The sequence below is a fragment of the Tauraco erythrolophus genome, chromosome 16 (genome assembly GCF_009769465.1).
Source record: "Tauraco erythrolophus isolate bTauEry1 chromosome 16, bTauEry1.pri, whole genome shotgun sequence".
Lineage (NCBI taxonomy): Eukaryota > Metazoa > Chordata > Aves > Musophagiformes > Musophagidae > Tauraco > Tauraco erythrolophus.
Genome location: NC_141480.1, coordinates 18,676,769 through 18,798,177, shown reverse-complemented (window position 1 = coordinate 18,798,177; position 121,409 = coordinate 18,676,769). Strand labels below are relative to the sequence as shown.

General features: G+C 44.6%; 1 protein-coding gene across 3 annotated transcripts; it reads left to right on the top strand.

Moving 5' to 3' along the window:
• Nucleotides 1-14,226: 14,226 nt before the first annotated feature.
• On the top strand, nucleotides 14,227-91,051 carry FBXW11 (F-box and WD repeat domain containing 11). 3 transcript variants are annotated; one of them, XM_086621365.1, is made up of 14 exons: nucleotides 14,246-14,284; nucleotides 22,910-22,989; nucleotides 53,362-53,424; nucleotides 54,506-54,731; nucleotides 64,974-65,160; nucleotides 65,961-66,051; nucleotides 78,259-78,396; nucleotides 78,986-79,104; nucleotides 80,137-80,386; nucleotides 81,520-81,638; nucleotides 82,242-82,352; nucleotides 83,254-83,332; nucleotides 84,879-85,067; nucleotides 88,555-91,051. In XM_086621365.1, exons 3-13 carry the CDS (start codon nucleotides 53,374-53,376, stop codon nucleotides 85,038-85,040), a joined length of 1,533 nt encoding a protein of 510 aa, XP_086477491.1. In that variant the 5' UTR covers nucleotides 14,246-14,284; nucleotides 22,910-22,989; nucleotides 53,362-53,373; the 3' UTR covers nucleotides 85,041-85,067; nucleotides 88,555-91,051. The 3 variants fall into 3 exon arrangements, with proteins under 3 accessions (XP_086477490.1, XP_086477491.1, XP_086477488.1); XM_086621364.1 differs by lacking the exon at nucleotides 22,910-22,989 and having other exon boundaries at nucleotides 14,227-14,284; XM_086621362.1 differs by lacking the exons at nucleotides 14,246-14,284; nucleotides 22,910-22,989 and adding an exon at nucleotides 31,319-31,398.
• Nucleotides 91,052-121,409: the final 30,358 nt, after the last annotated feature.

Genomic DNA, 121,409 nt, shown 5'->3' with positions numbered 1-121,409 from the left:
GTCCTGTAAATCTGATGCTGAACTCTCACACACCCTTCATGGGTTAAAATTTCTGGCTGCATCAAGACTCAAGAAAGCTTTTTGTCACGCCTGCTATATAGAATGCGTTTCCACCTACTAGAGAGGGCTGAGGGTTTTTCAGACGGCCTTGCAGGCAGAGGGTGAAGTGATGATGCACAAGTCTCGCTTCTTTTTGGGGGTCCGGGGTTCTCCGACGGGCACCGGGCCATCACGGTGCCCGGTGGCTCCGCTCTTCACTGGCTCTGTCACTCCTGGTGCATACCTGCCTGGTTTTTTCCGATCAATCCTGTTTCACTTGAACGGAGGGGGAGCTTGTCTTAAAACTTCTGCCACGCTCTTCTTCGAGGTCCAAAATCCCTGTCCTTGTGAGCAATAGAATTCGTAACCCTGGTTTCCCACTGGGCGGGTGGCTTCGCTGTTGATTTCGCATCAAAGCTGGAATCTCTCACGGAAGGTGCAACTGGGTCCACCATAGATTTGCACAAACCCAGTTTGAGCACGTCTGCGGTCTTCACGGCGGTATGTTCTGGATTTTGCCATTGTAAATGGGTCTGATGTGACATGACAAGACCAGAAAAATTGGATGTAAATTTACTTTTTTTTTTTTTTTGAATATACTGCTTGTTGTTTCACATGATACATTAGGGTATGCAGCTCCTTTTTGTAGTTTTTATTTTTACTATTTAAGTTTGGAAATGATGCCAAATTTTTGTATTTCTTTAATCAATGTGTTCTCTTCAGTGATATATATTGCATTATATATTGATGTGTATATCAATATATACTGATATGTATTACACTTACACATACAAACACGTTACACGGGGGTGGAAAATCCTAGCCTTCGCATACTATATAGCCTCTGCAGAGAGATCCCAAGCAGTGATATCTTGGTGTTGTGATGTACAGAAATGGAGAAGAGTATTAAACCATATTTAAGAATATAGTACGGACTCCTGATTTCTTTTCTTTAGTCCAGGAGACACCTGCTTCCCTCTCAGCTTGGGGCCAGCTTCAGGTCAGTGTTTCCAAGCTGGGCTTGAGAACATCGTGTTTCTTCGTCATACTGACTTGCTTTTTTTTTAAGCTGTAGCAGGAATTTTACTGCAGAATGGGGGGAAAAACCCAACAACCCAAATTCAAAGAAATTGGTGTGGTGAGTGTTACCTAAAGTGGTCGTCTGAACACCTGAGGCAGCTGAAAAATGCCCTGTGGTTACAGAAACCTGCCCTTAGTACTCCAGTCACAGAACCCTTGGGTGGGTTTTGGAGGGTTTTTTTTAAGAAGGCTTTGCTACTCTACCTTTTAGTGCAGGACAAATCCAGGGCAGAAGTGTACTTGCTCTGGTTTCTCCTGTGTCCCAGCTGGATGTATGGATGATTTTCCCAGAGGATCTGCCTCCTGCCCTAGCTGGGAAGGTGACTACAATCTGTAAAAGACATCATTAACATCAGGAATTTTAATGGATGCTTTAAATCACCTGCCAGCTGGTTTTGCCTTGCGGTGATTCTCTGGCTGAAGCTGAGCATCCCGCCTCTCGTGCCACAGTACCAGAGCAGGATCCGAGCCGTGGAGCTGTTTGCCTGTTCCTGTTCTGTGCAGGCTCAGACAGCAATAGTTTTTCCTTGGGTTTTTGTGCACACTGCCTCACTCTGTCTTTACTCTGTGGTTGTAGCAGGCAGGAGAGCAGGACTCGTGGTTCTCAGGTCTCCGGAGAGCAGAAGTTTTGGAGATGAGACACTTCTGCTGGAGCAGAAAAAAAAAAAACGAGGCACAAATCTGCTTTGCTGCCTGCATGTGGTACTGTCTATGACCTCGGCACAGAAAACTGATCACTGTTCAGCTCGTGGTGCAGACAGAAGCATCAAGCTGAGATCAGCACAAAATATTAAAATAAAAATAATCCCATCAGTCAGCATACGTCACTGGAGAAGCTATTGCTGGCAGAAAACTACCCACACTGTAGGTGTAACCAGGCATGTGGAGGTGCATTGTTTTAAAAAAAAAAAAAAAATATTTCTCATTTAACCCTTTACTGGCAGCAATGGCAAACCTGGTTTTGGCTTTTCAGTGTTGCATTCCAAGGGAAGAGGAGGAGCAGCGAAGCCTGGCTGCTGCGGAGGGATGCCCGGGAGCTGGCTAGTGCAGTGCCACACCTGCTCCATGCCAGGCGTGCTCGGAACTGTCATTTCTTCACGTAAGAATCATCCTGGCTGGTTCTCGTGTCTCTTCCCCTTCGCGTTTCAGTGAGAAAACACAAGCGTGTCTCCTCTGCAGCGCTGTGTGCTGGGGTCGCCTCCGGCTGGCTGACCCCAAAGGTGCTCCCGTGGGTGATTCCATGGTTCCAGAGAGATGAGGCCACGGGAGAGAAACGTGGTGAAACTCTTCCTTAAAACTGCTGAAAAAAAGGTTGCTGGATCCTTTTGAACCGGAAAGCATCTCCTGTCGCAGGTTTGCTTTTGTCCTGGTCGCAGGGGTCGGCGTTGGCGCTCGGGGTGTCTCGTGTTCGAAAACGTGGATTGACGGTCAACTTTTTCCACCTCGGATGTTGCAGAGCATCGAGTGGCTCCTGCCTGGTGTGTAAACATGAGCATCACCTTGAGGCGCTCGGCCGGGAGCCCTGACCACCTTCAGCCCACTGGATATCGCTGCAACGCGGCGCTGGGAACGCATTTTTCTTTCCTCTCGTGCCAAAGGGCTTCACTTTTTCTAAATGCTTCAGCCGCCTCCTGCCCTCGGTAATACCCGCTGAATTTTTATTTTAGGTAAAATACATCCTTCCTGCGTTCCCCGGCTCGGTTTTAAGTTGGCGCCACGTGCTCAGATACTCTGATAATGCTCTTTTTGAACGTTTCTTTTTGCACAGCTGTAATTAAAGACAGAATTTGCCCTTTATAACTTGTTATTTCGGGAGCTGGAGCCCAGCCTGCGCTGTTGTTGCTGGCGGGCTCCAAATGCCATTGTCCTGGGAAGCCGAGCACAGCCGGCGGCGCTGGAAGGCAGCTCTGGAATTTCACTCGGCTATTTTTAGTCGGTGGTGAAAAATTGCACTTCCAACACTTTTCAGTCTTTGTCAGTGCTGAAATAAATCAAAGGGCAAATCCTGACCGCTCGCTAACGAGCGGGACGAGGAGGTGACCTTAAGTCGCTGCCGAGGCTGAGGTGGTGGGAAGGTGAAGTGGAGGGGGTGGATGGGGATGAGCCCCAGCTCTGCCCGGCTGGTCACTGCCTTGGGAAGGGGAAGGGGCTGCGAGGGCGGTGGGACATCACCACGCAGCTGTAGCCACCCAGCCTGCTGCATGCAGGTGCTCCGTGGCCGTTGCTATGCCGGGGTGGCTCCTGGCTCCTTGCTCTTCTCCCTGTGCCTCTTTTGGGGCCAGTCCCCCCCGTTTTCCTCTAACTCCCCTGGGTCTCCTCCTCTGGAGTTCCGTGGTGTTGCAGGTCCGCTGCCTGCCGAGCCGCGGTGGTGGCTGCCCTGGACGTGGCAGCTCTTTGGAAGCCGGGACCTGGAGGCAGGAGCTCCTGAAGGACGCCGGGTGTCAGTCGGGGTGGCTGAATATCGTGCTGTCCTGTGTCGGACTGTTCCCTTCAACCCCAACCACCTCCACAGCTGTAAAGGTAAAACCAGCTTCTAACCCGCAGTTTCTTCTTTTTAATGCCAGGGCGGGAGTTTTCCGAGAAGCCCCTTTGCCTCTTTGGCCACCGAGTTTCCACAATGGCACAAAAAAGAGGAGTCCCAGGCAGCTGCTTTGCTGCTTTCTCTCCCTGTGCTCTGACTTTGGGACTTAGTTTGAATGGGGAGACCTTCGCCTGGTCTTGGCTGTGCCTCCCAGTAGCCCCCAGTTACCCAAGAGCTGCTCTGCACATCGTCCAGGCTCCAACATTTCCATGGAGGTAAGATGGTACCGAGGGCAGTAGCTCCTGGCAGGACACATGCGTGGGCTGGCAGCTACTGGAACTGGGGGGCTGGAGGTGGGATGCTCCCACATCGTGTCTCAGCAGAGGGTGCAGCACTGCAGGGGGACGGTGGCAGGAGGAGCCGGGGATGGCCATGGCTTGCGGCAGGATCACGGATCGCCAACGGGGGTCCCGCTACGCTGCGGTTCGCTCCACCGTACCTGTCGGTGCTGGGGTTGCCCTGCACCCCTCAGCCCTGTGCCCTCACTCCGTCCCCGATCCCAAACCCCCCCCAAGACACAGGACCGAGGGGAGATGTCCCAGCCCTCATGGTTTCCATCTCAAAGGTGGTTTCTATCGTGCCACATTGTTCACGCAGGTGCTGACCCCTCTCTTGGCTGCTCCTCTGGGGTTGTGTGTCCCTTTTTGGGATTCCTCTGAGTTTGGAGTCGGGGGAGGGGCACTCTGAGCATCTGAGCGTGGGGCCCTGGGCTGTGCTGGGAAGGAGCTGGGTCCCTGCAGTGCCAGGAGGGGCTTGCCCTGTCCCCCGACACGGCGCTGTGCCGCCCCAGGGAGCAGGCTGTAGGCAAAGCGGCTTTACCCAGGCTCCTAAAATCCCTCTGCTTCTCTCCGGCTGATTTCTTGGGTGCTGCTTTCAGCCCAGCTTGCTGTAATTTCATGGAAAAGCTCCTGAATGCTGCAGTGTTGCTGCTCACGCTGCTCCTTGCAACCCCCTGGGAATGCTTGGGACACCTCGGAGAGCCGCGCTGGCACCACTCACTGGTTAAACACGGCAAAGGGCGTTTAACCATCCGAGTCGGTACGAGGAATCCACACACCTCGTCACGTCTCCCTCCATCTTTGCTTCTCTAGGCTAAACAAACCAGCTCCTTCCATCCTTTCCCGGGGGTCAGGTTGTGGTGCGAGTCTCTGCCCTGGCTGCTCGCCCGCTCCAGCGGTTCTGGGTGCAGGGGAGCAGGGCACAGCCCGCGTCTCGCACGCTGCTTGGCCACGCGTGGTTTGGGGCTGGTTTGGGGCTGGTTGGTTTTGGGGTTGCACAGGAGGACACTGACACGGTGGGACAGTGTGCAGGAAGGACGTGCAGAGCTCAGGGTTACCCCCAACGGGGCGGTTCGGCATAGCCAGGTCTAAACTGACCCAAAATAGCAGAGAAGTTTGTATTATTTGAGGAGGGGAGGGGATGAAGGCCAGCAACTTGCTTGAAAGCTAAAAGTGTGTGAAAACACTCTTTTCCTAGTGAGGAAAATGGAAAATCTAGAGGAAACTCGTGGCAGAAGAGAAGAGGGGAGGGATGGCTGGTCTCATCGGAGCACCGCTGTAGCTGGATGCTGTCCTTCAGGAACACCAGGTGGCTTTGGCTGCGGGCATCCCCAGCGGTGGGGGGCACCAGTGGTAGAGTCCCTGGCCATGCTCTGGCTGCTGGTGCCGGGCTGAGATGGAGGTGCCTCCTTATGGTAGGAATAAAGCATTTTGCTAAACAAACATCATCCCACAGGTCACAAACTAAACGCTGCCTCCAGGGAGGGGGCTGGCGATGCTCCCCGGCACTCTTGGAAGCTTCGGTGCCTTTCCCAGCACTGTTTGGCCAGGACAGACCCAAACCTGTGTACACCAGCACCATCCAGCCATCCCCCTGAGCCAGACACACTTCTGGACCTTGGCACCTACTGTGAGCTTCTAAATTTGCTCCTCCAAACCAGCTGCCCTGGGGCGGGCCACGCTCTGCAGCCCTCTCCACCACCCTCATCACCCCCTTGCTCTGCAGAACATCAGCTTCCCTGTGGCTTTGGTGGGCACCAGTGGATTGAAGCCAGTTGGGTCAGAAAACAAGAAGGGAAAAGTTTACTTGGAGATCATCTCTGTTTAAAGGAAGGAGTTTCTTATCTATTTAATAGCCGTTTGCTCAGTGCCTTAACTTACACAGAGGTATTTTGGAGCCCACCACGGGGAGGATGGGGGACTGTCATTCTGTAGACCCAGCTTTGCGTTTCTACCTTGAGGTGAGCCTTGCTGTGCTTCAGCCTGGTTTGGTTTAACGCTTGGGCCACGCTCGTTTGCTGGAGCAGCCCCAGGAGGAGTATTCCGGGGGTGGAAGGATGGGGAACGTGCTGCGTGTGGCTATGGTGTGAGGAGCATCGGGAGCTGCCCCTCGGCAGCGGCTCGGAGCCGCTCCAGCACATCGGGAGATGCTCTGTGTGGGAAGGGCAGATCCCACGGGGCTGGCTCTGGTGGCTCGTTAGTTTTCATGGAATGTCTTATTTATCTCGAGTATATCGGAGCTTATTCTCGGGGGAAGGCAGGAGCTGGGTTTGAAAGAACGATACACGCGGGAGGTGAGTGGAGATGGAGCCGGGACAAGCTCCTCTGCTGTGAGCGTAGCTGAGGATAATTTAAATTAAATGAAAATTATTCTCCTGGCCTTTTCCTTGCTGAGGTGGATCATCTCACCCCACGGGCACAGACCCTGGCATGCGCCACTCTGGTGCACCGTGGTTTGAGAGGTGCCCCTGTGCCACGGCACCCACTGTCTCATCCCCTGCTACCTGGGAAATCCAAGAGCTGCTGTAAATATTTAAAAGTACACCTAGAACTCCGAAAGAACTGCTGTTTCTAAGCCTCTGTCTGAAAAAAAAGCTGCATTTCCTTTGGATTCTGGCCAGAGAGGGGGTGTGGGTTTCTCCAGGGGTGTGGGGTTCTCCAGGACTCTGCATTGCTGTTATCTCGGGGGCCTCCCGAGCGGGTTCCTGCACCCCGGGCTGCACTGCTGGGGGCAGAGACCCCGTCTGCTGGGCGCCAGCGGGGTCCGGGGGGAACCCGAGGGCACTCATCCTTCCCAAAGTCCGCACAGTCGTAACACGTGGTAAAAAATAACCTGGAAATAAATTCCAATTAAGACCAACGAAAGGGCTGAGGCTTTCACTTGCAAAACCAATGGGTGGTTTAACCCCTCGCTGCCCCGGTGCGTGTGAATTGCTTTTGTTCTCACGTTGCTACTAACGGGGTGACTGAGCTGCTCAAGGTCCCCCGCTGTTTTGCGTGGGGAGGTGGACGCACCTGAAGGGTGCTGTGTTGAGAAGTGAGTCTGTTCATAGCTTTACCACCATCTCCCAATCCGTTAGGGGCTTCATGACGTTGTCTTACAGCCGGCAGGACACCAGCTTCCCAAAAGTCACCTCCTCCGTGCGGGATGGAGAGCTTCCACACGTAGGAGCTGCTGTCCTGCTCTTACACTCAAAATCTTGCTCTAGGTACGGTGTCTGCCTCCGAGCAGCCTGTTGTCGACTCTCCTGTCTTGCCAATGGGTCTATAAATTTAATTAAACACTAAGGACTGTTGCACCATGTATGATCCAATTCTCAAGGGCAACAGCCACAGAATCAGAGAATCATGGAATGGTTTGGGTTGGAAGGCACCTCAAAGATCATCCAGTTCTAACCCCTCTGCCATGGGCAGGGACACCCTCCGCTACACCAGGTTGCCCAAAGCCTCATCCAACCTGGCCTTGAACACTTCCAGGGATGGGGCAGCCACAACTTCTCTGGGCAACCTGTTCCAGTGCCTCACCACCCTCAATGGGTGAGAGCGTGGGGAGGGCTGCGGAGCTCTGAGGTTACAGCGGGGATTTTGGTGCTGGTTTTTGTTCTCTCCATCCAGCACCAGGTGAAAAGACGTTTTCATTTCTGAAGTGTCCAAAACACGCTGAAGGCACCAAGAGAAAACAAAGATGTTGCTGGCATAACCTGACAGCGGGTCTGCAGCGCGCGTTTGCCAGGGAGCTCAGGAACGAACGTATCGCAGCCGTCCACGGCAGGAAATAAATAACGAGAAGGGGGCAGGGGATTTGGGGGTGGGTTTTATATACTGGGGCACCAGAGCTTCGAAGCAGCATTTCAGTCACCCCGGGGTGTCTGGGTGTCTGTGAACGCTGTGGGTGAGTCAGAAGAGAAGCTGGGCTGGGGCTGGCCCAGGGTGTCTGTCTGCCGGGGGGTGCGTGTCCGTCCCCCCTCGCCGAGGGCAGTGGGTTTCCGGCAGGGAAGGATGCGTGCGGTGGGGCTGGGGGATGCTGAGCCAAACCTCAATTAAAGGGGTGCTGTGGTTCGTGACAGTCCCAGGGCTGGGCAGCCCTGGTGACCCAGTTCGTGACAGTCCCCAGGCTGGGCAGCCCTGGTGACCCAGTTCGTGACAGTCCCCAGGCTGGGCAGCTCTGGTGACCCAGTCGGTTTCAAATACAATTTATTAAAATTTGAGGTTGTTTTCTCAATAATCCAAAGCCAACGCTCTCTAAACTCTTCCCAGTTTGTAAATATCCTTCTGAATTTTTTTTTTTTTGTAGTTTCCATATGCCAGGAAATTTTATTCCATACTCAAGACCAGGTCCTGCTGTACTGGAGGAGGTGGTCCCTTCCAACCCAAACCATTCCGTGATTCTCTGATCCTGTGGAGCGCAGAGGGTCAAACATTAACCCAGGTTTCGGAATGGGATCTTCTGGCTCTCTAATCTTTCGACCACAAAAATCATGTCCTGCTTTAGCAGGGAGGACACGTCAACCGAAGCAGCACGATCCGAGCGCTGAGAATTGTGTCGCTGGAGAAGGTGAGCTTTCACCCGAGGACGTGAAGGCTTTGCCTTGGTATTTTATTTTTCGTTCCTTATTTTTAAATAACGGTATTTTGAGCCCCCCTCGCTCCTCACCTCGGTATTTTAGGTGCTGTAGCAGAGCCGGGTAAGGGCCAGCTGCTTCTCTCTGGGTGGCAGCAGAGTTAATGCATCTGTCACCGGGCAGGAGTAAGAATCCTTCTGAATCTGCTCATTTTTTCCAGATCTTTAAAAAAATCATCGAACCTAGTGTCATCTCATTTTGGCTACAAAATATTTCTCTGAAGGAAGAATAAGCGTTTCCATATTTCAAGTGCAGTCATCCCTGCCCTAAGAAGAATGTTTATTTATATCTTCCTCCTACCAGCTGTAAGTTCAATAATTATTCTTCCAGCAGGAGCATTTGAAATGTATCTGCCTTTGCTTTCCTCCCGTTGTAACTCGTTACTGGCCACAGAGGAACCTCTGATCCCTATCCAAACAGCCAAATAAACGATTGTAAGATCCTAAGATGAGGGGTTTAGTGAGCAGAATATGTTGGGCTGGGGATTTGGGGAAGGCATCCGAAGTTTGGGGAACTGGGAAATGGATACCCACGGAGCTGCCGGAGGATTTGAGCAGCTAGCTCCCGCCAGCTCCATAGCAAATCCCAGAGATTGTGTCATTTTGCCGCTGCCTGTCTCTTATTTTTCTTTTCTATTTTTTTTTCCCCGTGTCTGCAGCCTTGCTGGATCGCGGTGGGGCTGGGGGCAGCGTCCTTGCCTGTGGGTATGGAGGAGCCTGGCTGGGAGGCACCCGCGGCCGGTCACTTTTCTCCTCCTCCCGTGAGTGTTTAGCATCAAGGGGGATCCCTGAAATAAGGGACGAGCTGGCAGGATGAGTGCCAGCCGACTGAGCTACTCGAGGCCTAAAAAAATTGCAGAAAATTGAAACAGGCTTAGAAATAAATCACTTTATTACATCAAAAGGTTTGGGGGACGAAAAAGATTGAATTATGTTCTAACTGGGAAATATTTCTAGGCTGTGCCAGTCGTAATATCCTTCCCCTGGTGCTTTGTGGTGCTGGTCCACAGCAGCGTGAGCCACAGGAGGAGAGGCTGGAGGGGATCAGTGAGCAAATCCCTCTGCGGGGCTGGTGGCACGGCTACCTGCCAGGCTCCCCCCGTGCCGCCTGCCCGGTCCCGACACAGTTGGCACATGGAGAGGGCAAATTCCTGCTGGGAGAGGAAATCCGTAAGTACATCACGCAATGAATGTACAGAAAATGTGGGCTTCAAAGGATGGCCGTGTTTCAGTAGAGGCCCCAGCTCAGGGTGGTGGGGTGGCATGGGGCTGCATCCCGGCGCATCCCCGGCTCGTCGGGGCAGCTTTTCGTCCCCTCGGAGAGCCAACACCGTGGCTCGGATGCCCACAGGTTTCAGGGCAGTGCTGGTCTTGGGACCCACGATATGAACTTTCCAGGGCTTTTTTAAACACACGATTACTTTTGTGTCGATACGGCGAGGACGACATCACCCTCAATTCATTCTTGCCCTGTTGCACAACGGGGAGGTACCTGCAGTTCGTTGGCGCCGGGGCTTTCCTTCTTCCCCTTCCCCCTCATCCTCATCCTCACAGGAGAACTGGCAGAGCAAGTCCTGGTAGGCTGAAACTGCCTCACTGCCCTGGTGTGCTTCCACCCACGCAAGGTCATCGTTAGCGCTTAATGACCAGCTACGTCCCTGATGATGTGCTGAGATGATGACGTCATGCTGATGCACGACACGTCAGCAAACGGCGATACACACCCCCCCCCCCCGGAGGAGTTATCGATCCAGCGACGTGTTGACTCGAGTTCAGAGCACACGCCCGGAGACGCGCTCCACAAATTATTGCAGTTGTGCGGTTCACGGAGTCGTGGGAACGCAGTGCTGGGCTTCATCAGAATCCAGTGGGTTTGTATCTCAGAATAAATCGCTCAAAAACTTGGGTTTTCATCCATCTTCCTAGCCCTTGCCTTGGACACGTCGCTCAGACCTCACAAGCTCTTCAATCCAAGTTGCTCAGAGACAATTTTACTTTAATTTGCAGATACAGGGATCGATATCCTCTGCTCCTCCTTTTCTTGGTGCTCTGCACTAAAGCCAACGAGTTAGATCTTTTCCATCATTCCTTAATTATTTGCAACATTCTTCTCTTTCTTCCACATCAGAAATGTTTTTTTTTTTTTAAAAGCAGGTTACAGGAACTCAAGTTCATGCCACCGTTTCGAAGACTCACACCTGCTTCTGTAACGTCCATCGTTGCGACGCATTAACCCTTCAGTCTGCCAGAACGAGACCACGGCTTTACTCTTCCTTCAAATAAATGGAGGATTTTTTGCCTTTTTTCTTTTTTTTTTTTCTCTTTTACTTTTTTTTTTTCTCTTTTCCTATGCCCTGGGCAATCCTTTCCATAGTCAGAAAACTAGCCTGACTGTACAGCTGTACTTTGGAAAGCGCCGCGTAGAATAGTATCGTGTTGGTCAGCAAATCTCTTCCCTGCATATATTTAGACTCAGACATGCTGATTTTTCATTTTGGTGTCACAAACAAATATCTGCTGCCTTGTTTGATCTCCAGAGCGAACGTCTGATTACAGGGAGAGCAAAAGCAAGCTGGATTTTGTCCCACCTTATTCCCAGTGCCACCTCTGCGGGCTTGCCGAGGTCGGCGGCGTTACACAACGCGAAGGACGGGGTATAATTTGCCCTGCGAGTCCTTTGTTCTAGGTTGTGATGGGAAGGTGGAAAGAATTCAGCTCAGCTGTCAGCCTGAGCACCCAGGTTTGACAGGAAAAGCCCTCGGATGTTTTTTGACTTGGAAATGGAGCGTGTCTGGGTCAGGGGCGGCGGGCACACAGCCCCAGCTGTGCGAGTTTGGGGTTCGTAGTCCCAGTTAGAGGGATTTTTGGCAGCTTTGGGGACACGTCAATGTTTCACCCCCAGACGGAGCAGCAGCAGTTGTTTGATGAGGAGGGAGACCTGCTCCTCTTGGTTCCCCTTTCTAAATGCCACGAAAAGAGTTTAGACCTCACGGTAAGTATTCTCGTAAGCATTTTTGAATTAATAAAATGCATTTCTGCTGACATAAATGTACTGCAGAGCCGGCGTGTCGTCAAGAAGAAAGGACTCTGTGACATTTCCGTTTGTTCCCATTTCATTTCTTAACCATTTGGCAGAGGTTCAAACAGGTAACGGAAAAAAAAAAATGCTTAGGATGAAGCTACCGAGTCCATTTCCATCGCAAGCGCGGGGTCGGTAGCGCTGTGCTGTTACACCCGATTGCTGCCTGGGACATTTTGGCTTCCGATTTCCAATGCCTACAAATGCCTTTGGTGGCTGCTGTGCCATCGGATCGCAGCCCGCGTGCCCTCGGTCACCCAAAGCACCTGAGCTTTCAGCGCCGCCGAGCCGCTAAGCCCACCCGACGCTCCCTCCGGCTGCTTCCCGGCAGCCGAAGCCTGCGGATGCTCGGTGCCTCTCCGCGGCAGTGGCGGTGAAGGGTGGTGGCAAGCAGGATACAGACCCTCACGGTGGAAAAAGCTGCTCATTGCCAAGGGCTGTGATGAGCTCAAGGGAAACGCCACCTCCTTATCCCAGTGTTTCCTTGGAATTACGGTGCATCTCCTTCACAAGCTTTTGTAGTCGGCCCTTTCTGTCTCCATCTCACCTAGACTGAAAGTTTTTTCTGGCAAGGACTATCTATTTCCCAAACACTGTGCCTGCTGTCAGTCAGCAGTCGGTAAATAATACCCTTTAAGGATATCCATGAGGGGCTGGATCTCCCTACGGCACAGGGCTGGCCTGCTGAGCTGCTGGAGCAGCAAAGGAAGCAGAAATAGGAACCCCAGTTAAGCACGGACACGATTGCCTGACTGAGTGATGCCAGCAAGAGAAATCCTGAGGCACGTGGCTGGACAAAATGGAATTTATTAAAATAAAATTTATTAAATATTTATTAAATAGAACGGATTATTAAAGAAACAGGACAGCGTGCGGAATCAGCCTGTGGTTCTGCGTATGGTGATGCTTTCCTAACGGAGTGCAGAAGCTGGTATTTTTCACGAGTTCACTTCTTAACACTACTTAGTGAAAGAAATAATAGGGACAAACCAACACCATTTAGTAATCTGGTAACTCTAAAAACCACCATGTGAACCAGTTCCTCTGTGTTCACTGTTTTATGAGGAAAAAGGTAAACATTAGATACTGTTGGTGCTTTATTTTGTTGAAAAGATGAGTCCTGTTCTGCAACCTCAGGTCCCTCCAGACTGATCTGGAGCACTGTGACAACTCCCAGCTCCCAATTCCTCCTCCCCTGTCACACCCCGGGGCCCTGCAGCAGCTCAGGCAGGAAGGTTTCTCATTTCCCAAGGTACCATCACGGGCTCCAACTTCTCCTGGGTTTTTCACTCACTTGGGACGGAGCGGGTAACACCCAGCTCCACCAGCAAGATGATGCTGGGTCAGAGGGGCTGTAACAGTTTGCAGCAATGAGCTACAAAACCAACGGAAGCATCATGCTTTAGGAAAATGTTGTTCCTCCTCATGAACCCCAACAGAAACGTTCCCATGACATCAACAATCAATCCTTCTGAGCTTGATTTTTCCAATCCTTTTGAGCTGGTCCTCTTTGCTCCCCGTGTGTCTCCAATTTTTAATCAGGAGAACACAGCTCTCAGGTGTGGCACAAAGATGGGCCAATTTCCTCTCTGAAAAGGATCTGAGAGGCGCTTCCTGGTGCACGCTGTGTGGGGATTCTCCCAGGGACTGGCTGCCGGAGGTTTCACTCTCCCTTTGTTGCTCTGGGTGCAGCAGCGGCAAAACAAAACTGAGCCGACTCCTGGCTCGATACCGGGATATTAAGGCTGACTGGCACAGACCGAATTTATTGTGCACAGGATAAAGGCATCAGTTGGGATTTGTTCACGTGCCAGGCAAGTCGGGATAGCGAAAGGCCGGAGGGCAGCGGAGCAAGGTGAGACAGCGGGGCGGAGCACGGGGGGGTGCCGGGGGCTCACAGCGGTTTCCCAGCGCTTCGGATTCCCCAGGATTCACCTTCCCCGCGCTGTTCGCCCTTCCACCGGCAGGCACGGCAACACACGGAGCCCAACAGCCGTTAACGCTCTTTCCGTCCGGTCCCGCAGCCCGCGGGAACGACCCTCGTCCCCGGGAGCGCGGCGGGAGGCGGGGCCGCCGTTCCGCGGCCCTCCCCGCACTGAGCCCCCCGCACCCTCCCCTTCGGGCCGAGGCGCGGCTCTGGTGCCGGTACGGCTCCCCGGGAGCGGCGGGCCCCCTGCCGCTCAGGCCGGTGCCGCCGGCGGCCGGGCAGCGCGCCCCGCGCTCGGTGCGGCCCCCGGGTCACCGCCGGGAGCACCGGGCCCCCGCAGCTCCCAGCATACCCCGCGCGCGCCGCGGGGCACGCCGGGAGCCGCCCGCAGCCACGGGCGGCGGCGGCGCGGGGCACGCCGGGAGTTGTAGTCGGTTCCGAGGCGCCAAGTCGCGCTTCGCCTCGTCCGGCCGCCGTGACGTAAGAGCGGGCGCACCGTGAGGGCGCGCATGCGCGCGGCGGCGCGGCGGGGTTTTGGGGGGGGCCGGGCCGGGGCTGGTGGAGCGGCGGGGCCTGGCGGGCGCGGGGAGGCGGCGGGGGCGGGCGGGGCGCCGCGGCGGAGCTGCCCGCCGCTATGGAGCCCGACTCGGTGATCGAGGACAAGACCATCGAGCTGATGGTGAGTGGCCCCCGCCCCCCGCGCAGGCCCCCCCCTCCCTACCCCCTTCCCGGCCCTCCGCCCGCCGGCAGGCCCCGCCGCCGCGCTCGGGCCTGCGGGGGTCCGGCGCCCCCGCCGCGAAGGTGGCTCCGGCGCGGCCGCCCTGGGCCCAGGCCCGGCCCGCTCCGCCCGCAGCCCCGCGGGGGGGTGGGGGGATCGGCTCCGCTCCCCTCTTCCCCCGCGGCCCGTTCCCCCCGGTGCAGGCCGGGGCGTGACGGGCGCTTTGATGTCGTTAAAAACGAGAGAAGCCAACCGTCAGCAGCCGGCAGGGCCGGGCTGGGGGGCGCGGGTGCTGCGGGCACGCTGCGAAAACCGAAACTGAGCCGCCCCCGCCGCGCGCTGCCGGTGCCCCCCGAGCTGCAGCGTCTCATTCCCGGCCGGGACCTCCCCGCGCCTCCCGGCCGCAGCCCCCGGGGCCTGTGGCGGTTGCGGGGCGGGGGGCGGGTTGGAACTCGCAGCGTGCGGATCGGGGCCTCCGCTCGGGCCGGTGCTTGAAGGCAGCTCCCGGCCCTCCGCAGCAGCACCGGTGCGGGAGCTCCGGGCCAGCAGACACGGTATTAGCTAACTAGATCTAATTGGTGTGTTTGTTATACCCCCTAATTAACGCTTGCGCCGCTAAATTTGGGTTAGTGGAGAGGGAGGCGGACAGATGGAAGCAATAGAAGGTGGGTTGTGTGTGGATTTTTTTTTTAATATAAGCAAATCTTTGATGTCTGTAGCCAGATATTAGGGGGGCTTAATTTTATTGCCTTTAGGGATGAATAAAATGAAGTTAGGAGTGCAGAGAGAGGAATAATCACTAAATATCTTCAGATTTATTTGTTATAAGCGTGTTTTGCTTTCACATACAAAATTTCATGCAGTCCTGCAGAATTGGGTGGTAAAATGCGAAAACTTGCTTTTCAGACGCTCTGAAGGTGAGCTGGGTTCAGTGGAGACATGAAATGCTTTTTTTTAGCCAGTAGAGTTCTTGCTGAACTCCCTGATTTGGAAAATACATAGCTTCTTCGAGTGTTGCCTGCTCTCAAGAAGTAGAAATTTAAAAAAAAAAAAGTGAAACTGAAAAAAACACAACCCTTTGTGATTCTTTCTGTATTTATTTTCTGCTCGCTGAGGCCAGCAGCCGAGAAGCTGTTCTCAGCCAGCCCCCCGTCCTCGTCCCTGTCGATTCGGTGAGCTTCTGATGTCACCGTGGCTGACATCAGAACCGTTTCCGCGTCAGTGGACTGCGGCGTCCGGGATAAAGGCTGGGGGCAGCTGTGCAGGTGTCTGTTACAGGAGGAGTCGTCTACAGAGAAGATGTCTGCTAAATTTCCGAGGTGTCAAGGCAGTTCTAGTGGCTTTTTTCCTACCTGGAGCAGAGGGTTACTAATAAGCCTCAGCCTGGGGTTATGCAAGGTGCTAAAGTAGCGTTTGAGGCTGGAAGGTACGTTTGCTTTGCTAAACTATCTTGCTCACTTTTTTGTAAATGCTTTCCCAGTTTTAGAAGTCTCTTCTGTTCAGGGCCAAACCGTTAGCAGGCAGAAGCAAGTGTAACTTTTGCTGATAATTGTTGTATCCTCTGTTTACAGTCGGACCTGGGAAATGTGCTAATTGCTGCAAATATCGATGGAGTGACTTAGATTTTTATTACCTAGTAGGAGATTTCAGGAGATTTTATTCCTAGTAGGAAATTTTTCTTTCATAAGAAATTATTAAATATAAAAATTTAATAAGGTGGACACTTAATTCTGTAGTTTCCAGTAGGAAAATGGCACTCTGTAAAATGTAGTTGAGTTTAATTTCAACCTTAGTGAAGGCTTACGTCGAAACTCTGGTGTTTGAGTGTAAATGTCTCACTAAAATCATTGCAAGTCATTCCTAAATGAAGACCTGGTTCGAAAGTTTTACCTTCTTGTGTGTTGTAGAAGGTCGGATTCTCCGGAAGATTTGTTTAAATACACAAAGCAGAAGCCTTATTGACAGAGTTTTCAGTCAGTGGTTTCAGTGTTATGTGCTAACTCTGGTGCTGGTTGTTATTCCTGGTGGCAAACATCCCAAAACCAGGGATCATCTTAGCCCATCAGCCTGAGTGGGAGGCTTTTCTTTTTAAGAATGTTATTGTTTACTAAAAGCAGGATGTTTTATGCCCCTCTTCAATACAGGAGATTGCTTTTGGTGCGCTTTGGGTACTCGATCACTTCCCTGCAATGCCCAGGATGAATCTGTAGTAAATACAGGAGCAAATGTACGATGGGAAAGTTGTGAGGAGAAAATACAATGTAGTTCTGACTGGCTGATAAAGGAGAGATAACGTGTCAACGTGTTAATTGCCCAGAAGTTTCAGAACATGAGGTTCTAGCCCTCAGCTGTGCCTTCACTGGATAGATCGTTTGCATTTATTTAAAGAAAAAAATCAGTCATGGAAATAATGCTGTTCTATTTTCAAAGCCGGAATCTAAGAGAAATATTTTGAGGTTTCAGAGTGGCAACTTTCGTTTGCCTTATGAAGTTTTAGCGAGTGTTCTGAAGTCACACTGTCTTTTAGGACAGTCCAAGGCTTTACATGTCTTGTTCTAGTTTTGTAAATCATGTCATCTACCCATTTTAATGGTGACCAGCAATTGATTTAGCGATGGCATTCCATGGCTTTCCTTTGCAGATGGTGTCTGCCTCTGCAGGCAGAATACCCGTTGCCTGTGGAGGTGATTTTAAGAGGCATGAGACCTCCAAGTTGGACTTGGGTTGATGGTGGGAGGTCCAGATTTAGGCTAACAGTGTATCCAACAGGGTTGGGTTTAGTTTGGATACCTTTGTGCTTGCGCTGTCTCAGTTAAAAGCTTTGCGTGAGTGGGCAGACTATGAGAAAATGAGTAGTGAGGACGTCATCTGGCACAGATGGAGGGCTAGCCAAAATGATTGAAAGGGCTCTTTCTTCCCCTGGTTTCGATTTTTCTCTGTGAAATTAGATAACTGTGACCTTTTTGTTCTTTGAGAGAATCGTACTTTTTTCTTTCTTAAGGGGAAGTACCATCAACAATGCTTTGTGACATAATTTTGGTTTTTTTACCTGCAAATTCAGAGTTGTGTATAAAATCTGTATTGTTCAGTCGCATCAAATCCATTAGATGTATTTCCCTTCAATAACTGATAAAAGCCTTGTGTTTTTCATTTTCTCAGAAAGCTTCACTGAACCATACTTTTGTTTTACCAGTAGACTTTCAAAGTAGGGGGGTGGTTAGCTTCTTAGTTTGTATTAAATGTTTGTAAAAGAATATGTAAGTATGGCAAATACATTTTTTTAGACAAGTTAACAAGTTATGTGTTTGTGGGCTGAGCTGTGTGCAGCATAAGATGTGGATAGTGTATAAAAAAACCCCTAAAATTTGTTGCTCCCAGCCTCTTGTACCCACCAGACACCTATGGGACATGGTTGCTGAAGCAGGAAACCAGCTGTGTGTAAATTCTCACACTTACTGAGCTTATTATCATCTGTCTTGCCAGTGTGTCCTTGATGCACAGGCTGTTGCCCAAACACACATCCCTCTGCTGCAGAGTTGGCAGTTTAAATCCAATACAGCACTCCTCCGTGGTAGTGGCATGAAATGGTTATGGAAAGACCATGCTTAGGACTAAAACTGACAAGCACTTGTTTACGTTGAGTCATCATTTGTGTCTTGAAAGTTATATATATGAAAAATATTCTTCCTCATATACTACCTTTACTGTCTACAATGTCTCTCTCTGTCTCTCATAAAAGCGTCCGGAGTTTAAGTGCCTCTGTAAATAATAAATGAAGAACTATAATCGAATATCTTGCCAAAAGTCTTTCAGCTTCTTCTGGCAGAACTTTGATGTGAGCTGAAGGTCTTCAAATTCAAAAGGTGACTGTCCCAGAACAAGGTATTTCACACAGGCATGCCTTGCCAGCAGCAGCAGCCTCTGTAAATCATGCCAGCGGTACCTGAAGTCACTTGGGTTACTGCAACTGGAGATGGCTGTGCCCCCAAACTGTAGAAAGCTTTACAGTGCAAAATAAATCTTCTCATTCTGTTTGGAAACCAGAATACAGCTGCTGTATGTATCTCGGTAGGGCTGTGATGTTCTGGCTTTTTCCCTCCCTCTCTGTCTCAATCATTGCAAGCCAAGCAGGCAGTTGCCTTTTTGTGAATTTTTTTTCCACATGTTTAGAGGAATCCTTCAGAGTTTACTTTACCTAAGTAGCAACAGAGACACAGATCACAGATGGATGAGACAATGATCACCTTTGCATCTGAAACAAAGGAGGTACTGTTCTAGCTCCAACGTGACTGATGCTTAATGAAAGCCTTGGGAGTAGATGGAGAGTTAGTAAGATGTTTTTAAACCTGTGTGTAAACTAGTAGTGAACTATCTTCAGTAGGATAACAATCTATTTGCTTTGCAGTTATCTTTTTCTAATCTTCAGTAGCTAAATTAGCAGAGCTGAGCTGCGTGTCTGGCGTCCTGGATGGTTTCATGCATGGGGAGAAAAGGGAAATGGCTAGAGCAGATATCTGACGAGGTGGTGGTTAAGGGGCTGCTGGGAAGGCACAGACAAGCCTTTGGGGCAGGGGATGTAAGATCTGTGCTGCTGCAGAGGCTGTCGGAGCGACAGTCACATTTCACAAAGTGCCTGTAAGCCGAAAGATGCAAATATAAAGAGAATACATTGCTGTGACTTTGGCAGTGGTGCAGAAAACGGGAAGGAAGAGCTTAAGAAAATGAATTGGAGCAAGGCAACTGCGTTTAGAGCCAGCAGAGTGATGATGAAATGAGGGAAGTGGACAGAAGTATGGAAAGCAGTATCTTTTGGGAAGGGTTAGATGGAACAATAGACCGAGTGGGGAAATGGAGTGGCAAAGGGAAGGAGAATACAAAGAAAAGTTACCTGAAGCTTGTGATCATTATGGCAGCAGCCAGCAGTTTATACAGATGAAGGAAAACTGCAGATGCTGTATTCATTCTCTGGGAAAATTCTGAATTAGTTTTTAATAGGGGAAACGTACACCTTCTTGGGGAGACTAAATGTCGATGTTTCATCGAAGGCTTTCTAAATCTCATTTGAGAGGCAGAGATTTTTTGGCCTCGTGATGCAGCTACATTGTCTAACGTTATGAAATTTTCCAACCTTTGCAAAAATGCTGAGCAAGTAAGATGCCGCAGAGAAGGTTCCCTCGCTGCCCAAGACGCCCATCTAGCTTTCTGTGTGCGTGAGCACCGCTGCGTAGTTCTCAGGGCGACGAGTTGCCCGTGAGTTCTGGCTTGGGACTGGGAGGTCCTGAATTGTGCTCGTCAATCTGGTGCCCAGGTGTTGCTGTGGAATGAGATCCCATCTCTGTAGGCACACTGGTATGTGCGCCAGCTGCCCTCTCTGAAGTGCTATTGGGTTGCTCCTTTAAAAAGTTGTAAAGCACATGCATTCCACTTCTGCATTTCACACCGTGCTGGCTGTATCCCTTCGGCGGAGTTGTTGAACGGTGTGAAAAATTCGGATCACCGGCGAGCGTTGCAGCAGCATCTCAGGAAAACGGACTGCCTTGTTACAAGCTGTACCCTTAGAGAGACTTGGGAATGTTCTTTGAAGGATGGATCTACCTTTTCATTTCACGTGTGTTTTCTAAAACACCTTGGCTACTCGTACGATCAACTTGATGTCTGTTGTTTGATGCCTTGCGTTTTATTGCCGTGGAGTTTAGAGGTCACTGTTGCTTCGGCGTTTTCAGTTTCGTCTTCCTGTGCTGCTTTGAGTGCTTGTGCAGCGGCGTGCAAAGTGAGATTGCTGATGGGTTTGAAATGAGATGGATGTTGCAGCAAACGTGCCAGTGCAGGAGGAATGAATGATGTGTGGGAGAGAATGAGAGACCGTGGTTATAAGAGGGCTGCTCTGTGACAGGTCATTTTTTTTTCTTGCAAGAGAGAAAATAAATTGAAGGGAAATGAGAATATTTACTGAGTTGCTTAGTGCAGATTAATAACAATACTTACATTCTGGCCTTTTTCTTGGGTGATGTCTTCTTTATACTAATGCCACTGTTTATGTTGTTATATAATCTGATTTCTTGGTTTGATTTTCATGGTATTGATAGTACTTCATTATTCACAGAAAATCCACTTTTTCTGGAAAATCCCTTCCTTCACCACTTTATCGGTGTATTTATGAGCTTGATGGTGCAGCCTCTGACAGCCTGCTCTGTTTTCCTGTACTACTACCCCACATTTCCCAACGTGAGTAGTGCACGACCGAGACCTGATAATGCAAAAATAGTGTAATGCCATTTGTGTTTTAATAACAAAAAAGCACTGACTCTTTTTGGAAACTTAATTTGCTTCTCATGCAGGCTAAATTAACAAGGGAACGTCTGAAGGCATGTTGTTTCTTCATTGCTTTGTTAATCTAGGTTCCTTCAGGACTTGCATTCCTGTACTTCTACCCCAGGAAATTAATGTTTTTATTGGGGGCCAAAGAGTAGTTCAGCTTCCCAGGCCCATTTTTTGCGTGAATACAGTCAGAAATCTGTAAGGTGTAGGTAGGTAGCTGCTAGCTAGGAAGAGTCTGATGTGCTTTTTAGGTAAACTGCTAAAAAAGGCTTTTTGGGTCAACTTTTAGCTGTGGCAACCTACAAAATTTTGTTTTGTTCATCGACTTAGAAGAAGAAACACAACTATATATTCAGTGGTACGAGTTGTGGGGCTGCGTTCTTAGTTTCGTGCTGTTGAGCTCTTGAATATGGAGTTTTGGTACAAAAGAAGCTGTGACAACTTGCATTGTTTGCCTGTTTGTGAGGTGTGTGGTTGTATTTCAGGGTGACTTGCACGATGGTGCTGTGTTCAAATCCGTCCTTTTCAGTCCAGCCAATTTAAAGATTTGAGACCAAATATAGCTCTTTAGAAATGTATACTTGGAATCTGTTTGCAAAACTTGTTACAATTACAGCTTGTGTTTGATAGAGAGAATTTTTTAGGCAATCCTGTTCGGGCAGTGAAGGACTAGCCAGGGAAACTCGATATTCAGGCCGTCTCCATCATGCCAGTACTTCTTGAGACAAAAATCAGACTTGTGCTGTAACACTTGCAAATGCTTCTAAGGAATACCTTCATGGTGAAGTGCCTCTCCTTCCAACACCAAATCAGTACACTTATATAATTTTGTTAGCTGGCTTCTTACTGACCTGTATTGTACTCTTAAAATTCTGAGTCATATGCCTTGACATCTTATCACTTTACTTGGCAGCCTGAAAAATCATAGGTTGGACATGGTGTCAGGCTTACAGTGCTGCTTTGCCCTCGAAATGTAGCCTTCTAATGGACTATTGCTTTGCTAGTAGTAGAAAAGCAGAAAATTGCCCCACGATGAAGATACTCCTTTCTTTGAGTAGCTCTGGGCAGTGAGGGACATGACCGTCCTCATCGAGACAGTTTCTTGGCACAGTTTGAGCAGTGGCAGTTTCTCCCAACCTTTCTTCAAGCTGCTGGTGCTTTGAGATGTGGGGCACAGTTGTGGAGGCCGAAGAACCCTTGGTTCAGCTCTCCGGAGGGGTTGGAGAGCAGAAGAAAGGGTGAGAGACAGAGGTGACGTATTCTTCTGTGGGTCTTGCAGCCTTATGTTCTAGAAAACGTTGCTGTTCCTTCTGGCTGCTGTTAGGTGGAATTTTGTAGGCCACATCTCAAACTTTTTGAAGATCTGACTGGAAGGCGCACAGTCTGGCGCACTAGGATACGCTTTGTTATGCACATGGGGTGAGCTTTCCGCGGACTCCGTCTTCTCTGAGATGTTACTGTTAAAGCAGCTTTAACATCAGTCACTTACGCTCCAGCCGTACTGCTGAAAGTGCTGGATGAAGGCCTTTGATCGTCTTGCTCAGTGAGAGGTGACTTTTTCTTGTCTTGGGAGCAGCGTGTCTTGGCTGACTGTCTTCAAGTTCTAGATTGTTTTCCGAAGACACTGTGGTACTGAAAATTTACTGAATTCAGCGCTGTCATTCAGATCGTAAGTGTCTTGAAGACTCCATCTTTGTGCTGCAGGTACGTAAGGCAAGTCAGATAATTTTGAGTCTGGAAACAGGGAAATGATCATTGTGATAAAGTGCTTTAGAGCATGTATATGGCAGATTAGGAGAGCTGTGTCAGGCTGTGTTGATAACCTGTGTATTACTGTTTCTGGCAGTTCATGGAGCAGGTGTATGAGGTGTACGCTGATGGTTGAAGCTTTGGCGTTTGCATTGTAGTTTCTTCTCATCTTCTCCCTGCCCATGGCAGGGGGGTTGGAACTAAATGATCTTTAAGGTCCCTTCCAACCCAAACCACTTCACAATTCTCTGATTCCTTCATCTTTGCAAAGTGAGCTGCAGCCCCCAAACACTTGTTGTGTATTGAGCAGTTCAGGGCAGGGGAAAGAGCCGTTTTTGTCCGTAAATTCGTTTCTTTGTCTTAGATCCACCAATCCCACTAACGTAGTTGTGACCGGAGCGGTAAGGTGCCTAGGCTGCCCTGTCTCCCTAACAGCGTTAGGAGTACGTAATTGGGATTTCATTCAAGAAAGGAGTAGATACACCAAGCTGAAGATGATTGGCTGCTCTCTTTTAACAGACAAGTCTGAGAAGGAAAACCCATTCGAATCCCCTTTCATTCTGGATTGGTGGATCTGAAGCCCAGAAACAAAGTTTCAGGTAAGATGTCACCCTGTACTATATCTCGCTGCTTCTGCTTAGATGAGTTTGTCTGCAAATTCAGTATCTTGCTTTAACTGCTTAATGTCCCTCAAGTATTAGACCACACCAAGTTGGCTGCTGAGCTTAGGGTGAGAAAGGGCATATTTAGTAAATACACGTGCAGTTTATTAGGAAATCGCAGATCTACTCTGAAAAACAAACCTGGGAACATCCAGTGAACTTACCTTCTGTGGAGCTGGGAAGCAGTATCTACAGGCACAGGGGCACTCAGCAAAAGGTTTACAAATCCTGCTTCTGGAAGGAGAACGCCTTACCAAGGTCTTCGTTGAACTTCTGTCGAGTTCAGGGAAGCAGTAGCCATCTGCTCTGATTTCTAGCCATGTCCTCTGATGAGTTCATCAAAAATTTAGAGAGCTCGTCTAGTTGCTCGTAGTACGAATTCCAGTAGCTTTATCCTGGTGAAATGCTGTTTGAAATTCTGTTGTGGGCAGCACTTTGAGTCAGCCTTTTAAATCCTTTAATGAGACTTCAACGTGAAGTTCTGTTCCGAGTTGTTTTCCAAGCATAGCTGAGCCAGTTGTAAGGCACGGTGTTCAAGAGGAGCTTCAAAGTTATAGTTATCTCAGAGTAGGGCAGCGTGGTTGGATGTTGAGTCCCGTTCATCTGAGATTTTTGAAGTGACTGTAAAAGGCCGCAACGTGTTATCTTGGAGACAAGTTTGGAAGGTGTTTGTGTGCGTTAGGAAGGAAAGCTGGGTCCTTGGCCGATAGGAAAATGAAGTTATGCGAGATAAATATCATCTGGTGTGAACGGGAGACCTGCACCTCTCCTAATGCCCAGCTTTACTGTTAGTGCTTTAATGAACTTGGCAACTTATTTCTAAAGTTAGGACAAAGCAGTGTGCCTCGATTCCCTTTGATGTTAATAGCAATAACACTAAGCTGCCGGAGTGTTCTCTTTTCTAGACAGCTATTAAAGCCAACATTAAGGCCTCAATATTTAATCTACTGTAGAAGAAACTCTTGTAGGTGCTGTTGATCTCATGCATTGTTTAGCTCTGTTTGTTTTGCTGGCGTGGTATTTTGTGCAAAAATTATACCTGGATTTAATTGATGGGTATGTATATAATGGATTATTTGTGTACAGGATACTGTTGTTTCCTGGTTCGATTTTTGAGTACTTGAATTTTATTTGGTTAGGGTGGAGAAGTCCTGGGCATGTTTTTTTAGTGTAGTTCCTCAAAGAAAATCTCAGGGAAATACTCATTAACTTTAGTCTGACACATTTCTTGCAGTCTCATCTCATATCAAATTGAATTTGTCCCACGCACTGATCAGACTCACCTTGGAGTTAAAGGTGCAAAATAACATCTTCCTGTGGTATATTTGCTATTCAGGGTGTGCCTTTTTCTAAAATTAGAGAATGAGGAGGCAGAAGTGAACTTGACATCTTTAACGATGAAAACTGAAAAGAGGAAATAATTAAAAATACACTGAGGAGGGGGGGGGAAAAGAGGAAGCACAAATGTATACTCCTGCTGATTAAGGTCCCTGATGTTATGATATTTAATATTGCTTAACTTTTTGGAACACAGAACGGTCCTATTGAGGAGTAGTAAAGCCAAGTTGAACTTGAGTGCAGTATATACAGGTTGGAGGCTTGGTTCTTGCCCAGGTTTTGAGTCTTACGTTTCAAGAAGTAAAATGTAAGTCAGCTGTCAGAGGCGATGTAAATGAAATATTCCTCTGCAGCATTGGAGGCACAAACCCTGAATGGGAAGTGAGCATTTTATTGTGTGCTGAGCCCAGACTTCACGTGCCTTTGGACTCATCAAGTCGAAGCGCGTGCTGCCTCGTCTGTACTAGACCTTTAGGTGGGGTTAATGTTATTTTTAGATTGTGTCAGGCCTCATCCTTAAAAGCTTCATACAGAAAAGAGCCTAAAACAACTTCTAACATCTTAGACAAGTTTCAGCTGCATTTTTCTAAGTGTTTAACGTATTCACTCAAAGTTTCTACTATTTCAGTTGGCAGTGCTAGCGCTCTCTTTTCAGTGTTTCTCTCCCCCCCCACCCCCCGAGTTGTGATTTACTGTGAGCAGGTGTGCTGCTGTCTGTGGATGTCTGTAACACCTCTGTTCCTGCTGCGTAAGAGCATAGCAAAGCCATTTTTCTGTTGACATGGCCTTTTTTTATGTAACATAGGATATCTTAATGCAGAAAGGAATATCATGCTTCTGGAGTTTTGAAACTGGGGGAATTGGGATGTATGTTCATGAAGGCACCAAGGGTTAACCTAAGTACTGTGTATTTTGGAAAATGTAGACGATTTCAGTTAATGTTCAGAGTGGCTTACGTAAACATATTGAGATTTTTCTTCCTAGTCTTGTGTATCTTCCTGAAAATGAGATACTGCATCTCCTAAGTCTTATCCTGATGAATAAATGATAATGGAGTAAGACTGTTATGTTCAAAGAAAGCGTTTAACCCTTTCTCCACTGAACCCGTATTCCTTTTGTAGCATTCATTTGGTTGTAGCAAACGCATCCCGTGATCTTCAGGAGCGGAGTGGGACCGCGTTATCCATCACCCTTCTGTGAATTCATTGCCCTATCTAGAACAACGGTGTGGTAATGAGGAGAATTTCTCTGATATTATTTCCCCTTTGTCTTGCTTTCAATTTCCTGATGCCTCACTTAGTGTTTTTCCTCAAATGCAAGAAGCTGATGTGCAGATCTTGAGTGGCTATTGGAAGGTTGTAACGTTGAGCAATTTTTATATTGAGTGGCAGTCATTTAGTGAAATAGATTTTTCTGATGGAAGTGTGACTTAGCTATTGGTTACCTGTTTTTTTAGAATGATCTGATAACAATAAGGGAATAATAAAAAGCATTACATAAGTTAAAATGCGTTTGCTGCTCTGTGGATACTTACTTTTGAGAAATTCAATTTTGCATTTGTTCATCCAAGGACAGAAATGCAAGAGTAAATTACATCTAAGATGACTTTCTTGACCTCAGAATGTAGCCACTCTTAAATTGAAGTAGAACACTTGGATGCATGTGTAGAACTCCGTGTTTTTTGGAAGTATATTGTCCTACTGGTCCTCAAACAGCCTTCCAAATCAGACACTCAAGACTGGATGTGAGATTGCATTTTGGACATGGAAAAGTTAGTGGTGTGATGGCACCCGTTCCAGCAAACTTGTATGGAGCATGTGAATACACTGCATCTCTCAAGGGACAACTTGGTTTTGAAATGGAACCAGGCAAAGTAAAAAGTACCACTGTTGGTCCGATGAAAATTGTTTCTTTGTTTTCGAGTACCTCAGCAAAGATGACTCAGCAATGTTGTGCCAGAACGTGCAGCGTAGTGGATGTGTTGTCGTGCCAAGCCAGGCTGTCACTTGTGGAACACGCGTACTTGTGTCACGTGCATGCCCCCACGCTTCGTTTCCAATTAAATATTCACGCTTAAGAGTATACTTTGACATTTTTACTTTTCCACCTCTTGCAAATGTTCAGACTACTTGTTCCGATATCTGTTTGGTTCAACACTGTTGTGCTTGTCACTATTTTGAATTAATCACTTAAGGTAAAAATACCAGGTAAGATCTGGATGATATCCCAGCTAGCAAAACGGGATGGAGTTTGAGTAGTTGGCAACTATTCCCTGCCGAGTGTAAAATAATACTGAAGGCCTTTGAACAGAGTTACTGCTTTGTATTTTTTTTATGTCTTATTGTGGTTAATGCTGATTTTTGAAAAAAAAAAAAAAAAAATCTGAGCTTGGTATTAAATTTGGGAGCGCATATTGTATTACTGTCCTGAAGTCTAAGTTTGCTTTTTGGATTACCCCTTTTGCAGCATTAAATCTGAGCTGCTGGGGGATGTGTCTGTTGTTCCCAGCTGTAGAGATAGTTTAACACCAGTTACCCCATGAATTTATCAATAATAAGTATTAATGGAAATAAAGAAGTATCAGTTCTGTTGGTCCAGGCCTAAATCAAAGTAAATTAAAGAGTAAATTACCGATGTTGACTAGCGTGTGAGCTTCTTATAGCTAAAAACCTGAAGAGAATTCAGAATGAAGATTGAAGCGTTTTGGTTATATCTTTTTTTGCTAGTCCTGATCTCTCTTTGTAGCCCTGTGGACATCCAGAACACGAACTAACCTTGCCGAGGAGCTGGTTTGTTGTCTCAAGGAAGCGGGGAAAAGAATTTCAGAGGATTTGTAAGCTTGGATCGTTTGTTAGGTTCTTACGTTGGATTTCATTTTGTAATAAACTGTGTAAGAAAAATGCTGTTGCAGGAGGAGCGAATTAATGTAATTAGTCATGCTCCTTGAAAAAAATGAAGTAAATTCACTCCCTCATTTATTTTTTTGTATTTGTCCTCGAAATTGCAGAATACCTCCCCTCGCCAGTCTCTTCTAGACTGTCTAGAAACTGACTTTCAAACCAAGGATATTTTTGCCTTAAGAACAGAATTTCCCAAACTGCAAACATACCAATAAACTTTGATTCCTTAAATTATCTAGTGTAAATAAAATCAATGCAGTGAAAAATGCCAAGGTCATAATTCTAATACTTTATAAAACTTTCAGCAGTAAAGCTTGGTTATGTAAATGCCGTCATTCTTAATTACGGCATTGCAATATTTCCATCACTAGGTATGGAAGGTGTATTAGTTCTGTCAGGAACACAAGCTGTAGCCCATAGTAATTTCTTGAGCAATTTAGTGGGCTTTGTAGGATAAACAGATGATTTTTTTTTAAATTTTATTTTTTTAAAGGGGTAAAAATGTATGAGGACTTGTGTTTGGAGATAACTCTTAATTTCAAATGCGCTGAAATGGAAGGTTTCTAGATGTTTTATAGTGTTTTAACAAAATACAGCACTCTAAACTCACGAGAAGTCCAAAGTAAATGAAAAGTTGTTCAGGGGCTGATAGGATTTTTTTTTTGTGCCTCTGTCCTAAAAGTTATCGCCTACAAAGTCAATTTATTGAAAGAGCACTGCTGCATGCGTTACCATTAATATAAGTAGTTCTTAGCATCTGACCTTTAAAGACATTCAAGCATATTCCTTTTTACTGGTACCACTGAAAGTTCATCGTTTCGAATGCAAATGCAAGCATTTGCCTAGGTTTCTTAAATTTGGGATTTAAGATGGAAACCTAACTCTTGCAATGTAATTCCAGAGGCTGGCCCACTGGAGCAGTGTTTTGTGTATAGAATTACAACCAATCATGTAATAACAAAATTAGTGTATTAATCTTTCCAAACATAAGGCATATAAAGAATGAGGGTTTCTCCCTTTATCCTTATTGTTTCAGCATCATCCTCCCCTTGCCAGGAAGCTGTAAAGCCCCTCTCTCTGCTTGCCGCTCCCCGTGAGCGGTGCGTTCAGACACAGCTATCCCCATGCAAGTCAATCAAAACTCTGCGTTGCAAGTTAGTTTTTTTCCTTAAAACTGGAGTTTTGATTAGCCTTGCCTTAGGCTGCATGGTTCTGTTATCTGCCACTGGGATTGACACTGGCTGACATGTTTAATATTACACCCATTGGCTTTTTTACACCCAGACTTTTTTAAGTAGTGCAGTATCTCCCTGGGCTCCTGACCAAAGGCAAGTGGAAAGTGAAGGTGTAAATTCAGGCCGTTGTTATGCAAAAATTAAATCTTTAGTAGACTATTATGCTCTTATTTATGACAGTTCCTATGCAAGCAGGGTCAAGAAAGAGCATGTCAGTGAAGCACACAAATATTTGCACATGCCTGTTTTAGTGTGAAGTAGAATGTAATATTTAATTTACAGTATTGCGCAATGTCATCCCTACAGCTAAATGTTCAGTGATTTTTTTCTAAATCCTTTTATTCAGGGCTGTAATACTATGGAAAGTTTTTTTTGTGTGGCTTAAACTTGGCATGGAAATGGCCTCTGTGTCTACTACTTTTAACAGTAAAAATACTGTTTTAATTCAGTATTTCAAACTGAATTAAAAAATTGTTCTCAAGTTACTCATACTTCTCTGAAGTTATTAAAACTCAGCTTATTTAGCTAGAATAGTTCCTAAAAGAAAACAGTCTAATAACGTACACCAGTGATTTTTAGCTTACAATTTGTGGACCCCTGTAGCTGTGGCTTATTGCACAGTTTTGTACGTCTTATCTGAAAATCTTAGAGAAGTTTGTTGTGTTTCTGGATTGATGACTTTTACTAAGTGGTGTGAGCAAAATTAAAGTTTTTATTGGGCCTGTATGTTTGAAAACGCAAAAGCTTATTTGGGCTCTAAATACCTGCAGCGATGCCTTGAATTTTGATGATTCAGTGTTGCAGAAACACCATTCAGGTATTGTGCCAAATAGGATTAAATAATGAAATAGATTAGAAAGGAAGTTTCTTGAGTGATATGCACTTGTTTTGAAGCAGAGCTGTCAATGGTTCATAAAGATCCTGCATCTTCAATGTCATGATCAGTGGGGTTTGAACAGTACATCCTATCTATCTTTAAAAATATGAATTTTTTTTTTTATGTCTTGTTGAAATTAAGGTAGTTTCCCTAATGTCCCTGGTTGACTTCCTTAGAACAATTCTGGGAACGAGATTTCAAGTGCCAGTGTGAGGGCATGTCAAAGTAAATTATTGCAAAGTAATTATAGGTTTACTGGATTAATTACTTGATAGCTAAAGGAAAAATCATGTTTCTCTACACTTTGAATAAGAAACTTTTATTAATAGAAAAAAAGTGATTTATTTTGATGTTGAAGGAAAAATAATACAAGATACCATGAACATGTTCATTTTTACCTCTGTACATAAGGTACACGCTTCACATGGCAAGCCTGTAGTACAAAACATCCATATGGAATGACAACCTTCCTGATGGATAAGAAGAGAGAGAATTCCAGTGTGTTTCGATGCTGCTAGGGTCATTCTTGTCCTATTTTTGCTTTAATGTCTCTCCTTAACATGGAGATAAAAATATGAGGCTTTCTTTTGTTTTATTCCTACGATATGAAATTTGGAAAAAAAAAAAAGCTTTTAATGTCTCTGGTTGCTCTGGGCTCTCTCCTTCCCTTCACTATTGACACAATAACCACTTTCCCTGAGTCTTCACCTCTGGTTATTCCACTTTCAACTTTGATCTGCATGGGATTTTGCTTTTAAAGATTTGGTGTTCGTTGTAACTAAATTGGAAGCCTGTGTGAAGAACACTGAACGCTAAGTCTGTGCCAAATTTTAGCACTGGGTTTGCGCACTGCTCTGTAGGGAAGAGGATTCAATTCCTCACTGACTTTTTCTGATGGTTCTGTAGTGTGTGTACTATTCTGTCCTTAAAAGGAACTGTGCAATAGTATTGTGGAGCCATAAGAGGTTTGGGGAGTCCATCAGCATCAAATTTCTTCAGCTTTGGAAAAGGAACAAAAAGAATTTCCAAACTTTTTCGAACTTCTAGTGTCAGAAATGTGGAGTCTGGTAGCTAAGCTTGGTTCTTTCTGCCTTGGGTGGTGGTACTAAGTGTAGTTAGGGTATAATTTGGCTTTAGGATACCCTCAACTGCTAATACCACCTTTTTTCCCCAGTAACCTATTTAATCGGGATACTGTGCTTTTTCACTAAACAGAACTTGTTCTTGCAATTTGAGCTTAGCTAGGTGGTGTTCCTCCCTAAAAAACACTGAAGTTTTTTGGCGGTCAGTGTCCCAGTACACAGACTGTAATCTCAGAAGTTAATGTTGGCTTTGCAGTGGGAATAAATAAGCACAAATTGTTGGAAAAAGCTGATGCCAAGCCTTAATTACCGAAGCTCCTCCAGGTTGTACTCTAAAGACTCGCCGCTCTACAGAAAAGCTCCTGCACTTCTGTTCCCCGAGGGCGACGGCAAAGGTAAAAACCTGGCAAGCAGTAATGGCCAGGCCAGTTTGCTGGGTAAGCCATCTTCCCCCAGTGCAGCAGGACTTCTTCCGTCGGTAGCAGTGCGTGGATGCATCGCTGAACTGACGGACCCAAACCGTAACACCTCTGGTACTACTGCTAGTAAGTTAAAACGTTCAGCTGGGCACTGAAGCCGAGCGGCTGCAAATGAGGAAAATCGGCTCGTTATCCATGATAGGACAGAGGGATGGCTTGTTTTCTGCAAAGGATCTTCAGTGGTTATTTTACCCTTGGCCGCTAACCTTGTGCTTAATGTAGCAATAACGTAGATACGTACCCACGTTAACGTACTAATGAGTTGCCTGCCTTGAGTGATTTGTTGTGGCATCTAACTGCTTCTTCTCTTCCTTCCTTTTTGTCACCCTGCAGTGTTCTGTGCCAAGGTCTTTGTGGCTAGGCTGCTCCAACCTGGTAGAGAGCATGTGCGCACTGAGATGCCTGCAGAGCATGCCCAGTGTCAGATGTCTCCAGGTGCCTTTCTTCTTTCTTGTTGTAAATGTTATGCGTATGCTGTTGAACATTTGTTAAAGCTCTCAGGACTCTGTTTAATCAAATTGTTAAGTCTGCTAAATGTTTTTTGTGCATCCTTTTCTGAAATCTTCTACTTAACTGCATTGTAGGACTGAGTCTTAAGAGGGCTTTCTGCACAGTAGGTTCTTGGGGGGGGGGGGAGGGGGTTAAGCTTTTGTGTTTTATTTTATTTATCTATAGTTGTGATATAAGTAGCATAGTTGTGCATGTTGCCTGCTACGTTTTGCTTTCTCATTTAATTTAAATTAAAACATAATGAGCTTTGCCATTGTTCTTAAATGACAATGAACTGACTAGCCTGTAATATTTGTGTGATTTCATTTAGAAAGGATAAGCTTTTTTATTTTCAACTAAGCGTGATCCTGGTTACAGCCTTACGTTACGGTCGTTGCACGTGTTTGAATGCAGAATAGTTTTAGCATGGAGTCCTGGGGCTCTGGGTTTCTCTGTTAACTTAGCTGCTTAACTTTTTAAAAGAGAGGAACAAGGGATGGGGGGCTTGCTTTGCGTGGAAGACCACTAAATCTCAAGTTCTCTGTTTTTCTTCTAGTAAGCTGTTGAAGCGGAGCCTGTGTAATTTATAGATGGGGGAATTGCTGCTCGCTCTTCACTGATTTGGGTGGGATTGGAAACAATAAAAAGGGAGATTTTGATACCAGCTAACAATTTTGAATTCCCAGGATATTTACCTTGGAAAGAAAACGCAGAACGTGTAGCAGCTGCGTGGCACTTCCTAAAGTGTTTCCAAATGTAACATTTTTAGCAGAACATAGCCGTGATATTAGTATCTTTTATAACATAATAGCATTACTCAGTGGTTCAGTCTTCTCGTGTGTATAAAACAAATACTTAAAAGAAATTGTGTTTGTGAATGAAAACTTAAACAAATTGAGTTTTGTTTGCAGTCAGTCCGTTTGAGTTCAGACACTGGATAACAGGAATGACTTGCCTTAGAGAGTAACCGTTTATTTCAGAACCTCTTCTCTTGCCTGCAAAGTGTGGCCACTTGAGTTCTAACAAATTTGATTTTCAGAATGAAAAATATCTTCAAGTTTTCTGTTAAAATACAAACGTGTTTTAGTTTGAAATACTATTCAGAGGGAGGGAAATAAACCCATGACCAAGATAAACGTATAGATGGATAATAAAACTTTAAAGAAATTGGCACTGCCTCAGGGCCAATAGTAGGTGCTTCTAGTCATGACAGGGCAAAGTCATGGAGATTCAGTGTCTGTCTTGGGAATATTTACATGCTAGTTCTAATATAACGTCTTCCTGCTCTCTTTGCCTGATCCTCAGCATTCACCTCCTCACTGGAAAAGTAGAATAAAACTTTTTTCAGTGGGAATTTTGACAATTTTTCTCCCTGGGACCTAACTTGTCAGTGGCCAAAGAGCATCTCAGAATTTTTCAGCAAGTGATCACAGTTGTTTTTAAAATGGATAGTGATGTTGGGAGTAGGTTGGACAGAGTCTGGTGGAATGGGCCATACAATCTGCAACGGTTGTTTTGTGGCTTGTTGATGAACCCTGGTGAGGGATGTGAGCAGTGAGCTTGAAACAGCTGCTGCTTTGCTGTTGTGAGGCTGTTCTTTGGTACAGGTTGCATTATGTTGCAATCCTACGCTTTCATGCTTAATTTTTTTTACCTCCTCTCTACCTGACTTTTTGAATTGTGACTTACACCTAACTGCATTTAACAGTTTGAGAACTATTTCAGCATAGGAGAAGTTTTGCTGTTAATAATTTGTCTTTTAAATGGTAGGTGTAGATCTCTATTTCATGGACTACAAGCCTTGGGGAGGGCTTTCTGCTGGACTTCTTCCCAGTGAATTTCAAAAAGACTCATCAGGCTGGGGGGCTCCTTAACAAGCTCAGATTCCCTACTGCAGGCAAGGCGTGCATCTCTGCAAATACCCGATTTGGGAATTGCAAGGACTTCTTAATGATGAATCCAAGAACTTTGACTACCCCAAGTTTCTTATAAATCAGCTCTTTGGAAATTTCTCATCAGTTGGCACATCATGGCAAATGAACTGGTTTTATTCCCCAAGTGAACTTTTTATTAAAACAATATTGCAAACAAAAATCTATGTATTCAGTTGCAATAATAGTAAACCTGCATGTTATGAAAATGGTTTTCCTTTCTGTTACAGTATCTATCAGTAGGTACATAGTAGTTAACTAAATTGAAGAGGTGAAAGCTCAGACCAGGCTGGGTGGTAAATTAATTGATGCAGAATACATTGTATTACAAGCTCCTGTTGATTGATGACAGGATAAAACACAGAACAGTTTGCTTATGAACAGTTTGTTCATAATCATACAAGATTTTTGGAAACGTGTTATCACATGGATGTGGTGTCATATATAATTAAAAAACATAGCTAATGCAGCTGTTATGTCAGGACGTGTCACTTTGAAAAATTTCTCCAACCTATATTGTTTTCAGGAATTGTTACAGATCTGTCAGCTTACATGAAAACCACATTTGAAGTGCCAGTTAATTTGTGGAGGCTTTTTGCTCCATGTGCCTGTAGGAGTTTAACAAACCCAAAACATTTTAAACTATATAATAGTAACTACTAACAGGGTTAACAAATTTTAGTAATAAAGTACATCGCTGTGTGGAAGGAAGCAATTTTGTGTATCCAGGCTGTTGCACTTCAGGAGTTCCTGAGGAGGGATTTGGCCCCTCTGTGTGTTGCAGGGCTTGTGCTGTTCTGCTGGCTGCACTCTCCTGATGGATTGTTTAGAGGGTAAGAAGGATAACTGTCCTAAGCACATACCTGTGGGGCAAACTGCTTGATGAGGTGTAGAGAGAGCTTTGGTGATGTAAATTTCATTCCAAAATAAAGGCTTTTTTTTATTAAAGTCTGATTTTTGTAGAACTGCAACTAGGAGTAAGGGGGTTCGAATCTTTTGGAAGCATCTGTGGGAGATATTTAAAAAAAGGTTCTCCTTTCGGGCATGTGACTCAGTGACCCCCGAAGGGGAACTTGGAAGTGAAAGTGGCACCAGCTGCTATTCCCCATTTTTTATTTTTGGTACCATGACTTGCCTTTCATTGTTTCCTGAGCTATAAGCTCACTTAGGGTGGAGAGGCAGTGAAACAGTTTGCCCAGAGAAGCTGTGGGCTGCCCCATTCCTGGAAATGTTCAAGGCCAGGTTGGATGGGGCTTTGGGCAACCTGGTGTAGTGGAAGGTGTCCCTGCCCATGGCAGGGGGGTTGGAACTAGATGATATTTGAGGTCCCTTCCAACCCAAACCATTCTGATTCAATGTAAAAACAGGTAGGGCATATGTAGTAGGAGATCTTTGTTCTGTAACCCACATTCAATTAGCGTAATGATGATTAATAGGAAGTCGAAGAAGGGATTCACAGAAGTTATCTCAAAGTTTTATCTGTGTGTGTATATGTGTAGAGTAATTAGTGAATGGACTAGAAAGAGAGGAAAAAAGCCTAGTCTTCAATCTGCACCCTTATAGAATTTCTTCAGGAAGCTCTTAATCAGTCTTAGGGCTTTTTCAAACATTTAGGCTTTGAGTAATCTACCATCAGTCTAAAAGAAGAAAGCAGAGGTTAGGTTTACATTTGCCTTTCTGTAATGTTGTTAGCAATCATAAAACCTAGCTAGGCTCTTCTAAAATCAGACTGGTACGTTTAAGCAAATATCCTCTGATGCCAGTGGATTGGAGGTAGCGTTCCAGTTCCCCACAGTTAGTCTGGGTTTGTATTCTGTGCTGCTTACGCAGCAAAATACCTTCACAGTTCCTATAGTTTACTGGAGAAATACTTAGTTTCTGCATTCTGTGAGCCGTTGGTGAATGGAGAAGAGAGATAATTTGTTAAAAAATATTTATTTCTTTTTGTGGTACTTGAAGTTTGCTCTAATCTATTCTGATTTTCAGCAAAATTAATATTATTTGGAAATAAAGTCCTTGACACTTATAATCACTGGTTATTGCTGCATTGAAAAACATATATTAAACCCCAGTTCATAATACTTGAAACTACTGTAGATTCTGAGGCCTTATTTTTAACTACTTAATTATCTTTAATAATGTTTTTGTACCGAGGAGCTTACCATTATGAACACACTTGGATTCAAATAGCTACTGTTTTCATCCTCTCTTTGATATGGATTTGACTGCAAGATTAAAAGCATACCAGTCTCTTATTTAGGTGTTCAGAGAAACTGGTTCTATTACCAGTTGTGTAATGCAACCCTATGGATACATCGCCTTCCATAGCTTCATCCTCGTGAAACATTGCAGTGGTTTGGAACGTATTTTGTCACGCTGATTTGGGAAATAGCTCCAACAGTGCTGTCACTCAGAGAGAAACGTCCAGTGTTCTTAGTTCTGTAAGTAAACATCTCCAGTGTGAACTGAAGATGAATCATTAAGCAACAGAAGATAAGTACTCAAACGTCGCTTTGAATTTTTGCATAACGTAGGCTGTGATGCAATAACACTTGGGAATAAATTATTAGGTAGATGTAATGAAATTAATGGAGTAACCAAATACTGCTCAGCCAGGTCTTTCATCTTTGTATTCAGTTACGCTTTTCCTTGACTTCTTTTTAAAGATATCATCATGTGTCTCTGCTGAAACTCTGTAGTTTTTTCTTGCTTATGTAGCCCCCGCCCCCATGTGGGATTTTTTTGCTACATGTTTCCATTTGTCATCTTTAAAATTTTCAGATTAATTGTATGTAGTGTCTTGCTTTTCCTTTTATGTTCACGCATGGGGTACGTAGCTTGGAAGCTTTAACAGAGCACTGATTCAGTACATGAGCAATAAACTTGGCACTTCCAGAGCCTCCAGTGTGAGAAGTTGACTTGTTCCTCCAGAAGCCAGATCTAACAATTCCTGCAGTGGCTTTCTCAGACCTGAAGCTACCCTGCCTCCTCCCAGCCACTTCACCCCTTGGTCTGTAGGCTTGTGATAGCGTGCTTCACTTTGTCCTTTATCCTTGACTTCTGCACAACGGGATGTCCAGCTCTATTGGTTTTCCTTGATCTGCGTTTTCGTTCTTACACCAGGTGTCCCAGTGATGAACAAGCGCTAGGAAGGTGACATAGACTTAGTTTTTGCCAGTGTCATTTCTGCTTATAGATTAAGACAGGAGTGCGTTCATTTACTCTCTGTAACTGGAAGCTGTCTTCATAAAAATGTGGTCTTAAAAGCCTTTTGAATTGGCCAGTTCATGATTTATTACTGTGCAGAAGAACTTACTATTTGCCAGTGGCAAGTGGAGTTATTCCCTACACTGGTGTTCCCTGCAAAGGAAATTATTTGTTAGCAATAAAGAATATCAGTGCTATCGCAGCTGAGCTGAGGTACAAAGAAGGAAGTTTATCTTTCTGTTTATTGGTAAGATACAATTGAGCATTAGCTTGCTTAAGCTTCTCTTTGTTATTCTTTACAAATTTTGAGTGTCTGTTGGTTGATGTTTCTATTCAGATACCAGAAGGAAGTAAAACAATGTAAACTGTATGGAAAAAATTGTATTTGAAAACTAAGAATTCTGATTGATTGACATGAAAACTTCATCTTTTTTTTTTTTTCACAGTGCAAATTCAGACACAAACATGATGTGGTATTCTTAAAATGACAATGAGGCAGTGGATGCATTCTGCTAAAACCTTTTCCTATGGTGCACGAAATCACAGATTGGAAGATGATGAATAGCCTGTCGCTGTGTAGTCTGCATCTTTTTGAAAATGTTATTCTTCTGTGCAGCTCTTAAAATGAGTTGTCATAGCCAGACAACTGCTTTGCTGCTTCTGTTAGGTTTGAAGTAATTTACAAATGCTTCTTTGACATGTTTTCTGGTGTTTTGCCTCAAAACAGTGGGACTGTTACAATTTTCTTTTTGGAAACAGTCCAACAGGTCCATTAAAAAGAAATGCATGTTTGATTCCTGTTCTTTAAAGAACAGAATGTTCTCTCCAGTATCTGAAGTATTTGTGCTTGTCCCTCTATTTTAAACAGACTTCTTTCCGAGGCAGAAAGCTTTAAAATGAAGCTGAGTATTGCAGAAGCAATTAAAGATATCCCTGCAGTAGGCCTGTTGCAGTTTTGTGCAGTGAAATGGCCTCAATTACCCAGTCTGTAGATCTGATGTAAAAAAGTCCAGTTTCCCCTCTGTTCATCAGCAGCAGTGCTTCCCAGTATTGTTTCTTCTGGCTGAAGCCGGAGTCTCCTCTCCAAATGAAGAGCGGGTTGGATTTTGCTTTCAGCAGTGTCTCATAATATCTTGTTTTTCTTTCAGTTCTTAGTACGTGTGTGCTGCAGACTCTGGGGGCTGATGTGACAGATCAATTTGCTGTTAGTTGCATATATCAAAAATATTTTGCAAAGGGGAATGTTGCGTTTTACCTTTTTCCCCTCTCTCCTCCCTGTGCTCTAGTGCCCAGCCATCCTGGTGGTCTCTGCCAGACCCTGCTCCAGTATCCCAGTGTATTTTGTGTAATAGAGTGCCCAAAACTGGGGCTGGTGCTTTGATGGGGTCTCACGAGAGCCAGGTACGGCTCTGGCTGCAGAGTCTTACGGGGACGGGACGGCAGCTTGTTGTGCTTCCTGATGGTGTGGCCGTGGCTTCTTGCTAGGTCTGGACACCAATAGGATGCATAAGTGTGAAATGCAGGGATTGCCTTTTTTCCACGCATGATTTATTATCTGAAGGAAAGTGTTAGGATAAGCGCTCTTTTCAGTCATCCTTTGTGTATCTTGAGTGCTTTCAGTTTTATGACTTTAATTATTAACTCAGCCTGTTCTTTCTTAGGGGCAAGAAGAGAGACCTTCTCTTTATTGGATTAGTTCATATTGTTTATTTTTAAGTGGAGGAGAGTGGTTACTTACCAGATTATTTTGAACTTCAGCCAGTGAGCTAGTACTGAGCTACGAATAAGAGCTCTTCCCCTTTAGTTTCCTTAGCTGAGGAGCAGAAGTGTGTTCCCTGATGTCAGAAGACTGGCAAGTGGAGTAAATGTCTGTAAGTTTTGGTTCCTGATTTTTTTCCCCAGACACAACGTACAGCAGTCCCCTGTAGCTGACTATGGTTTCTGCCCCAGTGCTCTGGCTGTGCTCGTTCTGGTCCGTGGTAAGCGAGCAGCAAATGGTGACGGTGGGTGGGAGGTGACAGGCAGCCTGCAAAAACCCTTTACTGGTTGGAGTCATCTGCAGTGGCTTCTCCAGGGTCTGAGTGGTGCCAACCACCACCCTTCTGCTTGTGAGTAAGGGGTTTTGCTGGTATAAACAACTTAATATGTACAAGAGCTTTTTTGTTCTTTGTTGTTGTCAGCAGTTTTTAGAGAGCACTAAGGATCACACATTTCATCCCCAAGCTGCAAGCTTGCTTGAACAGAAGAGTGTGTCCTTTCAGGAGCCTGCTTCTCTTTCTAAGCAGCTTTTTGAGTTATTTCACTGGTGGCAGTTACTTAGTGGGCAGTTCTCGCTTTTCTCTTGTCTTCAGAAGTTGCTGGTATTCAAAAGTTAGTAATTTACCTAATAACCTTTCTGATAGAGATTAGGAGGAAGTGGTGATGTGACTCCCTCTTGAGATATTTCACTAAGCTGCTGTCTGCTGCAGGAGGGACTTCTGAATGTAGAAAAAGTAATGTGAGCTTAGAGATCTGGTCCTTATTCCCTTGGGTCACTTGCTAGCCTGCCTTGTGCTAGTGTTTCTCTCTTGTACCATTCAGAGATCGCAACCTATCGTCTCTCAGACTGGGAAGGATATGTCCCTAAGGAGGCAAGTACGATTTTTGGTGATAGATTCATATATCAACACAAGATACTAGACCTTGCCTCAGTGAATCCAGAGCCGTTGCTTATAGCTGCAACAGATGAGCATCACTTCAAATAGAAATTTGTGTTCCTTAGAAAAGCTGACACAATCACACTATGCTTAATTTATTTCACAAGTAGTGGGCAGGAGCTGTTATTCCTGATGCCTCTTTCCGTGCATCCACAGAAGACTACATCTTTGAGTGGAGAGATGTTGTTAGGCACACTGTCTTGTTTATGCTTTCTCAACCTCCTTTGGGAAAGAGGATTTTTTTTGCCATCTGATCCTGTTACGGTGCAAAGAAACTTGCTGGGTAACGTGCACTGCTCTCTGCCTCCCTTCTGGTAGTGCTGTGCTTATGCTGGGAGGGAGTGAAATCTTTCTTAGGAGAGGAGAAGGAAATTCAAGGCAGTCTATTCCGGGTATGTTTCATATAGTCCTCTTCCATGCAGGTGTTTTGTCTATTTCCCACTAGAATTTTCAAGGAAGGAGAAAAATATAATCAAATATTTCCCACTAAGGTTGAAACTACATTTGTGCAGTATCTTCACGCAGCACTGGCAGACTTCCCATCGGAAACGTCACAGGCAGGAGGATCGGATCCCCTGCTCGTGGGGAATTAAGCAGCAGTGTTGATACCAGTGTTAGTAATGATTTTGCCGATACTCATAATTCCACTCTAAGAGTCATCATCATAACGACATATATTCTTTCTGTGTGAAAAGAGCAGGCAGGCCATTCCTAGGTTTTCCTGGACCTCCTCTATTTTCATCCAGTGAGTTGTTCTGTAGGTCTTCAAGGCGGTAGCAGATGGGTCTTCACATACTTGGTTTGGTTTTTGTGATCCTTTGAAATGGTGGTAGAATCCAAATAAATCACAGGAGGCATCGGGGTCAAGGGTAGGACAGCTGTCTGCACACCCAACAGCAGGACTGAGCAAATCTTACCAACAACCATCTATCAAGTATGGAAGAAGTGGTAGAGCAGAGAAAGGAGGAACTCTAACCAAAACCTTTTAATTTGCGTAATATTTCTATGGCAAACCAGTCATGTTTGCAAAACCCCACTATAGAAAGGCATTACTTGGCACGGGGTGGGCGCTCAGCGCTTCAGACAAGTGGATTTTAAAGATACTTCAGAAGTTTGAGAGTTGACTTTGTTGCCCTAGGGAAATGATGTAGGTTGTCTTCGTCTCAACCTTTTCACTTGCTTTCTAAATGTTGAATTCTGTTCAGCGGCTTTGTGCTGGTGCGTTTAGAGACTCTCAGCTCTTTGCTTTTTAATTTTATCTCATTCCTCAAGTTTGCCCACAATTTTTGATACAATTATTAAGCCAGACTTTAAGAATGATCTGACCTACGCTTCTAAACGTGTTTTTTTTCATCTATTCCACTTTTTATTTTGTGCTTGAATAAAGAAACTGCTTAAATATTTACTATAAAGTGTATGAACACAAACATCTCTTGACATGTCTGTGGACACTTCTTGGATAGAGACTTGGAATTTAAAAAGTCTTGCCAAGGAAATTTGGGTGTTGTAACTGAAAAGTGTCATTGTACCAAATGGATTAGGGCCCTGCATTCAAAGAGAGGTTTAAAATTCGACAGATAATAAAAAATTATTATTAAAATTAAATTAAAAAATTAAAGATCACTGTCATTCATTAATTTTTAAGTTCTCTCTATATGAGATACTCAGGAGCTAATAGTTAGATGCCCTACTTGAAAAATCACTTAAACAGGATGAAGATAAATTTAAAGTAGCATATATGATTGCAGGGCTTGAATGCACACTTGAACTTTGAAAATCAAAGTACTTTTGTCTGCTTTTGAAGATATTCGGACTAGAGAATTCATTCGAGGCATATAATATGGGAAAAAATATTTACCACGATGTTATAGGAATCCACGTACAGTTCTGTACTTGTAAGCTCAGGTTGCTAGAGCAAATGTACTCAAAGTCTCGAGCTTCTGTAAGTGTGCGTTTTGGGAAAAAGGAAGGAATTAGGCCAAATGCCTTTGAATTCAGTACCTGAATAGTAAAAAAAGCAGGATGCCTGGTGTTAAGTGATTGTCATCACTGTGCTCTAAAGACTTTTCTGTTGTCCTGCAGTATCTATTAAATGCTTTTGAGCCCTGCTAGCTTCAAAGTTAGCCTTCAGTGCAGCTTGTTGGAGGCAAAACCCCTTTCTGATCCCAGATCAGGCCACAGAAACCGTAGTCAGCCCTGTGTGTAACGCTGTCTGTTTGCTCAGAATTAAGAGAAACGTATAGCAGTTTTCCTATTGAAGTGACATCAGGAAGAAAGGGACTGATTGCTGGCACGCTGCGGTGGTCACAGCTTTGGTTTCAAGGTTTCCTTGCACCAGATGTTGGTTTCAGCTGTCCCCTGTCTTTTCCATCCGCTGCCCCCCCTGCAGCAGCTAACCAGCTTTCATTTACGCCAGCATGAGATGCTGTAACGTAAAGTCAGTCACTGATGTGGTACAGATGAAAAATAATCTTCCAAAAAGAGGAACACGAAACCTTGGGCAACTATTCCTCTCATTCTCAAATCCTTTTCTGGAGAGTCTTATGACGATGTGCTTTTGTATTTTTTGTAACTTGATGTTCCAGGGAGAAGTGGTGCTGGCCTTACAGGTCAGGAGCATTTAGACATCCGTTATAGAAGTCGTGTGAAATCAAAATGTTGCAATTTCACATTCCTTTTAATACCTAGATAAAATCAGCACTTGAATGCAGAGTGTCTGGCTGACCCCAGGCAGGGCCGAGTGGGTATTTGAAAAAATGATTTGCGTATTTTTTTGCATCTTGTATTACTGAAGGCTTCTTTCTTTAGCTGAAGTTAGTCCGCAGCCTTTTCTGAGAAGTTTTTCTCCAGGCTTTCGGTTGCTTGGATATCAGCAATTACAAAAGCATACTGAAATGGGGTGTAAGCAAAAGATTGTGTTTCAGACAATTAACGAGTGATTAAGATTTCCTGAATAGTTATGACAGATTGCTACAGTTTTATGAGTTGCCAAATCTGGAATACTTCGCCATACATCTTTGGAGGAAAAAAAATGAACTTAAACCAGCATAGGATTCTTTCTTGGAGTAGCTGGCGTTTTTTAGCTTCAGTTTTGTTGAATATTTCATTGTGGTGGTTAGTTTTTGTTTGTCTTTTGTGTGCAAATACCTTCTATTTTGCAAAATACAAAAGTGGAGGGTTACTGCAGCTTTATTATTTCAGGCTTCTTAGCATTTTTTAATAAGCCCTTTATAACGTTTGCAGAAAAAGTTTGTAGAGGAACCTCTTGAAAATCTTGTTAAAGTTTTGCTGATCCTTGGGGAAGAGTGAGAACCAAAGAATGAGAATCAATTCTGATGTAGTGCTGTTGGCCAGGGAGAGCAAGGAAGGATGTAGGGGAAGAAATGCCAGCATCTGGTTTTAGAAAAATTAGAGAAAATACATAGACATGCTTGGAGAAAAGCATTGAATGTTTAATTGAAGCTTATAGCTGCTTTTGAATCTCCAGTCCTAGTGTGTTAGTGTCTAATGCCAGTGGATTTGTGGCTGTGGGCTGTAGTTGTTTGGAGCTGATTATTTCTGAATTATTCTTCAGCTGTGTGCGCTTCGGTATGTGGTATTTGTGTTTGTTGCTCAGTCACTTTTCTCAGGCTGGAAGTACATGTCCACTGCCTCTCTTCCTCCTGTTCCATTTTGTTTTGCTCGGGATTTAAAGGGCTGCAGATCCTTTCTAGGGGAAGGAAAAGGTAATGAGCATCAGTGTGTGTGTTGGGCAGTAGTGGCTATGAGAAAACAAATTGAGGTTTTGAAAAAATGGCTTAATGATCTGGATTTTTAACTAGCTGCAGTGTCTGTGTTTCTGATGCCTGCTAATGTCCCGTCCTTGATGGAGCTTTTCAGACACCTTTGTGTTGAGGACTGTGCCTGTCTTCTAACCAGCATGTTGAGGTAACTAAATTCGGCCGGAGCTGGTTTCACATGGGACCAGCAGCCTAAATTCCCTCTGGGAATCTAGGAATAACCCTTGAGGTATTTTAACTTTGTATCAGGCTGCCAAGTTGCAAATGTAGTTAATCTTAACATAGGCTAATTTATTTTTTTATGAATCTGAAATTATCTAATTACTAGGTTAGCCTGAAATTTGCTTCTGAGATGTTACTTATCCTGCCTTTAATCTGAAATACTGTTAACGGGCTTATTAATTGTGTAGGGAAGAGTGGTGTGTTTTCTGCCTTCTTTATTTACCGTGAACATAATGCAGAGAAAAATGTACAACTCGCAGCTTTTGCGTACATAGCATGAAGTGTAATTTGCATTTTGTCTTGCATCTGACTCGAGGTGTCCACGGAGTGCAAACGCTGTTGGAAACGATGCTCCATGTGAACCACTTTGCTTGGAGGAGATGTGTGTGAGCTGCTTTGGGGCTTGGAAATGTGAATGCTGGAGTAGAAATAGCCTGTTGTTGTAGGCATGCATCAGAATCTCTACAATTAGCTCTAGAATTTCTTGGCTGTTTATGGAGTCCTTGAAGTCAGCTGCTGTTTATATGCTGAAATTCCTCAGTTGAAGTGGTTCTGATGGATGTACTAATTTGAGGAGTCAGCAGTGAAATGCAACTTTCCAAATAGTTTGTTTTCCTTTTACAAGCCCTATAAATGAACAGATGAGTGAATGTGAAGAGGTTTCTTTGCATCTGCTCTGGAAGGAAGAAAAGTTATTATAGTCTTGACCCAGCATTTTCCCCTCAAGTTTTCATTTGTGATGGCTTTTTTATATTGGAAATAAAACCCCTTTAAGCCTTTTTTTTTTTTAGGCTCTTTGCTAGATATTGAGACAATTTCTCAAGTAGTAAATAAAATACTTAATGTTTCCATTATACAAAAAAAACCCCAAATCCTTAACATACCTCATCCTCCCAACTGCCTAACAAAATCTGGTTATTTAGGGTAGCTTTTGGTATAGTTGTAGATGCAAATGGTCTGAACAGATATGTAGTATGGGACAAGTGTCTGTGATGCAGTGGAAGCTCTGGAAATGTGTTGCGTTTACTTCAGTAGTTTCAACAAGTTTGCTCCATAGGTAACATGATTTGAAGTTTCCCTTGGGTCTTAAATGTGCAGAGGGAAAACTGATTTATTTCATGATGCATTAAGATTAGAAACGCAAATAGGTTCTACCTAAATAGGTTTATTTGGAAAATTAATTAGGTGAACCATTAGCAACATTGCTAGTGCAAAACCAATAATAGTAGTATGAGCTGAGAACTTGAAGTAACTTCTCTTAATTAAAAAAAAAATAAAATAAAAAAACCCAGTACCTTGCTCCTAGTGTCTGTGTCCTACCTTTCTACTGCTGGTTCGTCATAGTCGTATTTCTGATGTGTCTGATGTTAAAATTCTTATTTGCAGGTGGAAAGGATTTCTCTTTTGGGGTATTGGTACTCTAGAGTTGGGAAAGTTAATTCCAAAACGTTTCAGGAAAGTGATTGCAAGTGTTTGCAGCGACACTGATAAGCCTGCGGACTGCTTTAATATACTATTTAAACGTTGAGATTTTTCTGCTCTGGGCAAGAACATGGATTGCTGATACACTGCATGCAAAAGGGTTGTGAAAGGGTTGTCAGCCACTGGAATAAGCTGCCCAGGGAGGTGGTTGAGTCCCCATCCCTGGATGTGTTTAAGAATAGGGTGGATGAGCTACTTGAGGATATGGTTTAATGGGGATTAGGGATGGTTGGACTCGATGATCTCTAAGGTCTTTTCCAACCTAGAAATCTATGAAAATCTATGAAATCTATGCCTCCAGTACCTGCCAAGGAAGGCTGGGTGACTGGGTGGTTGAATGCATGGACTGAGTCAGCTGAAGAACAAGCAGCACTTGGAAGCTGAAGGTAGAATTAAACCTCCTGTTAGGCTGGGAAAGGGCTGCCGAGGCCAGCTGGTGAGAAAATAGAGCCAGTTTTCATCTGAAGTAAAACGTGATCCTCAGGTGGAGCATTGCAGTAAGGCTTGCTGGCTGTTCCTTCACAACCAAAGATGATGGTATTATTATTATGAATTTTGTCAGCTACCAGCTTGAGCTGTGTAGTGCCTTCGCAAAGAGGCGTTGTGAAAAACGGTACAGCAGGGCTTAACGTAGCCCCCAGACCTTGCCTATCTGAATTTAAAACTGCATTTGCCGTTTTTTTAGCAAGCTAAATTCTGCATAAAACTGATATTTTCTGGTTTGAGGGGCAGGTGTAGAGAAAATGATTAAAATTACACATATATATTTGGGACTCAACGTTTATATTCAGCAATATAGTTTGCATGATGCGCGAGTTTTGCAAGCCTTCGTGCTTCGCTACTCGGAATGGTGCAGGGATGAGTCATCAAATTGCTACAATTACACAATTCAGTACTCATTGTCCTTGTAAATACAACATATTAATATAGGATGGGTACAGGCCGGGTTTTGATTACCGACTCTTTACTCCAGACACCCAGAAAATTAAATGAGAGTTAGGGTGGCTTTGAAACAGTTACGCAAGGAGTGTTAGACGTGGTCCCGCAGTACCTGTTGAGGTAAGCCTGCCCCTAAGGAGTAATAAGCTATTACATATTTTTTTTTTTAAATAAAGCATAGAGAACTTGAGCTTGCTGACGGATCAGAAGCATCCTCCCCATCTAATTTTAGAAACTATACCTGCTGCTGAAAACACTGGATGTCTCTTGGGGTTGCAATAATAGTATTTTTTTTCTAGTGATGTCTGTTTGTTGAGTGGAAACACAGGCATGCTGGAAAATAGCTGGTAATTTGGACAAAAGTAGCATTTTTTGTTTCTTATTACATCCTAAATTGTCTCCTAGTTTAATCAGTGAATATTTATTTTTTTTAATACTCATCTTCCTCATAATCTATATGACACTATTTCTGAAGTTCTAAAAGGCAGCAGGATGCTTTTGCTGTCATGGTACTTGATCAGCGGTTGTGCTTTGCAGGTTGGGGTATGAATTAACAAATTAACTGCTCCGCTGGGTAGTTTCAGACTGTGCCTGTTAAAAGGATGTGCCATCACCAAGAGCCCTGTGGTGGAATCAGAGCCCTTGCTTCGTGTTTCATGGAATTGGATCAGAATAGTAATTCTGTACTGCTGATGGTTTTTGTGTATAAATTAATTTTAAAAAGGAAGTTATGTAGTTCAGTCCTCTGTGGACACAGCCCACACTGATCTGAGTTCTGAGACTCCCTTCATGTTAAGTCAGATACACGGAATATTAAGAGATAGGCAATTACATATTTACAGAAAATCAGCAAATTAATTTTGTAACGAGGCTAAGATGGAGACAGATACTTTAGAAACAAAGTTAAAACAGTGGTACTAATTGCCAGTCATCAAAGCATCAGTGATTAAACGAGAGAGCCTATTTAGTAACTGCTTGTAATCTTTTGAACCTGCAAAAATAACTGTGCTTGGAACATTTAGGTGAAGAAGGAGTTGGTATTTTCTTTCTCTGAGCAGAGAAAGGAGCAGGTGAGTGTTAGTTTGGGGGATTTACTGCTCTGGACAAAAATTCCTAAAAAACAGGCCCTTGAGAGGTGTCAAACTGGGTATGTTTGCCATAGGTATCTTTTAAAAGCATCACACAGTGTGTGTTTTTAGCGACTTGAAACACAAACTGGGTAACTTATCTGCTGGTGCTGAATTTACCCCATCTTCCTGTAAACCTTTTGGTGGTTAGTCAGAGGCCAGATAAAAATGACGCCTTATTTTCAGTATGAGGGTTTTTTTTCTAATTTTGCCTTCAGCTGTTGGATCTTGGTAGACTCTTTTAGTATTTCCAGTATATTTTTGTTTGAACTTCCAGCTAGAACTGCACTAAAATAAAACCTGGCAACTGGGAGAATAGCTAGCTAGGTGAGAAATGAAGAATATTGAGCTTAATTTGTGCAGATCCCTAGTGCTTACATAAATAGTTTAATTTAAGCTGAAACAAGCAGTTACTAGTACAGATGTCAAATATAGACGTGTCCGTGGTCAGCAGAGTTGACTTTCAAGTTAGAATCATACAATGTCTCAAGTTGGAAGGGATCTGTAAGGATCATCAAGTCCCACTCCCTGCTCCTTGCAGGACTCCCTGAAACTAAATCAAGTTTAACTTGATGAACCTTAGAGCTTTGTTTTCGAAGTGTTTTTTAGTGACTTTGGACAGTGGATTGAGTTTATCTACCACCAAGAAACTCTTTATTTGGAAAATCATTTGGCCGTGGGTTCTATTTTCTACTTTTCTCGAGGGATTTTTGTTTTTGCTTATGACTTGATTATGTCACAAAAAAAACCCTGTATTTTATCTTGTTACATAATTAATAGAGAAATATTTTAAGGAACCATTTTCTATAGGCAACCAAAGTGAGGTCAAACCCACAGCTGGAGCTATGCTGGTGCTGTTGTCTCTGTGAAGCCAAACATCTTTATTGACCGGATCTGAATAACTATCCATACTTTTTTATGCTTACTCCTTTGATACGGGAATCTTTTATGTTGTTGCTCCGTATATAGCCTAGAGCTGTACTTCTGAAGAAGTTTTTTGCCGTGCAGTGGTTAGGACAAGCACACTTTGTCAGCAACCACCTATTTCTGACCTGGCATTCAGAAGGACTGTAGTGTTTTTGCATTTATTTGCAGATTGGTATATAGAGATTTTGAGGGGTGCAATACGTAAGGGTTTTGGTCCTTGCGAGAAGAGTTGATTCACATCTTGTGCAGTTTAAGTTAGTGGTTCTCCAACTTTGCTTAGTGTTCGTGCTATGGTATGTTTTTAATAAGTCTCTCAGTAGTTAGAAGAAGAAAATTCTCTCCTATCTTTGATCAAGTATCAAGATGATGTTAAACACTGTTTAACAGGTTCCTGGATTAGAAAATGGTGACCATTACATCCTAAGGAGAGGCTTGCCTTCGTTTTGAAATGCTTTGAACCATTCGGGATTTTCTGGCTATGTTAAAAGCAGGGAGCCGTGAGGGACACACGCTCACCGCTTTGAGATGGTAAAGATGGTTACGCAGCTTTCTTCGGTACTGATGTGGTCCAGTTGTCACACAGGATGGTGGATTCCTCTCCTCCTCAGGGTGAATGTGTAATTAATACCTTCAGCAGCCCTTGTGCTGGCAGAGCTGGTTTCAGAAAGCAAATTGAGCATGCAGAGCTCCAGCTTAATCTACTGTTTGACTTCAAGATATCCAAGTATGTTTTAGTTATTTTTTTATCGTTTCTTCAGCTTCTCTAAAGTCAGATGTAGACGTGATTTGTTAAAGGACATCAGCGCCTCTTTAGCTGAACTGCTTTGATTAGTTTTGCTCATTTTGTAATTTCAACTGAAATTTCCTGGTAGGTTTTCCAGTGAGTGGCAATTTTGTCAAAAATTAGATTTTTAAAGACTTAGCTTGGTCTTTAACTCAAATTAGAATTACTGGTGTAGTTTCAAGGGTAATGGGAAATAGAAGGAAGGTCTTGTTTTCTATCACGTTCCCTTTCATTATAGCTGAAAATACAATAATTGAAGACTGCTGTTGTTTTTTTCAAGGTAACACAGCTATTGTCTATTTTTATCCATTCATCCTTTGTATCCTGTCAATCCATTCTTTGATAGGGAAAAGTTTCTCATCAAAGAAACCTAGTGATGTTGTCTGCCTTGCTAAGTACTATTCCTGCAACTTGCGTGTCTTGTCCCAGTTCCCAGGATTACTGCTATCACTTCGGTAATTGCTCTCTCGATATGGGAAGTAGAACTGGGTTAAAGAACAAAGCTGCACCGTGTTGTTGCTCTTCGAAGTCAATTAAGTGACTAAAGGCACTCCCAAGTCGTGAAGCGTGGTGCAAACCCAGGCGTTACCTGCCTATAGCTAACAGAAACGTAGAGATCTGGTTAGCCCATACAGGTTTGACAGATTTCTGCTAGAAAAGATGCAGCTTTTCTTTAGATGTATCTTATGAGTGAGATGAGCCTTGCAAGCTGAGTGCCATTCATTGACAGAAAAACTTAGGTGCTTTTGCACCTGATGTCATACAGCCATAAATATGTGAAACTATTATGCTTGAGATGCCAATTTTAGTTGCTACCAGGTATCTAAGGATCTTGATTGAAGCTGTGATTTATGAAGTTTTAGAATACCTACAAAATTTTTACCTTTGAGGATCATTCGTGGTGGTTTTAATTTTGGAAGCTTTTCGTAATCTTTAAAGGAAATGAGCTTTATGTAGTTAGGCTTGTCAGTACCTCTTTCTCCCCAAGTAACTTTTGAACCTGTTTGTCATCTTCATCTGCATCTCAGAAGTCCCAAAGACTTGCGGTATTGTGGAGTAGAAAGACGTAAAGCTTGAAGTAACTACAGAACTAGGCAAGGAATATGGGATGCAAAACTTCAGGAAGCAAACTTTTTAAAATTCTACAGCTTGTAGGGCAATTAGTAAATTTTACTGCCACTGCTGGTTTCACCAGTAATGAAAATAAAGACAGAGGCTTTCTTCAGTGTAACTTGATTCAGTTGGGTTATAAGAACTATAAGGCAATGGAAAGCATCTAGGCTTAGACCCATTGTTGTCTTCGCTGTTGCTGCCATTCCCAGTAGGGGATGGAGAGTGCTTATTGCAGGCTGACTAATTAAGGAATGACAGCTGGTTGGAAATATCATTCTACTTTTGCAAGAGCTGTGAGCAACTTCACAAGAATTTCTGGAAAAAATGAACTTATCAACAGGATCAATTGACAGTATTTAGAAGCTATGCTTCCACTGTGAGAAGCTTCTAGGCTCTTGTTGTGGGGGTAAAAAAATCAAGCCTGTTCTTTCAGTCTGCAAGTGCAGGTTGGTTGTGTTGCAGGGGCTCATGGCCTTGCTGGGGCAACTGGAGAGCTCATCGCTTGCATCAGGTCTTGATGCTGTTCACCTCCAGAGAAATGGAGTGGAGTCCATGTTAAATCCACTTTAAAGCTACTTGGGAAGACTGTGGAGGCAGCCAGCATGATAGCTTTCTGTAGAAGGTGAGTGGGGTAAACGGCAAGGTACAGGTAGAAGGAACAACATGATGAAGGGAAGAGTTGAGCTTGTAGATGTCTATCTTCCTTCTTACACAAGAGCTGGAGGCCTTCCTGAGCAAGGACTAGTGACACCAGCTGCTAGGAATTTTGAAATTCTTCTTATGCCAAGTACTGTGGATTTACAGGACAGATTAGAGTTGTATAATTGCTTCTTCCAGGCAACAGAGCTGGACCCACCCGGTCATCTTTTAGTCTTTAGTTAATAGGCTAAGTGATTTGGAGACATGTTAGAGTCTGTGTACAATGTGTAAAAGCTGTTGAGTTAGGATGTATGTGATCTGGGGATTAACTCCAAAAATGGAGTGTTTAAGACAGAAGTAGAGAGAATTTATTAGGAAGACAAAATACAGTAGGGAAAACAAACTGTATATTTGGGAGTAGAAAGAACCTTTGAGCTCTGAAATACAGTAAGAAAATGTGGCGTGAGTTTAGGGTGGGAAAAGAGAGGAAAAGCAATGAACTCTGTAGTGGATAGCATTGAATTAACACAGCTACCTACTTCCTAATTAAATACATAAATACAGTGTTAAATTTCCAGCCTAAAAATGCATCCATGTAGTCTGCACTCACATTCATGACACTGATGTTGAGAGGTCATGGAGATACCTCTCAGCAGCAGTACTTGCCTGTGCCACGTTGCCCATTTGTGGATCTAAGACACTGTCCTCTTAACCAAGTCTGTGCTCTGATGCTCCGAAGGAAGAGGGACAATTGGAGAGGGGCAGGAGAAATGCAGTCGTCCTACTTCTCCCTTGTATCAGTGGACATGCCAAGGAGGTAGCATCTCCTTGAAGTGTGCTTCCCAGTTTTCTTTACGTAGGGAGCAGCAGAGGGGCAGTAGAATTAAGTAGGTGCACACCAAAGACAAAAACTTGCTCTGCAACCAATAGCCTAGTGTGGAAGTCTGATCATTTTGATGAAGTTTGTGTTCTTGCACACTTTGTGTTACAGTGCTGCTCTGCCATAGCTTTATTATATGTTCCTAGAATGAGAAGATGTAATGTTTAGGACACAGTTCTTAGCCTGCATCCCAGGGAGTTAGTGATGATCTCTGTTTCCCAATAAAGGAGCAGAAGAAAGCAATGGCAGAGTCTCGCTGTGATCTACTGAAGGAAGGTTAGGTTGGGGCTGAACTGATGTAATGTGAGATTTCTGCTGAATATGCTGACCCAAGCCATCCATGTTTGATGTTCTCACTGAGAGTTCCTATTCCTTGCTCTTAGCTCAAAGGATCAGTGCATGTATTTATCCTTCAGCTGCCAAAGGGGATGAGATGTTCCTTACTCGTTTAGTAATTTGAAACACTAATAACAACATATGATCACTGTGATGAGTATTTCTACACACTCAAATTTAAAATAAAATTAAAAAAACCCCAAACCCAACCCTGTGTAATCCTCTGGAGGAACGTTTGCTGGTGTGGGCCAGTTGGGTACCAGTCAGTCTGCGGCTGATTTGTGCTCCCCCTTGTGGCACCGTGCGGTGGGAGAGCATCGTTTGCACATCATTTGCACGTCAGTGATAGTGCTGGTTATGAACAGTGTGTAGATCTGAACAACTGGAATGACCATCAAGAGACTGTGATTTTGAAAATGTGGAAAGGGCAGTTTACTTTTCCAGTGTTACTGTTCTATGTGTGTCCAGAAACACGGAAACATATGTATCTGTGGAGTAACACAAAACCTTTACTGCCTTTGTCCATTTTTTGTTTCCTCGCTAGCCATCTCCTGGGCTTGTATTTGTCATTGCTACGTGCATCATAACCAGATAGACTTGAGTTTTCCCGTCACCCAGTGGACATAGTTTTCATACTGTAACCTTTCATTTGTGTGTTGGTAATACTGTTAATTTTTCAAGTTTTCTGGTTTTGTTGCAGCACATCCTTTACATAAAGAAAGAGGAGATGAAGCAGAGAATGCTTTTGAGGTGGAATTGTGTTTTGATTGGGGGTTGGATGTAGTTGTTAAGGGGTTAATCCATAATCTGCGGTGCCAAGAGTAAGGGAATTGTGTGACTTATTCCATCATGTGTTTTCCTTGAATGCCTTGTTCCTCTTTCTGCTGAGGTAGCTGAGGGGGGAAGAAGGCTGGAATAAATACAGAGAATGGTTTAAGGCATTCAGTTTTCCATAATAGCCCCCTGCCAGTTAGCCTGTGTCTCCTGGGCATGAGTAATGGGGAGGACAGGGTTGGTGGGGAGCAGCATGAGCAGTAACTGCCTAGGCGTGAGCTACCAGTGAGTAGGTAGGACTAGGTGGTAATTGTGGTATGGACAGCAAAAGGGAGCAGATAATTAAAAAAGAAAAGGAAAGAAATGAGGGAAAGACTTTGAAAAACTGCAGTAGGCTCTACAAAGAAACATTTGCAGCTGAATGTTTATAGAAATTCTTACATCTGGTTCTCCAACAAAAGGGAAGAAAACGGTAGGGAGGAGCAGTTGTGATGTGGGGAGAGCACTGTAATTAAGTCAGGGTGAAGAACGATAGTGACTGCCAGGGGTTGTAGGACACAGACTGTGGCAGTGAATCGGAGCCGTTCTGCAGAGAACGGTCCTCCTTCTTGTGGTAAAAAAAAATTCATATTCTATTGCATGTAAGTAGAGTATAGTGGGCTGGGGTTTTTTCAACTATTTTTTTTTCAACTAGACATATGCAATTTAACTTTGGCAGAAAGTGCTAGTTGATTACTTTGACAGGTTTAATTACTTTGGCTTGAGTAGGATGAAAGTGAATTTATTTCCCAGTGAGAAAAGCGTTGAAAGGCTGCATGAAAACCTGTCAAAGGAAATTGAAGAGGGGTTGGGGAGTTATCTTTACAGTAAATGGAATTGATAAACATGTCAGTTAAGAGCGGAGTTTATTTGTAATACTCAGGTTTTGTGGCCAGAAATCTTTGATAATTCCGTTCACTGGGAAAATGAATTTTATCTGTTCAAGTGATTTGCTTTTTCGTAATGCTTGTAGAGCAAGGATTTGCCATAGAATGAAAAATTGAAGTCATAATTCTTTTTTTTTTTTTTCCTAGAACACGTCAGTAATGGAGGATCAGAATGAAGATGAGTCTCCAAAGAAAAATACCCTATGGCAGGTAGGACTAACACTTGCATGGAAGAAGAATTGGCATGTTTTTACGTCTCTGCTTTTGAGAAACTTCTAAATCTTGTGTCTGCATAATCATCCTTGCACGTAGTTGACTGTATGATCCTAAAATTAAATCAGCCTTCAAGTGAAGGATGACACTGATGAATAATGCTCAAGAAATTACTGGATCTGCTCCGATTTTGTCATTTGTGCTGACCTTGAAAGGACAATTCTGTGTCAAAGGATACTTGGGAAAACATTTCAACTGTTTTGAGCACGCGACTGTCATTTGAAAGGAAAAACTCAACGACCTCACATGGCAAAGAGTTGCAACCAATTTGCTTTGAAGAAGTTTGAGAACATTTCAGAGAGCTGACAGTTGTTCCCCAGGAGCCTTCTTGGTCTCCTGAAGGGCTCAGAAGAGCCTGGCATCTATCTTTGGTTCGATTTCCTAATTAGCAGCGAGTCCTGGGGTGGTGTTCTTGTTGCATCCTTATTTGTAGCTAAAGCTCACGGGATTTTAAGGATGTTTTTATGTGGATGGTCCCAAACATTGACATGAGCTGTTTTTCAAAAACAAAACAAGCCCTTGATGTCATGTAATTCTTAGTTTTCACTTATGGACAAGCAGCTCAACACTGACATGAGAGTCTTGAATTTTTGTGTTAATTAAAGTATTAATACCCAACTTTGGTATGGCTCTAAATGCATGTTATTTTAATTGCTGGAACCTGTGCAAATCATTTGTGGAGGCAGGCTGCAATATGCAGCAGAAACTACTGGTTTAATCTGGAAAAGTTTGTCCTAAGAAGAATTAAGTTGCTTGCTGTTTAAGTGGTAAGAAGTGTAAGGGAATTGGAGTTTTTCAGTGTAAGAAGTAAGTTATAATTATGAGCAAGGTCGTGTTTCATTCATCTTTGTCTAGGAAAGACAAAACTTGTATGGTGTAGCTGATAGTTTTAAGAGTGTATTTTAAAATTGAATTCTGTTTTTTCTTTGCATCTTGTCACATTTTCTTGCTCAAGAGTTCTTTTAAAGCTGCTCCTATTGTTTATATTTAGATACTGATATTCCTTTTCCAAAAACAGATAAGTAATGGAACTTCATCTGTGATTGTCTCAAGAAAAAGACCATCGGAAGGAAACTACGAAAAGGAAAAAGACTTGTGTATTAAATATTTTGACCAGTGGTCTGAATCAGATCAAGTTGAATTTGTGGAACACCTTATTTCACGAATGTGTCACTATCAGCATGGACATATTAACTCTTACTTGAAGCCCATGTTACAACGGGACTTCATCACTGCGTTACCAGGTAAGTTAATACTTATTCTACAAGAGGTGCATTCACAAATATTTTTTTTAATACTTGGTGTGGATGCAAACTTTCCAGAACATCCTCTAGATTTTGATTGTCTCGTATAAATACAGTGATGCTTCCTAGTCAAAAGAAGTGCAGGGAGGGTAGCTGAAGTCCTTCACTTCTGTGATTAATTGAATTGGCCACTGGATGCCAGTGTTGTTCCATGTAAAAGTAGTTGTGAACAGCATATCCTGAAGAACTTAAATTAGAACTGAGTCGTTGTAAAAGTTGTATCTCTGCAAGCTCTGGTCTAAATTCCTTTTTCATACAAACCCCATAGGTGTAGAAAATACTATAGAGTTCATTTGTGAAGTATTTGTTACATTTTAGTTTTGTTCTAAGTTTCTTGAATCTTCAGTAAAATTTAGATGAGTCAGTCTAGTTTGTCTGGTCTTGTTGCTGACTCAGGAGCAAAAGTCCTTGTGGATTTTTATCGTATAGTCCAGCCATGCTTCCGTTCTTCAGTTGCTCAGAACCTCTTCTGCCACTAATCAGCGTAAACCTGTATCAATAATTAGAATATGAAATCTGTTCTTAAACTTGCTGTATGCATTTCTTAAAAAAAAAAAAAAAAAAAAAGCAGTAATAACTAGGTATGTAAAATCTTTAGCTTTCAATCTCCTGGTAAGTTGAATATATTTTTCCATTAATTTCTGGAAGGATTTTTGCTGCTGAAGAGAATGGTTCATTTGATTCTTTGGAAGGTAAATGTGTGGACATTGTTTCCAGAGTGAGAAATAAGCATGAAATAAATGGTCAAAATGTTCTCTTTGCCACTGGCACTGCAATAGCACAGATCCACACCTGCAGTGAGCAGTCTGGATGTACCCCAAGACGTGACAGGGAGGGCTGAGGGCAGATGAGGAGGTGATACAAATCGTAAAGGAAATTGGAAACTAGTAATTTTCTGAGCAGAAGGACCACTGAAGTGAAGTTCCTTTAAAGGTTGGTCATGTTACAAGCCCTGAAACTTCTGTAGGCATTGGTGTGCTTAGGTGGTCTGGTGCGCATGGGCTTTCCTGGTGTCTGGGACAGAACGCTGCTTGCATGTTATAGGTTTCTGTTCTCTGTAGTGCTGCTGTATTTTCACAAAACCTGGAGGAATTCAACTTTTGGAGGTCATCAAGGGGATTTTGGCTCATCTGTCAAGCATGGTTGAAATTAACTTCTTAGTAGTTGGAGGGGAACGAAGAGCGTGGAGTAGGGCACAGGACGTGATACGGATTCTCAGATGTGCTCTATTTTCTTAAAAAACAGTCTTAAGAACGTGAGAGGGCTGTGAAAGGCAGGGAGTGTCCTTTTCCCACACACCTCAGTTCCACGGAAGTTATTTTATAGAAGACTTAGCTTGTCTGGCCACACACATCAAAATGTGCTCCTCGTTTTGACTGGAGGGCTGTCTCCTTTAGGTACTGTGGCTGTTTCTTCCAGCTGGTTTTCGAAATACTGTATTTTGATTTCTCTAGAGAGTATCTGGGATTAAGTAAAAAATAAAGTGAAATAGACAGTCATGGTCATCATGCACGAGTATGAGCTTTGAGTATAATTTTATTTTGCTTTTATTTTATACCTCAGGGCTGATGCCATGGAGCTATATAGTTCTTTCATATTACGTGTTTATTCCTAAGAAATTTCTGGGAGCTGCATAAGCTGATGCTTATTTACAGCTCATTTGTATGTACAAATATATATTTATATTTACGACTTCTGTTGCTTTTGAGGATGAAAATACTGGGAACTGTTCCCATACTCAGCCTTTCTTAAAGGTGATGTGTTTGAAGAACGTCTGTATAAATTTACCCAAGAAGTTAATCTGAGTTGCTTGAAATGAATCCCATGTTGGACTAACATTGCATTAAAAGAGAATAGTAAAGTACTGCCTTTTAAGAGAGAGTTTCACTTGCCTTAAAGAAGTAAACTTCCTTTGTTTTAAATGGAAATAGTTTTTGCTTGCTACTATCCCTACTGATCTTACACCTGCAAGAGTGCAGGAGAACTGGAAAAAGCTTGTTGTATCTGGCTTCCCTTCACTTCAGTGGGAAAAGGAGTGATAATTCTGGTGTGCTTTTCTGTAAGTGGTGGCGGAATGTTTAGTCTGCAGCTCCTGTTCTTACAAGCTGGGCTGTGGGTGAGCTCTTTCCTTTACTACAAATCACCCTCGTGGTGTACGACTGGTTGTATCAGCTGTAGCTGTGTGGCCTGTAGTTGTATCAGCTATTGCAAGTTCCATGGATCAGGTGGCTCAGAAGCCTGTACTCCATGTGTTTCCACATCTGCCAACAGTCTTTCCTGTAGCATATCAAAAACAACTCTCAAAAGACAGCAGTCTATAAGGGACTGCATGATTGCAAGAATAACTTATGTTACCTTTGTGCTTTTGATTCTCTTAATTATCTTTAAGATGTTAATCTTAATATTCCTTGCATGGTCTCATCCAACTTGTGCCCTTTCCTTAAGCAAATTACAACTTTGACCCTCGAGCACTACCTTGTTACGCTTGATTAGGAAAGAAGGTTCCTTCCAGGTCTGTTTTGTGTGTTAAAATGTAAGGGAACTGTACTCTGTGTCAGGCAAGGAAAACCCTGCCAGGCTTCTTTTGAAATTGGTTTCTAAAATAACAAAAGCCTGTGTAGTTGCATGATCTAAGTGACTGTTTCGTATCTAATGTTAGTCAGCTTTATAGAGTTGACATCCCACATTTGGGTTTCATTTTCATACAAAGTGATATTTACACATTGAGCTTTGAAATCCCTGTGGATTTTAATTGTTTTTAATTTATTATTGAAATTCAACCAAACCTTCATCTGGTACCTATAATCAACAACAGCTGTAATTTTTCACCATCTTCTATAAAATTGCAAAAGCTTTTGTAGAGGCATAAGAGTTGAGAGTAATGTGTTGCTTTGAAAAGTGTACCAATAAATGCTAGATGCATTTTACTAAATAAAATTGATAGGTTTTAGTACCTATTTCAGAAACCATGTATAAAACTAAGTGTTCCCTGTCTTTTAATGTAAAATAGGTATATGCAGCTATTTCAGGCCTTAATGTGTCTTAAACTTAGTCCTGCATGTTGTCTGAAGTCATTAGAGCGGGCCTATCTAAGTATCTGTGCTTTGGACCTGGTCCTACTGTGTTAATTAGGGTAAATATTTTACTTGATGTTTATTTTTAATGTGAACAATTTAAATCTGTGCACTTTTGCAAGCAGAAAGAATCTTAAGAACAGACTGCAAAGCAAAGCATTTGTGTAGTTGGGCTCAGTATGCAGCTTCCAAGGCTCTGTGTATTCCTGGAAGAGGAGATGGCTGTATTTTAATGTCAGAAAACATTTGAGTTTCTGACTTGTTAAAAATCTGTTCGTAACTGTGACCGGTGTTGTACAGAATTGTGAAAATTGTGCATCTGAATAAAGGGTTTCTGCCTAGTAATTCACAATCCATCCTTAAAATGCAGTGAAACACTGGCTTCGGAATGAAAAGGCTGGAAGTGCCATGCGTACGTCTGTGTTATCGCTGTCGGGAGGTGGGGTAGCTGATTGCCCTTAGCTTTTATGGAAAACCTGGGGCTAGTTAGATTAAACATTAATGAGCATTTGTGACTAGGGTTACACCACAAGTAAGAGTCGGAAGAAGCATTGGGGTAGTGAAGTGAGTAAAAAAACCACAAGCTGAGCACTTGTCACTTGGTTTTCGTCTCTCCAAACGCTTGGTCTGATAGTTGTGTAAAACATCCTCCTGCGGATAGCAGTCAAGTCTGCATCTTCTCGAGAATCATAGAATCATCTGGCTGGAAGAGACCCTCAAGATTGAGTCCAACCATTCGCCCTGCACTGTCAGGGTCTCTAAACCATGTTGCTCAACACTAAATCCACACGGTTTTTAAACACCTCCAGGGATGGGGACTCCACCACCTCCCTGGGCAGCCAGTTCCAATACTTCACAAACCTTTTTGTGAAGACGTTTTTCCTGATATCTAACCTAAATTTCCCCTGGTGCAACTTGAGGCCATTCCCTCTTGTCCTGTCATTCATAATGTGGGAGAAGAGACCGACCCCCATCTCCCTACAACTTCCTTTCAGGCAATTGTAGAGAGTGATAAGGTCCCCCCTGAGCCTCTTCTTCTCCAGGCTGACCAGTCCCAGCTCCCTCAGCCGCTCCTCACAGGACAAGTTCTCTAAACCTTTCACTAGTTTCGTTACTCTTCTCTGAATCCACTCCAGCATCTCAATGTTCTTCTTGAAGTGAGGGGCCCAAAACCGGACACAGTACTCAAGGTGTGGTTTTGTTTGTAGAAAACAAAAGTCACCTTAGGAAGGAAGATCTTCCTTGGACTTTGAGTTTATTGGGGCAGTTCGTCTCTGTGAGGACCTTGTTCCAGCCCTGTCTCTAAATACTTGGTGTGTATGTTACGGTGAAATGATGTTTTTTGGAATGAGAGCCCCGAGTCAGCCTGATCCTGCTGAGCTGTGCACATGGCACAGAGAGGCACCCAGCGCAGTGTCACAGCCGGTCCCGTTTGCCTCTGTCGCACGGCTCCCCGAAATGGCGGAGAGGGTTTGGTTCGGCGTGCCGGAGCGAGCTCTCCGGGGGCATGGTGAGTTTTTTTTCTCTTGTTGAGGAAATGGTGTTCATGAGTCCTGGTGCCTCAGCAGGGGTTTGTCAGCTCTTCATCTCTGCTTCAAATCGGCATGTCGACAGCCAGGAGCAGCAGCGTTGATCTGGCCAAGAAAGGCTTAGCTTTTGGGTGAATTGGTGGTGGTACCTTGGTCATTCAGGTTGCGTTTCCAGGCTTGAAGCGTGAGAGGTGGCTTTGGATCCAGATTTTCACGACTGTTTTTCAGAGCATTGTTATTGCTCTTTCAAATGCAGTTGTGTGAAAGACTGTATGATTGCAAAATGTTCCTGCTTTGTCATGTATCATTTTTCTTAATCAGTTCTGTCCAACCGCGTTTAATCTGGAGAACTCTTTTGGAAAAATAGTATTTCACAACGAAAAAAAAAGTTAGAAGCATTTGGACGTAAGTTGATGAATACACACATTGTATTACTCAATATCACGTTCGTTTCTAAATAGGAAATCATAAAACCGTGTACTTCAACGCTGCTATGTTTGCCTTGTGCTAGAAGGTGTTAGGATAGAAAGCAAGCCCTGTTGTGTGCTCTCTGCCATCTTGTCCGAGATCCAAACACTTTTTAATACTCTCGGAATAGTAATCTAAATCAAATTCTTCTGAAACTACTTAACTGACGTGTACGTTCTTACTTGCACAAAGGATTTAAAATACAACATATGGATTTCTATTAATGGAATCTGCTGTATGCTGCTTATCAAACTCCTGAAGTGTTGGTACTTGATTCAAAACCACTTGCCTGCTGCCAAAAAGCAAGTGATGCAGTAGTCCGAGCTCTGAAAGGCATCTCAAGTTCCACTTTCAAGCTGGCCTGGTCAGTGTCTTCCGAAAGATGATACAAATATGTTAGAGTTAGGGGTAAAATACCAAAACCATCACCACCAAAAAAACCACAGAACCCTGCATTTGTTGTTCCAAGGATGCTTTGTAGTGTAGCCTTTGTATTAATTATTAGTTTTATTGGTTATTTGTAACTTTACAGCTCCTCAGTGTTCCCATCTCTTTTTTTGGGGGGAGGATAATTATTTAGCTTGTTGCCAGGAGATGGCAGTAACAGATAAACTTGTAAAGAATTATTTTGTGCTTGACCATTGTTTGAACACCTTCTATTTGTTTGTTGCTTATTCCCTTGGGAATTCATTTTACGTCTGACGTGTTCATGATCTTTACACTTCCAAAATTGCTCAAAGCTGCAAGCAAGTTTAGTAACGTATTCAAGTGCCAGCATGGCTACTTTATCCCATAGCCTTTCTCTAAGTTTATGGTTGGAATAAGTGCAGAGTTATGGTTTGTTTGAGTGATCTTAGTCAACTAGTACCAAGTTTCCCCTTCTAAGAATGTTAGTATACATGAGGAAGGGTTGTTTTACTAAGTTATGCCAATTAGGCAAAATTATACTTTTTGACTTTGGAATGAGAAAAGCATGCAGTAGATGAGTATCTTCAGCATAGATCCTGCCGTCCTGTCTTGACCACTACTAAATTGTGGTGTTTTGACCAAAAGGTGCCTGCTAAGGACAGCTGTTCCTGTGGCCAAACAGCCAGTTTATTTGATGAACTGTGCATCATTCGTTTGCTCATTCACCTGCCATCTTTCAGGTACATGAGTAAAGAATTTTGCACCTGAAAAGTGCAGACACTGAAAGGTTTGCCTGTCATCAGCGTATCTTGTGCTACCAGCTGTTTTGGAACCCAGGCATAGCTGGAGCGTGTTTTTCTTCTGACAAAGAGGAATTAAGGTTGTCTGACAAGGTTAGTTTGTGTGCCTCTGCTCTTCTGCCACCCCACCGCTGATTACAAGTGACTTTCACACGGAAGGGACAGGACGGCATCTTTGTATCTCTGGGAGAGAGCTGGAAGCCCAAAAACTGGTGCTCTTGTCGTTCTGCCACATTTTGCAGAAATACCGTTGGCATCAGAGTGTCTGCAGCTCTTTTTAATAATTTCTGGGTCTGCTGGTTTAACTGTAACCTACTTCAGTGTTAGTTTCTTCTAACTTCTTCCAAACTTTTCAGTCATTCAGTTTTAGATTTAATTAGTAAGCTTGAAACATAGTAGCCTAATAGTGGTTGAATTGAATTATTATTTCTGTAATGTCTTAGCACTGTAGTCCCTTTTATTACCCATTGATTTGGCTAAAAATCCCTCTGAGAGGTCAGTATTAATAGAGCTTTAGCCCTGAACTATGGTACGCGTGCTGGGAGGATAGTGAACACGCTAACGTAGTGCTCTGGAGAGGGAGAGGAGGGTGATGTGAGCTCAGATGTTGTATCATGGCTATTGAAAGAAAAATGGTGCAGTGAAATGGGAGCTTTAACCACCTTCTAGACCGGAACCTGAGCATACTGCTCTGCCGATATGGAGCTTGCAGTTACGGTGGTGCATTGCCGTATCCTCTGCGCTGTTTGCTTTGGGAACTGTAATCGATTATGTTTTGAAGAGGAAGAATTTTCTACATAATGTACTTTGAGCTGGGAAAACATGTAAAGGACTGTGGTGTGTGATTGCAGTGTTAGAGATGCACTAGACATTCACTTGCTCCGTGTAGGTTAGTGTTACGTTGTTGAATACCCCTGTTTTGTACCGAAGTCTGAAATACCCGTCAGGTCTGTTTGTGCTGGAACACAATGTGTGCCCTGTTCATCACACCTGCAACCTTCAAACTCAGGCACACTAACTCAGCAGGCCTGTTCGTTTTCTTTGGGTTTATCTAGCTGTGTCCTCCACTTTGCACAATGACTTAGTGTCTTCCTGATAGCCAAGGATTCATGATTTTAAACTAACTCTCGACAGTGACCTTGCAGTGATTATATTTTCCAGAAGAACCTTGAGAACTGTTTCAAATCGCATACCATCACAGTAAGATAAATATATCCTGAGTAAAAACAGTATTTAGAATCTCAAAGTCGTTATTTACTAGCAAGATTGGGATGTGGCAGAGAGGAAGACCACTTTTACAATGTATTTAAACGCCCTAGTATTTTTGTGAAACTGCTGATGTAGGAGGTGGTGCAGCTTAAAGCTGCTGCGAGACACGGTGGTGTTAGGAGGGGATTTGCTGGTTTGCAAGTGGTTAGATTTGAGATCCACCAGTTATTTGGACTTCGTTACGTTTCAGTTATTTGAATCTGTTATTATGACTGGTATTGAAAAATCTGTATAAACCCAGTTTACGTTGTGTAGGAGCTCTCACCATTCTTTAAAGCCTTTTTATAGTTCTCTAAATTTAGCAGAAGAAACGAACAAATGCTCGTCAGCTTTGTGTGTCGGTTTCTTTCGTGGTTTGTTCTTATGAAGGCCGTGCCAAATTCAGTGTGCAGTGGAGGGCCGTATGAACACAATTTCTTAATTCTTTAAAAAATTAACAGTAGTTTCTTTGATTTTTTTTTTTCAGGACTATGTGAAGCCTAAAGTAGGCTGTCATGAGATAAAGTGGAAAATTGAAAAGGTCGTCATCTCCTAGTTTGAAAGATTTTTTTCATGCTTGGCCAACTGGCGTAGGTTATTCACGAAAATGAAGTTACTCTAGATCTCTGATTTAGTGCAGTTTTTGGGAAAGCAAAATTGTGGGTCCTTTGAAATAAGTAACAGACTTGCCAGTGATTTTTTTTGTGGGACCAATGACACTGTAGTTGGAATATGGACAAGAAAAGTTTGATTGCTGTGTTAAATTGAGGACAAGTATAGTATCTAAGTGGTTTCTATGTATGTATTTTTACTCAACTACAATCACATTTTTAAGCTGAACACCCTTAGCAGAGAGAAGATGTAGGCAAAGACAGAAGGAAATGCATGCAGTGTTCCACCTGGTTTATGTCTTGATAGATCTGTGGTGGCAGCTTACTGAATGAATTGTCTTTATTGATGTGCTTATTCTTTCTGCCAGCTTCAGGATAAGTACCTGGTGCTTTTGGATAGGTTTTAATTTTAATATTAAATAATATTTCGCAGCACATTGCTTTACACAGACCTTGGTTAATGGGCAAGGACCCCATTTCTGGTATATCTGAACTTCTGCTGGGAAGTTGAGTGCACTGAAGATGTAAATCTAACCCTACCATGACATAAAAGGATCACAGGGGTTAATAAGCCACTTCTGGTAGTGAGGATCTTCGTGGTGGAAGTCAAATGTTTCCCCAGCGCGCTAATAACTGTTGTTTGTTGACCAACGTACCTTATGCTGCAGATGCAATTAGAGCATGAGAGTCACCAGGTAGATGTTTCTGGGATGCTTGTTTACTGCCGAAGGCATTGTTTGGAGTATTGTTGTTTTACTTGGGAGTTTTCTTGTGGTGCACTGGTGGACTCCTCCTTTGACCCAGTAAAGCTGGCGTCGTCGCATCAGCAGTAGGCAAACTCACACATGGGTCCGGCACTGGAGAAGGTCGCGTGCCCTAAGGGTGGGAGAGCAGCAAATGCAGGAATGATGCTAGGGTAATATCTGTTCATATGGCTGTTGTAAATACACTGGGAAACCTCTGCGCAACTAAACTAGTTACTTCACACTGGAATTTACAGGAGCTGAGCTCTCACCTCTCGTTATTTGAGAATTACTTGACTCCTGCTGATCCTAAGATTTCTTAGCTGATTCTCATGCTGGAAACAATTGCATCCATTGGCCTCAAAAGTAAATGCTGTATTGAATGTTACATTTACTCAACTTGAAGCTGTTTCAAAAAACGTGTCCCTCTTTAATTCTTCTCTAGCTGAACAAAAGCCTCAAAACCCCCAGCTTCTGGTAAAAGTCATTCAGTAGTGATTTCTCTAAGTATGGAGCCTAGTGATGGCAAACCATGAATCGGGATAACTGCTTTGGATGTTAAAGCGACGTTTGTAATTAACAAATTACTGTTCAACTCGTTCTCATTGATTTCCCCATCCTACACCAGGCTGTAGGGCATGGTGTCTCTGGCATCTGCTCTGTCACCAAAGTCCTGAAAAAAAATTCAGGAGTGGACTTGGGACCTGCAGATTATAGAAGGAGCTTAAATAGAAAATATGTCCTTGCATTTGATGCAAGGAAGCTTTTCTAGAATGTTTTCTTGTGCTTCTACTGGATATGTCTGCATTTGTTCCTGTGGAGTCCTGTCTTCTGCTGAGTTGAATTAGCTTTTGTTATACGTAAGGGAAGAGTAAAAGAATGAGTATTTTAATTTTTTAATACTGCTGCTTAGTAAAGCATGTGCTTGAAGATCATCATCTTTTTGGATCGTGTAGCCCAGCACATTATGTGCTCAAAAAGTCCAGGATTCTGTGCCCGGAAGCAAAATGCTTTCTGCTGCTTGCATACTATGCTGAATTTTGAGTTGTGCTCGTTCTTACTCTGCGGAAGTGGGACCATCCTGTAGGCAGACTGTACTAGGAAAGAAGTAAAGAGTTGGAGAAATTTTGGCGTACCTCTTTGGATTAATTTGTAACTGGTGCTTTTACGTATGGTAATTTAATTGTCATGTTGCTCTGGTGCCTTAGAGCTGTGTTGGCTTTCTCTGAATGTATTGCAAAACTTGTTTAGTAGTTTACTGTGAAGTGATTGACGTTTTGATTGCCTTTATTTCTTTGTAGAGCAAGGCTTAGATCACATAGCAGAAAACATCCTTTCCTATCTTGATGCCAGATCACTCTGTGCAGCAGAGCTGGTATGTAAGGAGTGGCAGAGAGTCATCTCTGAGGGAATGCTATGGAAAAAATTGATTGAAAGAATGGTACGCACAGATCCGCTATGGAAGGGACTGTCAGAAAGAAGGGGTTGGTAAGTACCTTGACGATAACTAAATTCACCTTTTACAGTGTTCTCTGTCACCAATCTCCCTAATCATGAGCTCTACCAAAAAGTAAGTTTATAGTAAACTGGTATCGCTGAGATCCTTATCTCTGCCATGGCGTAGTGGGCAAAGCTCCTGTTTCTACTTTGGCTTTGTCCCCATCCTTTTGTGCACCAGTGTCTTCCAAACTTGCTTTCTTGCGGTAAGTCTGCAAATTTGTAATTTCTGTTTCGCAGGGAGAACTAACATGTAGAATCAGCTCACAAAAACTAGCAACAGTGTGTTTTTTCAGGGCTTTTTCTTGAGTTGAAGTATTTAAATTAAACTTTTTTTTCCATAAAAAATAACTGATTGGGCTGCAGAAGCCTTTCTCAAAGAGAAACCATTTATGTTTGTCGCAAGGGAGTTTTTCTGTCCTCTAGGAGTAGCTGAAGAGATGGGTGTTCTCCTGTAGAAACCTGCTTTTCTGTGCTCTCTAGTGGCGTGCCTAAGAAAATGCAAGGCATGCCGTAAAGAGGAAGAGGATGACACCCTTCTGGCTAAAACGCCTTATGGAGCAGTGAACTCGGATTTGGAAACCCATAAGGAAAACACCTGTTATCTTTTTAGTCTTGGACATTTGAAATGTAGGTGCCAAATTCTAAAGTAACAAGGGTTGTGATACTAAAAATTCTTACAAGTATTCTGTGAGATTGTCATAAGGTTTTGTTCTGTGCAGATTTCAAATTCCTTTAAAGCTTGGATTCTTTGTGATAAATTGAAAAATTATGTTTCTGGTTCTTTCTAGGGATCAGTACCTGTTTAAAAACAGACCAACAGATGGCCCCCCAAATTCATTTTACAGGTCCTTATACCCAAAGATAATACAGGATATAGAGGTATGTTTTCTGATATATGTCATCTGCAGGAGAAATCATGTTGTATATTATTAGTGTTTCAAAGATGGTGCATGTTGGAGCAATAAAGCGTATCGTGTGTCTGTATCACCACTACGTGGTGAGCTCTGGCTCTCCAGACAGTGTGAAAAACACCCTCAGCACCTTACTGCTGCAGTACAAGCATTAATGTGTTGGTTTAAGGATTAACACCATCTTTTTTGCATTTAAAGATTTTTGGAACTCTTCTGGGACTATGGATTTCAATAAAATAGCTGGTTTAGGAAACTTACTACTCCAAGGCAATTCCACGTATTCTGAATGTTCTAATATTTTCGTGCCACTCGCTTAAAGTGGTCTGAGGGTCAACACCTTGAACACCAATCATTTAAAATGTTACTTCTTTAGTAATTTACGACTTCTAAAGCAGTCACTGTTGCAAATACAACTTTCTTCAGGGTATGGTATTCTTTTTCCTCCTTGAGTGGTTTGGTGAGAACAGTCAGTCCTTCAGTGATAAACACAGTAGGGGTATTGGTGGTAAAAAGGCTGTAGAAATGACTATTTTTTTTATTTGATATAAAATTTTTCTTATCTTGTTTAAGAGTTACAAAGTTGGGCTTGCTCACTTATTTTAAAATGTTTCTGATAGATCAGGATCATCTCGGTGTTCTGCCTACCAGCAGAAAATCTGTCTTGCTCAGTTTGCTGTGTACCCACCACAAAACCTTTAAGTTATCCCACAGGCTGTAATGGATTTACTTCAGCCACGTGATGGATGTGAAATTATTGGTCTGAAATTCATTAGTGGGGAAACACATGTTTTGCTGTTTAAGACAGATGTGAACTAATGGAATCATTCTGCCATGGCAAATGTGAGTTTGTGTTGCTTGGCACTCAGAAAACAAAATTATTCAGAACTCTGAACCTATCTGTAAAATGTATCTGCTGGAAAACATAATCCAATTTTCAAATATTTTCCCTAACCCTTGCTACACAATTCATAAACATTTAAAGATAAAGAACTAAGCATGAAATGTAGCCTAGGCAAAATAAGATCAAACTTGATATTTACTTGTGAGCTGAATGATATGCATTTTATTCTTTGAAGGGAGATGTTTGCTCTCTGTAAGGAATGACAGAGTGATATTGCAATGATAAGAAACCCATAGAATTAAGGAGAACTCTTAATGTGTTTTTTTTTTCCTTGCTTTCTGCAAAATGCTGGCACTTTTCAGTCACGAAAATGGGTGAAACTGGTGTGACAAGATGACCTTTGAGATGACGTAGAACACTGAAGGAGTTCAGTGTTATTATAACTCAGATTTTTAAAGTTATTTTTTCTGAAACTCGTTTGTTTAGATGTACGTGGAACATCTGTATAGAAATTCTTATTAGAGATGGGAGTGTTCCTCAGAGATGTCCTGAGGCCATCCACCCTTTGAATTGTCACAATCTGCTTTTTAATACTGCCGTTCTTTAGTTGCTGTAGATGTGCTCGTACAGTGCCTAGAAAAGCAGCTCCCGAGCTGGACAGGTTTTGCTAGGGTGAAACGAGCAGGAAAAACCAAAACCCTCAGGCTTTGCTTGTTGCTAATGTATTAAATGTAAAAATATTCCATCTCTGAATATCTGGGAGTGGGGGAACAGGTATGCCACTAAAAAGATATCATAGTAATGATCATTAAGATAACAGTAAATATATTAAACTCTCACATTAGGAGAAAAATTTGCACTGCACTGCCTGAGAAGTAAGGGGCTCATGTATTCAATACGGATAGAAAAACACATCAGTGTTTAGAAGTCGAGAAACACCGTTTTTATAATACTCTTTTGAACCCTAGCTTGCTTTCAGAGTTTCAACTCATAAATTTTTATTTTTCATTATATAATGCTCAGGTGGATGATGTGATAACCCCTTACTCTGCATATTCTACATTTATCTCGTGTCAGGCTTTGAGGTGGAGCCGGAGCAGTAGAACGTGCTGCATGTAAAACATGCCGTGCCACTAGTGCTTAAAAATAGTAACGTGAGTAATGAGCGTGGGAAAAGAGTTGTCTCTTCTGCGGTGTACAGAGAGTAAACTGTAAGCTGTTGCCATGGTTTCTGCCCATTCCAAACTACTTGGCAATCCACCTACTTTTACATACGATTTCCGTGGTTTCTATCTAATGCTTATATCCTTAATGATGCTGAATGTTGCTGGGGCAGGTGGGAAACTCTTCTGTGTCTCAAACTCTGATGGAAGGAGGCAAGAATTAGGGCTGGTCAGGGAAAAATCTCCTGTAGTTCTGTACTTTCCATTCCATGCTCGTGTCTATAAACCTGTGAATAAACCTTGGGTTGTTAGTGGTCATCAAGCACTTGGGGTAGAGTTTAGGGTATTGTCCACTAACCTCAGTGCTATGGCCCTGGATACTTGGGTAGAGGAGCAGAGCTGAAAGGAGCCCAGGACCTGTCAGCTGTGGGCTTCTGCCTCTGAACTTCACTTCAGCGAAAGTAAGTGGAAGCCTCCGTTTGCCCGAATTCAGGAAACAAACATGTCTTTGTCTGGTCTTCTGGAGTGGTGAAGTCTCTCTTTGAAAACTAATGGCTGCTTCCAGAATCATCACTGCTGGGTTTACACAGGCAGCGCGTGTGCCACTCCTGCTTCTTCGAAATCGCTGAACTGGAGGGGGAAGGCAGAAGGACAGGGGTATTGTGCCACGTCAAAGTTTTCCTTCTTTACATATTTCTTTAAAGCCTTCTAAAATATTGCTGTTTTCCAGGTGCCCAACCTGGAGCGGGGTTAGCGTTTCTGCTAATAGTCAAGGGTCCAATAATTCTTCCACTTCCAAAAGTCTAGTATAGTTTTTCCTAATAAATTACCCTTTAAAGCACTTTTCACAAATTACTTCACTGAAGGACTGTCAAAAGAAGCTTTTAACACTGTTTAAAAACATAGATGATGAGTAACAATAACAACAAAACAGCTATAAGGTTAGGAGCACTTCTTAACTTTTTCCTCCCCGTATTCTATTTTTAAGCCTGAAGTCACGCTCTCCCTATGTTTCATACTTTTCCTTATTCATTTTTTCAAAGCAATGTGCAGAAGCTCTTAAATAAGACTTTCATCTTAGCTGCAGCGAAGAATTTTATATCTCTGAATACCAAAATGTTTTTTCTTCAAATATTTGCCTGGACCTTTAATAAGATCTTCCTGTTTCTGTCAGAGGGTCAGAGTTTAGGGAGCTAGTGATGAGCCAAAGGCTACCATATTAGCATTTATATAATTATATAAATATTTTTAGAAGACATTTACCTTGTGTCCAAAGGACTTGGGTTTTTAATACAGTCAAACGTATTTGATGTAACACAAAAATCTTGTCATTCATTAATTTACCTGTGGAGGACAAAGATTAACTGTTTCTAATGCTAAGAGTTATTAATTTAGTGCAGCTGGTACTAAATTGGGTTGTGGGTAGAGATAAGCTCGAAGGAGAATGCACTCTCTCCTTTGGATTGACTGACAGAATTTGAAAAGTAACCCAAAACCTGAATTAACAATTGGAAGGAAAAATGAGGAATGATAAATAGCAAATTTGAACTTTTTCCCTTGGGCTCTGTTTGCGTTTTGGGTCAAAAGTCCGTGCAACCACAAAGCGTTGTTAGCTGCGAGGTAGTACAGGCAATGGTTTGGCAAAGTGAGGTTCTCTTGCCTCTCTGAAGATTTATTAATGCCCATATCTGTTTAGTTCATGCCAAACACATTTCAGGAACATAATGTCACTTCTGAAATGGTTGGATTTGAAAATAAGAGGACATTTAGAGATCTGAAACTAAATTCTTGGAAAGAGGTAGTTACTCTCCACCTCCACTGTGAAGCCAAATATTTAATTAGGTTTCATTTCACAAGAGGTGGTCCAGTAATTTTAAATGTCTCCAAGGCAGATTTGAATTGCCAAGCTTCTTTAGGAGCTTTTTTTTAAAGGGAAAAACCTGATTTGAGGCTTATCCTAGGACACTGAACCTGGGTTTGCAAGACCTTGTCTGTGGAGATGATGTGGTTGGTGCCGGGTATCCTGTGCTTGAGTGCAGTCCCAAAGCGTTGTGTGGAAGATCAGCTGTTTTGATGGGAATGTGTTAATCGGTGCGATGCCAGGATGGGAAGTTCAATACTGCTGATTCCAGAACCCCAAGTCCCTGGATTTTTTCCATATTATTTGTGAAGCTTGGCCAACTATTCTGTTTGCCCCTCAGGATTAGCACAAGTATCTGTTTCTTGTGATGAGAAGACTTTATTTCATAAATGTTCTCCTTATCTTTAGGCACATGGCAAGTGTCCTCATCTTGTTTCCATGGAGACTTAGGTCCACCTAACTAAGATGAGAATTAAAATGTGATTTTGCTGAAGACTTTAGGAGAACGTGGCGCCAGGCCATCAGATAAACACCATGTGGTGTTCTGAATTTTGAAAAAGTTCCGATTTTAGGACTGGAACTGAAATTTTAAAGCCTTGGGAAAATTTGAAAAGGGGAAAAAGTCAGCTCTCACCCCAAGTCACCGCCAGCGTTGGGAGATCTTTGTTTATGAAAGTTGCAGTGTGAGATTTCTGAGGGCAATGGGTTTGTTTAGTACTGTTCTAATTATGATGCTGGAGAAGTTTTACGTGCGTGTGCGGGGAGAATCTGGGCAGCGCTTATATGCCTAGAATTTTTTTCAGCCAGCCTTTGAAATCTCTACTCCACAGCCACTTCCCAAAAGACATTTCTTAAAAATGCAACTGGCCAAGGAAAGGAGAGGCTTTTGAGCAGCAGGGTCAAAGTTCTTGTGGTGCACGGCACGGATTTCGGCTCTCACGCCTGAACGGGCCAGAAGGCTCCTTTCAGATGCCCTTAGCATGGGACAGATCTCTGGCTTGGGTTTTTTTGGTCACTCTGCCCACGTCACACCTACTTTTTTTCCACAAATGGGCCAACTGAGGCTGCTGGTTTTCTTCTGCAGATGGGAAAGAGGGATTTATTGTTCCTGTTTGAGTACTTGGAATGTCCCTGTGCTCTGATAGGGGCTGATAACTACCTGTTTCCACAGAACTTTGTATTTTTACAGCGTTGTGCGTATGGTATCCAACAGAACCTAAAAGGTGCAATCATTTTGTTTTTCAGCAGCGTTGTTCTTTGTCAGGTGTTGCGTATGGTCCAGATGCACGTGTCATTGGAGCGCCTCAGAGGACCTCTCTCTGTTTTCGTTGCTATTGGCTTGTGTTTTTAGGATTTCCTCCCCAGATCTGGACGTTACAGCAGTACTTCTCTATCACTTTGGTGTAAGCAGGATTCCATTTAAAGTTAATATGTTTGATGTTGCATCTGTAACCTGAAACCTTAAAATTTTACTCTAGACCTAGTTGATGGAGGTTTTCTTCATCAGATGCTGTCCTTGAATCTCTTTGGGGATCTCACGCTTTATAGCTGCCTTTGCAGAGGTGCTTGATAGAGAAGACAGAGCTTTCAGGGAAGAACAACTGCTTTGTTCATCTGCATCCTCCTGTTACAAGTTCTCCTGAGCAGGAATTGGGAGGATTCTTCACTCCCTCCCTGAGGAAGCAGAACAACTGTAGCGGTCGGATGAAAGGTTGGCCGGCACAGCATCCTGCCTCTTGACAGCATCCAGTAACAGATGCACGGGGACATGATGCAGCTACACTTCATGTACATGGGAGTGATCAAATTCTCCCGTGTCCTGCCCTCTGCAGTGTCTTCTGTCTCCCTCAACAAGGCAGGCACTACCACCATTCTGGGCAGGAGGACAGTCTTAATGCTGAATTACTGGTCTTTAGGTCTGAAACTTCAGTTTGTGTTGCCTTTTTTTATCTGATTTGCTTAAGCTCTCTCTGGTGTATAACACCATTTTCACAGTTGGAGAACGAGCTGTCTTTTCAAGCTTGGTGGAATGGTCAATATTACACTGTCAGCTTTCTCCCAAAGTGGTTTCCTATATTTCTTCTCTGTTGGTGGCCTTTGATGCAGATTCTGCAAGTCTTCTCCTCTTCCTCCGTAAGACATTAGCATGTTCCGCTGTCCGGATTTACCTCGCTCAGCATCGAAAGGTCAATCTGTTCTTCCCAAATGCTTTTTTAAAAAGGGTTCAGGAAAAGGAAAAGCTGGAGAGGGACTTTTTACAAGGGTGTGTAGTGATAGGACAAGGGGCAACGGATTTGAACTGAAAGAGGGGAGATTTAGATTAGATATAAGAAAGAAATTCTTTACATTGAGGGTGGTGAGGTACTGGAACAGGTTGCCCAGAGAAGCTGCAGATGCCCCATCCCTGGAAGTGTTCAAGGCCAGGTTGGATGAGGCTTTGGGCAACCTGGTGTAGTGGAGGATTTCCCTGCCCATGGCAGGGGGGTTGGAAGGGACCTCAAAGATCATCTAGTTCCAACCCAAACCGTTCTATGGTTCTATGAAAGCTGCAGCAAGACTCGGGAATAGTTTTGCTTGGTGGACCTTTGAGCCACTTCATGCATATCGGATCAATCGCATGCAGAAAGAGAGAACACTTCATCAATTTATATTGTCCACATTTGGATCTTATCTAAGCAGCTGTAACATTAGGAACTTAATTTTTACATCTTGAATTCTGCCAAGAAATCATGATTTAATTGCAGTGCTTGCTAGGAAAGGCTTCCCATTCCTTTTTCTCTGGAGGAGTTGAGATTTTTTTGGTCTTCACTTTTTATGGCTTTTCTTCTGATCTTGGAGTTTGTACTAAAAGTGATATTTTTACCCCAAGTTCATCTGAGAGCCCATGTGGTGTTCAGACATGGAGTGGCTCTCGGTAGCTTTTTGGCTTCGTCTTGATTTTCAGGCTGCTCTTCAGAACATAGCTTGAGTATCCTGTGATTTTTTTTTTTCCTTTTTATTTTTATAAATCAAGCCAGAAGCCCACTTTTCAGTTACTGGAAGATTTTTTCTCTCTTTTTTTTTTTGTGTGAAAGTGGGCCTTTCTGCTTGTATTAAACAAATGCACACTTTATATACATACTTATGTATAAAAATTAACATGTTATATGTTAGCTGGTTGTAGTGCATCTCTATTTTCTAGTTGTTAGAATTGCTTCAGTTATTCTTCATGAAGGTGGGGTTTTTTTTCTTACTTGACTCTTCTGTTTGCATGAAATGAGGTAAATACCAAAAAGCAGTTGATGGCTGTTTTGGATCGGTCTTTGCTTAGGTTTGCTTCCTTGCATTTGTTTACTACCTCTTCCCATGTAACATGGCAGCAATTTCTTCCACGTAAATTTGTTTTCTTCTGGACTTTCACTTAGCTTTAGTTGTGAATAATCCAAACCCTGAAGAATTCTTGGTAGTGGAAAGATTGAAGTCTTTTGATGAGCAGCAGTGCCTGCATTTTCAGATGAGTAGCATATAAATTTTAACTTAAACACTGAACAGTTCTTGTATGAGGGACACAATGTCATTCAGCTCCTAGTTGTATAGCTGCCACCTTCTACATTTCAAAGCATTAAAATCCAAATCTAGTCACTCTTCTGGGTCCTGTAGTGTAGCATGAATCATGTTGGTTCAGCTCTTTCATGGAATAAGGTAAAGAAATTAGTAGGGAAAGACAATATGCTTAATAATAAAAATAGGATAATTAATGGCAAGATGCAGTGGTGGACGGTTTGTGGCACTTGATGTTCTCTCTTCCAATAGCAGTGCAGATTTCTGTGCAAGGTGTTGGTGTGGACATCTGCATACCCTGCTGCTCGCTTCCAAAGGCACATTTACTGGCTCAGGTGACAATATGCTCAAGTCTTACTGAATGTGTCATTAGGCATACCGTGCCTGCAGCCAGAACTCTTCAGCTGCTCCGTTTGATGCAAGCTCTATAGAACTTACTGGTCATTTTCTTGTTCTTCACTTCCATTATGCAGCTGGTGTGAGGAGGAGGTGGTTTATGAAGGGAATGTTGGATATAGTGCAAGTGCTTTTTCTGCCATACAGCTTTGGCGCAGGGATTTTACTGCTGTCCGTGCACAATACCCACCCCAGCACTGATCCAGTTCCTGTGGTCTGTGAGTTTTTAGTTACCTTTGCTGCTCCATGCCTACCACTGGCACGTAGCTCCTTCACAGTGGTTTATAGAAGTGATGACACTCACAAGAAAGATGGTGATGCTCTTTATTTGCAGGGGTTTTTATCCCTCTGTGGGCTGCTTTGGAAGGAGACTTCACAGCTAGCACGTTTTGTCATCCGTTGCTGCGAGACAGTCATCCCTGTGGGTCAGGAATCTCGTGGTTTTAACTGTTTTAAGGACAGGACAGGTAGCTCTCTGCAGGTTCCTCTTGAGGACCAGCTCAAGCCTTCTAGGTAATGAGCATCACATAGCCTTTCTTCTTCAGGCTGATACAGAGACTACAAAAGCTCTTCGGCCCTCACTGTCCAGCAGCAGCTTGGAGACCCAACAGAGAATTCCAGACTAGGGAATCTAGGGAATTCTTCTTCAAGAGTTTGATGCTGTCTTTTCCCGCTAACGGTTGTAGCATCTTCAGAGAGTCTGAGAGAGGAAAGACCTCAAAGATGCAGGGAGCCTGGTGCCATGGCCAAGCTGTCACTTTTATCTCTGCTTATCAAACCCTCTTAACTTCATAATGAACAAAATATTAAGCCCTCTCTACCCTGATGACGTAAGTTTGTTTGCTTCTGCCTTTCCTCTGCTGCAGTCAGGAGGGTTTTTCTTTTTTCTCTTTGAAGAAAGCACGCAAAGAGCAAGGGTTTGGATTTTCATTGCCCCTGGTGTAAATGCCTAATGCTTCAGGAGAAATCTCTATGTATGTAACACATGTGTATGTTCCTTTTTCTTTTTTTCTGCCCCATTTGTCCTGCAGGAAAATTGTGTGTTCAGAGGGAACAGAAACTCCTTGGTTTATGGGATTAAGATAAACCCACTTACTCTGCAATAACATTCACAAGGATAAAAATGCAATCTCTAGCCAAGGAGCTGAACACAGTGTACATTATCAAACAGGAAAAAAAACCCTGTTCCTAGTAGATTATCCACACTTCCAATGTATAGTTAATGTTCCAACTGTTAATCCAGATGAATTGCATCTTTTTTTACTGTACCAGTGAACATATTCTGGCATGGTCAGGGCTTGGCTATACCTCTCCATCTTGGACTGTTTTCTATGTGTACTTTTCTCTCTGAATGCCTTTTTTATCCATTTATGCATTTCTTCAGCTGCCAAATGGCTCTCCTGCTGTGGCAGATGCTTTGGCTTCGTGCTTGGTCTTTATCCCTTGCATGTCCAGATTTTGTTGATTATACAGCATTTGTCAGCTACTTGCTGCTCTTGCTCTAGTGAGCTGTTAGGAGAGTGTGAGAAACCTTTTTTTATGTGTGTGAACCAAGGAGATAGTGTTCTGCAACATCTTGCTTTTAATGGTGAAACCCAACTTTAAAGGCAGTTGTCTTAGAGACTTCGAGGGGATCTGTAGAAAATAGTGTAGTGGGTGTTGCATATATTGGTGCTAGATTTGGTGCCATAAATATGCAAATAAACCAAAGGGCTCTTCATTATTGACTCCCTGGTGCTTGTAACGGTCCATAAACCACAGTGATTTCTTCCTCGCCCCTCATACATGCATGTCTACCTACTTGGCTTTTACACAGCTTATTAAGATATCTCCTGGAAGGAGGTTGCAGAAGAAGGCTTTTACTAACTGCAATATTCAGTAACAACCAGAAATTTCCTATAGCCAGAAGCTTTAATGTGGTTGCCAGTATTACATTAAACGTGTTCCTTTTCAGAGGGTCCTCCAGGTTGCCCACCCACTCAGCCGTATTCAGTCATCTACAATAATGTTATTTCTCTATACGTCCACATCTGTTTTCACTCCGTTGCCAATTGCAATGCTGCTGCATATTCTCTGTGTATTGTGGCGACTTTCCCAGCGGATTGAAAATTTACGCAGTGTAAGGGGATTTTACAAGTTCTCGAAAAACATGCAGTATTTTCCCACAGTAGCCACACCGTAGAGCGCCCAACTGAAATGACATCTCCTCACAGAGCGAAAATGTGCACCTGCATGTGACTTGCAGCTTTATAGTGCCTTCACGTAGACACGCATGATACTTTAATGGCTTTTATTTGAAGCCAGCATTTTCTTATGGGGAGCTTGTTAAGTAGCTTCCTATAGTGAACTTCTGAGAATTGAGCCAGCCAGTGTCCCAAATGTCTGCTGAGTGTACTTTTACTGGCTGCTGTTTTGTTTGGGAAACTGTTACAAGCCAAACTTGTGATTTGTGGTGTTCTTAACATGTTCTGTAGGTATGGATAATCACTGTTGCAGGAAGCTGAAGCGTGAAAGTGCTCAAAGGGTATTTGAGCACTCGGCACCTCGAGTAATCCAGCGTGTGTTATGTACAACTGCTTGTTTCAGACCTTTCCAAGAACGTTGCTTTAGGGAAAACTCTCCCTTAAGACTTCTTAGATTTGAATATGTGAATGTATATGGTTTCTAAAACTATTTAAATTTGCTAACTCAAATCTGTGATGCTTCATCTCCTGTGTCTTCAGTGTCAGTATTGCATTTTCAAATATCTTGCCTTCACATCTGTAATTATATTGGTCCATGCTGTCAATGTCTGCAGTCCTCTCCTGCCTCTGAGGGTCACCTCTGGAGCAACAAAGGAGTTAAAGGGTTGCAGTTCTGCCTTCCTAGCACAGATGATAAATCTTCAGATAAAGCTTGAGAATTGCCTGTCCTTCCTCCTCAAACCTCCACCCCATGCTGAGCAGTCTGCCACCTTCAAGGCAGGAGTCCAGGGCTGAACCAGCACAGTGTCAGGTTTGAAGCCCGGTCCCAGGCTGGCAATCAGCACTGCACTAGCTGGCCAGAAAAGCTGATCCCAAACTGCCACATGACTTGCTGTCTTAATTTCATTAGTTTCCCCACCAAATGGGAAGAGAACGAGAGGGCATGGATAACTCGTTAGCATGCTTCTCTAGAAGCATCTCTCAGTACTTGTGATGCAGACAAATCCCTGTGGCACGTCAGGTTTGTATTATGACCATGTATGATTCTCTCCAAGTTGCATAATGAGAGACAATTGAAGGAGCAAATGCGTGGAAAACAAAGCGGTAGGTTAGTTTTCTCTTGGAGCAGATATGTTTTCCTAGAACGGGATCATAATAGTCACACTGCACTTTTTAATAAATATCTCAGTTGTTTTCCAGTCTCGGAGGAGCTGCAGAGGTGCCTGCTATTGCTTTGAGAGTTAGGATTTGGTTATAAATATGCTTTTCCAAACAAACTGGCAGTCGATCAGCTTCTCCCCAGGTTTCCATGTAGCATTTGCGGGGAAACCCTGGGAAATAGCTAAAGAAATGGCCTGTCCTGGTGCCCATACTGGAAGACGGGAAGCATCCCAGCCTGCCTGGGACCTGCAGGTGTTGGCCTGGAGTTCCGTGCACGGATATGACTGTTGTTGCGAACTCCCTGTTCAAAGTCCCACAGTTCTTCAAAACTGTCTTGGAAGTAATAAAGCTGATGAAAACATGGAAATCATCCTGGTGCTTGAATTAAAATGTTGAGAATTTCCATGCTTCCACAGATTTTAAGGAGGAGGGGGCAGGGAATAAGTTTGGATTATTGAAATCTTGTAGTCCCTGTTCAGTTTTACTTTTATCAGGCTTTAAGGTGTTTAGAGGAAACTTTGGTATTTCAAAATCCCTTTCTAAGATGTGCACCAACAGTTAATAAGTCAAATAACTGGGTAGGGGAAGGAGAGGTCCAAGAAATCCCATAACCTCCCTGTCGGGCTCAGCGTTTCTGTGATGTTGCTCAGGTGAGGCTGAACATGGCACCATGTGAGCTCCTGGTTTCATCTTCTGTCAAATGGTCGTGTCAATATAGGGAGGAACCGAGTTGTTATGAAATGTATCTCTCTAATGACTGCTTTGGAGATTCTCATGAAGGTTAGTTGAGCATAATTTTCACCACCAAACCCAGCTTTTTGGCATGACAAATTATAAAAGTCCTAATTCTCAGTCATTGTGTTTTGTGTGTTTTTATTAGAGGGCAAGAAAAGATACATTCAAGTTGTATATGCTTCAGTTTTAAGGATGACTTTTGTAAAAATGGACAGATTGGTGGGTCTGTGTTGGAGCAGCCGTGCTCAAGCGTGCAGCCTCGTGCCTAACCCCTGGTTGTTTCCCCTCTTGTTAGACGATAGAATCGAACTGGCGATGTGGGCGACATAATTTGCAAAGGATTCAGTGCCGCTCTGAAAACAGCAAAGGTGTCTACTGTTTACAGTACGACGATGAAAAGATTATCAGTGGCCTACGAGATAACTCCATTAAGGTAAGTGCTTTTTTCAGTCCTTCTCCTAGAGATAAGTGGGTGCTTCTGCCTTGGAAAGCTCCCTGCTTGTGTTTCCTTGATTTCTTTTGTCTCTTCGTGAGGCTGTATTTTCCTGTGCAGCATTTATGAGGATGGGATGTCTTCCGTAGGCTGGCAAAGTTCTCATCTGCACTTTGCTCTGGAAACTTTGGAGACTGCCAGCCAGGGAGCAGTACTATATCCCACAAAGAAACGCTTGTGAGATCAGAATTCACACAACCCGAAGGAAGATGCGTGTGCCACTGTGCTTAGCTGTGTCTGTTGTCGTTGCTAGTAGGTTGCTTTCATGCTGATCCTCCATGGTGTTTCCTTTTGCAAAACAGGCTTTTTGTCTTTTCATGATCATTGTTTTTTTGCACTGTTCTGTCAAAAACTTGCATCAAGACTTCCTTAAGCTAAAAGGGAGGACAGGCTCACTCACTGGACAGGCTTAACCACCCATGGATTCTCCTGCTACCTCTAGTTTTCTTCCTTCCTTCGCAGTTGTGGCAATGTTCAAGTCTTGGATCCATGTTCTTGATAAGCCATTTATACTTCTTGTTTTCAACAGATTTGGGACAAAACAAGCTTGGAATGTTTGAAAGTATTAACAGGACATACTGGCTCAGTTCTCTGTCTGCAGTATGATGAAAGAGTCATTGTAACTGGATCTTCAGACTCTACAGTGAGGTTAGTGTGAAGTTTTTGCACAAAAATAATTGGAATATCAGGGCTGGGAGTATTTACAATAATCTCTAAATATCAGAAATCATCCCTGATACAAATGTGGTGATGTTATTCCAAACCCAAGATATTCACACTTGGCAAAGCATCACATTCAATATTTTTTTTTTTCAAATCTGTCTCATTTTTTTAGGGTTAAGAATTTTGAAGGAATATGACCTGACTGATTCAAGGCATATCCTGAGTTGTAGAATGGCTGATGGCCAACTATACAATAATTTCTTCATTTAAGGGTTTCTTGTACTGCCTTCTGACATCTCTTATGACTATTAATGAAAGGGTATTTGGTGTATATGGAGCACTTGTCTGACTGTAATTTTGATGATACTCAGTTTAAATTATTGTATGAATTCAGTGGTCATTAGATGCCCAATATAAAGACGCTCAGGTACAGTTGAAAGAGGCTTGTCTCCTCCTGGTGCCTTACGTCAATACACCAATGTCAATCTCGATAAAACCTTTCAAAAATTAAGACCTGATCTTAACAGCCTTCAGGTACTATAAGTTCAGTAGTGATTTTTCACTTCATGTAAGCTGGTAAGAAGCCCTGGAGGGTGCTACATCCCAATTGCTCCTGGCATTTGCGAAATCTGAATGAATGGTGTAAAACTGAAAAAAGAAACCAAACCCACCATATTGGATAGTATTTGTTTTGGTCTGTTCCATCAATTTATACATCATACAAGCTTTAGTCATTCTGGAAGAGTCGTAGAATTGTTAAGCAGCTCTTTCCCTTAACATTGGTCTCAGCTTAGGCGTTTCCTGGCCTAATTGTTTGCTGCTGTTAATTGTTGGTTGTGAGTCTGAGACGTGAACTAGGATACTTCCCCAGCACCCATCTTCCTGCCTTCCCCAAGCCCTAAGAGATGTTAAACAACCAGAGTGCTCTCCACTAGAGTGTATAGCAGACTTGTGCATGTCTTTATACCATGCATAGCCATCATCTTTCCTTTGGAATAAAATTCTTTTCTTCTGCAGAGTCTGGGATGTAAATACAGGTGAAGTTCTGAACACGTTGATCCATCACAATGAGGCAGTGCTTCATTTGAGGTTCAGTAACGGCTTAATGGTGACCTGCTCAAAGGACAGATCGATTGCTGTTTGGGATATGGCATCACCCACTGACATCACCCTGCGCCGTGTCTTAGTTGGCCATCGTGCTGCCGTTAACGTGGTAGACTTCGATGACAAGTATATTGTGTCGGCGTCGGGTGACAGGACCATTAAAGTAAGTTGGCAGAGCTCTCATCTGGGTCTGCTTGCCTGCCAGGCCAGAAAAGCTGCTGAGGGGTGTTCAGCTCTGGGTAGCCGAGGTGTTCATAAGCACTTCTGGGCCTCTTTCTGTACCCATGAGCAAGCTGCTTCCTCTTGCTAGCTGTTCAAGTCTTTATGCGCGTAACTAAGCTCATAACATTTTTGTGGCTTCTGTCGTACAGTTGCAAAAAACGTAAAGCCCATTCGCCGTTTGAACTCTCCTCTCAAGATGGGTTGGTTTGTTAAATGTGGCGCGTTTTGTGCCTGTTTCCAAGCGGTATTTTTTGTTCCAATTGGCAGTCCTGTTCCAGACATGAAATTTAGCAACAGTTGCCTTTCCTCACCACACCTTCCCAGCAGCTCAACCAGACTTTGCCATGTTTGAAGAATTAAGAGGCTGTATTTGAAGACTATTCCATACCAGAAGATTTGAGTTACCCAGAGCGTATTAATACAACAAAGGCGTTTCCACCCTTCCCTCTCTAGAGCCAGAGCTACCTCAGGCAGTGCCAAAAAGCTCTTGGCAGCCTGATGTCCAAGTATCTGCCAGAGATCCTGCTGCACTCTGCGTTGGAAAATGAACCGCTGGATACTCAATGTTACAATTTCAATTGTAGTTCGTTAAAAATGCGCAAAGTTGATTGAATCATTTAATTTGAAGAAAGGAGCATCCACCAAACTAGTAGCTTGCTAGCAATTTCTTCGGTAAAAATACATGGTGGTTTTGTGTATGTGATAACTGTCGCTTTCAAAAATTATTACTAATGTAGCAAGATGCAAGTGTAATCAAGTTTTTGAAACCATTTGGGGCTGTCTCTACCACCTGAAAATATTTTGTGTACAACCCCCCCAGCTTTTCTCATGGACCTGATGTGCAATAGCAGTGCCCGTGGCTCTTGCCACTGCCAGGTCCCTGTAGTGCCAGTCTTCATGAGTGCCGGGTGCCCACTCTTTGCCCATAAAAATGCTACGCGAGTTTTCATTCCGCTGTCCAGCAAAGGTCAGCCTCAGACTCTTCCATTAGTGAATTTGTAACAGCTTCTATTGAAATTCAAAAACCTTATTGGGGCATAATTCTCAGAGGAGCGTTTGTTTTGTGTCTCACAGGTCTGGAGTACGAGCACGTGCGAGTTCGTCCGTACTCTGAACGGGCACAAGCGTGGCATCGCGTGCCTCCAGTACAGGGATCGACTAGTTGTCAGCGGGTCTTCGGACAACACCATTAGGTAGGTGCCCATGGGTGTTAGCTAATGGTGTCCGTTTGCACGTGTGGACGTAGGATTTCCCCTGCCCTCTGGTGCTGTCCTGCACTGCTGCACATGCAGAACTTCCTCAGTGTGTCTTGCTCTTGGAGCAGGTGAGGTATGAAGGGAACTTAAGTCATGGGAGAGTAAACATATCACATCCCTGCGAAAAAGTTTATGTCAAAGGAAAAATTAACCTTATCTATTGCTATTGTTTACCACCTTGTCATCTTGGAGAGATGAGGAAGATGTTGGTCACTGGTTTGGTGAATTACTTTCTGATCATTGGTTTATACAAATAGAAAAAAGTGTCTGAAAGTTTCCCAAGATAACTTAACACACATCCAACCTTTACTTGTGTACAACTGTGAATGACTAAATTAATTTCGATATACTGCAGCTGCAGCACAAACTTATCTGTGAATTGCACGCAAGGAACGTGTCGTGGTTCTCATGCCTTTTTTTAAGCAAATTACGTGATACCTCCCACAAAAAAACGTTCAGCAGCTTAAATCGCTGCGTGTGAGGCTGAGGGACAGTGCTGAACCTGAGGCACCGGAAAACTTTCTCCTCTGTTCTCTTAAGGCTATGGGACATCGAATGCGGTGCCTGCTTAAGAGTATTAGAAGGCCACGAAGAACTGGTTCGATGCATCAGGTTTGACAATAAGAGGATTGTTAGTGGAGCCTATGATGGGTACGTTTTTAAAAGCAATTTCAAAATCTTTTGCCTTTCTTAGCAAAGCATCTTCTGAAAGCTGTTGAGCCTGGTGTAAGGGTTCTCTAATGGATCGATATTAAACTGCTTGACTGTTTCAACACAGCAGGCTGCAGTTTTAAGGAGCCCAGAAACTGCTTTCCTGGTGCTCTTGAGCACACTCCTAATTTGTGTTATCACTCAAGTTTGACTTTCTATGGAAAGTAAACTTTTGTTTGGCTGAAGTGACGTTCCTTTGTTTCTTCCCTCAAGAATTGCTCCTTGTCAGGTCCTGTGCACTTAGAATAGCTTAGGCTTTCTATTTTTGTAAGACAGAAGTACTGGAAATGTTTATTGAGAACATAAATGTATCGTGTACATACCTAGTTTTAGTGTGTCGTGGATTCAGGACAGCTTAGGGTCCAATTTCTCCCATTTCTTCCTCTGCCTGATTTATACTTGAAGTGAACAGTAGAGTTACAGAAAACAATTCTCAAATTGTGTTTGTCCTCTAGCCTTTTATTTGGGTTTAGTGTCTCACTGGGGTTGGCGATCCCAGCTTAACTCCCACTGGAACTTTGCGCCTCCTCAGTAGTGCTGTGAGCTTTGGAGATCTTCTGCAGTTCCAGAATGGCTTGTGCACACATGGTCAACGTGTCTTTCACATAACCAACCCACTTGGTCCATCACAAAGACATCCCTCTATTTGCTGCTAAAAAGATATGCAGAACTGTCTGTTTTATGAGATTTAGTATTTTAGTAAAGGTATATCCTAACGTTTTGCTTGATCCTGATGAACTAGCTGTAGGGAAAATCTGGCACACTTTCCATTGCTTTAGATGTTTGTTCTATGCTTATACTTGAAACAACGCTTTCATAATGATCTTATTTTACTTTACAGCAAAATTAAAGTTTGGGACTTGCAAGCTGCTCTTGACCCTCGTGCCCCAGCAAGTACATTGTGCTTGCGTACGTTAGTGGTATGTAAAATTAATTCATTTGGGGTTATCTGAAATCTTTTATTTGTAAGTGAGAGGCATTTTAGTACATTATAGTGGGGTAGGGAGGAACTCGGGATGTTTTATAAAGCCTAGCCTGTTTCTTATTCTAAGGATAAAGAAAATTTATATGTTGTTATATCCTGGATGATTTGGATCTGAGCTTAAAAGAAAGATCAAGTTTTTCTAGTTTGAGATTCTCAGATACTCTTTAAAAAAAAAAAAATCAACCTGATACTGTATCAAATCATTCTAGTTATTGGTGTTTCTCTAATGTCATCGTAGGGCTGGCTTTAAATTTCCTCTTTCTAAAAAGTGAGGAGGAATCTTGTGAGCCTTTCCCAAGCCTTTCTCCTCACCTTTCCGTTTCAAAGGAAGAGATGTGAAAGAGGGAAGGGAGGTTGGGTTGAAGGGGTTACCACAGGGACTCTAATCACTGCAGAGGACTGTCGGATTTAAGGCTGTTGCTTAAGTTATAGTTTTCTTTGTAATGAGAGTTTTGGTTTATGACAGTAGATTTAATTAAAAATGGATTTGGGAAATGAAATCATTGTTCTGTTCGCTAAAATGTGCATGAAATTTTACTCCAGGACTCAGTTGGACAAGCTAGTACCAATCTGAAGTTCTTGACTGTATGTGATGGTAACTGGCTCGTTCAGCATGTGCTTGGCCTTCCCCACGCCTAAGGAAGTGCTCATGTGGCTAGAAATGCTGCTGATTTTTCTTTCTATTCAGTCGTGTTTGCACAGAGATGAGATTTAACTATTTTATTCCATACGAATGAGGCGTGTTTAATTTTACTGAAAAAGCTGATTCTTGCCTTTCTGTGGGCACAGTGTAGCTCAGGTTGGAGTTTGGAGATCTGACAGCTTCGCTTAGTTCTCTAATAAAGGCAGCCTACTCATTTTAAATTTATTAAAAATGGATGAGCAGGACAAAGAGGAAGACCTTTTCTGGGCCTCTTAGTGCCATTTTGAGATTTCTCGAAAGCGCTGACGGAGCAGGTGCTCCTCCAGCTCCCTTCCTTGTGTTGGAGCACGGCTGTCTGGAGCAGTAAGCGAGCTGTGATGCTCCACAGCTTCGGCTCGGACCCACTGCTGAAAGATGTGGGGTTATTAGGGCGGTACAAAAGCGGAGTTAGCAGCAGTGCTGAAGGCAAACGTTGTGTAAGAGAAGGAGCCCTGGCAGGCTGGCAGTGCCAGCCGATCTTCGGAATTGCGGCTGCCTGACTGACGGGCTGCTTTTGGCTGTAATCATCTCGGCCTCCGTGGCTGGCACCTCCCGGGGCCGGCTCAGGGTTTACAAGCACTGGTTTTGCAAGCCATGTGTTTTGCTGGAAAAAAAAAAAAAAGGTTACATGCAAAATCAGCTTTTCTTAAACGTGTGAGTAAGTTATAACTAAAGATTTCTTAAGTAGCACATCAGAGTCTGAATACACCGTTTGGTGTCCAGATACACGTGGGAGTACAAATGCAACGAGACGTTACCCTCTTCTTGCCTTGCTAACTGATTTTTGTGTTGCTCACAGGAACATTCAGGACGTGTCTTTAGACTTCAGTTCGATGAATTTCAGATCATTAGTAGTTCCCATGACGATACAATTCTGATTTGGGATTTCTTAAACGTGCCACCCAGTGCCCAGAACGAGACCCGCTCTCCATCTAGAACATACACTTACATCTCCAGATAACAGTCTGCACTTTACTGCCCTCAGAAGGTAAGTCTCCCTCTTTTTATTGGATGTATTATAAATATCTGAAGTTATCACTCTGCCTGCAGGTTGGCTTAGTCAAAACAACAAGCTGATGTTTTCCTTAAGAAAATAAAACCTATTTATGCCAATTCTTTCAGTGTCTAGGCTTTGTATGGTCATGCTTCAGCTGAGGAAACTTGTCACGTTATCTTACCCCCTTCTGTAATCCCTCCTCTTTGTAATTGGATACTTCAGATATTTTATGGAAAGTTATTACTTATTCACAGCATTCTTGGAAATTGAGGAGTCTTGGTGTGTTGCACAGGTATTCCAGATATCCTGTGGGATCAGAGCCCTTTGGAGTTCTCCATGAGTCCGCTCACTGTGCGAAGCTTTGTACCGAGCGTTGTGATGCATCTGTAGTGAACTGGTGTGTGATCTTTGGACAAATGCTCGTTCTGTGATGACCACAAATAGTAGGGAAGGCTTTCAGAACTAAAAATTCCATCGTGGGAGGCAACACGACAGCTCAGAGCTGTCAAACGGTGCACGTGACCGTTGCTGGTCTCGTTTCCGTTTTCCTGCGAGTCAGCTTCGTTTAGTTCTCGGAGCACGGTGGGTAAAAGCTCCGCTGTAGGTCTTTGTTAGGACAGTGGATCCTTTTCCTTGTGTCATCTGTATTGCTGCCAACAATTGCGTTCAAACCATAAATAGCTGTGAGTGCTGGGGCTTGGAAGCACAGAAATGGCCGTACTGAAGCGGAGCCGTCACCCCGGTCTCCGGTGCCCTGTCTCTGCCAGTGCCGAGCTGGGATGCTTCCAAGGAAGTGGAGACACCACAGCGAGAGGAGTTAGGAGTAACATTGGCCCAACAGGAAGGATTTACTTTATTTGAAGTAGATAATGAATAGTTTGCTTAAATATTGTGGGGAAAGCTTTCCCTGCCTTCCTGTAAGCATGGATTTTCATTATCTGTCTATGTATTTATCCCTGCTGTGGCAATGGGATCCTCAGGGTTTTGCATTCCTTCCGTAGGAGCTCTGCTTCTACGCTGAGAAATGCCTTCCCTTGTGAAGACATGCTTTGCTTCTTTGAGATGCTGGTTCTTAAAAATTAGTTTTCTTTCACCTGTAAGCATTCCTCAGGAAAGCGTGGGCTGCCTTTCCTGCTAGCTGAACTCCTGCTCGTTTTCAAAAAAGCCAAGATAATGTCCTCTCTGGATGTGACACTTGGATGTCTCGGCTCATTACGTTTCATGGAGGTTGAAGCAAAAAGCTGGCCGTTGCTAGACTGAGTTGCCTGTCTTTCAGAACCTGTAATTACTTAATCTAATTAGACCCATGGTTGAGGAAGAAGTCTTCTGCTACAGTGATGAGGTAGTGTGCAGAATCGGTGGTTGGTGGAACTTTCTCTTGAAACCACGTTTGGAGAACACTGCTGCAAGGGCAGTTTAGTAAAATTCATGGACTTCTGTATCTTGCCTGCAGTAGGACAACAGAAGTCTGACAAGGCTAAACTTAATGTTTGTGCAGGGTGGGGGATGTGACCAAAACACAAAACTTTCTGGGAGATAAATCCTGAAATGACCCAAAGAGCCAGGTCCTCCAGCGCTGCTTATGTGTGATTTCTGCTTCAAAATTACTGTGTTTGATCCAGGATGGCATACTTGCTTCCTTGTTGGGGAAGCCTTGGTGCTGCCACTGATGGGGATGTCCCTAGGGACTTTGTCCTGCTCCTTTTGAGATGGAGATAACTGCCATTGGCTTCTGTGCCACCTGGCTGAACTTCACCTGAGTGAACTTCTGCTGTGGAAACTCCAAGGCTTGGTGAAGTTGAATGGTTTTCCCTCTCTATGAAAACCTTTTTTCCTCCTTTCTGAGTAATTCTATTTTTTTTTCCTTTGCCTTTTCAGGCAGATGGAATAGGCCGCGTGAGAAGACGACAATAGTTTTAGGAACAATCTCCATCTGTCTTCCAGTTCATACACCAGTGCTTTCTTCTCTTAATTTATAATTTGAGATTGACAAATTCTTTTTTTGGTTTTGTTTTTTTTTAAAAGAAAACCTACAGAAGTATATTGGGCAGACTTCTTTAATTAGTGTTGATTCATGGCAAAGCTATACATAGTGTGTCTTATGCATAAAAGAAATCAGGAGCTGAATAAAATTTTTATCAGTTCACTTGACCAGCAACCTTAGTGTCTTACTTTCCTCTCTTGCCACAATGTGGCCCACCAGACCCACTGTCCTTGAGATTTGTCAGGGAAATAGGAATTGCCTTTGGCAGCGTGTTCTTCCGTCCAGATTCTGCACACTTGACAGTTTTGCACAGCTTTGTCTGACTTGTCCCGTGACGCACAACCGAAACCACGCAGACCTCCATATCCTGGGAGTTGTTGGTGTTGGTAATGACAGTCCCTTAATAATGATTTCCTGTAGAGGAGAGATGCTGTGATGTCACTTTTTGACAGGTTTGTCTGACTTCAGAATCCAAAACCCATAAATCCACATAAAATTATGGTCAAACAGCTAATATTTCATTATGACATTTAATGAAACAGTTTTATGTGCTTTCAGACATTCTAGTTTTCTGAATTTTGAAGCAGCCCCATACACTTTTTTTACAAGGCTTGCAATGTTATGCCTCTTCAAAGCGGATCATTTTTGACAGTCCTGGCAGTTGGCTGCGAGAGTTTTATTGCTTTCTGTTGAATTCCTGTTGTTTATTGTAACATGATAAAAATTGTTACCATATGATAGTCTAATATTCTTATATTAAGTACTAGGCCTTGGGCTGGGGGAAGGGAAGTCAAGGGGAAGTGCCTAAAGATGTTTTAACCTTCCATGGGAATTTCATATCAGAAGAGGGTAGTTCTCCGTAGCCCATAAAAATGGTTTTGGGAAGTGGCAGGTAAAATCAAAATTCAGATTTAATTACACTAAGAACTTGCACTGGCTCTGAGCTACTAATGGGTCATGTGGCTGGAAAAGGTAACCGAAGTAGAAAACTACTTGAGTTTTTTTGTCTGTTTTCTGAAAAACTCATGCATTAAAGCAACTGAACTTGCATCCTGTGCAAAACTTGCTCCTCTGCAGCGTGGAGAAGAAAGGAGAACTTTCTCATGGTTGTAAGTAGGTCACTGTTCTAGCAAGTAGCGTTCAGCGTTTAGCGAGACCGGTGGTTCGCCTGTTAGTCCCCAAGAGGACTTTTGGTTCTTACTACATGTAAGAAAACTGCCAACCTCCAGGTGACCCCCGGGACTAGTGCCACTCAGAATCTTGCTTTTACTCCAACGGAATCCAGAGCATATTCTGCAACGCAGACAGTGTCCTCTGGAGGTGCCTCTCTCCTCGAAGGAAGGACTTCTGGCACAGTGGGAAGTAATTAATGGCAAGCGTTGCCCTAACGTGTTGTCGAAGTGTTGTGTTCCTCACGGGTTTTTTTGATGTCTCCAGATGTTGCTTTTTGATTTGCATCTTCTGGCAGTTCAGCTTGTCTTTTGTCTTTTTCAGGGTTTCACAGTCTTGAACTACTGGATTTTTGGCTACTACATGCCTGAAGATGTCGATTGACAGCTAAAGTCGGAATGGGTTCTAGATGCTGTGTAGATGCAAAGCAGCACAATTCTATATCTAAATTTCTTAATCTTTCCTGCTCTCAGTGGTCGTCTTTGAATTTACTGACTTCGAGTAGATGAATTTCAGAAGCCTGTCCTTCCCTGCAATGAGAAATCCAAAGCTTCATGTGTAAATTGTCCATAGAAACTGAACTCCGATGGCTTGTTTTTCAGAAATAAACCAGAAGTCAAGAAAGGACTTGGCCTAATTTATATTGCTTTGCACTTTTGTCTGACTTTAAAGAAAAAAAACATTCTCCAGTGAAATTTGGGTGCCAAACACATACCCAGAATGTACAGAGCTTTGCTTTCCAAGTCACCGTTGTCCTTTAGACTTGACTCTCATGACAGATTCAGAGCCTGTTTTGTTTGATAGGAGTGTACGTTGGACTCTTAGAAATATTTCGGAATGGCTCAGTAATATTTTTGGATTACCGTTTACTTGTTTCCGCACCAATAATTTCGTTTAAATTAAAGATTACCTGTAATCCAGGCTAGGTTATCTAAACTAGTTGCATAGCACTGTCTTTTTCCTTTTAACTGTGCTCCGTACTACAGCCGTCCTACGCTTCCTAATGTTTGGTATAGTAAAACCTTTCCATGTGTGCTTGCCTCATTCCCAATACTGTATAAGCATGTAGATATAATGTACATAACAGTGGAACCTCCGGGTGCTGGGAGTCAGGATTTCCTGGCACTACACACTAATACAAAACGTGGTAGCACTTGGCAGCAGGATGTTCTAACTACTGGCACTGTAGGGGTTAATGTGACTTACCTAGACGTTTTCTCTGCGAAAGGAGGTTTTCCGTATTCATTAGGATTTTTTTTTAATGGGAACTACATATTTTAAAATGTAATTTCTAAACTTTTTAAAAATTAAAAAAAACGTTTAATTTATGTTCTGTATCTTATATTTTTGTGCCGCAGTATTTACGGATGTCTTTCCTTTAGCACCAGTAGGTCCTCACAGACGCCTGCTGATGTCCTTCAGCATTAGTTTGGCTGCTCAGTGGAGAAGATGCCATGGGCCAAAGTTCAATTTATTTATGTCTGATTTGTAACACTTCCTTCCGGCGGGGCGGAGGTCCCCTCAAGTCGGAGCTCTGGTTACCACGCTGATTACCGTGCTAATTACCCTGCTGGTTTTCTTTTCCATAGCTACCAGCTGTGACCACGTCCCGATGTCTTGGTCGCGGTTCCTCTTCGTTAGCGTGCTTTTCATTAGGAATTCTCTGTAGTGTCTCCTTATGTTGTCATAGTCTCCCCTCTAATTTATGTGGTCGTGTAAATGCTACTGCGTTTTTCTTGTGTCAGAGGAAGACGCGGATAAACGCAAACACGAATGTTTCATCCGTGTTAGCCACGTGCGACCGTGCCTGTCGGTGGCTTTCCTCTCCTGCTCCGGTCAAGCTCAGCGTGGAATCCGCCTGTTTCCCTGGGGAAGGTGTGTGCTGGCACAGAAATGCATTGTCGTTCCTTTGTACGTCCATACGTGTAGTTCTGTCCTCCGGCAGCGCTTCCTCGGGTTTGCGTTTTCCCCTTTCACCATCAGGAGGGTTGGAGGATGTCCGGCTGCCGAGGGGTCGCTCCGGCGTCACCGGCAGGACGGCCGCGGTTGAACGCATCGGTTCTGCGTCGCGTGACGGTGGAGGAAGCGTCCGGCGGCGTTGCCCGCCCGCTCCCCACCACGATGGGAGGTTTTCTCCTCTCCACGTTGAGAGGGGCGTTGGGGTCTGTGTGTTAAGTTCAACTCCCGTTTGCGTGTTACTGCGACAATATTTATTTCATCGAGTTGGCCCGATGTGATGAAGTACGGAAGACTACAGACGCGCTCCTCAGCGTCCGTAAGATCACTTTTTGGTAAGCTTGACAGTAGTTCGTGAAAGTGTCTTACTTTACCCTTCTCATCTAATAGCTTTAATATTAAACTGTTGAAAAAAGAAAAAAAATCTGTCGCAGCCCTGAAGAAAAAAAGTATTTGTTTCTGAAGAATGGAGTCTTTTTTTGTTTGTTTTTAAATGCATGTGTAAGATTTAAATTCCTGTTTTTCCTTGGGAGATAATGGTATTTGAACACGCCGTCTGAACTTCTTTGTGCTTTGTGTAACATAGCAGTGGACTCTCGTGACTGGCACCCGAGGAACTCGACTCCTGGGATTAATGGTAGTGATCCTGGCTGCACTCTGGACTTTGTTTTGCTAACCATAACTGAGCAACTGTACAGTACTGCTATATTAATGTTTCAAAGCACTGGGATAGTCTAATTCTAACTTGTAATTATGTTTGCCAATTATCTGTTGGGAAAGTTGGTGTATGAACAGCTTCTTGAAACTGTTAAATTGTACAGATATCGTTCATGACCTAAAGCTTTGTACTGTGGAATGTGCTTAATAAAAAAAAAAAGGTTTGAACTTAATTGGTCAAATAAATCAGTAACGTCGTCTGACTGAACGCCGGTATCGCGCAGGAGTTAATGGGAGCTCAGCACGCGCTGCTGGAGCTGGTGCTGGTGAGTGTTACCCTTCGGGCCATGGTGGGTGCTGGTGCTGGCGCTGCTGACCCAGTGGGTGCCTGTTCCAACCAACGTGAGGCACGTGGCTACTGGGCCAGAGCATCATGAATTCAAAGTGTGTCTGTGGTGGCCCCGCCACGTGCCATTCTGAGATGGTTTTTCACCCCTCCGTTGGTTACGGCACGTGCCTGGGGAGGACGCAGGGAAAGCCAGAGCGGAGCTGGCTCACCTGTCCCGGGGGAACTTGGACTCCCCTGCTTTGCTGCAGCGCTCCTGTGTGTCAGCAGAAACATCACAAGAAGATTTTTTTTTTTTCTTACTTTATTGAGAATGCAAATGGAATTTGTAAAATATTACCATTTCTTTGGCTGCTAAAGCAATCTGTGTTCATGCCCTGAGCCCTGTGCAGATAGAGGGTCTTCCAGTGCCAGCTGTGTCTCAAGAAAAACTTTTCCCTGGGTTTTCTTCAGCCAATGTGCAGTGCCCAGTGAGAGTAAGTACTTCAGAATCCTGGTATTTGCCTTTTATCCCCTGGTCTTCTCTCAGCAGCTGTATTTGTGAGTTAAGTTCACTTTTAAACCATTTGAGAAGTTGCTGTTGCGTGGTTGATGAGTCGCTCCAGTTCGTTTCCGGACGATGAGACCAGAAGCGATGGATCATGCGGATCCTCAGCCACCGCCTCGTGCCCTTAGCACGGGGGGACCGGCTGGGGTCTTGCTGGGTCCGGGTATGAGGGCAGCAGCGGGGAAACATCTTGTCAAATCCCTGTGCTTCAGCCTCTCTGCGGTGCTTGAGCCGACTTGGTGTGCCGACCACGGGGCTCACCAGCCTTTTTCCCTTGGAAGTGTTGTTTTTGGTAAGGTGTGCGTTGGACGCGCTGACCTGAAATGTTTTTAAAGGTGCTACAAACTCCGTGCTAAGGGTACGAACAAAGTTCTGGCCAAGTACGGGCAAATTCCGCCTTCCAAACGTGTCTCTAATGTATGTTTCTTTTTATTCTTGGCCCACTCTGACATTGGATAATAATTTTCAAAGGAATTTTGCTGTAGCGGCGCTTCAGCGAGAGAAAAGCGAGTAAAATATCTTATATTTTCTGCTGGAAGTGTGCTGTAGGAAGTGAAGCCTTCCTGACCTGTTCGAAGGGGCTGTGAATGTCCTGCTGAACATCGGTATCCAAACACGCCATAAAAGCTCTGCGATACATCTGCTAAAATCTGGAGTAGAAACTTTGAGGTCAAACTTTCAAAGTTCCACCTTACCTGGGTGGCCTTTGGTTTTGGTTGGTTTGTTGGGTTATTCCTTGTAGTTGTGGCCTACTTAATGGTCATCTGTTAATTCCCACCAGAGAACTTCACGGTGAAGTTGTGGAGGCACCTCACTGTCGGGTGCTCCCACCACCCTGGTGCAGTCTGGGGCCCCTTTGCACTCTCCCCCTCTCACCGAAGGCTGGGAGCAATGCACTGCCCTAGGCCTGACGTCACCGTGACATCACCTTGCTGCCCTGGGCGTGACGTCACCTTGCTGCCCCATGTGCGACGTCACCGTAGTGCCCTGAGCATGATGTCACCACAATGTCATCGCGCTGCCCTGGGTGTGATGTCGCTGCACTGCCCTGGGTGTGATGTCACCACACCATCACTGCACTGCTCCAGGTGTGATGCCACTGAGCTGCCCCAGGTGCAACGTCACCGCAATGTCACTGCACTGGGCGTCATGTCACTGTGTCACTGTGATGTCACCATGACATCACCGTGATGTCACCACGACGTCACTGCGCGGCCTTGGGCCTGATGTCATGGTGCTGCTGTGAAACACCATGAGAGCACGTGAGCGAGGAGGGCAGATGTGAGGCCACGGAGTGTTCCCAGATGTTGCCAGGTCTGAGGTGGCCGTTGACTGCACGGCGGGTTGGGGTTCACCCTGCTTGTTGCTTTGCCGCGGTGCAGCAGCACGTGGCTTTGTGGTGTGGTGGGACCCGATGCTCTCGGGGGCCGGCGGACCCCGGGCTGCTGTTGGTCCTGACTGCTGACGCCGACATGGTGATGAGAAAGGGTTTGTGCGTAGAAGTGAGGCAATGGGGGTGCATTAGGTCCCTCAATGCCCTGTTTTGGTGGGGGGATGATGGTTTTATCAGCCAATCGAGTCACCATCCTGGTCTGTGCGTTGTGTCAGTTCATCTGGACAGCAGTGGGTCGCTGCTTGGGCACAGCTGTGGGCAGAGAGGATTGGCAAGAGGGTTGCCAACAGCAATCTTGCTGTTTGGCAAGAGGATTAGAGGGAAAAGTGCTCCACAGAGAACTACAAATCATGAGATTCTTTCAAAACTCATATCTGAAGGTACGCTGAAGCAGGCTGGGCTGTTGGACTTGAGATGTGACTCTCTGGCAAGGTTGTGTGTTGCTAGCTCTCCTGGCTCTGCTTATCCCACCGGAGTGCGGTTCTCCAGCCTCATCTGTCACCCTACAGAGGTGGCTGCCAGTCTGTCACTGCTGGGGTTGTCATAGAACAGTTTGGGTTGGAAGGGACTTCAAAGATCATCCAGTTCCAACCCCCCTGCCATGGGCAGGGACACCTTCCACTACACCAGGTTGCCCAAAGCCCCATCCAACCTGGCCTTGAACACTTCCAGGGATGGGGCATCTGCAGCTTCTCTGGGCAACCTATGCCAGTGCTTCACCACCCTTGGAGGGAAGAAAGATTGGTTGCTATGGCATGACTGGGCATGCAGGGAAGTTGCTCTTGGCTTTTCCATGGTGCCAGCCCTGCGAGGTCACGGCAGCACAGCGGATCTGCCACCTGTGGAAAGGCTCCTCTTCAATCCGACTGGGCGCAGCCTGGGCTGGCAGGTGGGAGCCGTGTTGATGAGTTTAGTTGGGTACAAATGCACTTCAGTCCGATCAGTCAATGGAAAGTGTGAGGAAAGGAGGCGGTGGGGGACAGAGCCGTGGGATGGGTGTTCAGGGCTCAGCTGGAGATGTTCAGGCTGATGTTACAAACTGTCCAGCCCGGGGTTTTCCCCTCTGCAGTGCAGAGCCCAGCGCTCCAGGGCCAAGTTTTTGCTTGACTTTGAACTCTCCCCTGCTCCAGCCTGGTTTTCTTCCCAGATCCCTGCTCTTCACTTCCCTCTGCTGCTCACCATTTCCAGAAGCTTTTTTTTTAATTGTCTTTGAGCAGCTGCGAGATGGAGAAGACCTGAGCAGGGACTGCAAGGAGGAGGAGGAGAAGTCCCAGTGGGAAACCACACAGGGATCATAGAATCATAGAATGGTTAGGGCTGGAAGGGACCTTCAAAGGTCATCTAGTCCAACCCCCCTGCAAGGAACAGGGATATCTCCAACTAGATCAGGTTGCTCAGGGCCTCATCCAACCGGGCCTTGAACGTCTCCAGGGATGGAGCATCCACCACCTCTCTGGGCAACCTGTTGCAGTGTTCTACAACTCTCATGGTAAAAAATTTTTTCCTAATATCCAACCTGAATCTACCTCCCTCTATTTTAAAACCATTACCCCTTGTCCCATCACAACAGGCCCTCCTGAACAGCCTCTCCCCATCTTTCTTGTAGGCCCCCTTGAGGTACTGGAAGACCGCTATAAGGTCACCCCGGAGCCTCCTCTTCTCCAGGCTGAACAGCCCCAACTCTTTCAGCCTGTCCTCATAGGAAAGGTGCTCCAGCCCTCTTATCATCTTCGTGGCCCTCCTCTGGATGGGATAACTGGCGGGGAGCAGTGTGTGCAGGGAGCCCTGGGACGCGGAGGAACACCTTGCTCCGGTTGTGTTTCCAAGGAGGCTGATTGTGGTGGATCTGCTGCCCTGGGCAGCAGTGGCAGGGGTGGGGGCTCAGGGATTCGCACTTGCCCGGCTCGGCTGCGGGGGCTGCCTGGCACTGCCCTGCAGCTGGGCAGACACCAGACCCCTCTCGTAGGCTGGAACTGGGAGCTTCTACTCCATGTGAAGATAAGAGGGCTGTCCCGAAGCCTTTCCCATTCCTCGTGGAGGATGAGTAACGTGTTTCTGGAATGGATCTTTCTGGCCATGTGTATGAGCAGCACCTTCACTGCCCCCTTGTCTCAGGTAAGGTTTGGACAGCCAAGGACAGCCCTAAGTCAGAACTGGGCTGGACGTGCCCTGGTGAGAGCAAAATTATTTGGGTCAGAGCCGAGCAAACTCCCTTCCGCGTGCGGAGGCGAACCTCCCTCGGAGCCCTCCTGCGCGCGGGTGCAACGTGCTTCCGGCGTCCCTGTAACCGCAGACCCCGGGCAGGGCTTTGGTGGCTCTTCTCTCTCTTGTTCCTATTTTTGAGCTCGTGCATCCATGGTTTTGCTGGTTGAAGTCCACTCTCTGGGTTGAATGGCTGCTGTGGGTCGGGCAGAGCTTGGGAGAGGCTGGGGGGGATGGAGGGGTTCCCCCCGACTGGCCCCGGCATCCTGGGCAGGCAGAGCAGGAGCCCAGCAGGGCGGCGACGCGCTCCTTGTCCTACCGCCGCTGAGCTGAGCCAGGGATGGATGCTCTGGTCCTAATTACACAGATAAGCAAATGACAGGATCGATTAAAAGGTAACAGCAGGGCAGGTACCTCCAGAAGGGGGTGGGCACTGAGCAGAGCTGTTGGCCCCTCCACGGAGGCCGGGATGCGGTGCCAAAAGCCCAGCGAGTGGCACGGAGAGGCTTTGGGGGGGCAGCAAGGAGGTGCTGGGGGTGTTCTCCAAAAGCCACGGCTCAACACAGCCTTAGAAGGGAATCTTGGATCTGTCACTCATACAGGGATAGATGAGGAAAGCTTTAGAAACTGTTCCGGGAATCACAGAGGTGCTCGGAGCACGGGTAGCTCAGGGCCAGCGGTGTGCTGGTGAAGGGGAAGGAGGTGGCACATGTGTCCCCCCCCCGCCCCAGGCCCACAAACCGGAGTTGCTGGGGGCAGGACTTTGTGCCACCCTTAGCCCCTCTGTCACTGGGGCAGCGTGTGGCTGTTGGCTCCTAACAGGGGCCCATCCCAGGGGTGGCCACAGGGAGGCTGGTGCTGAGCGCCCGCATGCTCCCGATGTGCTCCAGGGGCTCAGGAGGCTATAGGGGACGGGACCTGCGACCGGCTGCTTTGCAGCACTCTGCTCCGGTGAGGACTTTGGTGTCCCTGTGCTTCGAGCTGCTTTCCAAGTGTGGGTGCATCCTGCCAGCTGCATGGGGCTCTTAGTCGTGTCTTGTCCTGGCCCCTCTCTTCATCTCCATGGCAGGAGCTTTCCTGCCTCTTTTCCAAGGGATGTCCCTTTTGTCCCCAAGGATTGTGGTTTCCTTCTGTCTTTCTGAGCTCCTTCCCTCCAAAATCCACCTTCAAAAAGCAAAATTAGGGGGCTGAGCTCTGCCAGGGGCTGCTGGGGCTGGCGGCACGGCTGTGCGCCCTCAGTGCCGCAGCACAGAGGTGGTGGGTCCCTGTGCTGGGCACCCACCGCCTCGTCTGGGCCCAAGGGGCATCGCTGCCCGAGAGCCGCTCAGCTGCAACACGGAGCTGCTGCTTACACAAGTCAAAAGTCTCTGGGAGGGTCGGAACAGCGACTTTCCCTTCCGGAGAAGCGCGAGGGTGTATGATTTTGGAGGTTGACTCTTGGCACTTGCTGGAAAGTCTCCATGAACAGCAGCAGTCATGCATGCCAAGAGGAGGAGCGGGTGGACAGGGACGAGTGGCCGCTCCGGGGAGACGTTTCCCCTTGGGACGTGGGGAACAAGGTGCGAAACATTCCCGCTATGTGTTTATGGATCTGCCACACAGACGGCCATCGCTTGGCCCCGGCACGCGTGGGTGAGATGTGTCAGCGCGGGAACGGCTTCCCTGGCACCCTGCCCATGCCGGAGCCTGCCCAGCCTCGGCTGGCCGGGCCGGGGGGGCGGCCCCGGGCTGGGTGGCCCCGTTTTTATCTGGAGAGGGGTCTCGGGCTGAAGTGGAAACAGCTTTCCTTGTCTGAACGGTTTAGGGAATCGCGGTTTCATCTTTTCCTTGGCACAGGCCAGTGCAAATAAAGTGAGATGCATTTGTATCTCTTGACGTTTTTTCTTTTCCACAGTCAAAAACTTTGTATTTTCTTTTCCTCCTTTTTTTCCCTTTGAAGGAGCCTTTTGAAGATTTTATTTTTAATTTCCGAACGCATGCTCAGAAGAAAAGCTTGCTTTTTTTTCTGTAAGCCTTCCACTAAGGGCTGGCACTTCCATGGTGGAAGAGCAGGTAAGCTGGGGACCAGGGGCTTTGTCTGAGCCTCTTGGCCAGGAGAGCAATGGGCAAGGAGATGATTGTCCTGGTTTTGACTGCCCTTCCAGTGGAGAAGGTGCCCATGGAGCCACCTCAGCTGCTCTTGAGCTGGCGCATCCCTGCAGCAAAGCCTCTTCCACAGCTGAATCCCGGCCTTGAAGAGAAGAGACCAAAGGTAAACTGAGGCATCACGCTTCTGTATCCAAAGCAGGCAGTGCTTTGGGATGTGTGAGCGTGTCCCTTTCTCCCTGCTGCTGGCAGCTCACGGTGTCCCCAGCATCGTGTCCAACACAGCCTCTGACAACCCTCAAGGAATTACGGAGAAATGTCCTCACCTGACCTGGGGATAACTATGAAGTCTTGCTGGAACAGAGAGTTGGGAACAAAAAAGAGGAGCGTTGTACTCAGCCGTGGCGTATTTTTCTGAGTTCTCTCTCCTACTGCCATCAGATTTATCTTCTGTGTGTTAATTCAGTGTAGTCTTTCACCTCGAATCCTTGGGTTTCTTGTTGGAAACATGAGCTTCTCCGGAGCATCTCTGGACAGCAGGTATAGAGCCATGGGATGCACAGCGCTCAGCCAAGAGCCCTGGCTTTTTCCCTGTGGTGGTTGGTCCGAGGTCTGATGGAGCCTCCTTAGACTGAAGGTCCTGGGACGCTCTGAGCAGCAGCTCTGCTAAACAGCAGCCAGGAGACGTGCAGGTCTCAAAGGGGGCTGGCTGCCGGCCGGTGGCAAGGTGTGCCTGCTCGGGTCTGGGAGTCGATGAGCAGTCTATTGTGCCAGTTCATGAAATCTTGCAAATGGGAATGGTTTTGAAGGATGGGTGTGTTCGTGATTAAAAAGAAAAAAGGCTGATTCAGGCTCTTACGGTTTCATGAGCAGTTCAGTCCCTTGGGGTTTCAGCAGCATGTGTACTTGTTTGTTTTCCGAATGAGCGAGCTGGTATTCACAAGAGGTGGGTAAGAAGCTGCTGTGAACACTGGTGCTTTGTTGTTTAAGGACAGAACAGTCTGGTTAAGAAGTCCCACGTGGCTGTTAGTTCTGTGACGTGGTTCCTTCGGGTCGGGCTGTGGGGCTTGTTCTTCTCTTCTGCTCTCAGCAGAGTCAATCCCCGCAGCCGTTCCCTGGGCTGGGAGCTTGAAAGGGCTTTGCCTCTGGGCTGTTTGTTGCCTTCTGTGGGTAAGGGCTGGTCACCTGGCTCGCAGACGGAGAAGCTGATCTGTTGGCCTGGGCTCCAGCTTCCCTGCTTCCATGGGAAGATGTTCCTCCAGTTGCCACCTGACCCTTCCTCTGCTCCCTGCAGCACTCGCTTGTTTCCTGCAGGTGATGAGTAATAGGGATGAAAGGTCACAAAAGAATTCAAAATTATATATTTGGGGTTTTTTCTCATTATTTTTTAACAATTTATAATAATTATTAATAATCTTAATATTTTAAATAGCTTTACTGAAATTAATCTGTTTTTAAGGAAATTAACTTATGGAAAACATGTTTCTTTATATGGTTGGTGAAATCTTTGTATATTTTGTAAAAAAAAAAAAAAACAAACCCACAAAAAAACCCACAACAAACAACCTCAAGCAAACAAGAAGACAACCAAAAGGCATAGAGAGATTTCAGAATTGGAACGTTTCAGCTGGAAGGAAATCATGGGACTGGCAGAGCCAGCGCCTTCGTGCAACTCCCTGTGCTGTGCGTTTGAGCCGAGTCCTGAGACCGAGCTTCCCACGGGAGCCACCTGCTCAATGTGGAAAGCGAGCTACAGGGTCAACTTCTCAGCCCTTTTCCAAAAGAGTGACTCCAGACTCATGCCCTCAGCATCTGTATTTTTACAGCACCAACCACAATATCCCACTGGATCAAGATCAAGGCCTCAGTCCTTATTTTCAAGGTGCGTAATAGTCTGCGCTATGGATTTCTGGCAGCCGAAAGCTTCCAGCCTGGATTAAACAGCACAGCATTGCTGGTGGTGCGGATGGGTACAGCCCGTCCATGCGGGACATGGACCTTCCTCTGCGCTGCACCGAGAGCTGGGGGGATGCCCAGGAGCAGAGGGGTGTCCTGGGCTGCTCCACCCTTCCCGAGTGCCACAGGGAGCCTCGAGGCCAACTTCTCCTAAAGAAAGAGCATAGGAATAATGCAAAAAATAAATTCAGGAGAGATCATCTCTTCCTCACGCCCACCAATGCTTCTCCTATAAATCCCAGGCCAGACCCCATCTACAGGAGCACAGCCCTCCCTTGAACTTGCTGCTCCACTGGAGAAGGTGAAAAGAGAAAGCACCGTGTGCCACGCAAGCCACGTTGCTTAGAGCACCCTTGAAACGGGCTGTGAGCATCAGTGCCGTGTAAAACCCACCGGGCTCAGCCCTCGGGATGCTAAAGGTGCGTTGTGGTTGCTTTGTCGTAGCTCCATGGATTTTTCTCGCAATCCCTGCCCAGCCTGCCAAGCAAACTGCCGTGCTCTGTGTCAGCGGTGGGTTTTATGGGCGCCCTGCGCCATGTCGGACTCGGTGTTCTGCAGCCTCACCGTGCCACTGCTCGGGAGTGCTGTGGGATGGAGTGTTCCATGGCTTTTTCAAGCTCCAGCTTTTCCCTGGATAGTTTAAAAGCGTTTGTGCTATGGTCTGTGGTCCTGAAACAGGACGTGAGGCAGTTGTTAATCACTTACATACCAGGAAAAAATACTGCAGTCGTATAGCACTACCAAGACAACGCTGCTTCTGACTCCTACAGAAATGCTTTTTATTTTCCAGTATAACTGGAATTCAGGACGTAAGATGGCAAAAAGCAGCAGTAATCACCCAAAGCGAGTCCAGGGGAGGCCATGAACATGATGCGAGGGCTGCAGCACCTCTGCTATGGAGACAGGCTGAGAGAGTTGGGGCTGTTCAGCCTGGAGAAGAGAAGAAGGTCTCTCCGGGGAGACCTTCTAGCAGCCTTCCAGTACCTAAAGGGGCTACAGGAAAGCTGGAGAGGGACTTTGGACAAGGGTGTGTAGTGACAGGACACGGAGAAATGGCTTTAAACTGAAAGAGGGGAGATTTCGATTACATTTTCGATTACAAGGAAGAAAATTTTTTACACTGAGGGTGGTGAGGCACTGGAGCAGGTTGCCCAGAGAAGCTGTGGCTGCCCCATCCCTGGAAGTGTTCAAGGCCAGGTTGGATGAGGCTTTGGGCAACCTGGTGTAGTGGAGGGTGTCCCTGCCCATGGCAGGGGGGTTGGAACTGGATGGTCTTTGAGATCCCTTCCAACCCAAATCATTCTATGATTCTATAGCTAACATCCTCTTTGAAGACCTAGTCGGGCTGAGGCCAGGCACTGCAGCAGGATGAAGGACTTGTTTGAATCTCGACATCTCTTCATTTAGTTGTCTGAGCTCACTCGGTTTTCCTGGGCGCTTCCACTGTCAGTAAGTATGTGGCATGTGCCCACTAGAAGCTGTTAGCACTGGCTGAAATAGTTAATATTTATCCTTAGATTTTCCTTTCATTTTAGCATTTAGATTTTTTTTTTTTACTACTCTAAACAGTAATTTAACAAGTCAAAATTACGACTGAACCAAAGAGAGATCCCACAGAACTTTCAACATGATTTATGCGTCTCCGTGCAATGTAATCGGATGTATCTAATTAGGGATTAGAAATGACCGTGTATCCAATTAGGCATTAGAAACGACCACTTTTTGTCCTCTCTTTGGTAATGACCTAATGCTGCTCCGCTGCCTGGCCATGGCCATCACCATCAGCGCTGTGGGAATGGTATCCAGTTACAGCTGCATCTGGAAAGGTGTGGGGTTCGACCACCCTCTCCCCCCGTATCGTCTTTCCTACTGTCTGATGGCGGCTGTAAACCCGGAGCAGCCCTCGTGCTCGGGTAATCCAGGCGTGTCAGAGGAATGCAGGTTCTCCTGGTCTGCGGGATTTCTGGTATCGGCACGACAAAGCCTCTCGCCAGCAGATGACCCTGATGATCTCGCAGGTCCTTCCTGTCTGAACACGACGGCTCTGATGGGTTTTGCACGTGTCGGCACTCATCTGCACGGCAGCAGCTCCTCGGAGGTGGCGTGGGGCGAAAATGGGTTGAGAAAAGGCGCTTGGAGTGCTCGGCGTCGTTGACTCCAAATCCGCCCGGCGGGTTTGGCAAGCCAGAGGCAAAGACGTCCCGCCGGCTCCTCCCCAGCGCCCGTAGGCATCCGTTGATCTCGGCAGGCACGCGCTCCTGGCCGGCTCACAAACCCTTGTCACGCTCTACAGCAAACGCCACGAGACTCGAGCTGCGAAAGGCAAAGTCCAAACCACCAGAATTTGGATGGAAACGTTTGCGTTTCCATCCCTCTTGAACGGCGCTGCGCAGAGCGAGGAAGAGAGGCGCGGGGAAGCGGCCAGGGTGGTGTCGCCCCAACCCTCTGCTTCCCCTGGGGTGAGAGAGAAAATGGCTTAGTGGTTTTGCGTGTGGACCGTCGGTTTTAGAGAGACGCCAGTGTAGATGGGCAGAGGCTTTGGTGTACGTGGACTGGCTGCGATCCGCTGAAACCCCTTCATGCTCCTTAATCCCCATCCCGGTGCTCCGTGGCACAGTACAGAGCGTCCCCCGTCCCTCTCTGCAGCCCCTCTGGATTGATCCTGGTGTGGGGAGGGGAAGGGCAGCACAGTGGTGGGCGAGGAGCCGCCCCGTGGTCTGCCACAAGCCACGGTGGCAGGAAAGTTTGCTTTGCAGAGGTGCCTCGTCTGTCCTGGTTGCACCTGTTTCTTGGAAACCAACGTGGATCTTGTTCAGCACCTCCTGGGTGAAGAAGGCAATGGGCAGCCACAGCGACTGGCGGGGGGCAGTCTAAATCTAATCTGTGGGGCTGTAAACTGGTGCTCCCAGGGCACCCGAGGCAGGGATGGGTGTGCAACAGTGGGGCTCTGAGGTTCAAAGCCTGTCACTGACCGCCCCGGTGCCCACCTGGGCTGCAGAGACCGGCTTTGTGAGCACGGGGCTCACAGCCTTCGTGGAGCCCGTCCATCACTGGGGACCTCGTTTCCGAAGCGGGGCATCATCTTCAGCTGCATGGACAGTGAGGTGTAAGACCTGCTTACACCATGCCGTTGGGTCTGCTTTCTCCTCAGAATGAAGGCCAGGTTGGATGAGGCTTTGGGCAACCTGGTGTAGTGGAAGGTGTCCACGCCCATGGTAGGGGGGGTTGGAACTAGAAGAGATCCCTTCCAACCCAAACCATTCGATGAAGTGAGCTGTTGGGCTTAGCAAGGGAAGGGTGGAGAATGCTACTGTCTCCTGGAATGATGGCAACGGGGACAGATGGGACAGTGAAGGGTTGACAACGCTGTCCCTGGGCTCTGCCTTGGAGCTCATGCTCTGGGCTGCATGGAGCTGAACTGGTGCTCCTGGCCTTACCCATCTGCTCGTGTCTTACCTGGGAGATGAAGGTCAGCAGAAGTTGGTGGAGAGACAGCAGCAGAGAGGGAAGAGACCCTGCAGCCCTCCTCTGCCCTACCATTTTGGCTCTAGAACCTGATACCTGTTGGCTGGGGAGCCCACCCAGGCCCAGGACAGGAGAGGGACCACACTCTGTGGTGTATGTCCTGTGGGAGCCTCGTCTGTGTCCTCAGGGAGGAGGTGACCCCTGCATGGACACGTTGTCTCCAGCTGTGAGCCAAGGGCACAGCTCTGCCAGGAGATAGGTGTCCTCCCACCACACGGCTGGTGCCTGGGGTGTCCCAACACTGCAAAGTTGTGCCTTTCCCCGAGAGAGCCAACATGGGACGTGTTCAACAGGAGCTGAGCCATCGCACCCACCTCTGCTTGGCCGTGAGGATGGGAAGTGCTGAACACCAAACCCTCCTCTGGGATCAGCTTCTGTCCGGGCATGCCAGGAGTGATGCTCCACAGCCCCTTGAACCCACTGGAAACTGCATTCTGCCATCAGCATCCGTTGGGATGGAGACAAACGGATACGACGCGCTGGAGGGCAGTGAAGAGACAACCTGCTCTTCAGTGGGGGTTCCTGCCTCTGTGCCTGGGCCACGGATATGCCTCAGAAGTGACGTTCAGACCAGAAGCCACATGTCCTGGGAGCCACCTGAGCGCAGCCACCTCCGTGTTGCCGGTCCAGAGGGACCCTGTCAGGGCCAGCCGATGCTTTGCTCGCTAATGGTGTTTCAGGACATATAATCCTTACTTCACACTTTTTCCCAGACAATATCTTTCCATATAATCTTAATGATTCCTGCTGCAATAACAAATAGGCAGCCCTGAGAATAACTTCACACTTAATTGCTCGTGCCAAGAATCTCACCGCTTGGCCCTTCTTTGGGTGTTTTCCCTCCAATCCATCTGCACAAACAGAAGTGGGCCAGTTCTGTGCCTCAGGAATGAGGAGATAAAAAGGCAATAATTTATTTTTCCACCAAAGCTAGAAGTATTTTATAGAATTTGCTAAAGTTTTTGTTTCAGGAAATTTCATCATGTCTCCAGGAAAAAAAAAAAAAGCGCCTAATTGGCCTCAGATTTTCTAACTCCCTTTTCATTTTTGTAATATGAGGAGGTCTAGGTCATCTCAAGGTCACTGCAGTTAGTGTTGCTTTAGTGCACCTCTGTGGATACCTCGTTTCTGCAGCAGTTTTTCCTTTAAAAACAGTCCTAGCCTGCTGCTGTAACAGCCACTTTCTTTGGCAACCATTTGCATTCCTTTAGCATATGGAAATATTTTTTAAAACACATACCAGTGTATGCTGCTTATAGGTGAAACTCTCCATCAGAAACGGAGCAAATGCTGCTGAACGTTGTTGTAAAAAAAAAAAATAAATAAAATTAAAAAAAAAAAAAGCCAGCCCTCAGCTTTTAACAGAAAGCTGCCATTTCCCGTTATCTAGATTGGAATCTTAGTTAATATCAAAATAAAATGCTGGTGGTTATCAAATTAATAAAAAATGTTTTGCTTGGGAAAAATTTAATTTTACCACCCTCCCAAGACTTCCTGCTGTCTTGCTGTGTTGGCTTACATGGCTTCAGCTGGTGAGTTCATTCCAGCCTGGGTTTAGCTTGATTTTTCTGCTCTATCTCAGCGAAGCTGTGGGCTCCAAATCATTGACCTTCGAAAAAATCCTTGTGTGGTACCTTGAAAACGGAACGAAGGCTGAGTCTGTATATGCTGTAGAAACATAGTTTAAAAAGCCAACTGTGTGTACCTGAACGACCACGTTTTTCTCAACAGATGAAGCCAAAAAAGGATGGGAGAAAGGAGGTACCATCCCTGTGCGTTGCTAAGGAGCTGCAGCATGGATGAGAAGAGCGTCTTGGATACAGTCTGTGGCCAGATCAGCGTGCTGCATTGACCTCTGTGCCAACGTTGCCTACAACAGGTGTTCATTTGGACGTCATCATCTTAGGCTGGAGTTACTGGGTGTTTGAATAGTACATTTACAGCAAAGCTGATGCACTCCACGTGTATCCCTGCGTTATCTCAATCTGGTTTTGTCTCTTCATGCTGCTGGTGTCAAAAATTTGCAAATTCACGAATGAAAGGTCCAAAAGCAAGCAAAAATTGGAGGGGAGAGCCTGGGTAGCACATTAAGGGAGAAGATGCTGCCTCCCAGACGTGCTTCCCGATCCCATACTCAACACACGCCACCATCTTTTACATTTTCTAGTAATGCTGAGGAAGGACAAACTGCCTGGATCTGGGGGAAAAGAGAGAAATGGAGTGGACTGGGCAGCATGGTCCTGAGCGATCTGCCACGGCAACAGCCATGGAGCATCTTCTGAAATATGGGAAAGGCTGGGTGGAAATACGGACCAGCTCAAAGAGCTGGGCACAGCAGCAGGCAGCTGCCAAGTAGCTGGGTTGGTTAACTTCATCATCGCATGCGTTTGCCAAATTCATGGGGACAGGCTGGGAAAGGACCTTAGAAGGTGGTGATGCTACGCCAGGGAGTTTAATTACAGGCAGGACTTGGAAAAAGATTGGTGTGGAAGTGGTTGTGTTCCCATGGGAAATTTTTTATTTTATTTTTTTTTTTTAATTAGGCAAGCATGTGGTTAAGCAGAGTGCCAGGCTGGAGATGCACTGGTCCTCACGTCTGCCTAGCTCTAATTTTGGGTGGCACCTCGCAGTCCCTCCAGACAAAGGCACAGGTTTGGTGGAGGTGAGTGTGTGTGCCTTGTTCACCTTGCAAAAATGTTGTCTTTTCACTCAGCAGCATCCTTGCTGCTCTGTGAAAAAGTGACAGTGTGCCCACTGCCAGCGATGCCTTCAAAGAAAGCTGTAGTGGCCTGGAAGGCGAGAGAGGTCAAACTTTGCTTTCCTAAAGATCACATTTCAGCAAACGGAAAGGCCATAAATGCCTGCACTGGTTGTCTTGACAGGGGTTGGAAAGAAAACTGGAATGGAGGGGGGGAAAAAAAAAAAAATCATATATTTAGGGGCAAGAGCAGCAATGAAAGCAATACCAGAATTTAGCCCTGCGTGACCAGCAAGGCAAACAGGGATGCTGAAGAATGGATTAACTTTTCCTTCAAAGCCACGCTGATGGGACCTGGCTTGCTGCAGGGCCAGACTGCAGCAGCCGTGGGGCTACCAAGTGCTTGAGTGAATTTGCACATCGTGACTAGCACGATAATGCCGTCACGTGCCAGCGTGTGCTGGCTCACGTGCCCTCCTCACAGGGAGCTTTGAAATTACTTCAGAAGATCTCGGTGAGCAGAACAGGGGCTTCCCAGAACAGAGGGAGCTGAGGACTAGGGACGGTTGGACTCGATGATCTCTAAGGTCTTTTCCAACCTAGAAATCTATGAATCTATGAAATGTGCATCCTGTTTTATTTCTGTAAGAGAAATACTCTTGGTCCTGTTGCTGGGCAAGAAAACAGACTAGATCCCCTGTTGAGTGTTGCTCTCGGTGTGTTCCCTGGGAAGTATGCAGTGTCAAACCAGGGATATTTGCAGTTTCCAGTCCGCATAGACGAACTGGTTTCTTGCTCGTACTGTATTTGTCTCTTCTGTGCTGCCCCTTCTGAATGTTCACATACCTGAGATCTTTCCACTTCACGTATTCCTTGGGGAAAATACTAAGCCTGTGGGCATTTTGCACTAGAAATTTTGTATTTTAGGTGTGATGGGGCCATGTTTAACGCAACCACAGGATGTAAAGGCGTGAACCAACTGCCCGGCGACGTTTTATTGCAATGACAAGCAAGTACAACAAAAACCTGCCTGTGCTGGTGGTTTGGTATTTTTTCCTGTGGTTCTTTTGGAATGCATAGTTATTTTGCGTGGATGCAAGAGGGAAAGCAAACATAGATACTGTATTTGGCTGAGAAAACTTAGAGCGGCCTCATTTCTTGGGGAACAATGCCTTAGAGCAGGACTTCTACTTTTCTCTTTTCTGTGTTTCTTTTTTTGCTTATTCTCTGGTTGCTGTTAATCTGAAATGTACCCGTGTCAGTAATAATGGCTTTGGGTTTTCCATGTGCAAAGAAAGAAACACGCTGTGAGCAGAACCTCACAGAAATAGAGGTAGCCTGAAACATCATGATTTTTTTATTGTTTTGTTCCTAATTCCAATGTTAGCATAAATTGTCCCAAGAGATCATTGTTTAGGACTTCATAAATCCTGATCCTAATGTTTAACCCTGTTTTTCTCTATTGCAGTTTAACGTTGAAACCTCTCTTCTTCTGCCTGCTTGGGTCATAATTGGAGATACTGTGTTCCTGTTTTAGTGATGGCAAGCGTCTCGTCTTTAACAGCTTTCTACAGGTGAAAGCCTTTTACTAAGGCAAATCTGGCTTTGCCAGATTGTTTCCTTGGTATAAACTCTGCCATGACACGGTTTCAAATGGGAGCCGAAGTGGTGGGGTAAACAGCACAGCCATGAGGAAGAGCTGGAGCTGGGTTGGAGCTTCTGAGCAGCACGAGGTAGCGTGGGCTGGTGGGCAGCCACCCCTCGCTCAGCGACATGGGCTTCCCTTCAGCTCAAATACTCAACCGCTCGCTCATGACTACATGAATCATTTCACTTGGCCACAACAGGACCTTGATCTTGCTTAGGGGCCCTTATTCCACAACCATATACAAAGGAAAATTTTGTAGCTATTGTTCCAGGGCTTAAGTTGTCTCTCTCACGACCAGACACATGGCCTAATATCTGTTGGCAAGCTGGGAATACAAAATGAAACACCATTATATATGATCTATTTACAGCTGTATATGTGCTGGTGCTGATCCATCTGCGTTTCAGGCCATGTGCCACTTGGGGTATGCTGGGAGGGGAGCCCATTTAGAAAACAAGGCTGCAGAGCAACGCGTTTCGACTGATGATCTTGGATAAGATCTTTCACCCTCAAGGTTTCATTTTTCTCCTGCGTCTGATGACCACTGTGAGACAACAGCAAGCCTGAAGCCAGGTTATTAGCTTTGAACGGTTAGTTCCAACAGAGTTCAGCCCTCATTTAGGGACCAAGTTGGATGGCTGGGTTTTCGAAAGGGCCCTGTATGTCTGGTGTCACATGCTTTTGAAAATCTCAGCCATGTACAGGGCTGAATTTAAGCAAAGCTTTTGAAAAATTGTGCCCCGTTTGTAGTTGCTGAGAGATCCGAATCCTGCATGGCAAGAAAGTCAAGTGTCCTTCCAGGTGGTATGGGACCCTTGCACCCAGCTGGTTTTCTGGTGAGCATATCGTGGTTTGTTTGCACCTTCTGCTTTGTCCTTACCACGTTTTGCCATATTAGGCAAAAACCAGAACTGGTGAAGGTGCCAGTAACAAATACCATATTTTTCTTCTGGTGATGAGCTGCCTGCAAATACCCGTTTCTAAGAGTCTGCTGGTCAGAACTGGCTGAACGCTCCATGCAAAGGTATTTCAGCCCAGAGAGTGTTGGTGAATTATTTGCTGTGACTAGCCTTTGGCTATTTACTGTGAGCTATGCAGAGCAAGTGATTAATCATGTACGTCGAGTGCTTTTGTTTTGTTTTGCTTTTTCACTCCGTGACCAGGATAACTGAAACAAGAGGAGCGAAATGAGGAAATTCAAGTTGCCACAGAAAGACTTCCAGTGTGAATGCTAGAGCCAACACACATTCATGTGAGAGCTGGCGAGACTTTTACTTCTTCCACTACCTCTGTGACATTTTGGCAATTCCTGAGCCCATTGCTGAGCTTTTAACTTGTCCCATGTGACACAATCCAAACAGGCTGGGCCATGCTCCTTCTCAGTTACTGCAGTGATAGAACAGCCTTCCAGATGATATTCCTCTTTAAGGAAAATCAATATTTTTTTGTGCAGGAACTTCATGGACTGGATATGTGTCCTTTTTGCTCAAGCCAGTGCTGCGGTGCGGTGTGAGAAGAGCGTCAGCATTCATGTGAACAACAGGGCCATCAGAGTTCAAGGTAAAAACGGGGACACGACCCTAAGGCAAGTTTTATTTTAGCTTGTTATCCTGAGACAGTTCAAGGTCTGTGCCACCGTCACCTGTGCCAAACCAGTGGTTTTAATTCTCCATCTTTGAGGAAAGTTCAGCACAAATTCAGCCCAATTCCCAATAATAAAATCCCCAGTGGGAGTAGGATCGTGTTGATTAGGAAGTGCATGTGTTGTTATACGGACTGGCAGCATGAGCGCTCTTCTCAGCTGAGACCCTCTGCCTGTCCAAATCACTTACAGGCTGGTGGATGCCCTGCTTTGGCTGAGTTCAGAGTAAGCAAACTGGCTTGTCAAACGGGAAAATTTGGGCACTAGGTGGGAACTCGTTTGAACTGAAACGTTACTTGTGCATACAATATGAAAACTGCTGGTTTAAAGCATGTGGTGCAGTGACCTCAAGCCCACACTTGGGTAGAACTAGCAGACATGTACAGCTGCAGTTGCTCCTGCTCTCTTTGGATTTACATTCCCTGTATAATCAGTCTTTATTACTTCTATGTATACCTGTTCATTACCTAGTTCCTTCTTACCAGCATCCCAGAACCTACCTACTGCTTGTAAAAAGTTTGTGACCACCTTCAAAAAGAACCTCTTCCAAATGTATACCCTCCAACTTTGCCTGGGGATAAAGATTCTCTGTCTTCTGGAGTAGACATGGAGTTTTTTGTCCTCATTTTAAACTCAAAGGCAAAGATTTTGAAAAATCTCATATGATTTTGGAAATCACAGTGGTTGAAGATTAATTTAAAGGCATTGTTGAACTGCTTTGCAACCCAGGTATTGAATTTCAAGCAGCTCAAGTCAGACCTCAGAATAAAAATATTTAAAACAATGAGTTGTTTTTGAAATTTTTACTTATGATATCTTCCATTACTTTCTTATACTGTCATTAACAGATCAAAACCCAAATTCAGCTGCAGCTGTGATGCTGGGCAGCAGGTACAAAACAGAAGACAGAGAGTCAGCACTTTGGTAAACCTGGAACCCACATGCAAGGCAAAGAGAGGTTGAGGAAAAGAGCAGAGAAGGTGGCACGTGCAAGTTCATTTAATTGCACATGCAAGTTCATTTAATTGCCCTGGCAGTTCTTCAGGGACATTCAAGTCCATTTATACCTGGATCTTTGACCATGTTTTCAACCTCGGTTAGTTTGGTGCATGCTTTCATCGCACGGTTCTTAATTGTGTGTTTTGATTTCTGCTTCCTTCTTTCTAACACTTGTAAATGCTCTGTCTTGACTTTTGAGCTGTCAGAAAGATTTGGACTACTTGTCTGGGTTGTTTCCTTGATAGGGAGGAAGAGTGGAGTCTATTTCCAAAATCTCCCTTATTCATAAGTTATTTACACCCTTGGACAGGATTTTGATGGCAAAGCTGACGCTAATAGCAGGTGCAGATCTATTTTCAGAGCTCCAGCAAGATCAGCACTGTCTCTCAGCACCTCTAGCCAACAGCAGTCGATTCTCTGCCCAAAGCATCCCATGACACTGCGATTCGGCGTCCTAACTCTTCCCCAGCACAAAATAGGGCCCCACTGCAGAGAACATGAGCTTGGCATGCAACCTGGAAATGATTTCTCTCCCATGTGTTCAGCCACCTGGCTCAGCTGTCGATTCAGTAGGGTGTTCTCCTCACTTATTTTTGGAGCCAGTCCAAACTGGGGTTGTCTGGCTGACCCTGGGAGTGAAGGGGTCCCTATTTGCTTACCACACTTGAAAGGAACAGCTAGCATTTAGGCAGACTGGGCACATCTCCCCTCTCCCCAGTGAAGCCGCTCGCTCCCTTATAACGAGCACATGAGCACAGGTACGTCACACAAGTGTCCTGTCCCTGCAGCACAACCCCGTGGGAGGTTTCAAATAAAGCTGCTTTCGAAATTTTACAGGGAAATGAAAAGTTGCGCAAAATTCCAAAGGAAGTACAAAATATTACTTTTTTTTCTTCAAAATGAAATGAAACTTCATAACTTACTGGTATCTTTTTGGCTGTAACTGCTCCAGCGCTTTATCATATTGGCTTATGCACATCCATTGCTGTTGTTACATACGATATGATCACAAATACAAGCTTTTCTTCTGGGAAATGGGCTTTTGTTGTTAACTTGTCTTCTCCCTTTTGGCTTGGCTGTGAAATCATATCATAAAGTCACACACACACAAATAAGAACTTTTAAAATTTCATTTGTTGCCCAAAATAAGGAGTTCAGCAGTATTCCTGATTAAACGAAGGGGCAGAGAGCTGTGAAAATATATTGTGATTATTTTCAGCAGCTAGTGAAATGTGCATGTTTACTAGGATGAACCACTTTACAGTGCTTTGTTTCTCCAGTTTGGCCCCAAAGACAACCAGAAATAGAGCAAAATATTAAATTACGAATGTATTCTTAAGGTAAGCATAAAGAATAAAACTGGCGAGATGAACTCTGGCACCTCCCTCCAGGGAGTATATCCTATCCCTTGCCTAATTCCAGTGATTTGCATGACGCAAAGTTCCTCATGTCGGGGATTGCACAACTTTTGTGGTGTTACATGCAATTACCTTTTACTGCCGAGACAAACTGTCAGAGCGTTAACCTGAGGTTTTCCATGTAATGTTCCAGATGCACATCCCCCTTGAAAAGGCCCATAATTCAGCTTATTTATAGCTGAATAAAAAACAACGCCTCCAAATAGAAGTCAAAGTTCAGCGGGATTGGCTAGTACAGCATTTTAAAGCCTAGTTCTCAGCAGGTTATAGGGCTGGGGAGAGACCATAATAGGATATTGAAATGTTTTTCTTTTTCAGACTTGGCAGTAAATTCCTTGACATCCCGTTATAATTTTACGAGCTGGTTGAGATTGTCGCATTGCATTAGCTCCTGACAAGCCTCCACGCAGGGAGGAGCGCGAGCCCGTGCCTGCTGTCCACCTCCGTGCAACGCCGGAGATAAGCAGGAAGGTTTTTGACTCATCTACCTATGTGGAAGAAAATAGTCCAAGCAAACTACAAACTGCCCAGCTGGTGTGGTGTTTGTGGCTATCCTGGATGCTTTGAAAAGCCCGGTCTGAATCCCGAATGCCAGTGCCAGTTCACGCACGGAAACATGGGTGTGGAAGCCAAAACCAAAGGAATGAACATACGAGCAGGAGCTCGCTGTCGAGGCTACATGAGTTGTCCCACGTGTGGACCCGTAGCACGTGATATTGCAGCCCATGGCGATCTGTAAACAGACCCACTGCCACACCTCACCTGTATGAACTGATTTTGCACCTGTTTGGTTAAAAAAGCATTAGTGGTCCACCTCCCATGCCTTCTCCGTGTGTTTCGTGTGCCGCTTCCCTTCGTGCAAAGTAAACCAGCCAATGGACTGAAGGAAATTTTCTATGTGGTACTTACATACATAACAAAAATTCACATACGACCTGTCATCTGTTTCTTTTTCCCAATGAGCTGCAAAATCAACACGCACAAATATGTTTATATGAACAGGCCAGAAAAACAGCTGGTTCATCAAATAAAAAGGGGCATGCTTGGCTCTGCCTGGCCAAGTGTTCAACTGGATCCCATGTATTTATAAAGTGAGAAAGTAGGGCATATTTGAAAATGCAGGTGTATAAATATTTCTGCCAGACCTGTTGGAGTATTTGAAGTCTCCCTCAAGCCGCTGCTCTGAGTCACCACTTTCCAGCATGTGGGGAATGCTGCCCAGCAGTCCAGATCCTGGACACAACATCAGCCATGATCCTGGGGCTGCATTGTCCCAGGGGGGCTTTGCCTGAAGAGCACTGGAAGACACCCCCAGGTCTGACCTCATCCTGGCTGTAGGAGCACGATGGAGGTGAGGCCAAGGAGGAAGTGAAGGCTGGGGGGGATGCTTCATCCAGGGTGGAAGCAGTAGATTGACTCTGTGGAGGTGCTTCAGGCAGATGTGGAGCTGACCGTTTGTTTCCTTGGCCTGCCATCCGTGGAAGAAGGCTGCAACTTAACTGCCAACATGGAAAAACCATCTCAGTTCTTAAGCCTAAACTTCAAAGACAGTCATTATATTTAATGTTACAACCCCCCTAATAATCCCAAGGAGGGGGAGCGGAGCAACAAGGTTGGCACGCAGACACAAACTGCAGATGCAGCGCAAATATATTAGATACTTCCCAGCTACGACTTCCTCTGGGGTGCTGTCACCGCTGCACATGGAAAAGTAAATCCTTTCGTAATAAAACACATGCACGCACACGTACACACGCACGCCCCGGCACGCACCTGCGAGCCGTAACCCACGAGTTGCATAAGGCAGGCGTTCTCAGCAGAGCTCCTGCGAGATCCCTGGCCGTCACAGAACGATCCTGCGCTGTATCTAAGCTGCAGCCAGCCAACACAGGGTAATATGCTTACACAAAATAAGTTTTCGAATATTTCATCTCCTTTTCTCTATGTAGCTAGAGTGTCCACGTCTAAATGAAACAAATAACAGCTTTTTCTTAGCTTTTTTGTTGTTGTTGAATGGGCCTTCTATGTGGAAAGTTTGACTAAGTGATGAAGAACTTTTTGAGCCGAAGGGACAGAAAGAAGTGTAAGGTGTACAGCAGAATTTGAAATCACAGTGATGTTCAATAGCCTAGGGCTCCAAAGAATTTGAAATCACAAGAACGTTTAATAGCCTGAAGCTCCAAAGCCAGTTGAGCATCATCAGATAAGCAGAATCTACTTCGTCTTCAAAGAACATCTGGCAATTTTGGTGCCCAACTAAATTTTGCAGGCAAGCTCACCAAGAGGAAGAAAGGGAACCCACCAGTTGGTTGTAATATTAGTGTTATCCCACAGTTAACAAAAAATATTTTGAGCTCCAAAGCTGATGATGAACTTGCATGCCAGCACTAGAAGTGTTACATTTCTACCAAGCTCTGGTGTCAGTTTTACTCCAGGAGCCCTGTGAGCAATCCCTGCCTCTGCCGGTTCGGTGAGTGTGCTGCCTTAATCCTGTTACTAAAAGGCCAACCTTGACCTTTTTTGGTATTCCTGAGTGTAAAATTTAGTCTGCATGCAAATGTGTCCTGGCTGAAGGCCGGAGAAGGCGCTTCAGCTTTGGAAAAAAAATAAATGTTTAAGACACGATCTTTCTGTTTGGAAAACTGTGGCACAACTCCTGCTCCTTTTGAAAGGAGCTGGGCTGTGCCCGTGGCATTTAGGCTATACGGTCTGTAAATTGCCTTGGACTGAACGTTGATTTAGAAATTTGAGAATATTGTTTTTTTAGTTCATGGCGAAGGAGCTCCCAAGTGCGAGCGATGAGATATTTTAGCTTGGATAAAGGAAGTCACGGACTTTACCTTTCTTGTTACGAACATGAGCTGAAGAAATCACACATGGGTGTTATACCTTTAGAATTTCCTAACTTCGAGTTTATTTTCATTATATTATTAGAATTTTATAATTTAAATAAGCTCTATAGACATCTTAGAACAGCTCATTCAACTTCCACTTCTCAGCACTGGTACAATAAACCCCTGAACTGGATCTGTTCCCACAAGTCCTGCCCGGTTGCGCCGCTCCCTCGCTCATCAGGACGCTGATGAAAGCCACTAGATGTCACTACTATATTGCACTAATAAAGTTAAAATAATATTTTTCTGGCAATAAATGTCCTGACTCATAAGGAAGTTGGGTTATAAAAGCCGCGGATAGTTTGGATTCCTTCCAGTTAAAAAACAAAACAAAACTTTTTTCTTTTTTTTTTCTTTTACTAAAAATATTGGATCCGAGTTCAAAACAGTCATTTAACAAATAACATTGACTTGTATTTTAAAAGGAAAAATACTTTGAAGTGAATACCAAGTAAAGAAACACAGTCTGTGGCTCTGCGAACTGAGATGATGGGGAAAAAATTATATCTGAAGGTCTACAGTGCTAAAGACGAGGCTTGACTAAACGCAGGGTTGGGGACGTTCAGGAATACTCATATTCTCTCGCTTAACCAGAAAGTGAGGCAAAAAGCCAGCGAAACACTAGTAATAGCAGTAATAATATTGTATATTTGTACGGTGCCTTTCATCTCGCAGGTTTCCACGCTGCAGTGTCTCGCTGACTGCAGCTCCAAGAATCACTTCTCTCCCCACCGAGGAGGAACCACCCTTGGCGAGGCCGTGGCAGCTGTCAAACAGCACCTCGGGAACCGCCGCTCCGGTTCGAAACGTCGGGAGGGCGTTTTTGAAGCAGGTAGAGTGTGTTTTAATGGGCCAGCTCTGCGTTTGGCCCCGTTGCTGGGGCTAGTTCAAGTTCTCTTCTAAGTTTCTCTCTACTGGAGGGGGAGGATGTTTTTGACTTTGTTTTCAGACTTTGGTTGTGGAAAGATTGGCAGGTGAGCTCAACTTTTTAATCCTTCCTGGGAAGAAATTTCATTTGTCAAGTGGCCACCTGATTATACCTTACTATTACCTAACTGAATCCTTACGTTTTTCTTTTGATGTCACCTAAGGCAAGAACCAGCCAGGTCTGACTTACCCTGCTGCAGGTAATAACATGCTGAACTCTTAAATGGCGGAAGATGCAGAGAATGTCCTAAACTCTAATAAGAAAATGGCGAGCTGAGGCAGAGCCTCCCTTCTCCATGAAGATGAAGAATGCAAGGTTTGGATGGGAAGGGGAGGTATATTTGCCCCATGTGTACCCTTTGCCTTTTGTCTATCAGTAAGCAATCTGGACACCATCATGCAAATTGGTAACCAGCATTTTGGCGTGGATGTGAGAGCGCGTATGAGGAAGGCAGCCATTTTTGGCAGTGTAGGATCCTGTCTCCACTCATTCCTGATTTTGTTATCACAGTACAATTAGCTGAAGTTATTGGTGTTTTACAGAGGAGCATTTTACACCCTGAGGAACCTCAGTGCAGCTGCAGCCTGGAGTGCAGCCCCATCCCCGTGTCTTCCTGAGTTGTGCTGCACAACGTGAGGGGATCTCACGGGCCTTTCGCTCCCAGTAAATGTAGCTGCTCTGTGAGTCCTTGCCCAGAAAGATGGAGAACAACTGTTCTGTACTACTACTGGCACGTGTGATCATTGAGAGAAAGCCATTAGGCTCCCTGTCAGGTCTTGAGTAGTTTTAGTCTGTGTCTGCTGCGTAACATGAGTGGCCTACGGTATAAAATGAGCGTAACCGTGCTCTGGCTTTCATTTGCATGGGAGGAGCTGGTTAACTGACCTGGAACTAGCATCAAAGATAAGCGAGACGTTTTTTGAAGTGTCTGGAGTGGGCTGGACGCAATGCCTGGGAAAAAGCCTACTACACATCAGCTTTGCTGGGAAAGTACCTAGTGTGCCTGCTCTTAGAATCATAGAATCACAGAACAGTTTGGGTTGGAAGGGACCTCAAAGATCATCTAGTTCCAACCCCCCTGCCATGGGCAGGGACACCTTCCACTACACCAGGTTGCCCAAAGCCTCATCTCCAATGATGCCTCTGTTAGTTAGGATAACTTAGGTGGATAAATCTATGGTTTGGAAAGCACTTTGGGACTAATGGTGCTGTATCACTGCAAGGCTTCTGTTAAATACCTGGTATCCAGCAAAAAACTCACCCAAAGACACTCACAGACAGACGCTGTTACCAAAACTGAAGGGAAATTTAAGCAGCCTCTCTCCTGATGAGTAGTACTATAGAGTTTGTATGTTCTAGGTCTACGTAAACTCCCAGACGGGGAAGGAATGAGATGGAGAAACAAGGCAAAGGCAAGAATAACTCACTTCCCTGGCTCAAGTTACTGACAAAGGCATGAAAGCCTCAGCCTGTAGTATAAATTATGACCTATCAACTCAACCAGAGTCATAATAAGAAGGGAGGAATCAGATGAGTAAGGCAATAGGGGAAAAGCAAATACTGTGAGTAATGGCAACAAGAGGTTAGTTCCCTAGAAGTTGTCTAACCACATTAGATAGCACAGCTTAGTGACTGAGTCTGGGCCCAGTGTCTAGAGAATAAATCAAATGGGTTTTTTGTTGGTGATAAAACATTTTCTCCACAGCAGATGGATTTAATATTTCCTGGATCCATACTGTTCAAGACTTGGAGTGGGGATGCTTTTCCAGCACTGCATTATTGATGGCTTCGTTTCCAAGGGATGCAAACTTACAGAGTTCTCCTAGGACTTGTTGCTATAAACTGTTAAGTGAGGATTTTTGTCTCTCCTCTTTGTTTCCTCTCTCCGTTTGTTGACTGAAGTGTTTGCTCCTGATCCACTTCACTTCTCTGGGACCAGTTAATCCCTCCCACTCTTACTTCTACTTCCTTCTCTCCCTTGCTCCTCCTTCACACACCTCTCAGCTGTCCGAGTTGTGGGGACGAGCCTAGATATTGCCAGGCTGACGGTGGTAGCAGGCGATGCTGGTGTCGGCGTGCCCCTGAGCTCCCCCCCACTCCGAGTGCCAGCTCCCCTCCTCTCCAGCCAGCTCTCATGTTCCTCTTTGCCCAGAGTAATGTGAACGTTGGAGCGTTCCCAGAGTGCAGTGCAACGACTCTGCAGTGCGACGTTCTCTTGGCCGAACGGCAAAGCCAAGGTGCACACCATCTCCTATGACACAGGCTATTATTCTTTCAAAGTGATGTAACCTTCAACGGTATTTTTCTGAAAGGTACCTCCCAAAATAAGCCTCTTTAAACCAGGTCCCGTGCATAAATACATCCAGCTGGTGCATAAATACATGCTGTGGCCACAAGATCATGGAAATTCATAGGTATCAAGTGGCATGAAGTAATACCTTGCCAGCTCCTTCAGCTGAGTTGTGCGATCTGACCAGGGCTCTTGAATGAAAGAGATGTAATGCATCCAGGCTAACTCACCACCAAAATGCTTTTTCGTGCACGAGTTTTCATTCTGCCATATCTTCTCTTTCAGCCTTGTCAGGTGGTACTGAATTTGCCACAAACTCGAGCAGCATAACCTTCCAGTCCTCTCAATACATCGTGGGGAGCTCTTGCTTCCGTACTGTCAGGATGTCAATTTGGTCTTCTTGCTGACCAGTTTTATGCTCTAACCAAACCTGAAATTCAGACTCTCTAAGTCAGAGAAAGTTGTTTGGCAAGTCTAGAGGGAGTTGTATAGACCAGCCACTACAGAAACCTAGCAGTAAATATATATGTTTGCCTTCAGACAGACAAAATTTGAATTCCCAGGCAACTGTGGGGCCAGGGACAAGCCATGGCTGGCTGTGTCTATGAGAGCTTCCCTCCTCTCCCCAAAAGAAGTGCACCATTCCCCCTACAACGGGCTCTTATTTGGCAAGCAGTTATTTGAAATGGCAGGACTGAGTGGCTGGGAAGAAAAGCCAGCTTTGAATGCAAAGAAAATACCTTTCCAAACTGGTCCATGCCTGGCTGTAAATCCTTCAAAGCCCGTCTTTACCTAGAAAACGTACTGACTATACGTAAGGCAAGAGGAGAGCAGCCTATTTAAAGACCAAGTACCCCAATAGTTGCTGTAGGACATATACTGCCTCCCTGCTGAGCCAAAGTTTGAATTTTACTTTTTTTCATCGAAAATATATACAATTAACAACAAAGTTTTTCCTACCATGCTTTTTTGCTGTCCTTCAAGTATATGAAGAGTCACTGCAAAATTTGAGTAACACAAAAATTTAGCTGCTAGTGATTAGTGGTGGTGGTGGTGGTGGTGGTGTTGTTGTTTTTTTTTAAAAAAACCTAATTCATTAAGAGTAGTTGAATTTAGTTTCTTACTCAGCCTGTAAATCCTTCCTCTTTGTCTCTCTCTAGCCCACTTCCTTTTACTTCAGCACTTCCTGCAAGGTATATGTGGTGCTCACAAGACTGTGTTATTCCACAGTGACTAAGTTGTTCTGAAGTGTGTTATGGTTTAATAACAACAGGAATTAGGTTTGCTGCTACCAAAACCATTTTATTATGACACATCCAAAGACATAAAACCCTCTTGTGCAATAATAAGGGGAAAAAACTCTTTCCATCCACTTGTACAAAAGAAGCCTCAAGAGATTAGTACCATAAGAAGAAGAAAACAAACATGATTCAGTTTAGAAAAATGTAGCTAATATGTCTAAAGGAAACTGCAAGTACTTAATCAGACAGAGAGAGATTTGGGAAGCAGTGTTATTGGACATGACCTGTGAGTTACAGAGAGACAGCAAATTGGACATTAAATAGATAATTATGCCTTTTGCTGAGATGACACTGGCATAATGGGATTTGGGATATTGTGTTCAGCTGTGTGTGTCCCAATTGGATGGAAGATATGAGTGAGCTGGTGGGAATTAAGTAGCCATAAAAATAATCAGATGAGGGAGACAAAAAAAATTTGGGGGAAATAATTAAAAAGAAAGCAAGTATCGAGAGTTTGACTAAGTGATGGCACGAGGAAGGGTGAGGGAGTTCAAATACATGAAAGCCCTTAAGTGAGAAGAGGAACCACACAATGAAACACGAGATGGGATCTGAAGGGTGAGAGGAAAGAAAATTTTAGGTTGACTAGCAAGAGAGGACTGTGGAATCTCTTAAGACTCATAACAGCTACTCCATTCTTCCATTTTATTTAAAATAAATACATGAAAGTACTAGGAAATATTAGACTAAACAACTTGAGTCACTTTGGGCAGGAATGAGAAGAAGGGCCAAAAAAGGACAAATTAGGTCAGTCTTTTGCATATTGAGGTTATCTGGTCCACACTTTGGTGGATCAAAAGGTTGGGTCAAGTTTAGCGAGGCTTATCTGAGTTCTCTGGCAGAAGTGCTGGGAACTTCTTAATTGGGGCAGATAAGGGGTGGTTGCTTCTGGAAAGCTTCCTATTTACTCAAAAGTTTGAAACAGGGTATATAACCTCCTCTCCACATCAGTCCTTCGAGTCTCAGGCAACAAAGAGCTATACCCTCAGGGCTACTGCTGATACTGAGTTAAGGTTATTGTGTTTAGTTAACCAAGGTAAAACTGTAACGTACAGCTACAAACATGAGCACAGTGCTGCTTCTGATTTGGCACTGGACCTGCTCTGGCTAGATACCAGAGATGAAAAGACAATCTGAAGTTACGTATAATTGATAATAAAAAGTGAAGGGAATCTCTTCAGACCTTACAGCGAAAGGTTCACTTTGGTTCACGCCTTATTTTCTCCAGCATATTTGCACAGCTCTCCACATGACACGGGGTATCAGATAAAAATGCTAATACTCCAGAAGTTTTCGGGTTGGTTGTGACCTCTGTTTCACCTGAGTAGGAGCCGCAGAGATATATCCACAACTGAAAGTTTTCAAGAGCCTACGGTGCACGGGAACGGAGCCACATGACCTGCAAGTCTCCTTTTCGGCGGCTTTCGTACAGGCTGACGGTGAAGCAGACGGGAAGGGAGAGTTCACCGAGAAACAACACATCCTCATCGGTGCACCCAGGTGCAGGATGCCAGCCCGAATTCCTGACATATTAGCATTTGAGCCATAGGCCAAGCCAGGCCAAACAAAAAGTTCCTCTTGAATGTTAAAATTAGAAACAAGATACTGCTCAGCTGGACATCCAGCTGGACATCCATACTGCTGGACTCAGTAACAGCAGTTGCTCACGCTTGCTCGGAATCGGTCTAGCAGGTTTAGGACTAACTCACTCCCCTCCCTTCTGGAGGCTGCAGGTACATAACCCTATCTTGACCTGTGACGACTCTCTGCTAATGCAGTTGCTGTAGTATGGCACAGTGCAGAGTCTGTACCTATGGAACAGCAGTGTCTTGTTTTCTTGGACCTGATAAGAAACAGGAGAGAGTTTTGGTTTTACTTAAAAGCCTCTGAACCTCTCAGGTAGCTGGATCTATTACCTGTATCTCTTTGGGGACAGAGATATGAAGGAAGGGGATGAGGAGCCTGAGGGAAACCAATCAACAGAGCCTGGTGTCCTGTGGAGTCATCTAGCACATCAACCCAATAAACGACTTCGAGAACATAAGTCCTGCAGTTTAATATTTTTTGTAGCACAACAAGGCTCTCTGTTCCATAACTCTTATCAGCACAATGAAAAAGTTCTCTGCGTGAATGAAAATCACCTCTGTCCTCGCATGCAGGACTTGGAGAAGAGGCAGACGATGGGCGGGCACATACCCAAAAAGCACCTGGTGCCTCGTTTGTTTTTTTCTAGCTCTACCTTGGTTTCAGAGTACTTTGTTTCTCTAGCATTGGTTACCACCTACTTAAGAGGACAGGTCTTTGACATAGAAAGCATGAGGCTCTGCAGCTGGAAATAAAAAAAAAACAACGTTGAAACTGCGATTGTCACGACTTGGTGTTGTAGATGGACTTGTCCCAGCGGGAGAACTGTGACATGCACCGAAAGTAAAATTTGTTCTTCCAGAGTTCAAGTCTTTTAGTTTAGATTAATAAAAAAAAAGGGTGGTTCATCCCAGCAGAACTTGGTTTCTCTGTCACTGTGGAACAACGAGCAGTTAAAGCTACATTAGCATCTGAACCTGGCTTGGCGGGGGCTCTCCGCAGCTGCAGACTGGAGAGCAGCGTTAGAACTGGCTCTACTGGATACGGCTGCAATGGGAGTTTACAGGGTGGGGAGCGGCGACTGCGAACTCGAATTGCATACTTCTGGGT

Bases quoted from the DNA above. Each gene is read 5' to 3' on its own strand.
- FBXW11 (XM_086621362.1), top strand. From the start codon at position 31,348: ATGTGCGCACTGAGATGCCTGCAGAGCATGCCCAGTGTCAGATGTCTC. The intron at 65,161-65,960 runs GTAAGTACCTTG...GGTTCTTTCTAG, and splicing joins CTGTCAGAAAGAAGGGGTTG to GGATCAGTACCTGTTTAAAA. The intron at 81,639-82,241 runs GTAGGTGCCCAT...TGTTCTCTTAAG, and splicing joins TCTTCGGACAACACCATTAG to GCTATGGGACATCGAATGCG.